Below are 107,798 nucleotides of genomic sequence, written 5' to 3'. Positions count from 1 at the left end.
GCAGAACCGGTTAGGGGTTTGGGCCAAGTGAGTATGGAGGAGGGCAGGATCCAGAGGATCGTCATCTCCCCCCCCTGCAGACTAGCCACCTTGGATACCGTAGTGCACTGGTGCGGCTTTTCCCATTTCCCCACGCTATGACCCTCGATGCTGCTCGGGGCGTCTAAGTCGGTTCTTCATTGCCGCGTATGGCGGTGAACCTCATGGGAAAGGTGCACCCTTGAAGGCTTTGCGTGTCTAGGGGTGAGGTTTGGCGGCGCTGCTCTCGGTGCCCCGTCAGTCTGTCTCTCCACCCTTGTGTTTGTCCAGCTGTAGATCCTCCATCTTCCCCTGCAGCAAGGAGACGGGCATGGAGGAGCCACGCGCCCTCTGTAGCCTTGCTTTCCGAGACTTGTGTGACGATCCCGTGTCCTAAACAAATGGGAAAGACCTGTGTCTTAACTCTCGAGAACCAACATGTTTCCTGAGGGGGTTTTCTCTTGTGTTTGTGTTCAGTGCGATTTGTCACAATTTAGCACATACCTTCCCGAGACAAGAGTTAGGGGTTTGTGAATTAATGTGCGGCCCTTTCCTGTTGCCCCCTCCTGGGGTCCACACCTCGGGGTCTGTCTGGGTGGACTCGTCAGAAAGCTGGGAGTCGTCCCTGCGATGCTTCTGCGTTGGGGAACGCTCCTCAGGTGACTCCCCTCCATCGCTCTGTGGGAACACAAAGCTGTCCTCCTCCAAGCCTGAAGGAAAGCAGAAACGTACAAATGAAGGAAAACAATTTTACCAACAGTTGCACTAACAATTTCATCAGCAGTTTAACCTGTAGTATGTTTCCCTTTAATTCTCTGGCCTTTTATGCCATGGCTGTGACTCAAGACTTGTATTGTTTTCCCACACAGTCAAGTGTGGAATTTGACTTCATGAGGAGTTCCACATACTACCCTGACTTCAAATTCATATTTACAAGGGTCGAATCGGGATTTTGTGCCTCCCATCAGCTGAGCGGTGCGAGACCAGAGCCACCAGGTGATCATCTTCTTAGGCGTAGTTTGGCTTGTACCGCATTAAGTTCTTAACCTCTTTCAGCCCTTGTTTCCTTGTTAGACATGTTACAGTCTCAGGGATCATGGCCCCGTTCGACCCCTGTTCAAACCATGTCCACTTGTTCACCGAGTGCCAGTTCAGCAGTTTGTTGTTTCCTTTTGTCTTGACAGTCCTTTTTTTCCATCAAAGGTTGAATTAATACATAAACACTCACATACATACGATACTCCATGTGTAAGTTTATGGCATGTAATAGGTACAAAAAGAGCTGGACAGGTGCAGGTACAGAGCCATATGGTATTACATACACTCATTTAACTGATGATCTTGCCCAAAGAGACTTGCGGCTGTTTACCCATTTATACAGCTGGCTGATTTTAACTGGAGAAATTTAGGATAAGTACTTTGCTCAAGGGTACTATAGCTGGAGGTGGGATTCAAACATGCAATCTCTGGCTCCAAAGGGAGATATTTTAGAATAAATGGTTGTCAATTTTATGACTCAGGAAGGGGTAACTTTTTTTTTTAAAACCATTAAAACTAATGGTAATTACATTAGCGAGTTAGGACACTTTACCTTCTCAAGAGTTTTCAGGAACGAATTACCGTTGTAAGGTGAGTAAAGACTTTCTTCTGCTATTGTTCTGCATGGGTTTGTGTTTCTGCAAGATAAGGTGTTGTAGGAGCTGGAGGCCATGAAGGACAAATAACTGCAGGTAGCTACAGGGGATTCATGATGTGTGCTGAAGGCAGAGCCCAGAAACAAGAGACTGAGGTGGCTGAGGTGCTTTAGGGACATGCCAGTTCAGAGAAGGAGGGTATCATCTGGGAACAAGTGCTGCACAATAAATATGTGTTGAATCCAAGTCTCCAGATGTTGTCTCCAACGAAGGAGGACTAACCGCTGACGACACCTGAATCCGTCACCAACGACTGAACCCATGCAGATGGGCCCGCTAAACAGGAACCCTGAGACACTCCTCTGGATGGACTGTAGAGGGGACTCACTCCAACTATGTCCTTTAGGCCTGTTGTCAGGGATCGGGGTGCATGGACAGGAACCGCCTGAAAACTTGACTTTCTTCACACACTCCATCCCCACTTGGTCCTTGCACTGTCTGTGGCAGTTCACACCACAGTCTAGAAAAATCAGAGAGGGATTAGTTAAGGCTTCCACCATATTACAAATATAGAAGGTCGTGGTCTTCATGTTATTTTGGCCCTTTGAGGGAGATGTGCTCCAGGATATTCAGGTTGGTGAATGTCCACACTTTTCAAATAGATTCTCAATTTGACTGAGGTCAGGACTTTGACTAGACCACTGTAAAACCTGGGTGTGGCTAACAGAAGAATGGGCTGTAACTCCCGCTAAACAGTGTACAAAGGTGGTACATGTTTACCCCAAAAGTTTCAAAACTTATTGTAGCAAAAGGTTTTTCTTTCAACTATTAATGTGGGGGGACTGAATACTTATGCAATGCCAACAGCCCATTCCAGTTTTTCAAAAATCCTTATCAACGTCAACTCTAAATAATTTTTAGCTTCAGGTTTTGAAAGAGTGTCACTGAAAAAGAGAGATTCCGTTCACGAGTCGGTCAGAGAGGAGGGTTGGTTGCGGGTGTGAGTACTTTTGCAAGGCACTGTTGTTATAAATATGAAACACGGGAAATGGAATGGACAGACTGACATTGATTTAATGGGGTTCTGCATGGGTGGAAAAACGTGTGTGGACTGAAACATGGTGAAGTTATGAAAATTTACATTTTTAAATGGGGAAAAACTAGAGCCGAACTGCAGAAGGCTTAGGTTAAATTACTTAGTCAACAGAGGACCCGGCTTAACCCGTAATCTGGAAAAACCAAAACTCTGCATAAAAGACAGATGCAAATATTTTTCTATTAAATTGAAGCAACTAAAAAAACTGCAAAAACAGAGATAATTACAAAAGAATGGACTGGATCTTACCCTTGCAGCGATAGCCCTGCTTGATGACACCCCAGAGCTGCAAGAGAGCAGAGACAAGACACAAGTAAGTTGGGGGCAGGTTCAACTCAACTATAGAGACCAGAGAGCGTGAATGTACTGGAAAAGAGGAGAAATTCCCACACACAAAGCCTCTGCAGGTGTTGCAGAAGGTCGGCTTCTTGTACGTCGTCTCGTGGAAATTGTGCAGAAATTTGAGGCCCAGCTTGGCGCACACTGACATCCCCCTCATGAAGTAGGAGTTGATCTCGTCTCGGCTGATCTCGCCCTCCCTGAGAAGAAGAACAGAAGCCTCTTTTGGTATTAACTGGTAGCTTGGCAGATGTTTCAAATTCAATAGTTCTGGATAATCACTGTAGCCCACTTCCTAAATCTGCAGTCCAGCCTGGGTTTCTCTGGACGTTCTGCTGACATCCATACTTACTATTGTTCTGCATTTATCATTATCAGTTTAATAATATTATGTCCCACTAATCCTGGAATTAAATTTCGGCTAAATGAATAAATGTTTCTAAGGGGGGTGCAGTGGCGCAGCGGGTTTAGCCCAGGCCTGCTCTCCAGTGGGTCTGGTGTTCGAGTCCTGCTTGGGGTGCCGTGTGATAGACTGGCGTCCTGTCCTGGGTGTGTCCCCTCCCCTTCCAGCCCTGTGCCCTGTATTACCGGGTTAGGCTCCGGCTTGCCGCAACCCCGCTCGGGACAGGCGGTTTCAGACTCTCTCTGTGTGTGTGTGTGTGTGTGTGTGTGTGTGTGTGTGTGAGAAACTTTTCTCCAAAGTGTCAGAAGTTCCAAAAGCTGCTTACAGTTATTCACCCATTCATACAGCTGGGTAATATACTTGAGCAAATGAGGGCAAGCACCTTGATCAAGAGCATTACAGCGGGAGGTGGGATCCAAACCAGTGACTTTCAGGTGCAAAGGCACCAGTACTAACCACCACACGATGGGCTGGGCTGAACTCTACTGTCATTCTGTCCCATGGAGTACCCATCGTTCTACCTCACCTGTCGCTTTCATGTGTGCAGAAGGAGAAAGGGAAGCCTGCAGCGATCTTCTCAAAGTCCTCCAAGGAGATGTAGCCGTCCAGGTTGAGGTCATAGTTCTTCATGATAGACTGCAGAGGGCGACACGCGATCAGGAGGCCATGATGCAGCCCAGACAGAGCAGAACGGTAGGATGCTGCTGATCTTTCTTTTGAGAATTGTGAGAAAAGCTTCTGTTACGATGTTGCACGTTCATTTGCTGCTCAGAACTCACATCTACTGTCTGTTTGACGTGTCTGGAGATGGTGTCGGGGTCCAGCCGGGGGGTTACTCCAGACCCCCACTCTGCCACTACAGGTGGTTTGACTGGTGTAGCCGGCTGCAGACGGAGGAGGAGGGAAAACCAAACATCAGTAAAACATGCATATCATTGCCACAATTATCTTTCCCGAATACACGCATCTGATGTTTATTAGTGTCCCGTTATTACAGCTGATGTCTCAGTTTGGCTGATGGTGCGAAAGGTAAGAACATGGCTTCCACACCTGTATTTTGGGGTTCTTCGGTTCCTTGGTGTACGAGAGCTCGTATATCTCATCCTCGGTGTAGTAAAGATCTAGAGACAACTGAGCGAAGAGACAGCGCACGGAATGTGAAAGAAGCACATTGTGTGATAAACATGATAAGTCTGCTGTGCTGAACAAATGACCAAACGCCCAAGCTACTGTACCTAAAGTGTACAGTGAGGTGGATGTTTAGAATAGAACCAAATTTCACAGGTCAAATGCAGCTTCATATTCACTTTGAAGACCTCAACACATTAGAAGTTCTGGACAAAACGATTACTGAGCTCCATCCTGTTCCAGATGAGCTCATATGGATGTTGATGGACTTGTCAGTCCAATGACTCTTTCTGGGAAGTGAAATGACCCTCCGCCCTCAGTGTCTCACCGTGAGGAGATGCAGGAGGTCCTTATTCGCCTCAAAGGGAGGTTTGCAGGAGTGGATGGCCAGCAGGTCAGTGATGTTGCTGTACAGGTGCTGGAGCTTGCCCAAGTTTATTTTGTCGTCCTCCAGGTAGTCGGGCAGAGCCTCGTTCAGGGAAACCAAGTCCTTGAGGTGCACCCCCAGGATGGGCAGCTTAAAGCCTGTGCACTCGCTGTACAGCCGACGGTAGTTGCTGTAGTTGCTGCAGGATGACAGCAGTTCTGTCATCTCATTGAGAGTCTACAAGAAGAAGAGTGTGAGTTAGGAAGGAGAAACATCAGAAATACTTGAAAATTAAACCAGAGAAGGATATGGGGTCAACAGGAGGAATTCTCTCAGGTGTTTCCATGCCGTCCTGGCAATATAATACCACCAGTGTGTTTAGGGTCTACACCAGGACCTCCTCATGTCTAGTAGATCAGCTATGGCAGGCACCTGGGAACATTCCAGATGCCTGAACCACCTTCAGTGGCTGTTCTTCCTCTGGAGCAAAATGTGCATCTAGCCCAAGGGCCTCCTCGACCGCCCTCGAGAGCCCTGGTCCCCGTCATCAAAGCTACTTTAAAGAGGCACATTAGTCAAACACCCAGACGATATTGAGAGCTTTCAGCACTTCCACGCAAGTCTCCACCCCCACTTCCTGCCACCGAAGAGCCTTAACCTTGGCCCCTAACCATCAAGTAACTATCTGCTTCCTGGGTCCTCATATGTTATGCAGTCTAATATTTTGCAGGCAAACTTTGGATTTTCTTTGAGCAGTTGCTTTGTGTGTTTTCCAAGGTGAGGGACCACCGTCTGACCTTGGTCACATCCTGGGGCAGCAGGCTGGAGGTCTCCTTAAGGCGGGAGATGGAGCTGTGGCAGAGCCCCCCCGTCACGGCCATCAGAGTGTTGAAGTTCTGCAAGTAGCGCAGCTTCTATGGATACAGGGGTATGGGCAGGATGGCATCACCGACTCTTCGTCCATTGGGCACAAATTTGGTTTTACCCTGTTTTGTTCCCACCCAACGGGATGTTACCTGGGCGACGAGGATGAATTTGGTGAAGACCTGGGCTCTCTGCTGGGCCGTGTGTCTGCTCAGGATCATGAGCTGAACCCACTGGGACACCCCGTTGCACATCATGACGGAGCGCTCCAAAGCGGTGTTCCCCCGCACTGAGCCGTTTACCACGTAGCTGCGGTAGTCCGGGTACTAACTCGGAGAAGGCGGAGAAGAGGAGAGCATCACCACATGGCGCGGTGCGACAGATCCCGCGAGGACACAGCACTCACCCCTTGGACACGAGGTTACGGAAGGGTCTACTGGCCTTACCGAGATGTTGCGGAAATTCTCGAACTCCAGGTAGCTTAGGTGTTCGGCCATCTCGTCAGGCTCCATGTGGTCGAAGAGGAGGGAGACCTTCCGCTTCTTCATCGAAGGGGAGGGGGGCAGGGATGGAGTCGCAGGGGTGTTACTGGTGGGGGGGAGGGGCAAATACAAACACGAATCGGTCTGAATTTGTCTTCCTCTACTGAATGGCAGCCTCTCAGTTAATATACGGTCAAATGGAGTAAAGACATAAACCGTTTCGTCCTTGAGCTGGACGAAGGAAAGTTCACGAGCTAGAATCTGCACGTTGTTTTTCTGCCCCAAAATGCAGCTATGAACAATGGTAGCCAATACTGTGGGGGTTAGAACTGCGGCGCGTAGCTCTGAAGGTTGCAGGTTCGAATCTTGCCTGCTGCTGTAGTGCCCACGATCAAGGTACTTACTCTGGGTTTATACAGTAAAATTTACCCTGCTGGGGTACTGGGTAAATCAGTGAAAGCTTCTTTGGAGAAAACATGAAATCTATGAACTATATGAAGAATAACAGTTCAAACAGCGTCATTGTACGTCTTCAATGAGAACTTACAGGCTGGATGTGTCGACCAGCAGGCAGTGGGATTCCTCCCCCTCGGTCCTGACTAGCGCCCACAAGTCGCCCATGACTTTCTCCAGAAGGGGGTCGCCCTCGAATGCTGCTGGGAACTTGCTTATCCACAGCCTGTGTGTGTTGGAGGCGGCAGACAGGGAACACACACACACCTCTTAGCAGCAGCCCAATACTGATCCAAAGCCAAACATAATCAACAATTTATTCTTTCACCACAGCTTTACTGTAACTTGATGAACACTTTTAACGGGAGAGCGCAGTTAAAATACTTCCATTGTACATGTACACGTTTCACATGTGAGGTCGTGCGCCTTTCGAGACAGGGCCTACATTGTGCAAGTTCTCTTTTCTGGGCATCTGACCTGTATGTGCCCCCCTGGATGATAATGATCATTCATATTCCAGGGTGATTTCCAGATTCCCACTGGCCACAGCGTCTGCTTTTCATTGGCCAACAACAGGAAACGTACGGAGCCGCACGCATCGCATCCATCTGTCCAATTTCAGTGAGGGCTTGTGCTGAACAGGGTTGTGCATTGGGTGCAAGGCTGTGCACCTTGTACAAGGTGCCAGTACAAATATGTTCACTCACTCACCCATCCATACACCAAGGGCAATTTAGTGTCAGCAATCCACCAGAACTGCTTGTCTTTGGACGGTGGGAGGAAACCAGAGCACCCGGGGGAAACCCATACGGACGCGCGGAGAACAAGTGAAGTCCACACAGCGAGCGGGGATCAGACCCACGTTCTCTCGCACCAAACAGGCGCTGTGAGACAGATGTCATATTTTAACGTCTATAGAAACATATGAGATATGATTTCACTGGGGTTCCTCAGGAATCGCAAAGACTGAAAAAGAGACACTTTACAAGTTATCGCTTCATAAGCGATACACTGTTACTATACCGTTAAACACACCAGTAAACGTTTCATTTGGACTTTAGCACTGTTACACTGTCATACCGCAGAAAAATTAATGAATGAAAAAACTCCTTTTAATCTGGAGGGAAACTGCAGTTTTACTTTGTTATATTACCAGTTTATTACGTTTCGCTCAGCTCATTAACTCAATATATCACAATGCACAAAATGCCCTGATTTAAAGGAGCTGAAATGAACATTCGATTCAGTTCAACGTATTTTTATAGAGCGTTCAACTCAACACATGGAGAGAGAACTTATGAGGATAAATATGAAATCCAAAGAGCTCCAGGTCCAGCATTAATGTGAACTGGGCGCCTGGTGCCACTGCCTCCCGTTATGAAATGTGCAAAACAGGTGTTTAAATCAGGCATCTGAGGGCCTTTCTAAGAACCTACAACACACACAGCCCTTTTGCTGTCCCACACATGCCTGATGAAAATGCGATGCAAATGTGGTGTTTATGCAAATGAGATGCAAATTCAGCCTCAATGCAATGTATGCGACGTGTGTTCTGAATGTACATACCAGGGAATTCTGCGAACAAGTACAACGAGTTTCTATTGTGGGAGAACACAGACATACACACACACTCAGAGGTCAGCCAGGAATGCAGGAAGCGGAGTAGGGCTTAAAAAGGATAAATGAGAAGAGGGCAGTGACACACTCCCTGTATGTATGCCGAGAGAAGCGGCTCGGGGGAGAAGGCGGCGGCAACGGCAACACCCACTCACCTGATAAAGTGGCAGATCTGTGTGCGCTGCAGGATCCTTCTTTCCACTGGACAGTCTCTATAGGTGACAAAGTCAAGGAAGGACAGCAGCCAAATATCTGCCATGTTCTCACATTCTCTGCTTACACACACTCTGACTCGTGCGGTCCCGTGCGCACGTTCCCACCCAATGAGCAGGATATAGAAGGAGCAGCTTCTGTGCAAAGATGTGTGAGGGAACCACCCAGCTGTGCATCATCAGCGTCATGTGGACCAGCTGCACGCTTCTGGTCAGCTTTCCATCCGAGTCTGAAACACAGCACCGCACGGCCCGTTATGGTGCGCTGCAGAAACACACCGCACTGCTTAGTCAGGTCACAGAGATTCCCAATTCGCTATGAGTCAGGCCTCTGCCGCGTGATTTCCCTGCACAGGCTTTGCAGATTCATGCGACGCTGTTTGAACCGTCAGCAGAGGAGTGAAGCTGCTGCAGAAGAGGGGTGTCCAGCGTGCAGCCCACAAGGATATGTGCACGTTACTGACGTGTGCTATACCTCTACCGTAAGCCGTGCATTCCCCTGAACCACACGTCAATACAGCTCCAGTCAGACACACGCCTGCAAACACAACGCACTCCGAAATAAAATGCAATGAAATAAACAATTTAAAAAGTAAATGATTGTTCAATTTAGATACTGGAGGCTCAGTGCATTACTTGCTATGATTTTCACACGCGTGGCCCTCAGCCCCATTCACACCAAAGAGACTGTGGCCCTTGGCCAAGAGTTTGGGCACCGCTGCTGTGAAACATCTCCGGGAGACTAGCAAAGCATTGTGGGATTTTAGAGTGATGAAAAGACAAGCGGGTTAGAGCTGAGTATTGATGTGAAAGACATGAGCAGGGTGCCGTAAGGTAATGTGGTGCATAGCAGCGATGTGATGCAGCAGCAATGCAGAGCATCACACCGCATGCAACCGCGAAGTAAAGCATATGTTGTCATAGCCCAGGAGCAGATGAAACACACTATCACGGGTGTGAAAGTGTGCGCGTGTGTCACTCATCTAGAACGTGTTCCAGCTTCTTGGCCTTTTGGCTACGATCAGAGTGTAACACGTCTTCCTCACTGGCAAACACTTATATAATCTGACTGAGGGGAGCGGAGTCAAAATGATTAGGAGGAAGAAGCAAAGAGCTCTGTCCAACTGGACCATACCAGTTTTAGCAAAAGAATGAGAGGACCCACAACCCTACACGGGCTCGATGGGGACGGAACCTATGCTTTGTGGCACAATGCAGGCACCGGTGCGTCGCACTAAGCCACCTTGCCGGCCCGGGTGGGATGCGCTGGCGGATGGGCACCTCTGAGTGGGACACTCCAGCTTAAGCTTTAGCCCGTCCCACCTGCTCTCCACCTACCAAAGCAAAGAAGGCACCGCTGGATAAGGTCGTCGAGGTTGGCGGCTCGGGTCAGGAAGCCCTGGGTGGGGGTCAGCAAAGCCCGGCTAATCTCCCGAGGGCTGGGGCAAGTCATCCGCCGCTCCAGCCCTGCTTTGCGGTACCGCACTCTGCCCGGGCTGTTGTGCCGAGACTTCCTAGGAGAAAAGGACAGAGACGTGGTACACTGTCACAGTGCAACAACTCGGTTGTAAGAAGAGAAATGTGCCAAAGAGCCAGTGGCTGGTGCGTGCAGTGGGCCTGCAGGGGGCGTAGTGGTTACACCTGCTGCTATGCACTGGAAGGACCCAGGCTCAAATCCCTGCTGCTTCTGTAGTACCTTCAATCAAGGTACTTACCCTAAACTGTTACTGTAAAAATGGTCCTGCTGTATAAATGGGTAGATCAGTGTAACTTGCTCTGGAGAAAAGCATGCGCTGCATGAACTGAATAATAATAGAAGTGAATGTGAATCTGATGGTGATTTGATATTTACCGTAATCAAGGGCTGTGATTGGTTGACACTGCCAATGAGACAGGAAGCAGGGACTGTACAGCTGCTTTATATTTGTTCCACAGTTGCGAAAGAAGCAGTGTCCCTTACGCTAATATCAGTATTAATATCTATAGCTAATATCTATTCATAACTGAGAACTGTAACCTTTTCATCTCTTGCTGCTTCCCCACAGCGCCCCCTGCTGAGCAACGCTGTGCACAGCGCGGTAACGACCAGAATACATGTGAGTGCTGTAGTGGGCGAACGACACATGTGACATGTTTGATGTGGGTCACCCGTGTTTGCGTGTGGCTATAAAAACACAAGTACTGCCGCGTGTGTCTGTGTGTGAGTCCGGGGGTGTCGACGAGGACGAGACTGCGCTAGAAACACACTCAGATTTCCCCTCGCCGCCTCTGCTGATGCAGGAGATAAAGCTGCGGCCTCTGCGTCAGCGCTTCGTCTCAAATCTGGCGCCTCCAGTGCAACGGCAAACTACGCCGGGCTGCACTCGAACCTGAGTCCCACCTCGCACCTGCTGTTCCCTCTCCTTGCATGTTGTTTCTGTGTATGGGCAGGGCTGGGGGCACAACCAGTAATAGTGCTCTGTGCAAATGACCACCGGTGTGATGTGACATCATAGTGCGGGTTTGAGTAAAGGGGAACAGGAAGCGCACGGTGGCTTCAGGGAAATCGTGGCGACTTCTTAGAATGTCCAGAATCGTATCACATTGACCAAGAATCCACACCCTCATTGCCAGGCTCACTCACACACACTCTCCACACACACACACACACACACACACAAATGTGCACAAAGTGCTTATTTTCAGTTCTCCTGAAATTGTTGCTTAGTCTACACTTTCACATCCCGAATATGCTGGAACACGCACACACAGACACACACACAGATACACGCACAGACACACACACATATTAATAAAACCAGGTATAATAAAATATTTTTGTATATGTGGCCCAAACTCTCAGTTCCATATTCCATCCTGTGCTGTTGCTGTGGGTCTGGGACAGGTAACCCCCCCGATCTATGTTTCTTATTATTACTATGTTTATTATTACTGGGGCCTAAGATGAGGCCTTTTCTTTCTATTTATGTTCTGACGGAGGTAGCTGGTGGTGACACCAAACACGGGAACACCTCGAGCACCGGGCTGAGTGAACGCCGCTACGGTCCGTTACACTGCGTCGGTTTGGTCCGGCTGGTTCACAGTAGGGCATAGTAATAACGCTCATGCGCACACACACACACACTGCACCTGTCACTTATCTCCTGGCTGTTTTTGGTTCAGTTTCAGTAAACTTCCTCAGCTGTTGCCCCCCGGGGTGATAAAGGTTTGCAAGCCCCCAGTGTCACAGGTCACCTGTTTTGTTACAAGGTGAAGGTGTTTTTATCCCTTTTTAGTACTTATATCCTTATTTATTAGTTCTATTATTTATCCTTGTTCCTGTCTAGGATGCTACACTCACTCTGCTCCCTTTCAAAAGGTGGACAGGGGAATAAGGACTTCAAAATCACAGTGCCGTGCTATACATTCATGGGCCAACAGGGGGCGTAATGGTTGGAGCTGCCAATTTGCGCTTAAAGGACTCAGGTTTGAATGCACCTCCTGCTGTAGCACTGTTGAAAAAAGGAAAGTGTCAAAAAAGTAGATAAGTGTAAATTAGACCAGAAACCTGGGATCTCCGTGGTGCCAAAGGGAGCGCTGCCCTCCCCCCACATTTGCACCCTCAGCCCATTGAGGTTCCCCCTTTTCACTCAGATGGACAGCAGCCAGGTCATTTGCACGAGGAGATGGTTGAGCCCTAAAAGTGCTGAACCTCCACAGTAAAGCTGGACTTAGACTGGGAGAACGTGCTGGAAAACACTGACCAATATTATTGTCACTGGAATTTCATGGTAAATCAGGATCTGGATTGGTAATGGGGGAGACCTGCCGATATGACTGACTACAGTTCTGGTTTTCGGTTTTGTCATTTTGTTCGCGGGAATATCTTTGTATAGCTTTCTGCCATGCCAGCTTCTCTGGAACCCTTAGCCCAGAGGGGTAGGGGCTCCAGTCTTTTCGTGACATCCTGTTGTATAACGCAGTGTACTCTGTGTAAGAGCGCAACACACAGAGACACACGCGCACACATACTGTAGACATCCTGCCAAAGAGCTACGACTTGACCATCAGTTGCTATTTTTAAAATCTGCTAAAAAAGACAACCACCCCTGTGTGAGGTCTATGCTTCTACTTTTCATTTTGACACTTTTCATCACCATCGGCTTGTTTCTGAAAGCCCCGAGAAGTGGGAAGAGTGGACGGAGTGTCCCGATGTGCCGTACCTGGGCCCGTCGGACACTCGCTCGCACTGAGCCTCTCCGCCTCGTCCGCCCCTCCGCCACTCACATCCTCTTTTCGCTTCATTCACAAAACAACGTGTCTTTATGATTTGGAAACCACCCCTCTGTCACATCCCACTGTGCCCGGGGGTTGCATGTGGTGGGGGGGGTCATGCAAATTCCAGCCTTTCTCTTGCTAATTGATTAATTGGTGCCAAATTGTCTGTGTGCTATAGAGGGCATTTCTCGCTCACTTTCTCCCTCCCGTAGAGGAATGAGAGTCTGCAAACACCCACCCACCCCCACACACACCCACACACACCCACACCACAGCAGTTTGTACAACAGCTCTTTCAAAGGGCCCCCATCCCTGAACCAGTTGAGCGTCACTAACTGTCACGCAGGGGACCACAGCCAAAGCTCTGATTTCTCTCCCCGATCTCAACAGTAATTTCAGACCTATCTTACTTTTTGCAAAGTGTAACATCACGAGAACCACAGTAATGTACATCAGTTGTCTAAAGGAGCATTTAAATTGATGCTGTTAAAAAGTATCATTATGTGTTTCTTTATGCATACGGTTACATGTGTAATTGTAAAAGCTAACGATTATAAAAACTGAACACAAAACATTAAAATACAGAAGTATATTATAACACACTGATCTGTTTATATAAGGGAATAAAAATATTAGCATTTTAGAGATACATTGAAGCAAAGAAGATCATGTTTTGTGTTGAGACATAAAGACAGTACATAAAAAATCGAAAGGTAAATAAATTCAGAGGAGATTCCTATTTGAATAAAAACAGAGCATATTTTGTTACTCTTTCCAGTGATGTTTTTTTGGGCAAGACTCACAAGAGTGGCACAATCCACTGACCTGTGACCACGAGGTTGCTGAACAGGTTTGTGAAAATTGCCCTCAGAGTGTTAATGCTGATTCAGAGCGGAGTGTGAGTGCAGAACGTGCCCTGACCCTAACCCTTACATGGGTCCATTTCAGGACTCTTGTGCTACCACCTCAGGTTAAAGGTCATACACCATAGGTGGGTCTGTGGTTATATCCTAGGGCAACCATGTCACCACAATACAAATGGGTAAGAAACTGAGTAAAACTGGAAGCAAAGGAAGTGCAGCAGGTTTGAGAAATACTGAATGGCAAATACAGCACCAGCTGACTGATGCAAATTAGTGCTAGAGAAGTTTAATTTATACTTGTGAAGTGTAAAGAGACATTTATCCCGACAAGTATTGTACTGATGAAACCTGGTGTTCCACATTAATTCGTGGTCACCTCTGCTGTCCTCCAACACACCGCCTTGGCTACCCATGATGCACTGCTGCACACAATACCCCACTGCCATCCCCTTGAGGCTCTCCAGGTAGACAAGCCACATTCATCTCATCGGAGTGATTACTGAGTGTTAATGAGTGAACGATATTTTCTCCTCTTTAAACATCTCAAAGACACAATTTAAGGGAAATCAATGCGCGCGCACACACACGTTTATAGGACACCAGAGCACAAGTAGAAAAGCATGAAGCCAGAACGTGGTGAAAACATAAACACAGAGGGCTTTAAATGTGTGTATGTGTACGTGTTGGCCACAGCTGTGTCCCTGCAGTCCTTGGGCACAAAATCACCTTGAGGACTAAGGACAGCGCTTTGGACGCCGAACACACGCGTGTTGCACACACAAGGGCCTCCATACCGCTGATGCACGCATGCAGACATTTAACTTTGTTTTTGCAGCTTTGGGCCGAGTGCCGCGACAATGGAGAGCAAAGCAGAAAAGTTCCCTCTGCTTAACATGAAACTCTTGAAAACCACACGCTCACACAGATAACCACAAGGACACACTGCAGAATGCAACAATAGCATGGTCTTCACACAGACACACAAAATCTGGTGGCACTGTAGCAAGGGAGGGCACAGAGGTGCAGTGTGGTGTATGGCACACACACACACACATACACACACACACACACACACACACACGCGCACACTCACACGCACACAGAGTGGAGCAGTACCTCTTGGTCTCTTTGCGATTCATTGTAAGTTTGCACTCCTCTCTTCTCGTCCTGTCCCCTTGGGCCGGCATGAGTGAGTGCCCTCGTGCCCTACAGCCCCATGGGGGGCGGCGGGTCCTTCGGCTCCACTGGTGCAGGTGAGCTGCTTGGAAGAGGCCCCCAGGAGTTACGTCGGTGTCAGATCAGTCCTGTCCTGCTCCACGGGGGGCTGCGACACTTGGGCAACCCGGCTCCGTCTGCTGCCAGATATTAAACGCCAGATTTGCTTCCATGAAACGGGACGAAACAAAGCACAGTGAGACGGCGTAAGAAAAGTGAAAAATCGCAAAACAAAGACGAGGAATGTGTGTACAAGAGAGGAGGCAGGCAGTAGGTCTAAAACAGCACGTCTCTTGCATTGAGGAACTGCTTCTGACAGATAAGGGAACTGTCATTAGAGAGAGAGAGAGAGACAGAGGGAGGGAGGGAGGGAGAGAGGGAGGGAGGTGGAGGAGGGTGCACAAAGGGGGAAGGGAGGGGGAGTGTGTGTGAGTGCGTGTGTGACACAACATGAGAGAAAGACAGAGTAATAGTATTTCAAATGTCTTAACTAAGACTCATCTTTGAATTAAGATGTATTTCATAACCAGTGAAACACACCCATAACACTCAAAGTCTGACTCTCCTCTTTGTTTTATGGACTTGTGAACACAAGAGCTACACGCTTTCATTTAAGTGAAAAACTGTTTTGTTTCTGAAGCATCAAGAGAATACTGAATAACCAAACACACACACACACAGACAAATAAGTTCCAACACGGAAAATGAACGCATTTACATCAAAACAACTAGTTAGAACTGAATGCGTCCAAATTGGGGTCATTATGTGAGCAGGTTGTTGTTATTAATATCACTGCTGTTCTCTGCACTGTGGCAAGTGTCAACAGTGTGATCTGTTGGTGTTTGCAAGGTTCAACGGTTACACTGTCACCACTCTGCACACTCAGTGTTTTTCTTTGTTTAATATTTTTTACTGTGGTCAGGTACTCATGTGCCGCTTTGTATTTTTACCACTGAATACCATAGTCTGGTGAGCGGAGTCAGTACGTATTGTCGTGGTCATATCTGCAAGCAAAGAGCCCGGGTTCAACTCCCACCACCTGCTGTAGTGCTCTTGAGCCATGTATTTAATTGAACTGGTACACTAAAAATTAACCTAGTGCAAAAAAGGGTAAATCATTGTATGTTTCTTTCAATCTAATTAACTAAAGGAACCTGTTGCTCTTTAATTTCTCTCAAATTAGTAAATTCCTCAACCTGCAGACAGAACCAACACCAGAAATCCTTTTGACACTTTTTTCTTTAAATTCAAATTCACTTTTACCGCTAATCCACAACCAACAAACGCGTAATACAGCTGTCCCTCCATTTATTCACAAGCTTCATTCTGTAAAAACCCCAGATGAAGCAACAATAAGCAAAAAAAAAACTACAAAATGTTTTTTCTAACTTCAAAATTAAAATTTTTTAATAATCTGTCATTTCAGCAGCCTCGTAATCAATCCCAACAGTTGACTGATTCATCCTACAAGTGTCTGCAGTTTTCTGGACTCTTTCAACTTTCTTTAGAATTCACACAGTGAGAATGTTAATGATAGACATCCTGTGGTTTATTTATAGGTTAGGCTGTAAAGTTATAATATACAAAAAGTTGACTTTTTAATTTTTATTAGCTTCAAACAACATTTTACATTAGTACTAAAACGAAATAAAATTCAAGAACTCCTATTCAATCCTGACTGTTGACTGATTCATCCATGAAAATCTGAGGGTTCCTCATATTGTAATTGATCACAGACACTCTCGAACCCCAGACACGAGCTGTAAACACTGTGGAGGGCAGCTGAATGAAGGTGGTCCCACTTTGCTGGGTACTGTTTTGGTGCGTTTTACTACCAACAAACAAACACGGGTGGTTTTGCTCTGCAACAGACAGCAATTTTAGGATAACGTAAGCCAAGAACATGCAAATAAGTAAGGAATCTGGGAAATGTTTGTATCTTCAAAAATCAGTAATGGAAACATTCATAACACAAGGAGTCAAGGAGGTGAATTTGGCAGAACTGGTCCACCACTGTAGTACTACATTACACAGCGGTAAAAACTTGGGGCCTCGGGAGCAGCTGGATGACGCATCACTTCGGATCGCAGTGCTCGTCATTAGAGGCCTGCAATGGCAGGCAAATCGCCGCTTTCCACAGATGAATCTAAAAGATATCATACCCCTACTTTCAGTGTCAGTTAACACGTTGCTGGTAGGTGGTAACACTTAATTTAAGAGTTAAGCAGGTGGTAATTCTTGTTATTTCAACTACTTAGAGCTGTGGGGTGATGCAAAATTGTGTAACAGTAATACAAAGACTGATAGCAACTACTGATCAAAGAATAAAATGTTTTATTTTAGAATATTTTAACATGTTCTCTAGGTTTACACTGGTTAGTGATACAAAAATCAAAATATCACTTAAGTATTAATAACCAAGTCACTAACTCATTAACCAAGTAACTGGTAATATTGCTAACAAGCACTACACCAACAAGGACACAGAAAAACAGAATTCACAATATAAAAAGTGTTAAATCAGACTATATCTTCAGGGTCAAAAAGCAACAATTACACTTCAGTGGTATACACTTGATTTATCATACTGTAGGTGTGAAAAGGGAGGGGACTCCCCGCCCCCCCCATTTCTGTACAAATCAAGAACTATTAATACTGTTTTTGACTCCCCCGTATCAAATGAGTTGTTATGCCACTGGTACTGTACAATACATAGTGACACTGTAAACCCACACAAAATGTGAAAGCGAAACCGAATTTGAAGAGAGACGAAAAGGAGGATTACCATATGGGTAAAACAGTACAGTGAACATGGATAGTTTTTTGAAAAAACCTGGAATTTCTCCCACAGTCTGACATGCGTTTCAGGTGAACTGGGGAATCTTCATTGCTCATATTGTGCGTGTGTTACATTGCTCTATAAAAAATAGAAATTTACCACCATCCATGCAAGGAATGACTAGAGAGAGTAGGGCAAGAGAAAAGCATGTTTCTTTTCCCATGCCACATCACAGAGACTTGGAGAAGGAGCGTTGTGAAGACGACTTTCTGTAACTGTTGCTTATTTTAAGTTGTGTCTAATGGCGTGCAGCTCACACCCCCTCCTCGCCTCCCTTTCTTGCCCAGTCGTTTCGCCCCGAGTTTCTCCTTTTCTGTGGTCTTGGTCCCACAGCCTGCACAGAGACTCACTGTCCCTGGGGTTTGATCCCAGAAAGTGCAGCTGGACACTGGGCTTCAAAGACACCCTTGTTGCACCCAAGACAGACAGCGTGGGGGAGAAGACACTGGGGCTCTGGGTGCGAGGATCAGATTACAAGGCTGTAAATTCAGGTGCTTCTGTGTCACTAAGGTCCCTCAGCTATTATGGGTGTGCACTGATACAGAATATCGGTAGTGACTCAGATTTACTCAAGTATTTAATCACTTGTTTGCTTTGTTCCACCGATTACATTAATATGTAATTTCTTATGCAAATGTGCTTTATGTGATAGCTTGTCTTTATAACCTTGTGGGTGCACTCTGAGTGTGTCTCAAGGACAATATAATGTACCTCAGGGGTGTAACAACTTGCCATGTGTCTTGGGGGACTGAAGGACTTTCAACATTTACAATTAGATGACAGTATTCTCTAAAGTTACACTTATCTACCCATTAATATTTCCCCAAAGAGTAAGCATTGGGGGACGAATGAGGCCTGCTTGAACAATGGGTTTGAGCTCACCTCCTTGTATACCCTGGTGCGTGTTACACCAATGTGCATGTCTGCTCCTCCACGGTGTTTCACTGCAAGGTAATATTGTTGTATTGACCAGGTATGTTACAAGGAATACAAGGAAAGTGACATGGTAGGCACTTGCTCATACATATACAACAAAACATAACTGCATAAAAGTCATAAAGCAACACATTTGAATAGAGGTACAATAAATAAATGCTATACAAACACTAAAATTACTGACATAATTAATAATTGCAAACATAGAGTTGATGACACCCATAAATAACAAACAAATGTATTACCTTTGAATAATCACTCTGCACCCAGTTCCAAGGCCCAGTTTAGTCTATCTGTTAGGGTAAATGCATTGATAAGGAACATGATGTGCATTAAAAAGTGCACTTCAAAAGCAAAGTTCACAACAAACCAGCGTGCGATACACGAAACGGGTGAGTAAAAACTCGACAACAACTCAGTTAAAATTTGTAAATTACGGCCTGGATTAATAGCAAGAAAAGGAGGAAGTAGAAATGAAGGGGAGGTTATTGGACACAAATGGCGCTCCCGCCAAAAGCTGCAATGGCGGGCTGGAGCACTTCGCGAGCGACAGCACGAGCCCAGGCAGAAGTGGTCGTTGGCGCTTCGCAGTGTGGGGAGATGGTGCTAACTGACTAGCTGGCTAAGCTAACCGCGAGTGGACGCTCACGCTGCAGACAGTCCGAATTACCGACAAAAAGCCGCAGAAAGTACGATATAGTAATGTGTTTCAATTGATTTTAGTTGAAAATCAAGACCGAACACAAATTTAATGACTGTTAGAGGCAAATACCCCATCGTTTTCATAAATTAACTTCTTAGCCGCGGCAGGTGGCGCCTCGCGCGCTTATAAGAAAAGGAAGAAAAAAAAAAAAAAACAGCGGGACGTTGCGGCTTTTTCCGGAATACGATCCACGGTGCTTTTCCAGCAGGTTCCTCCCGCAGTTATCGCTAGCGTGGTGGTGGTGGTGTCGGGGACAGTTTGCGGTGTTGTCTTTGTTTCTCTTTGTGCCCGCATCGCCATCGGCCATGCTGGACTCCCCCGAGAACCGCTCGCACGTCGCCGCCGTCCTGGGCGCCTTGAAGGAGGCCGGAGTCCGCGTAAAACACTGGAAAAGCGCCGGCAAACAGCCACAGGTGCCTCACTTCACTACTACAACACTGTCGATATCAATAGTAACCCTAATCCTAACAGTAATGATCATGTTGAAGACACTGCTCTCCTCATCACTCATCTTCATCGCTCTCTTCGCCTCTCGCTGTGTGTGACCTCGATCTCTTACACACTTTGGGGCCCCTGAGCAGAAACGAGTAACACTTTTAAACTTTTCGGGGCGCGAGACTCTTCTCAATCATGTCTACTCCAGTCGCACGTCACACTTGGGGAGAAAAACATCTGCTAAACGAGCGAATGTATACTTAAACCATCTCCTGGCCAATATTTTTTGTTAATTTATTTCTTTAAAAAATTATTTTTCTTAGTTGAGCGCTGCTGGTCATCTCCTGCAGAAATCATGTCTTGAACAGTGACTGTATGGGACTCTTGCATTTTCTTCTTTAGAAGATCTGCAGTTTTATATAATGTTGTGCACTGTTCTCTTGTCTCCATCAGGAGAGTCCATGCACCTCCTTTGCCTTTGGTCGTAGCTTGGATTCTCTGCCACAGTGTCATTTACCAGAGTTGGGGGGTATGATACCACAGTATGTATGAACTCTCTGAACATCAGCCTAATATTTGCATTATTAGCTTAAATCAAGTAATACACTAGGTTAGAATATTTCCCAGTAGGACTGTAAAATCAAATCTGTTCAGAACTTTTTTGTAGGTGATTTCTCAAGAATACATGAGGAAACCACCTTATGTTTGCTTCCGTTGATCATCACATGTTGTCACTGTGCATCTTCGGTTGTTCAGTGCTCTCACTTAAGTTTCTTTCAAGAGCTCTTATCTAAAAAAGATTGTTGAAAAGCATGTGTTTTATGAGACCTTGTTTGCACGTGAAATCTGATTTTTAAGATTAATGATAATAACTTGTTACGATTCTGGAGTGAAACTTTGCCATTTTATATAATGTCAATCGGACTGTTAAGTAGATTCTTAAAGTTCAGAATTTAACCGTATTTTTTTTTGGGTCTCAGGTTCTTGGTGGATGCCTGTGAATTTTTATCTAGACATCTGCACACGGAGGGTCTCTTCAGGAAGACTGGATCCCTGAGTCGCATCCGCTCTCTTAGGGTAAAACGATATGGGAGGACGGCTTTGGATGCGTTGAACAAGTAGGCCAGAAGATGAGTATGGTGGTGAACACAAGATAGCAGTGAAAGATTTTGGACTTGTGTATTTAATATCTTGGCTGTAATCACACTTCTTCCTGTATTTGCTGCGCCACTGCACGTTCCGCGCATGTCTGATTTATTAGAACTCTTACTGTTTCATTGACTAACAGTCTTAAGCAATAATGCTGACTAAATTGCACAACACAGGAAGGTCTGTGTTCACTGACATTTGAACAGTCTGAATAAAAGGTGATGAGTGAAACCACTCTCCTTCGGGTTCATAAATGTGCAATTTCTTTTTCACAACTTCTGACATAGATATAGGACAGGAAGACCCTTTAATATCTTGTATTGCACTGTAATAATTTCCAAAACCTAATTTTTGTGAATCATAGAAATGTGGGGGGATAAAAAGCCCCCCCCTCAGAAGCCCTGTGCTCTCTGTCTCTTCTGTTCAGGTGGCTCTGGAGCAGGGAGAACTTGTCTTCTCCCTTCCGTTTTCTGCAGCCTTGCAGCCTTGTGATGTGGCCACCTTACTCAAACAGTTCTTACGGGAGCTTCCATGTCCACTCATTCCATCTGAGCTGCAAGGGCCTCTCTGCCGTGCTCAGAGTTTAGGGCCCGAGGGCTTTCTTGTCGGAGGCAGAGATGGCGCGACTCTGTTGATCACCACGTTGTTTCCACCGTCTCATGCTCGTGCTCTTAGGTACCTCTGCATCTTCTTGAAGAACACTGCCAAGAGGTTAGCATGCATGACTTTTCTCTTTCCCTGCACCTCTGTGAATGCGGTTTCCTAAGAATTGTAACTTCTTACCAGATGCAGTGAAAATCGTATGACGGTGGGCAGCCTAGCCCTTGTCATTGCCCCTAACTTGTTGCACTGTCCACCTGGAGGCTTCAAACTGACTGCAGGCACAGAGAAGTTGTTGGATCGACAGGCAGAGGTTGTCCGAGTGCTTATTGAACATGCTGATCGCATTGGTAATGCCGAAAAACAAATTTTAAGCAGTGATTACTAAAATAGAAAAGGGTTTGGTGTAATCATTGGTTTTGCTCTTTATTCTTTCCAATGGTTGGGGGGGGGAATCCTAGGAATTGTTCCTGCGGTCCTTATGAATTCAGTGGCAGAGGATGGTGCCACAACACCCCCTGCAGATGGAGTTGGATTCCCGGAGAAGGCAAGACTCAGAGTATACAGAAGCTTTAGACGCCAAAGGAGGCGCAGCGTGGGAGGTGCTTCAAAGCGTTACCTAAGTTGGAGGGATGGCGTTAGTTTGTGGTCTATGCACTTTATTTGTAACAGTAGGCCACTTTGTATTGTTATGAATTCTTGTTAATTTCTTTTTGTTGTTGTCTTGTTGGTTACCCCAGAGATGTTTGTTGAGGCATTTAGCAAACTGAAGACAGGTCGCACAACCAGTGGCCCCTTTCACCTCACAGAGAGCATGTTGGGTAAAGAAAACTTATTGTAATATATTTTAGGCTGTGACTATTTTAAATGTGAAAGTTTCAGTTGATTGTAGTCTACAACGGTTCAGGCAAGAGTTCAGTATTTTGAAAGTTACTGCTTTAATGTACTAATGAAATGACTCACAATGCGGTCTGGCTGAGTTAGCATTGTATAGTTCCTCACAGTATATTCTACCGCACCAGACCAGCAGACCCCTCCTTTACCACCTCCTCCCTATACCACCAAAAGAAAGTCTACAGAGGACACAGTCCCAGAGGTAGAAGGCTCAGCTAAAAAGAGGTGTTTATTTTTCCAGAGTGCAGTTCTTATGGTTTTATTGTGTTATTTCAAATTGAACTATCTTTTGCCTTTAACTTTTCAGCAGTCATTCAGCTTTTACCATTATTTTTTTAATGCATGTGCTACTACAGAAGGTCAATCCATGATCTTAGAGAAGATAACAAGTGCGTCACTCCATCTTCTTGCCATGGTTAGTTGTTTTCCTGATGTTGTTGGTCATTTGTACTATATTTGAAAAGTGTGGATTTGTTCAGATGGGCTGATTTCTGCCTCCAGGGTCCACAGCAAGTCCAAATGCCACCCCTAGTCCCTCTTATGTCCTTTCTGCGCTGGAGAGCTGTGAGGAACAGGTGTCCTTGGTGCTTCACAGCACATCAGAGAAGAGGAGTGAGAAGAGAGATGCTACAAGATTGCAGAGGTTGTGGCAGCATGGATCAGATCTGTTTAAATGCTGCGGTCTAATTGGAGCTTGTATAGTTTTTGGTGGTAATGGCAAGCTCTGTTTATTTACTTTCCTTCTATGCTATATGGTTCTTTAATGTGCACCAATAACAGCTTTGCTTTTGCTTGCTTGTGCAAGTGTGTGCCCTTTCCTCTACACTATTTGCTTGCATCCTGGAGCAGCAATTGTGTTGTTCCTCAGGTGTGCAACACAGGAGAGTAGAGTGGAGCGGAGACGGCGGTCGCTGCGCTTCTTCACCTTGAGCAGTTGGAGCAGCCCCGTATGTTCTGGCATCTTCTCTGCATGCCTTCACCTGGTCACATCCATCACTGTAGTTCTGCAGTGCGTTTTATCTTCTAATGTGATTTGTTGTTGTTGACCTCGTCGTGGTTACTGCACTCTTGTGCTTTGTGATGGTGTCGTCTTTTAAACTTTCACTTTTGCAGAGCAGCAGCCCTCCCTTCCACATCCTTCCCCTATTGTTGACACCACCCCATGGCTTACCTGAACACTTGTATGTTCACACGCACAGCTGCTTTGTACTGCATGGCAGTACAAAAGAACACTCGCTTGACACCATATGTGCATTAGTGTAAGAGTTCTTGCATCTCTGGGGGCATGAGTACCTACCCTGAGGCTGCGTAAGTAAATTGTAATCCAGTGGAGTGGAGGGGGTTTTTGCATTTTACATAGGCAGTCTCAAGGTGGATTGCATGTGCTGGTGCACGGTCTTTTTACTGACTGTTCGGATATAAAATAACCAGAACACCAGTCTAATTTAGCTTGCTTCATTGCAGAGAATTTCTATTTTCTTCTAACTCTACAGCACTCAGATATATGCCATGCATAAGCACCATTGAACTGCATAACTATTTCCCTGCCCTAATTGATTTACAGAGTACAGATAAGCAAACCATGTGTGAGGTTGACAGTTGCCTGAGTGGTAAAAAGGTGACTGACAGCATGGAGGAGTCACCCAGCTCTGGGGGGGTTAGCCTTTTTGGCACTCCTGTCATTCTGATTGAAGGCCCTGGAGGAGGTTGGCATAATTTTATTCCTGTAATCTGAAAGCCTGTTGCTGTTACTGCATCTACATGGTTGTGTCTTGTACAAATAATGACATTTTTGTTTTTGGTGATGGTGACATCTGAGTTGGGGGAGGGAATGACTTTAAATAGAAATGTAACACAACAAACATTCCTTTGCAGTTAAAAATCATTTAAAGGGGAAAAGCTTAGATATACTTTCGTAGCCCTCACTTTTAAAGTGCATAATGCATTTAATGCATAAATTGTACAAAAGCGTCTGCTAAATGAATAAATGTAAAATATTAAAGTTGATCAGTTTGTTATGCAGGTATATCAGTCACCACTGTAATATTGTTGTGGTTTTCAGTTAGACCTGCTCTGCTGGAATAATAAACTATTATAGAACAATTCATACATCGTGTTTACACGTTCAGTCCCCAGGATTGCTATACTATATACTATAAGAATGCCGTCCCAAACAAAAAACTATCACAGTGTTTGTAAGAGGAGTTCTTTGAATAATTTGGGTTAATGTTTTTGGCTAGCAGTTACTAGTTACTTTACCAGCTTACTTGGGTGTCAAGTTTTCTTAATGGAACATAACAAATGTGTGTCATTCCAGGCTTCAGTGACAGCTGATAGATAATGATCAGCTGCTTGAACTGTCATTCCTAACTTGAGCTAATTTGATGCCACAGTTCTGATCTGTGTAATAGTAATATGTCTGAGGTGTTGATTTGGGTCTGCTAACGGCCAGACTTTTGTGTTTTAACTTTCTGTTTCACATTTGCTCACATCAAGACCCTTAGCAGTTAATTAACATGGACTGCTGCAGTGTATAGTTCTTTGACTGTTTCCAAGTGTTTAAATATGACATCTCTTTTCCGCTGGTGGTTTTGCAAACCCTTTCTCATGTCACCCTAAGCTTGGCTATGCGACTTTTTTGCAGTGTTAGTGGGACGTGAAGTGGAGGATGACCCTGATCTGCTGAACTGCAGCTTTGCAGAAGAGCCCTATAATTTCCTGCCCTCAAACACTTTGGTGGCCCCTGGGAAACCACCTGATGAAACTGAAGCAAAGACTGGGTTAGAGAATGGGCCAGAGGATGGGAAAGCCAGAGAGCATTCTATGGCAGCGGAGATTAAAGGGGAGGAAGAACGAAGGGTGGAGGCAGACAAGGTGAATCACCAGAGGACTACTGATGAGGTGACAAAAGTTCCAGTGGCAGAAGTAGAACAGAGGTCACGCGAGGACTATTCAGAACAGGGGGGCACAGGAGAGACTCAGCAAGTTGTAAATATTTATCACAAGGTCAGTCAAAGCTATCGGCCGCCACGTCGATCCATCAGCCTGCCTGAGGTTACTACAAAACAAGAGGATGGTCAAGAGGAGGTGGATGAGGGTGGAGGAGAAATGATTAATGTTGAATTTTTTCGAGATTCCTGCTCCGTACTAGAGAATGTTGGGGGGAGTGCAGAGCAGGCTTGGAACAGCAGGGAAGCTATGACAAAAGAACACATGGAAGTTGGGGAGGGCGAGAGGGAGCTGAAACGATGTGTGGAGACTGAGAAGGATCAGGAAGTTCGGGAGTTGACTGTTAGAGCACAAGGGAAAGTGGAGGAACTGGAGACAGGATTTAAGACGTCCAATCAGCGCATGTCTGTGGCGGAGAGGGTGCGGCGCTTCAACATGCTGTCGGCATTTCTGAAGGTCTCACGGGCCCCATCCCTGTTGTCCACAGCTCAGAAGCATAGCGTCCCTCACGAGCTACATGGAACAGGTGCTCCAAGGACTACAGTACGTCTGCGGCGGCAGGGGGCACGCCGCTTCAGCCGCTCCATCAGTCATGAGGGTGTTTCCTCTTTGCTGCAGAGACAGAGCATGGTGAAGCAGCCCCAGCAGAGCCTGCCTTGTCACAAGGTTTGTGGGCAAGGGAAGCCCAAAAAGCTATCTCAGAACCCTCAGCAGCAGCCCAGGTTTTCGCTTGATCACTCTCAGGGACATGGCTACCAGTTTCGGTGCAGGCAACAGCCGAAAAACCACAGGGAGAAGCCTCGGTGTATGGGGCATCTAGAAAGAGGGTGGGATCCACCCTGCAGGCATTCAGGAGAAATGCTGCAAGGGCACATGCTAGAGGAACCTCAGTGTCATTGCAAGCTGCGAGAACAAGGGAAGGTACAGCATCAGCAAGATGAGCAGGAGGTGGACCTACATGAGCTGCTAGAACTCAAACTACAGCTAGAGGAGTCGGAGGTACAACCAAGGAGCAAGACTGAGGTGCTGCTGAAGCAGGAGTCGCAGTCCCAGCTGGACCAAGATGTTTTGTGTCTGGCCTCAATTGCTCCCACACAGGAGCCCCTGGAGCAAGTCGCACCTCTGTTGGTCTTCTCCCCTTCTGTCCTTCTCCAGCATCCTCAAGATGTGTGTGCACAAAGAGAGCCCAGCATCAGTCCATACACCTCTTCATGTTTGAGCCAGAGCCAGACCGCTCCCCCTGACCCAGACATGTGCTCCGCCCCACAAATGAACCCACATGGTGGCTGCCCCCTGCAGATTAGCACACAGATTGACTTCACACCCCCTCTGTCTGGAGGTCACTTGATCGATACTGAAGGCAAGGGACCTGATGGAGCCACGGTCTCCTCATCGGCCTTAGAGAGCCATTCCTCTGGCACAAGGAGGCGATACAGAGACTCTCCCCGTTGGCCCCTTCCTGAGGTGCACATTGTCACTTGGACCCCCGTACAGCTCTGAACACCCTGTTGTGGAAATGTAAAGGCACAAATGTCTCCTGGAGGCTGGCTGAGAACAAGACCAGTTCCACATGCAGCTTCTGGGTCAGTATCTTGGATGGCTTATACATCCTGAGCTATAGGAAAAGACATTCATTCAATATGAATACATATGCTAATACAAGTGACTTATGAACTTCATGCTGTTTAAAAATGTCATTTGTTTTCAGGGTTTTCATGTTTTGTCATATACTTGTATTAAATTTTATTGCTATGTTTTTGTATGTTCTTAAATTACATAAACCTTTGTTCTTAATAAAATGAGTGCTTTAAACATTTTTTTTTGTTTGTTTCATTATTAAGAATGAAATGTTAAGCGGGAACTAAAAACAGTACAAATCTGTTTTTCCAGAAGTCCACTTGTTCATGCTGTTGCAGAAAAGACCACCTCCTCAAACAGCTGGAGTTAAGGCAAAATCATCAACTCCTGTCAGGTTAGAAATGGCCAGACTTCTGTGAGACCACGAGAAATATTGATATTGCATTTAGGATATGTTTTTCGTTTACTTTTGTCATGCAATGACCTAAGTAAATAGGGTCCCCTGTACAGGTGTCTAACAGACTACAATAGTTTTTTTTCAGCAAAGACTAATTTCTTTTATAAAAAATGTCTTCAGCCAATAACCCCTTCAAACTTTCCACAACTTTTTCTTCCTTTTTCCTCCTCTTCCCTTTTCCATTTTTGCTGCTGATGATTTTGCCTAGTTATGTAGAGACAAAAAGTTGATAGCATCACCTGCAGGTTCTTGACATTCACCAATCACCTATGATCTCCCAGATGGTTACCAGTCTGGATTCAAGACAGACCCTTCAACTGAGACTGTTGACCTTGTAGTATTGGAAAGTCTCAGAACTGGTCTCCGTATCTCCCTTCTGCAGCATTTGACACTGTCACCCATCAGGTCCTTCTTTCCTGTCTTGGATGGATTGTAATCATGTTGGCAACACTGAAATGATCTGAGTCTTACCTGTTGGGTAGATCATACCCAGTGGTCTGGAGTGGCTCCCTGTCTTCAGCTTGGTCTCTCTTAACTGGTGTTTCACAGGGCTCAGTGCTGGGCTTCCTACTCTTCGTCTCCTCCACAGTTTCTCTTGGTACTGACTGTCAGAGCTTCTTTTATCACTGCTATGCTGCTGATACCCAACTGCTCTTTTCCCCCTGCAGCAACATACATAACCCCTTATGTCACTGATTACAACTCAGCCTCTCCAGAACAGATCCTCCACCTCCCAGAAGGTCCGTCCACCTGTGGGGAACTCTGTCCAACTGGACAACTTGCTCATTTGACCTGCATCATCAGTTAAGAGCCTAGGGCTAACAATTAACTCACGTCTGCTTTTTACAGCATGTTGAAGCCTTTTCTTTTCTCTGAGTTGTACATCACCGTGGAGGGAAAGTGCTACATAAATTCATATAAATGCTGTCTAGTAATTTACTGCGCAATAAATTAAAGCCAGTTGATGCTTAGACCTCCAAGGGTGGAAGAGGTGGGGGAAAATATTGAGGGACCACCAGTGACAAAATGGGAGGGGGGGGTCCCATAACACCAACTATAGACATGGCTCTCTCCAACTAAAAGATACATGGGGGACAGAATACTCTCCATACATTCTGTAGATGCAGGGGCAGCTGGTAGTGTGGTTAGAGCTGCTGCCCTTGCACTCTAAGCTCACAGGTTCAAATCCCAGCCCCAGCTGTGGTACCATTGAACAAGGTACTTACCCTGAATTGCTCTAGTAGAATTACCCAGCTGTATAAATGGGTAAGTAGCTTGACATTGTAAGTGCTGTTGGAGAAACATATCAGCTAAATGAATAAATGTAGATATATGTGGTTGCTAAGAGTCAGTATGAACTCAAGGGCAGTTAAAAATATGGGAGGAGGTGTTTTTCTCAAGCAAAGCAAAGCATCTGCAACTACACCTGTGTGCACACAGTACCATCTAGTGGAGGGAGATGATTTGGGATTTGAACACAGCTCTGTGTGCCTTTAAATTAAATTTCCTTCATTTTGGGCTTAATTGAATTTTCTAGTGCTTGTTTGGGAAGCAGGGATATTTGAGCATGTGCACTGGAGCTGCCCCCAGGCTGCGAGAAATACTCAGAAATTCACTGATGTTTCTGTACATCTGATTTGGTTGCTATGGGAGACAGGAGGGAGATGCTTATTGAGAGATGACACACGGATGAAGATTGCAGAGGTGAGGCAGCCATATTTATACTCTGTGCTGTGTTCTGAAATAGTTTCCCCACAGATTTTATTCAGTTAATGTGGGAGTTTCTCTTATCTGGCCTGCTGTTTTGGGAGCTGAAGGCAGGGCTTGAAAACTTGTAGGAATCTGGCCTCTGAATTGTGTCCATTTAGTAGGGTTTTCATTGAACTGGACACGTTCTGCTAATGTCCGCTTTGACCCTGTCATGTTTAACAATGCTCATGTGAGAAGATCCTGGGTGTTTAAAGCCACTGTTGACTGCTCAGTTTATCATCATACTGTGTGTGGTCTGGGGGCATTCGGTGGTCATAGTAAACCAGGGCAACAGGTGCTGTAGTGGTTAGAACTGGTGCCTTTGACCTAAAGGACTTAGGTTTACATCCCACCTCCTGCTATGGTATTCTGGATAAGGTGCTTCTCTTGAATCTGTAGTAAAGAAACACCCTGCTCGATGAATGGGTAAATCACTGTAAGTAGCATAATATTGCAAGTTGCTTTGGACAAAAGCTGAGTAAATGTAATTCTCTTACAGATTTTTAATGCTTGCACAACTTCCACCTACGGATTTCTAACCGAGATTTAAGTGACCATTTAAGATGATGGGTTAAGACTGGTTCAGAAGGGTCTTGTTGTTAAATTGGTTGCCTCCCCTCTTGGTCTTCCTTCCAGTGTTTGAGATGCTTAAACACATGGTGGGAGTGGCCTGCCTTCTGGACACACCCCCCACTTCCCCTGCTCCCTGCTGAGGAGAGGAGAGGAGAGGAGAGGAGAGAGCTGCTGGGCACAGAGCTGCCGAAGGGCCCATGCTGTCCTCTAGCACACCCACACGCAGAGCCGGATAGCCGCAGCGAGGATCGCGGGAGCGCCACTGCGAGGGGACGGACGGACGGACGCGTTCTCTGAGCCGCCGACACCCATTAGGAGAGAATGGCAGAAGGCGGAGAGGGAGAGGAGGAGATTCAGTTCCTGCGCACAGTGAGTGATGCTGACTTTCCCTATAACTCAAGTTGGCCTGTAAATGAGCTCTACCTTAATGGGGGATCCTGACCAGCTTGAACTCTGGCTTATTGATTATTGGTGATGCAGCCTTTCTGATGGAACATAATTTCGCTCAGTCTGCTTCTTTTGCTGCCTCTGAGTTTCTTCTTCGCGGTGCCATCTTTAGATGAAATGTCAGTGCTTGGGAGCCCCAGCACTTTGCTCAATGATTATGGTGTATTTTAAGCCCTCAATTCCCCAGCTACTTTGTCCTACTTATAGTGTGAAATGGCTCCATTTTGCCTTTGTTTTTAGACCCTGCCATTGTGCAGCCGTGGAAGCCACCTCCTCTTTGTCTTCCTCCTCTCCTGATCTAAAGGTGTTTCACGTGTGCGTCCCTCTCCTAATAAGACAGAGAAGCATCTAGGTGAAGCAAACCTAGATGCATAATTTGGAAGTTGCACTCTGGGTGCGTCACCTGCCCTTGATGGTGCTTGCCTTGCTCGTGAACATGCTCCCCTTGGGTAACCATGCGAAGATGGACAGGGGCGGGTGCATCTGTTGGCATTGTTATCTATTTATACCTCGGCAAAGCCGGCTTGTCACCATAAGGAACATAGCAGCCAGTGCACTGGGACAGCTGGGCCCGATATGCACGAGACAGGGAGGTGTCATTGGTGCCTCTCTGTTTCTTACAAGAAACTGAGTGTAAAATAAAAGACTATGTGCAGGTTGAAGTGGTTGGAAGTGTCATTCCGTGCCCTATCTGATGATATGATCACAATAACTAGGGTTCATTTGCTTACATTCATTGGACTGGATCTCTTACTTTCAAAGGTCAGTGTCACAGAAATTCCAGAAGTGCATCGGTAGCGAGCCTTTACATGTGAAACACAGGAGAAAGAAGCACTTCTGCGAAGCATCATTGTGCTAAGTGTACACTTAATTTAAAAGTATAGTACACTACATGTACATCAAAGGAACCTGTGACACACAATTTACAGAATGGATATTGTAAGTCGTTCTTTCTGGTGCTGAATATGTATGTTAAGAAACTGCCACGGACCAAAAATTCTGTCTGGAAGTGAGCAAAAAGGAGCAAGAGTTTAATTCTTATGGCACATGTGAAATGACACTGCCTTTAATACAACTTACATTTATTTATTTATCACACGCTTTTTTATCTCCAAAGCAACTTCCAGCGAACTCTATGTAGTGTTATCAGCCCACACACCTTATTCACCTCAGTGACTTACACTGCTAGTGCTGTACTACACTCTGTGTGTCACTCACACACTAGGGGTGACTTAGTCACCAGTGAACCTGCACAGCATGTCTTTGGACTGTGGGAGGAAACCCACGCAGACAAGGAGAGAACATGCAAACTCCACTCGTGACTAAGCAGGGATCAAACCCACATCCTCTCACACCACCCAGGTGCTATGAGAAAGCAGCACTACTCGCTGTGCCACCATGACTTAGTAGTACCTGTTAAATATTGTAAAAATATAAATAAAGTGTTTATTATCGATTCTGGAAAGTAGCTTCATTCCTAGAATGCATTTTCCACTTGTATATTTCATGTAGATGTACATGACGGTAATCTTTGCGGCATTGTGGTGGCCAGATGTGCATGGAGGCAGGTGGAAGGAGAATGGTCTTAGGTAGTTTCCTCAGTTGCCATCCCCTTGGTTATTGAATTGCATCATTTCTGAATTTATGTGAACGCTCAGATGGTCTAGATGAATTTTTTAATAATGTTGAAGGAAATTGAATGATCAGTTAATATTAATTAATATTACTAAATACATAGCTGTTGGGATATTTTAAAGTGACCTGTAGGAGCAGGTACTCCATTCACAGGCAAGACAGATGACTGTGGATGGTGAAGAGATGGAATGGACCTTGAATCTCCTTCCAAGCACATCCATCTCATAATTGACTGATTCCTAGCAACACAGAGCATTGGAAGTCCTTTAACAGGGTAAAATATTTTGATATTATCTTTGATCAAAATATAGTTTTGCCTCTGTATCTCAGTCCAACCTTGGGAAATCCTTTAATATAGAAACTTGTTAAGCTGTCAAATTTGGATGGTAATTGTTGTGTCTAGCATCGCAGTGTCCCCACTTTACTGTGGCGTGTGGTAAATGCACTGGGACAAGTAGCTGCTTCAGCACTTCATGGAGGCAATCAGAGCACAACTTCTACTCCGGCTTCTTTGAAAGCTGGAAGATAAAAATACTGAGTGAAGGTCCTCGGTCAAAGGGGTTTTATGGACAGTGAGGAGAGTGAATCTGAGTTACCTTCACATGGCTGCTGCTTCCTACAGATCTCAACAAGCCTGGATGGGTGGTCCTTTCTCCTCTGCTACTGCAGGTGAAGAAAACCTGCATTACTGGTCAGTCATGTCCAAGCTGGTGTGTGTGTGTTTCAGCTGAGCAGGTATGGGCCTCTGCCGTGCAGCAGTTTCTTTTTATAGTATTGTTCTATAAGCGTCTGAAAGAGACTCGGGAGGCAGGCGGAGAGACTGTGTCCTACATCCCCCTCCAGGATCAAGGAGAAGGAGAGTATGTGGGTGACTCAGGCATGTGGCTGCTGCCGCCACTGCCATTGTCTTTCAGTAGGAGGGTTTGTGCAGAAGATCCAACTGAAGTGAGGCTCTGGTGAATTAGACACATTTGCTGGTATCCATCCTACTCCCACTTGGACAAAAACAGCAACCCTTTAGGGATCTTTTTTTTTTTTTTTTTTTAAAATTTTTTTCAACTTTTCCAGTGTGTCCAACACCATGGAGCCTGAGCTGTTGTTTCAATGAGTGTAGGTGGACACATACTTAGTCCTAGATCCTGGACTTTGAGTGGTCGATGACAATTTGTGGTGCTGCAGGACTGCGTGTGTGAAACTGCTTTGAGCAGCACAGGGGCCCTTCAATGCTCGGCTCTCTCCTTGTTCAGTCCATACGTCTCAGACTTCAGGCACTGAGTGCTCTCACCTGTGGAAGTTCTGTCAGTTGGGTGTCTCAGGGACAGGCAGCAGGATGGGTACAGGGGCCTAGGTGAAAGACTTTGTGGAGGTGTGCCAACTGAACCACGTGCACGGCACAGACTAAAGACATGCTGGGAGACTTAAAAAGGTCCAAGCGACCTACGAGGAAACTTCTGGAGACCTGCAGATACATGGGGTGCCCTTGGACAACAGGCTGAAGTGGACTTTCACCACTGAGACTGTACAGGAAAGGCCAGAACTGGGATTTACTTCAGGAGGAGGCTTCCATTTTTTGGTGTTAAGGTCCTGGAGGTTGGGCTGGACTTTCTTGAGGATGTGGAACAGAGAAGCGCGACAAAACTCCTGTCCATCATAGAGAGTGACTCTCACCTCCTGCAGACCACCCTGGATTAATGAGTAGCACCTTGAGCAACTCACTGGTCCTGTTGAGCTCTTCTGAGAAGTCATCTGGGGTCAGTCCTGCCATTTGGGCCATTAGGCTCTGTACTGAGTACTCCTTGTTTTGGGGAAATCTTGTCCACTTTACTTGTGTTCTTTTATATCCGTGTCAATGTCCTGTTTACTTCAGCGACATTCCGGTGTCCTCCTTCAATTCCTTTGGGATTAATAAAGGTTTTATTGATTGAATGGCTTTTTTAAATTATAGGGCATTTTGGGCTGTTTGGTGTTCTGAAGGAAGGAAATTCCACTTTTCCAGTCGTGGACCATCTGAAGTTGTTTCCACAGCTGCGGTTTCCCTCACCAGTGATTTTAATAGTAATGTGAACCACATTCTCTTGCACCTCTTCTTTGTGTAGCTATTCCCATGTCCTGAAACTGTTTAATTCCACATATTTGTGTGTGTGTGTGAGCGAGAATAAGCAGCACAACAGTCCTTTTACAGGGCGAACGCAGGCTCCCACAGCTCAGCGTGGAGGTGTTGGAAAGGGCTGTCCGGCGTCTCTGACTCCGAAGTCGATTTTAAACACTGCACACGTCTATATTTACTGAGAGTTGAGATTAACAGGTCTTCACTGAGGCATGGAAGAGCACCTGTTTATTTCAGTCCTTTCGGGAGGAATGACAGCACAGTGTTTGCCTGCTCTCACTGCGCACAGTCAACATGCATGTGTCCTTTCAACAACTGCTACTATCATATACGTTGTTATAAAACTGCTCTTCCGATAATACGCTCTTATTCGTCATGTGATTTGTGTAATAATTTTCATTTTAACTTGAGTTCAGTGAGATGTTTAATATTGATGGTTTGCTTATGGTAAGCCATGGCCGTTATTTAGTGATGGTAATTGTAGTTCGGGTGAAACAATGTGTGGAAATGAAACGTGTGATAGAGTGAGGTTGTGCTAGTGCTGTGTTTGTTTTCTGTTCTGTGGTAAATGGCTGTATTACTGACAGCGAATTTGTAATACACAGCGACTCTTTACTCTTGAGTTGTGCGTGTGTGTGTGTGTGTGTGTGTGTGTGTAACACTACGTGAGGTTTATGTCTCTGTAGAGCAACTTAAAATTGATATGTACCCACCTGTGTCCATGCAGAAATAGTTTTATGATGAACAATTTGCATGGTAAAATTGTAGTGCAGTTCCTCCTTACATGACTGAACTAACAGTAGGGAACCTGTCTTTGCAGTGTATCTTTTCAAAGTTGGTCTTTAACAGTTTGGGTTTCAGTCACTAATGTTAGAAAACAGCACAGTGTTTCCAACACCTCCTTACCAAATCGATTTGTAATAAGAATTATAAATTTTTAAAAATTATTTGTTGTTATTTAACTTTTTTTTTTTTTTTTTTTTTTTTTTTGCAAGTGAATCGCAATTAAGTTGTGTTTTTGACAAATTGCGTTCCACCTTGTCGGTAGTTTTCTTTTTTGAAAATTCTGAAAAATATGATGACAATATAGTTATGCTTTGAACTGTTAGTTAATTCAGTATGTGGTCATCAATATCCGGTCGTGAGGATGAACAAATAGGATGTGTCTTTGTGGAAGTCTGGTATAGACTAGGTACCTGTGTGTGTGTGTGTGTGTGTGTGTGTGTGTGTGTGTGTGTGTGTGTGAGAGAGACAGGCAGCTTTCGAACATTCGGGAAGCTTGTGTGTGGCTTGCTGTCTCTCCTTGCTTTGTCCACAGGCCACCGGGCTCTCAAGTATTTTGCGGTGGTCATCCTGCCTGTGTGACCCCCAAATATGTGCCACACTACTGTGGAAGGAGGGAATGCGTGAGCGGCAGGTGCAGCTGCCTAAAATAGAGGCGGAGAGAAAAGCGAAACGGGGGGTTGGTTGAGGGTTAGAAAGAAAGCAACACTGGTGACTGAGAAGGGCAGTGTGTGTTTGTGTGTGTGTGGGCTCACATCTAGGCACAGGTGGAGAGAGCAAAATACTTAGTGATGTTGGCAGGAAAAAAGTGTACTTGAATACATGAAATGTTCTAAATTGAGCAGCGTGGACAGTCATGTGAGCTGCATCAAAGGTAGCCCCTGAAATCCTGGCTATTTTGGCCTCTCATTCTGCTTTCAGTCAAACCACTTCCCTGTTAGATGTTCACCTTGTACCCTGATTGAAGGACATATCTGGGACAAAAGAGCATAGCAAGAGATGGCTGAAGGGGTGTTACGGACGCTCAGCTCTCTAAAGCACCTCTTGTGCTCCGTTGTGGCTGTAGAGGTGAAACATACCACTTCATCCCATCATGTGTATTGCTTTGAATCCCAGATGGATGAGGCTAAACGCAGGACTTCTGCTACCAGGGATCTGGGTGGATCGCAATGTATTTCAGTAGGTGCCCTGCAGTGAAAAGTTGACGTGTACCGTGTGAAATTGGACAGGTTGGAGAACAAAAACCAGCAAAATCATGTGAGAATTGAGGGCTTACCTGAGAGTGCTGAACAAAGTATTCCACTCAAATGACGTGTCACACACAACTGTAGCAGAAGAACATTTTCTCCTCATGTTTCCATATCCCCTTAACCAACATTTCAGACAGGTTGGCGTACAAATAAAGGTTCACATTGCTGCTGTCAGAGCACACCGATGATCTCATCATTGAAACGTGGTACAATGGAGAAGAGCGAAGAAAATTGATGGTTTCTTATCATTTTATGGTGTAAGTTTTACGCAGCTTCACCCAGGCTGATGGTGGCTGATGTAAACCCCACATTCCCAACTTTGTACGAGTGCAGGATGACCAGGTAGTGCTGCAGTGCACCGCGACCATTCTGAAGGAGCAGATCAAGCTGTGTCTGTCCTGCGAGGGTTTCGGGAACCGCCTCGCCTTCCTGGAGGCCACGTCAAATGCCCAGGTTGGTTGCTGCACCACACGTCATCGTAGTTTACATTTACCTGCAGTGTTATGGTGCAGCTGACTGCTCGTCTTGCTTAAAATTGCCCGCAGAATGTGCCTCCAGATCTGGCGATCTGCTGCTTCATCTTGGAGCAGTCCCTCTCGGTGCGAGCCCTGCAGGAGATGCTGGCCAACACGGCGAGGAATGAGGTATGAACAAGGGACGCACAAATGGTGATGTCGAAAATAAACAAATAGCTGAATGTGTTTCCCTTTTTCTGTGTTTTAGTGTATTGGTGTGTCTTTCTTTTTACATTTTACTTTTAGTTTTGGCTGAACTGATCATTTTGGCACATATAGAAAGATTTATTTCTTTTTGTATCATTTGACAAAGTTAACATTATTATTATTATATTACCCAGCACCACCAATGAAAAAAATCTGTGCAGTTCTCAGAAAGATTTGAAATTCTTGCAGTTGATAGATCAATAGACTCACAAACATACTGCGGATATACAGTGTAGATACATACATTAGATACATACATACATACATATTGTACATGCACACAGTAGAGGGATCAATAAAAGTTGACTGATCCCAAAGAAATTTCAGTTTTATTTGTGCTTTTACACATAAATCAGATTGTTAGTCAAGATTTTTGTTTCGAAAGTCACAGAAACATTCTTCTCATTGTCAGTGAGATACAAGTTCTGGATTATTTTACCTGATAAGTCATTTAAAGTGGTTTCATGTTTATGTAAAGCTCAATGTAAAGAAAATAATTTTTAAAAAGTTCATATTTTGCAGTTTTGTTCCTTGCTGTTTTATAAGATTTTGGTTTCTCCTGGAGTCTAAAGTAACTTTTTTTTTTTTTTTTTTTTTTTTTTTCCCCCCCCCCCTCTGTCTCTTCATCCCTCCATTTCCTTGCCGACTAAAGGCAGTCAATTTGGACAAGTGGGTAAGTCTCTGGTCATGTCTCACTTTCTGTTTAGTCTCTCTGAAGACTTGTGCTCTGCATCCTCCTGCACTCAGTGCTGAAACTCTTCTCCTGGTCCTGCTTGTCCTCTGTCTGCAGTGTGTAACCGCACCCGGCAGGACTCGACACACTCGCCTCACACTTTGTCTAACACCGTCGTGGTGGAAATCCCAACTCCCTGCTCAAGTATCGTCCTTGCAGGGAATGGAAAGTGACAAAAGAGTTGGTAAAAGTGGAGCCAAGATCCTTTGTAGGTCCAGTTAGAGCACTATATTGTCCACGTCCACCGGTCTTTGTTCTGGAATCGGCACATCCGTCAGTCCGCCAAAGATAATGCATCTTGAAGTTCTGCAAGGCATTTTAGAATATAGAATATTGGAAAATAGGAGGATAATTGCAGTGATGTGATGTAGAATAATCTGACGTACGGCATGAACAGGGAGCTGAAGGATGTTAGTGAGTCACTGTTCACTTTTCATTCCAGCAGAAAAAAACCAAGGATTTCAAAGAATCAAAAAAAAGTAAAAACCCTGCAGTTTTTTTGCTGGACACCAGAACCGAATTTTGCTGAATATCTGAACTCGGTTTGCATATTATTGCTGCTCCTACATTCATGTATACAGTACTGGTCAAAAGTCTGAGTACATGTAGAGGAACTTGTGAAATTTAATGTGAAACTATTATAATGGAGAAAGTGGCATTTCTGAGGCATCCAAGATTGTGAGACAGACAGTTTTGTTTTTTATTTTGAAATATTTACAGAAATATGTACAACAATGTCTATCTAATCTTTACCGTATCAGTGATGCTTGAAATATAAATCTGAATCTTTGTTCCGAGTAGAAAATTCATCCCTCTCCATTGATATGGACCAAGAAAACCCACTTGTCCCGTGTCCTGCCTGGAGCACCATTACTAACCCTGATACAGAGACATGCCGTCACTCACAGAATCATAGCAATTTAACCAATATGTTCTTAGTGATGATGATCACTAATATGGCTTCATGTCAAATATGGACTGAAGTTATTGTGGTGTTGTAGAAACACCCATGTTGTTTTTTTGTACTCTGCATATTGAATCTAATCCATTTTTTTTTTGGTACAAACGTGCAGCATTAAGGCACTTCATTTTTTTTTTTTTTTTTTTTTTTTGAGCTGGGCACAAAGTTCTGTGTTCTGCTCTTGTGCAAACGTGTAACGTGTAAATGTGTTTTTAGTGTGAATACAAATGCTTTGTGGTCTTGTTTCCAGATGTGTGTTTATCACTTGTGGCCAGCTGTGATGAGTCACTGATGTAGTTCTCCTCTCTGCTAACTCTCTGTGCCATCAACAGTCATCTCAGGGAGGGGGCCACCGAACCCTGCTCTATGGCCATGCCATCTTGCTGAGACACACACATTCTGGCATGGTGAGATCCGCTCCTGTGTCCCACATCCCTGTCTTTGGTTCACATCTTCAGTGTACGGTGTAACTTTCATGCCGCCTTTATCAAGGGAGGCGAAATGTACAGTACGGTAAGAGCGCTTGTCTCTCTTGTACCCTCTACACCAGTACCTCAGTTGTTTGACCACATCTCGGTCTCTGACTGATAAACTGGCCTTTGACGTGGGACTGCAGGAGGATTCCACAGGTACAAAGTGAACCACCGTGGGCACAGTGTTGGCTTGTTGAGAAATAGGTGCGTGGTAAACACTTGTGCTATACTGAAGGCTCATTATGTAAATTCATTCTACCTAGGAGAGGCGTGTTGGTGGACCATTCACCCAGCCTCCAAACAGAGGTCAGAAGGAGAGAAGGTCAGGGTCGGAGATGACCTCATCCTGGTTAGCGTGTCCTCCGAGAGATACCTGGTGAGATGGTGTCTTTGGTTCTAGGTGAATTTTTCGACCCCCAGGCAGAAAACTGCTTTCTTCTAGACTCATGTAACTCTTCCTCTGTGCAGCATCTCTCTTATGCCAGTGGGGACCTGATGGTGGATGCTTCATTCATGCAGACGCTTTGGAACATGAATCCTGTTTGCTCGGGATGCGAGTTAGCTGAGGGTAAGTTCACCTCCTGGCCTCCGCTGGCGGTGGAGCCAATGTTCGCCAGGAGGAGTATCACGCCAACCTTCTCAGGCTTTTTCAAAGTTCAGCCAACCAAGTTTTCAGTTTGGTTGTTGGTTGTTGCTTCAGGGTATCTGACTGGAGGCCACGTTCTCAGACTGTTCCATGGTCACATGGATGAGTGTTTGGCCATCCCTGCAGCTGAGCAAGGAGATGACCAACGCAGGTGGGAGCCTACCTGCGCTCACACAAAAATGGTGACCCAAACTCCAAACCTGACACTCGGGTCTCTTTGTAAACCAGGAATGCTCACTATGAAGGAGGTGCGGTGTGCAGCCACGCCCGGTCTCTGTGGAGATTAGAGCCCCTACGCATCAGGTGAGCAGAATATTTACCTTCTCCTCTTTGTTACTGGTGCTGATCTCATTTTCTCTGTCCTCTGCCCTCAGCTGGAGTGGGAGTCACGTGAAGTGGGGTATGCCTTTTCGAGTGCGTCACATCACTACGGGCCGGTACCTGTGTCTGGACGAGGAAAAGGGGCTCCTTGTGGTGGACCCCGAGAAAGCCAACACCAAGATGTCTGCCTTCTGCTTCAGGGCCTCCAAGGTGAGAGGAATGAGGATTTAAAAGAAAACGTTGCATTGCAGGATCCACACTGACCAGGAGTCATGCGACCTTAGGGATTTTGCCAGAATACATTTTCCTGCCATACCCTGATAGTGACCAGACAGTTTGTCTTCTAGTTTATCCGACAAGACTTTAACGTTTCCTTAATGGGAAAGAATGACCATGGGGAAGGAGCCATAAAGTACTTGAAGTTTGCATGTTGGGATCCTAGCTTTTTGTTAAAAGGTGCATTTACATTTGTTTATTAGCTTCTGCTTTTCTTCAAAGGAATTTACAGTGTTAAGCTACTCATAATAACATATGATTTTTTTTCACTTTTTGTAAGTGAATGTTTGCCCATTAGGTGACCACTCTACTTCTATAATTATGATCCAGAAAAAGCCACAACAGACAACACAACCACACACATGCTCTTAACCCTGCAGAGGTGGTTTCCGACAACACGGCTCCTGACCCCGAGCATCAGTTCACAGCAGTGGTGCAACGCAACATCAACAAAGTAAACACGGAGTAAACACTTGTGGGAACATTTAAGAGAATTACAATATACAAATTCATTTAGCTGTATACAGAAACTTAATTATGCTTAGTGCAAGGCAATATGGGAGAACTTCTTCCTACTTCCTGTCACACTGACAACCTCAACCAATCACAACCGTTGATTAAGGTAAATACAAATCACATTTGAAATAGCAAGTTAAATACTATTATTATGAGTTCATGTTTCTCAAAAGCTAGTTACAGCACTAAGCTATTTACAGTTACTTACCCATTTATATAGCTGCGTAATTTTTACTTGGCCAATTCAGGGTTAGTGCCACTGTCACAGAAAATATAACAGGAGGTGAGATTTTAACTTGGGTCGTTCAAGTGCAAAGGTGGTGACACTAACTGCTGTTCCAGCTGCTGTCTTTTCTTCTTCTGTAATCTGTTTGTCTCTCTGTGTTTCTTCACTTTCCCTGCTGTACGTGGTTCTGCATGCAGGAGAAGATTGAGGTTGCTCAGAAGCGAGATGTGGAGGGAATGGGCACTCCAGAAATTAAGTATGGAGAGTCCATGTGCTTCATGCAGCATGTGTCCACAGGGCTGTGGCTCACCTACGCCTCCGTGGACGCCAAGTCTGCCCGCCTGGGGCCGCTCAAAAGGAAGGTACGAGAGCCGGCTTTGCGTCTTGAACATTGTCAGGGCACCTAGCAGCTGAAGAGCAGTGAGTCGTCTGTGAGACACAACAGTGCAGTTTGGAATAGTCCTGCTAATATAACGAAACATTCAAGACGAAAAAGATCATGTCATTATTAAGATACTGATGTCCTTTGGCATCAGTAACGTTCTCTTTTACTCATCACGATGGTTTGGTTCGGTTTGTTTGCTGTGGTTCTTTGACATTGTTCCTCTGCACGTTCCCTCAGGCCATCTTGCACCAAGAGGGTCACATGGACGACGCCTTGACCGTGGCCCGATCTCAGACCGAGGAGTCTCAGGCTGCGCGTGTGATCTACAGCACTGCCGGCCTCTTCACGCAGTTCATCAAGTATAAGTTTGCTTGTGCTGCCCCACACATGACTTTCAGATCTTTCTGTCAGAGCTTAGAACGGCATAACGTGTGTAATACAGAAGTCACCTACTGTTAAGCTGACAGATGACCGTCTGTGGTCCATTCAGGGGTTTGGACTCCCTGGGTGGGAAGAACAAGGGACCCGCTCCACCATCCCTTCCCATCGATGCAGTGGTGCTCTCCCTGCAGGACCTCATCTTCTACTTCCGTCCCCCTGAGGAGGAGCTGGAGCATGAGGAGAAGCAGACCAAGCTGCGTTCGCTGAAGAACCGACAGAACCTCTTCCAAAAGGAGGTTTGTCCACAAACCCGCACAACAGCATACCATGCATTTACGTTTGTTCATTTAACAGGTGCTTTTCTCCAGTCAGCATCCTACTCGTGAGATTGAACAAAAGCGAGCTTTAGACAGTCAGAAGTCACTCACTGATCCAGCTGCACATTCTCCACCTTTATTTATCTGTGTTTATGAACTGTGTTTTTACCAGAAAGGCATGTATTTTGTATAACTAAAATTTTTTTTTTATGGGGTTTGTGGTTTTCTGCTTTGTTCAGGGCATTATCACCCTTGTACTCAACTGTATCGATCGCCTCAATGTCTACAATACAGCCGCCCACTTCTCAGAGTTTGTTGGGGAAGAGGCAGCCGAGTCCTGGAAGGAGATCGTCAACCTGCTGTATGAGCTGCTCGGTATGATGCTGAGCGTGACTGTGAATATTAAACATGTGTCATGAGTGGAACGAACACCATGTTTGAGTTTTACCTGTCTGTGATACCAGTAGTATCATTCTGGTCACATTTTAATATTAATATTAATTTTGTCTCTCAAATTCTCAAGCTTCTCTCATTCGAGGAAACCGCGCCAACTGTGCCCTGTTTTGTGATAATCTGGACTGGCTAGTTAGCAAACTAGACCGACTAGAAGCCTCCTCAGGTAAAGATCCCCTCCAGATGTTAGCATGGCATGCTCTCTTTTGCCATACGTACCTTTTCCCCTTTTTCTGCAGGCATTTTGGAGGTGTTGTACTGCGTTTTGATTGAAAGCCCTGAGGTTCTCAACATTATTCAAGAGAACCACATAAAGTCCATCATCTCCCTTTTGGACAAGCATGGGCGCAATCACAAGGTCAGCAAGTGCAGTGCACTCACATACCTACATGCTGACACTCGTGCTGATGATGCTGATCTCTCCTCCTTTTTTCTCACCCAGGTGCTTGATGTGCTCTGCTCTTTGTGTGTGTGTAACGGCGTAGCTGTGAGATCCAATCAGAACCTCATCACAGAGAATCTCTTTCCGGGACGTGAGCTCCTGCTGCAGACCAACATCATCAACTATGTCACGAGGTCAGATGTCACACACTAGTGACACTGAGTTAGCTGTTGACTATAAACTGAATACTCACACACACAGTATTATTTACATCTGTTACCACTGTTATATTTATTATGTTTATTGCTGTTGCATTTACTCTTTATTTATTGCTTGTATTTATTGTACACCTATACTACGTATACATGACAAACTTGAGTTCACTCTATTTACTTTAGGTTGTATGTTGGGTTTTGTTGACTGACAATTTTTTTTTTTTTTTTCCTTTATTTCTTTCTGCCTCTTCAGCATGAGGCCCAACATCTTCTTGGGCACATGTGAAGGGTCGACGCAGTATAAGAAATGGTATTATGAAGTGGTGGTGGACCACGTCGAGCCTTTCCTCACACCTCAGACAGTTCACCTGCGTGTGGGCTGGGCTCTCACAGAAGGGTACAGCCCCTACCCCGGAGGAGGAGAGGGCTGGGGAGGCAATGGCGTAGGGGACGATCTTTACTCCTATGGCTTTGATGGGCTACATCTCTGGTCAGGTGGGCAGAAAGCTTCCAGAAAGCTTGTGCAGCTCCTCTGACTTCATTTACCATGTTGAAGTTCTGCCCTAGAGCGACCTTCCTATTTTTCTGTACAGGGCGTGTGCTGAGACACGTGGCTTCACCCAATCAGCATATCCTGGCAGCAGATGACGTGGTGAGCTGCTGCCTGGATCTCAGTGTACCCAGCATCTCCTTCCGCATCAACGGGCACCCAGTACAGGGCATGTTCGAGAACTTCAACCTGGATGGGCTCTTCTTTCCTGTCGTCAGCTTTTCGGCAGGCATCAAGTGAGCACTTGGAGAAGATTTAGGAACCCCATAATCAATCCACTGAAGGGCAGATGTTACTAAAAGAGTCAGCTTAATAGGAATGGAGTATGAATAGTGGGCTCTTGCTTAAAGAAAGAACATGAAGGTCATAGGACTGGAATGTATTAGTTGAACTTAAGAACAAGAAAATTATGCAACTGTTCATGAATTAGATGGTAACTTGATGTTGACCAGCATTTTGAGTTGTGCATAATTTTCCGATTCGTGCCTAGGTTGCGCTTCCTTCTGGGTGGGCGGCACGGAGACTTCAAATTCCTGCCACCGCCTGGCTACGCCCCTTGTTACGAGGCTGTCCTGCCGAAGGAGAGGCTGCGCATCGAACCCATTAAGGAGTACAAGCAGGACTTCAATGGCATCCGCAACCTGCTGGGGCCCACACAATCGCTCTCCCACACGGCCTTCACACCCTGTCCTGTGGACACTGTACAGGTACGGGCACTGCTTCTGGGCTCCCCTGAACAGAGCACTGCACCCTGTCCTCAACTAACCCCCATGTTCTACCTGCAGATCGTACTGCCCCCTCACCTGGAGCGCATCCGGGAGAAGCTGGCGGAGAACAGCCATGAACTGTGGGCCGTCACCCGTATTGAGCAGGGCTGGACGTATGGACCGGTGAGAGCGCCCACTCTCTCCATGGTCATAGCGTGAGCAAAAATGAATGATGGAGCAGATGTTTTGTCTTCTGTTCGATGGAATCATGTGGTGTATGACATGGAACTGCTGTTATCTAGCCAAAGGTGCTCTCCCTTGGACCCCTCTCTTCTTCATATCTCTGTGGTACCTGCAAGTTGTCTCCTAAAAACTGTTTCAGCACTTGCCCTTTGTCCAGATTTACACCTGTCACTGGTGCTGTGTTTTGGTCATTTTCCCACTTCTGAATATTCATGTCACCTCCCTTATTGCATAACACACACACACACACACACACACACACACACATATATATATATATATATATATATATATATATATATATCGATATGATGCATTGTTCGGGGAGCTTCTCTTTGGAGTTGTCTCCCAGCATGCTGTTTGTATGGACACTTGGAAGGAATAAAGGCCTTGACGTTTCACACTGTGTGTCCATTCAGACCAGATTATTTCTGGTTCCTTTCACCGTGACCTAGTGTTCACGTGATTTCTTGTGTAAATACCTGACAGCATCCATATTTTCAGCATTTATGGAGAGAACCCGCATATTGTTACGGTAAGACTCAGAATGACCATTTCCGTATCCATTTCCTCCCAGATCCGAGATGACAACAAGAAGCTGCACCCCTGCTTGGTGGACTTCCATAGCCTCCCTGACCCAGAGAAGAACTACAACCTGCAGATGTCTGGAGAAACTCTTAAGTGAGTGTGAGGTTGTTTCCCTTGTTTCCTTATTGCAGTACTGTAGTCGTGCTCCTCGTTCACTTGCTGCTCTCCCGCGTCTCATAGGACTCTGCTGGCCTTGGGCTGCCATGTGGGCATGGGGGATGAGAAGGCTGAGGAGAACCTGAAGAGGATCAAGCTTCCTAAAACGTCTGTCCTAATTATTGGGTTTTGTCACTCTGTAGACTTACTGACAGATGTAGTTTTAACTGTAAGGCTGAACTGAACTGTAGTAGGAAAAGTGTTGTTTTGTCTGCTGTTATCCCTCCATTTGCACGTTGTCTAATGACACGGTACGACTGCTCTCAACTCAATCAGCTATATGATGAGCAATGGCTACAAGCCTGCTCCACTGGACCTAAACCACGTGAAGTTGACACCCAACCAGAACACCCTGGTGGAGAGGCTGGCAGAGAACGGGCACAACGTGTGGGCACGGGACCGGGTGCGCCAGGGCTGGACTTACAGTATTGTACAGGTGCCAGTTATTGTTATTTTTTCTTTCTCAGATTTTTTGTTATCTGCTTTGATTTAGTAATTTATTTGCTTAATCTGGAATTGTTTGGCCTACATTCAGGACATTGCCAACAAACGCAACCCACGCCTTGTGCCTTACAACCTGCTGGACGAGAAGACCAAGAAAACCAACAGGGATACAGTATGTGCTGCTGTGCGCACGCTCATCGGCTATGGGTACAACATAGAGCCACCTGACCAGGAGAGCAGTGAGTCTTTCAGTCTGTTTGCATGTTTCAGGTGCACCCATCGCTCACACAACAGGGTTCATTTGATCTGGGAAATTACTATTAGGCTAATTCTAGTGGTGAGGAGGATGAATTACTATTTCGTGTTATGGAGGAAAAACCATTGATTCCTGGACAAAAAATATGTCACCTAAAATTATTTCAAGTAATAAAAGTAAAAAGTATTGTTATTATAAGAATTATAACAGAAATATATTTCATTATTTGCAACTGTTATTTGTAAGCTCTCCGTTATTGTTATATTTTCATTAATTCATTCATTAATCTATAACCACTTGTCCTGTGCTGGGTCATGATAGTCAAGAGTCAATCTAGGAAGCATAGGGTGTGAGACAGGGTACATCCTGCATGGAGACATACTCACAGGTGTTTGATGATGTAAACAGGTCAAGAATTACTTGTACTCATGAATGAAACAAAATTAAATCACTCCAATAGCATCTGCTAAATGAATAAATGTAGATGACAAGATCACTGACTGTCTGTGTTTGTGGAGGTGCTCTCTAGCGTTACTAACAAATGTTTCACTCCAGAGGATCATCATGTGATTGAGTGTGAGGCTTTGCATACACTAGTGTAAGGGTGTTGATGTCATTAAAGTGGTTTATATGAATTCAATAACTGAGTAAATGAACCTATAACAGCAACTGAGGAAGCAGTTTTTTTGTAGCACAAGCGTTTTCTTCTCAGTGTCCTCCTTCCACACCCCAGCTCTCCGTTCCTCCTCTGCAGGTGGCCATGGTGCTGGTGGCGCTCGAGCAGACAAGATACGAGTGTTCCGTGCCGAGAAGACCTACGCTGTCACCCAGGGGAAGTGGTACTTTGAGTTTGAGGCGGTGACGGTGGGGGAGATGAGGGTTGGCTGGGCTCGTCCCAATGTCAGGGCTGACGCAGAGCTGGGCATTGATGACTTGGCTTATGTCTTCAACGGTTTCAAAGTAACTATCTCTGCTCTCTGCTTATACATTTTGCTTTTACAGTGACTCTCCAGGAATCTTCATTTGTATGACAGCTGTGTGTTGTTTTTTTAAGTTATTGGATTCTAAAAACAATGTTTACAACAAGGAATAATAGCACCTGGGTTCTGACCTCTGGTCCTTTCTCTCTGTTCCCATCAGGCGCAGCGCTGGCATGTTGGCAGCGAACCCTTTGGCCGAAGTTGGCAGCCAGGCGATGTAGTGGGTTGTATGATCGATCTGACCGAGCAGAACATCATGTTCACGCTCAATGGAGAGATGCTGATCAGTGACCTGGGCTCAGAGATGGCCTTCAAGGACATTGAGATTGGGGAGGGTAAGATGATCAGTGGAGGTGGAGGAACAAAACTGGAGAAAGAGAAGCTGTGAAGAACTCACACAAAGCTCTTCAGGGATGGAAGACTTTATCGTTTTTATTATTAATTATCTGTTCTCCCATGGTTCCTGCTGCCATGTTTCTCTTTGTTCCATTTTGTTATTTTCTGCTCTTTCTTTTCTTCTTATCTCTGCTCTTGCTGCACTGCTAATAATGTGCGCTATTAAATTAATCATCCTTTTTCTCTTTTTTTCCTTCTTAGCTGCAATTCCTCACTATCACTCTTACTTTTTAAATGTTTTTTATACTGTTTTGTCCCAATTATTCTCCTCCTTCTTCCTCCCTTTCCTCTTTGTCTTTCTTGTCTGTCCAAAGTGCTGGTTCACATGTCAGTGTGCTGCTATTAGTATTTTTTATTACAGTTGTTCTCATTTCAAAGTTTATAGTTTTGATGTGGTTATTGGTAATGGTGGGTTTGTGGTGGAGAAGCTTTACCAAGGTGCGCATTGGTTATTTATACTCCCAAAGTTTATCTGTCTTTAAATGCCAGTAAAAACGAGCTGGAAGACGTGTGTTTGTCAGTGCATGTTTTGTCCCAGTTGTTTTTGCCTGGGTTTTTAATGTAGGTGAATGTTCTTCCCTAGGCTTCGTTCCAGTGTGCAGTTTGGGCCTTTCTCAGGTAGGCCGTATCAACCTGGGACAGAACGTCAGTAGCCTTCGATACTTCACCATTTGTGGCCTGCAGGAAGGCTTTGAGCCTTTTGCCATCAACATGAAGAGAGACATCACCATGTGGTTCAGCAAGAGCCTCCCCCAGTTCATCCCCGTGCCTCCCGATCACCAACATATAGAGGTATGATGCACTTGCAGATGCTGTGGGCTAATGCAATTCAAATGGAAGGGAACTTTATTAAATTATAAAGAAAAATTCCACTGAATGTATAGTGGGCTCCTAAATGATTGGCTCCCTTGAGAAAGATTTTTTTAATTTTAAGATTAAAAAAGCAGCAGCAGTAAACACATTAAGGTTATCACAAAAAAGGTTAGAAATTAAGTCATTAGTTTTGTTTGGAGGATCCTCTAACCTTGCTGAAAGTTATAGGAAAGGCCTGTGAGCTGGAAGAGGTTGACTAGAGGTTCTACTAGAATCAGCGATCCAATAATGTTGAACCCTATATTTGTGAAGAAAGTCCTACTCCTCATACATTAATAATTGTTTGGAAAGAAAGCATCTGAATAGAAACCAGAGGATATTTTGGGTGGGGGGGGTGCGGTAGCGCAGCGGGTTTGCCCTGTGCCTGCTCTCTGGTGGGTCTGGGGTTTGAGTCCCTCTTGGGGTGCCTTGCGACGGACTCGTGTCCTGTCCTGGGTGTGTCCTCTCCCCCCCTCCAGCCTTGCGCCCTGTGTTGCTGGGTTAGGCTCTGGTTTGCCATGACCCCGCTTGGGACAAGCAGTTTCAGACTGTGTGTGTGGATATTTTGGGGTGATGACAAGTAGCAACACACACATATATATGTATATACATATGTGAAAGAGCAGATGTTTTGTACACTTTGTGGTTTTTTTTTTTTTTTTAAACACAAACTGCAGGTATCTCGTGTGGATGGGACAGTGGACAGCGCCCCCTGTCTGAAACTGACCCACAAGACCTACGGATCTCAGAATGCCAACACAGACCTCCTGTTCCTGAGGCTCAGCATGCCTGTGCAGTTTCACGAGAACTTCAAGGTGCCGGCCGGGACCACGCTGCTCACCCGTGCCCTTACGATCCCGGAAGACGAGGTGCTGGAGGTGGACCCCAACTCAGACTTCGAGATGCTCAGAAAGTCGGCTACCCGGAAGGAGCTGGAGGAGAAAGAGAAGGAGACCTCTGTCCCAAAGGAGATCCCAGGCCTTAAAGGGGGAGAGAATGAAAAAGATGCCTCTACTGAGAAAAGCAAGAAGAGAGGGTGCGCACTATTGCACATTGAATAAGAACTTATTCTTTCTTCTTCTGCACTATCTTTAATGCTGGCATGACTTCAACAAGGGAGGTCAAGTGATAGAGAAATAGTAATTCTCCATGCTCTGACCAAAGGTACTGCAAGAATCGAGGCCACTGTCTAGATGGATGCAGGCATTAAACATGTTTGAGATAAGAGGCAATGTGCAGTGCCCCTGTAAAGCACTGTGCACCACCACCTCTGGTCACTTGTTTGACCCACTTACAAGGGCTGTTCAAGTCTGTAGATTCTTGGTTTTCACCCTAATGTGGTGGAATGAGTTCCCTCTGCCCCTCAGAGCTGCTGAATCCCCCCTAACTTTCAGGAGGACTGCTCCATGAACTTGCATCACACCATCTAGCATCATTATCTCTCTATTTCTTACCAGCTGTGTGTGCAGCTACTCTTTGTAACATCCGCTAGCAAAACTGGTGCTAGTGGACCAACTGAGTGTGTTTTAACAGTCTGCGTGTGTCTTGGAGAAATGCATTTTCTGAGTTGTATGTTGCTTTTGAGAAAAGTGTCTGCTAAATGAAAAATGTACATGTCTCAGGTTCCTCTTCAAGGCCAAGAAGGCGGCTTTCATCACCCCTCCCCCTGTGGTTCCCACCATTCCCCGCCTGGTGGAGGATGTTGTCCCAGATGACAGAGATGACATGGACATCATTCTCAACACCACCACGGTGGGAATTTCAACGGACCCCATCCATCTGAGAGCTTAACACCTCACTGAAGTGTTAAACTCACCAGCCCTTTGTCTATATACTGTACCAGTGCTACACATAGGCAATATATTAAACATTTTCATTTATTCAGGGATTTCGATGTGTTACAGTTTTAAGGAAGTGATGTTCTTTCATGTGTAAGATCTTTTCAGGTGTTTGTCTAACTCTGTTCTCGACTCACCCTCACTTCTTGGTGCAGTACTATTACGCAGTGCGTGTCTTCGCGGGGCAGGAGCCCAGTGGCGTGTGGGTAGGCTGGGTCACACCCGACTACCACCAGTATGATCTTCATTTTGACCTGTCCAAAGTGCGCAGTGTCACGGTCACGGTTGGGGATGACAAGGGGAACATCCACGACAGGTGAATTCCACTACCGCATGCACATTGGAAGACAAACGTTAAACCTTGGCGCTCATGTCGTCTTTTCCCCCTCAGCATAAAGCGCAGTAACTGCTACATGGTCTGGGGAGGAGAGTTTAGCAACAGTTCCCAGCAAACCAGAATAACTCAGGAGGATCTTCTCATCGGGTGCCTCCTGGATCTGGATACAGGTCTCATGACTTTCACAGCCAATGGGAAAGAAGTCAACACGTTCTATCAGGTGAGAAGGCTGCACTCTTTGTTTTGGCTTTGTGCTCACATGCAGTAATAGTGAATAAAAGTGAATAATACTGAACTCCTCATCCACAGGTGGAGCCCAACACCAAACTGTTCCCCGCTGTGTTTGTTCTGCCCTCCTCACAGAATGTGCTGCAAGTGGAATTGGGCAAACTGAAGGTCTGCATTCCCGAGAATCATCTCATTGTTGCTTCTCAAATCTTCAGTCTTTCGCATTACCCTGCTTAGTCTGCCCTTGCAAATTTTCTTATGATATCATATTTTATTATTTTTGACATTATTCATATTCTCTTACTGATAGGGTTCACCAGGCCTTGAGTGACTGACTTTTCAAACGACTGAACAGTATAGAGCATCACAATATTAATTGATTGATTGATTGATTTTTTTTTTTTTTTTTCCAGCATGTTTTCCAGAATTTTTAAGAAAGGAAAAAATGGTCTTCTTAACAAGTGAAATTAAATCCAAATTGTAAAAAAAAAAAGTCACTTAATTGAAATATTTAAAGCAACAAGTGTACAACTCTCAGTACAGTAGAAATATCTTTTAACAATGCAGATTTGTCAGGAATTATCATATTCTTTTTCCAACAAATACTTAAATGCTATATGCAGAATTTTAATTTATGTCAAACAAGATTACTGTCAGTATGCATAAGAAAATTGCATATATTATAAATTGGAATGACTGGTGCCCCTCTCTCCTTCACTGGAGTCATGTGAGTATGAACTGTGTTGTAACTATGGTACAATCTCTTTCTTCCTCTCTTCGTGCTGTACCTCCTGTCAGAACATCATGCCCATCTCAGCAGCAATGTTCCACAGCGAGCGCAGGAACCCAGTCCCGCAGTGCCCTCCTCGCCTGGATGTCCAGATACTAACTCCGGTGATCTGGAGCCGAATGCCCAACCACTTTCTGGCACCGAATACAACCAGAGTGAGCGAACGGCATGGCTGGGTGGTGGAGTGCAGTGAGCCTCTCACCATGATGGCGCTCCACATCCCAGAGGAGAACAGGTCAGGAAAAGGTGGAACTTACTGCAGGGATGTGACTAGTCACTCCTGAACTTTGGCTCTTCAAGGGTACGGCCTCTCTTGGGCCATACCATAATGTCCATGTATTTAAGCAGCACTGTTCTTCTCAGTAAGTGCATGAAGTAGTGAGAATGTAGCATTTGTCTCACCTCTTATGACATACCTAACATGTCATCAGTGATGTAACCTGGGGTCACTGGCAGTTTCAGGTTTTGGAACATCAAGCACAATGTACCCTTTTCTCCAGCATCTGGGGGAAGCTATTTATGTAGCTTTTTATTGAAAAGAGTGTTATTTTTCAGAAGGATCATTATAATGAGTGCCTGGTCTCTCTCTCTCCAGGTGTATTGATATTCTGGAGCTGTCTGAGCGCCTGGACATGCTGAAGTTTCACTACCACACACTCAAGCTGTACTGTGCGGTGTGTGCCCTTGGGAACAATCGGGTGGCACATGCACTCTGCAGCTACGTGGACGAATCGCAGCTCTTCTACGCCATAGAGAATACCTACCTGCCCGGGCCCATGCGGAGCGGCTACTATGACCTCCTTATCAGCATGCACCTGGAGTCTGCAAAGCGCGCCCGCCTCATGACCAACAAAGAGTTCATCGTGCCCATGACGGATGAGACGCGCACCATCACCCTCTACTCAGATGCTGAGAAGGCTCACGCTCTGCCAGGTGTGGGTCTTACCACATGTCTGCGTCCCAAGCTACACTTCTCCCCAACGGGCTTTGTGGGCACTAACTTGGACCTCTACACCCTCAGCCCCATTATTCCCCTAGAGGTAAGGGCCACAGTGCAATACGTGGGATATGTAATTTCTTGATTTCCTGTGTGAACAACTGGCCTTCACACGTCTCCCTCTTTGCAGATCTTGAAGACTAAGGCACTCAACATGTTGACGGAAGCTGTTCAGGACGGAGGCCAAGCCATGCGTGATCCTGTAGGTGGCAGTGTCGAGTTCCACTTTGTACCCATCCTCAAGCTCATCAGTACACTGCTGATCATGGGCGTCTTCGATGACGAAGATGTCAAACACATCCTCAAGATGATCGAACCAAATGTCTTCTCTGGAGAGGCACAAACACCCGTGGAGGAGGAAGGTGGAGGCAAGGGTGAAGAGGAGCTCAAGCCTGTCGTTAAGAAAGGAAGCAATGAAGCAAAGGAGGAAGAGGAGGACCTGGAGGAAGGGGAAGATGAAGGATTGGAGGAGGGAGAGGAGCAGCTGGACTTAGCAGGCGACTCAGAGGAGGAACATGTGGAATTTGAGGACGAGGATCTGGGTGAAAAAGTGGATGGAGAAAAAGGAGCTGATGAGACTGAAAAGGCGGAGCAGGGCAATGAGATGGGGGCAGAGTTCAAGGAAGAGGGGAGAGGCCTGGAAGAAGGATTACTCCAGATGAAGCTTCCTGAGTCTGTTAAACTGCAGGTAAACTGCAGTGTCTTGCAGATGCAGACTCATTCACGTGTGCAGCCGTGTTTCTCTTTTTGGTCCCCGGCAAAGCGCTCCTTCTCTGTCTTAGCACTCTGTTCTTCCTGTGCTGGTGTATTCCACTGTGTTGTTCCCTTACACTGTGCTTTGTCTTACACTGCACTGAAAGACCACTTGGTGACCCGTTAACTCCCTCCACCAGATGTGTAACCTCCTGCAGTATTTCTGCGACTGCGAGCTGCGCCACAGGGTCGAGGCCATCATCGCCTTTTCTGACAAGTTTGTGAACCAGGTGCAGGACAACCAGCGGCTGCGCTACAATGAGCTCATGCAGGCATTCACCATGTCAGCCGCCGAGACGGCCCGCAAGACCCGTGAGTTCCGCTCTCCCCCACAGGAGCAGGTACGCCCATGTGTAACGCATTTTGTAGAGCCCAGCTGGCACTGATCTATACCCACATTCATGACAATCATGACTTTTAAATTAAAAAAAAAGACATTTTTTGGTGTCCTGTTGAATAAAACCGACTTTATTTTTGTTGTCTTTAATCATGGATAATTCCCAGATTCTTATGTACGCCCCCTTATAACATGACATCCATGTCAAATTGAGAGCGAAACATGACCTAAGTACATTTACATTACATGTACGTGTATTCATTTGGCAGACGCTTTTCTTCAAAGTTTTTCTTCTGCAATAGAAACAATATAAAAAGTGCATCACATCAACAGAAGGACAGATCTGAATGCAGACACATGACACGTGATTCTAGAGTGCAGTGAAGTCCACTGAGCCCTCATATAACAGTGTCCCATACAACAAAAAACTACTACAGTGGCTTGTGAAAATATATACCTTTTTTAAAAGACTTATTGTTCAGTACAACAGTATTTTTCTCCTTTTATGTGGTTTTGTATTATTTACCATTATGCTCCAAGATATTTTGTGTAAGTAATTTCAAAAGATTTGTTATGTGAAAATGATATTCTTTAGGGAGACGCTTGAGGTGCTTTTTTGCTACTCGCTTTCGGAAACTATTATATGTATTATTAATTCCAAACTATGTATAAGGGTTTTTGTGCAACTGGGCATAAATGTCTTAATTAGTGGTTGAAATCATTGAAGGCTTTGTGTAAAGGTTGGAAGATTTAGTTCAGTTTAAACAATAAAATGTGAAACTTACCTTACAATAACACAACAATACAATAGCGATAATAAGGTAAAAATATGTATGACTGTGTGTGTCTCCAATGCTGTGCAGATTAATATGCTCCTGAACTTCAAGAATTTTTCAGAAGAGGAAGAGAGTCCTGTCCCTGAGGAAGTCCGGGAATCCCTGCAGATGTTTCATAATGACCTTCTGGCTCACTGTGGTCAGTCTTATCTAAATGATATTATCGATTATAATTTATTATACATTTCATACATTATGCATAATCATTTATTGTAAGCATATTTTTCACTGGTATGGATAAAGCCCTCTTCCAAACAAAAAACAGACAAATCTGTGACCTTGCTGAGATGTACTGTTTTTTTTTTTTTTAGCTATTAGTTATATGAAATTATTGTTATCTACGTTCTTCCTTTTTTCTTTTCTGTGTTTCCCTTCCTTTCTCAGGTGTCCACATTGAGGAGGAGGAGGAAGAGGAGGAGGTAGACACATCTCTTCGAGGACGACTCCTCAGCTTGGTGGAGAAGATCAAGAAATTTCGTGGCAAGAAGAAGGAAGAAGAACCAGAACCTGAAGAAGAAAGCAAACCCAGTGAGACACGTCTTTGTTTTTCTCTTTTTTGTCTGTCATTTTTTGAAATGGCAACACTTGCAGCATTTTATTGGAATGACCCGTGTTAATGTCTTAATGTGCAGTGGGTATAGAAAGTACAGACTGGACTTATACCACAAGTATTTGTTACACCTTATAGCACATCACTATAGTTTTTATACAATGAACATTTTGATTAATGAAGAGTCATTAATGTAAACCTGAAAGGTCTAGTTTTCACACCACTGAGTCTTCATGGATTTTACATGAAGTGTAAAATGTTATGTAACACAGTCACATTTTCAGATTTTAACTTGATAAAATGAGGCGAATGCACAAGACAAGTCATTACTTTGTGCACTTGCTGCTATTGCCATACATAATATGAAGTTATTATGAGTTAATATTTCTCAGGAAAGGCATTTAAGCAGGGTGGTGTAGAGTGTTTTTTTTTTTTTTTATTTTTTTTTATTATAATAGCAATGTTTTTTTTTTTTCCTCTTTTTGCTACCAACCACTCCCTTTTCCAAGGCACTCTGCAAGAGCTCATCTCCCACACCATGATTCACTGGGCCCAGGAGTCATTCATCCAGAATCCGGAACTGGTGCGGCTCATGTTCAGCCTGCTGCACCGACAGTACGACGCCTTGGGGGAGCTCATCCGCGCTCTGCCCAAGGCCTACACCATCAATGCCGTGTCCGTGCAGGACACCATGGAACTGCTCGAGTGTTTAGGCCAGATCCGCTCACTGCTTATTGTCCAGATGGGGCCTGAGGAAGAGAGGCTCATGATTCAGAGCATCGGGTTAGTTCACAGTCTCTACACTGCTGTGGAAGACCATGTGGAAACAGAGAATCAATGACAAAAGCTCTAGGTGGATAAAGGGCTTGGAAGAGAAAGCTCAGGGGACAGTGATGGACGAGGGTCGTAATTAAGTGCAGTCTGATCCCGGATAATGGAATAATTTTAAATTTACATTTATTCATTTAGCAGATGCTTTTGTCCAAAGTGACGTACATCTCGGCAAAAGTACAATTTATGCATTACATTAAGAGAAGGAGACATAGCTGCGGACATGAAAGTCTCAAGCAAACCTAGTTTCTTCCCTACCACTTGCTGCACCGAGGTTCATCGTTTGAGTAGGTTTTATAATTTTATCTCACATTTGCTTCTGTGGAAAGCGTGTGTGAGAAAGAGGATTAACATTTCAAGTCCAAGGTTCATATCTTAATGAGATGCTTTGATCCTTTCTCAGAAACATCATGAGCAACAAGGTCTTCTACCAGCATCCCAACCTAATGCGTGCTCTGGGAATGCATGAGACTGTCATGGAGGTCATGGTGAATGTGCTGGGGGGTGGAGATTCCAAGGTACTCCCTGTCATTCATTTTGAATGTCATGTGCTCATCACTGGAAATTGCAGTTAGTGTCACACTTGCTCCTCAACTTAGACACAATTGGAACCGAAAGTCCATTCATAACAACATATGTTCATAAATACAAACTCATTTTCATCCCTAAGTGGCAATAAAAGAAAGCTTAATAACTTACACCTGTTGATTTACCAAAAAACTTGGAAAAATACATCGTTTTTAACTTCAGACAAGATTGAAAAACACCATTTCCACAACCACCTAGTCAGTCCCGATGCTTGTTCTTCATTTCGTAAACATGTCCAGTGTTTGCCCGCTTCTGCTCACCTTTTGAGTGTTTTACTGCCAGCTAACAGCTGCTTTCAGAAATGCAGCTCACTGAAGTAAATATCGTAAATAATAAATAATGTGTAAATAGTTTGTATCTTTGGTAAAGATGTAATTTCTGTGCCTGTAGTGTGAGGAGCCAGTATAATTAAATAGGCCTCATTAAAATATTCCCCAGTTTTGCAGCTGATTGATTATAGCTGTGCTGAATTATGTAAAATAAAACCCATTAAAACTGTGACAAAATAGGAATGTAATCCTTTAAAACCTCTGATGTAAAGGCTGCTTTATTATTCACTATCTTGTTCTCCTCCCATATCCCATCTCTTCCTCATGCAGGAAATTAGATTTCCACGGGTGGTGACCAATTGCTGCCGTTTCCTCTGCTATTTTTGCCGAATCAGTAGGCAGAACCAGCGGTCCATGTTTGACCATCTTTCCTACCTGCTTCAGAACAGTGGCATTGGTCTCGGTGAGGGATGTTCACATGTATTATTCAATATTTCTGCCAATTAACCATACATATCGCAATATTGTACTAGAAGTGCTGTTCACTGAGTGATTTGGAAGTTCTGCATATACTTTTCAGGAATGAGAGGGTCGACTCCTCTTGATGTAGCTGCAGCTTCTTGCATTGACAATAATGAACTTGCCCTGGCTCTGCAGGAACAGGACCTGGAGAAGGTGAGAGACTCCATATTTTAGCACAGGCATTTTGACTGTTTTGACTGTGCAACCACTAACCACAACACATTATGAGCTCTTTGTTTTTCCATTTCTTTCTCTTCTAGGTGGTGAAGTACCTTGCAGGTTGTGGGCTGCAAAGCTGCCCCATGCTCCTTTCTAAAGGCTACCCTGATATTGGCTGGAACCCCTGTGGTGGCGAGAGATACCTTGACTTCCTCCGGTTTGCTGTCTTTGTCAATGGTTTGTGTTTGTCTACATATTTGCACCTTCTTACATTCTTTCGGTATTTTTGCATCCAGTTTAATCATGTGAAGAGAATGTTTAATCCCCAGAAAGACTGTTTCACTCCCCCTCCTCTGGCCACTTTCTGGTCCCACGCGCAAGACATCTTAAGTCAAGTCTGTAGGATCTCAGTTTTGGTCCCAGTGTGGTGGAATTACCTCCTCCTGTTCCTCAGAGCTGCTTAATCCCTTTCGACATTCAGATAAAGTCTTCAAGTACATCTCTTTCAGACCCACTTTTCTCCCGATCCTCAAACTGCTCTGCAAAAGACACCTTTGATTTCATATCAATTCTATAGACAGCTACTTGTGCAAAAAAACTGTCGTAACAGGTAAACTAACTGCTTCAACAATCACGTGTCTATCTAAAGCTCTTCAGGTGTTGTTGATGCACTTTTATTTGCACTGTTTTGTACATCACGTTGTAGAAAAGCATCTGCTAAATGAATAAGTGTAAATGTAAGTGTTACTGTTCTTCACCCTCTAGGGGAAAGCGTGGAGGAAAATGCCAATGTGGTTGTACGTCTCCTGATTCGGAGGCCTGAATGCTTTGGCCCAGCCTTGAGAGGGGAAGGTGGTAATGGCTTGCTGGCTGCCATTGAGGAGGCCATTAAAATCTCAGAAGATCCAGCTAGGGATGGACCTACTGTTAAGAAAGATAGACGCTTCCCCATGTAAGAGCAAGTATGAGCAGAGAAAAGAGGGCTTCTTCGCTTGCTGTGATTTATAGAATATAAAAAGTGATATATGTATGGAGAATATTGTGGAGACATACATGATATGTCTCATCTAATCTTTTATGAATGTTTTATTTGTTTCACTGTGATTGGTAGGTTTGCTGGTGAGGAACAACAAGAGGAGAACAGGGTGCATCTTGGGAATGCCATCATGTCTTTCTACGCTGCCCTCATCGATCTGTTGGGTCGTTGTGCTCCGGAGATGCACGTGAGTACATGTTTGTAACTTTCCACATCTCTCTCATCATCAGTGACATAAAGTCAAGCCAAATATGTAATGATGTCTATCATTATGAGTTCAAAAGTAGACCGTAATCCCAGGATGGCAGTAATCTCACTCTTGTGTCTTTTAACACATTCAACAGCTAATCCAGGCTGGCAAGGGTGAGGCTTTGCGAATCAGGGCCATCCTGAGGTCACTGGTGCCTATAGAAGACCTGGTGGGCGTTATTAGTTTGCCTGTCCAAATTCCCACATTTGGGAAAGGTGAGAAGACGGAGACAGAAAAAGTGACAAAGAATTTTGGGCACAGTCAGGAATGTGTTTATGTTAGCATGGTACAATTGTTAACTTGCGTTTATAAATATCCAGAAATTAAATCAATATGAGGTGCACCGAGTCAATGTTTGCAAACAATCAAAAAGAATATTTTTGAGGATATAAATATTTTTGTTTGTATTTTCTCCATTTGTCTCTTTTCAAAACTATGTTGTGTAGCAAACTCAGCCTGCACATCTGCATCTAACCATTAGTTTGCAAAGGGCACCCAAATAGTGTAGGAAAATGTAAAAAGTGTTTTCAGCTTACAGTGTCTGTGGTCAATAACAACATGATGAACGTTGCAAATGTTTGTGGCATGAGCTGGCATTAAATAGTAGTATATGGAAATATTTATTTTCAGTAGTTGTAAATAAGTTTAAATTTCACTGTAGTTTGAAGTTAATAAGAAATGTAAAACGCCTTACAGTATGTTTTTAATTTATCATAACTATAACTGAGAACGTTACAGAATCTACCCAGTGAACAAATTGGTGAAATCTGAAATTGGTCAGATGCTGATGTATGTTGCACATGCTGATTCAACTTTAAAAATGATGGACTGGTGTCCCATGCACAGTGTTGGCTACCTTTATCCTTGTGTTTCCAGGATAGACTCTGCAACACAGCAACGCTGAATTACAAACAGACTTTTGGTCCGAACTGTGTTCAGAAGTTGAGGACCCAGTGTGTTAAACTTCTGCTTATAGCTTGGTGAAAAAATCCGTCATCAGTTTCACCGTTACGGCTGTCCTTTTTCTGTCTTTTATTTCTCTCTTCTTTTTTGTTTTCAGATGGCAGCGTCATTGAGCCGAAGATGTCAGCCAGTTTTGTTCCTGATCACAAGGCTCCCATGGTGCTCTTCCTGGACAGAGTGTATGGCATTGACAACCAGGACTTCCTGCTGCATGTGTTGGAAGTGGGCTTCCTGCCAGACATGAGAGCAGCTGCCTCTCTCGACACGGTGAGTGCTGGTGATGCCTCCTGGACTGCCTTGCCTCCGGGTGTTTTTGCTGCTTAGATTTTATGTTGTGCTGCTCAGTATGCATCAGTAGGCTGCCGATGATGATTACATTACTCTCAATGGCAGCGTGTGTGTGTGTATGTATATATTCAGATTCAAGAGTTTGTCATGTGTACAGTAAACAGTTTGTTGCACCGTACAATGAAATTCTTACTCTGTGAATTACTATTAGTGCAAGGTCACAAATTACTAAAATTACTATTAGTGCAAAAATCCAAGAAATGAGGTTATATATGTATATAAAGTGTGCAGTGCGCAATGTAAACATGGAAATCGTACATGTGCAAAGTCCCGCAGAGGTAGATTGGGTCTATACACAGTTGGGGGGGGGGGGGGGTGTATTTGCGTATGCAAGGTATGGGGAGGTAGTCTGTGGTCTCTGATGATATTGGTGTTGTGGATGTGTATGTGTGTGTAGCAGGGATGGGGGGTAGCTGACACCTCTCAGGCTTAGAGGGTGAACTGTGTCTGCTGTGATGGGTGGAGAGGCAGTGGATGGGTGTTGTTCACAAGCCTGATGATCTGTGGGTAAAAACTTTTTCAACCTTGAGGTTCTGGCTCTAACACTCCTGTAGCGTCTGCCTGATGGTAAGGGTGTGAAAAGGCTGTGCTGGGGATGACTATTGTCCTTGATGATATTAGTGGCTCTCCTAATGGTTCTGGCCTGGTATAGGCTTTCCAGTGATGGTTCGAGCAGCTCTCACCACTCGCTGTAGCGCTTTACGATCCTGTACTGTGCAGCTTCCAAACCACACTGTGATAGAGCTGGTGAGGATGCTCTCAATTGCACACCTATAGAAGATTCTGAGGATTTGGCTTGGCATGCCAAATTTCCTCAGCCTTCTCAAGAAATGCAGACACTGACACACACACACATATATATATAATATATACACACACACAGATATATGTGTGTGTGTGTGTGTGTGTGTGTGTGTGTGTGTGTGTGTGTATATATAAAAATATTCCCCTATTCTAGGCGGCGTTTAGCACCACAGAGATGGCCCTGGCCCTAAATCGCTACTTGTGTTTGGCCGTGTTGCCCCTGATCACCAAATGCGCCCCACTTTTTGCGGGCACTGACCACCGTGCAATCATGATCGACTCCATGCTGCACACCATCTACCGGCTGTCACGTGGTCGTTCCCTCACCAAAGCCCAAAGAGATGTCATTGAAGAGTGCCTCATGTCCCTTTGCAAGTAAGTACTTGTGACTGTGGCCTGAATTAAGGTGCTTCACCTTCCTTTTGCCCCTCTTTCTCTGAAAAGCTGCTCTTATGTTGACACATTGATTGACCCTCCTCCTTTCTCTCTCTTCATCCTGCTTGCTATGTCCCCATTTCTCTCATGATGTATATTACATTTATTAATTTACCTGATGCTTTTCTCAAAAGCCACTTGCAATGTTAAGCTACTGAAAATTATTTATCTAATTATATAGCTGGGTATTTTTTACTGGAGCTCTTCAGTACAGCGAGAAGAGGGATTTGAACCCAGGTCCTTTGCTGTGTTTGGTCTTGTTGAATCATTTAAGTTCTGCTGTCCTTTAGGTACCTGCGACCTTCCATGCTGCAGCACTTGCTGAGGAGACTGGTGTTCGATGTGCCCATCCTTAATGAGTATGCAAAGATGCCACTTAAGGTACAACCCACCTTGATCTTGCAATTTCCATCAGGATGAATTAAGGTTCTATATATATATATATATATATATATATATATATATATATATATATATATATATATATATATATATATATATATATATATATATATATATATATAGGGGGGTGCGGTGGCGCAGTGGGTTGGACCACAGTCCTACTCTCCGGTGGGTCTGGGGTTCGAGTCCCGCCTGGGGTGCCTTGCGACGGACTGGCGTCCCGTCCTGGGTTTGTCCCCTCCCCCTCCGGCCTTCCGCCCTGTGTTACCGGGTAGGCTCCGGTTCCCCGTGACCCCATATGGGACAAGCGGTTCTGAAAATGTGTGTGTGTGTGTGTATATATATATATGTGTGTGTGTATGTATGTATACACACACACATAGTGGAAAAGTACTTCCAAGTATGCATTTATCAGTTCATACGTGCCCATATTTTTCTAAAGCCTGACTTTTTCATGGTCTAGGAGCTGTACAGAATTTATACCTGAAATCCACACGCTCACTAACTGTAGTTAACTGCTTGATACTGAAGATAATTTAAATATTTTTTCTTACTTTTGCCTTATGTCGTATTGCAAAGCCCAGATAGAATACTAATATCCCTCAACATGGATATTTTGATTGCAGCTGTTAACCAATCACTATGAACGCTGCTGGAAGTACTACTGCTTGCCCAACGGTTGGGCCAACTTTGGCGTCTCATCTGAGGAGGAGCTTCATCTCACCCGGAAACTGTTCTGGGGCATTTTTGAGTCCCTGGCCCACAAGGTTTGTGTTTGTGTCTGGCTCTGTGATCTTTAATGAAGCACTACATAGTCCTACAGTCACCCGGGCTCCTCCGCGAGTCAGGACATGTGACTGAATGAAGCTGAAGGCCACTTGTTCCATTTGTTTTCTTTTGGTAGAAGTTTGACCCAGAGCTGTTTAAGATAGCGATGCCCTGTATCTGTGCCATTGCGGGGGCCATTCCCCCAGACTATGTGGATGCCAGCTATTCCTCCAAGACAGAGAAGAAGGCTTCTGTGGATGCTGAGGGCAACTTTGACCCAAAGCCTGTGGAAACAACAAAGTGAGTTTGTGTACTGAGACTGGGCTCAAGGAGAATTTAACTTTGATGCACTGAGAACAGTTGGACATATGAAAGGCAAGGAGGTTGAGAACACAAAGGAAAAAGTGTGAGAAAAACAGACAGAGAGGAGTCTGAGCACTGAGGAAGAACAGAAACAAAAATGTCAGATTTTTGCATTACTCGTTTTTCTTTCATTGTAGCACCATCATCCCTGAGAAACTGGACGGCTTCATCAACAAGTATGCGGAATATACTCATGACAAGTGGGCTTTTGAAAAGGTCGGTCTTAACACAGCGACGTAAACTCTGGATAAATGTCACTCACTCATGGAGTGCAGAACATGGCTAGATGTGGTATATCGCCGGCTCTCTTATAACATGCTCAGTCATTTGGGACCAAATGATATTTAAATTATAGGGTGTCTACAGTGAATTTTAAAATCACTCCTTTGAATGAATGTTTTGAGTCCCTGCTTGTCTGTATTTAACTTGATGTGTACAGTGAAGGCAGTGTGAAGAAGTGTACAGTGAGGCTCATCAGTGTTTCCTGCTGTCTCTCAGATTCAGAATAACTGGACATATGGAGAGATACTGGATGACACTGCAAAGACTCACCCCATGCTCAGACCATACAAGACATTCTCTGAGAAGGTCAGTGACACAATCTACAGTCCGTTTCTAGAAAACACCCTGTAGCATATGATTTACTATGAGTTACTTAATCAGCGGGGACATGGTGGCGCAGCGGGTTTGACAGGGTCCTGCTCTTCAGTGGGTCTGGGGTTTGAGTCCCGCTTGGGGTGCTTTGCGACAGACTGGTGTCCCGTCCTGGGTGTGTCCCCTTCCAGCCTTACGCCCTGTGTGTTGCCGGGTTAGGCTCCGGCTCGCCGCAACACTGCTTGGGACAAGCAGTTTCAGACAGTGTGTGTGTGTGTGTGTGTGTGTGTGTGTGTGTGTGTGTGTGTGTGTGTGTGTGTGTGTATACTTAGCAACATTCACACAGAAATGTTTTCAGGTCACTCTATTTCCTCAGTGCTCCAGTACTACAACTCAACTGATCCTCAGTTACTGTATCATCATCATCTTTTTCTTACTTATTATGCAACAAATATAGTCCTTGTCTGTGGCTTATTGTCAAAACAGTAGACATCTACACTAAAATTGGTATGAATGAATGAAGACTTTATTAATTTCAAAGGGAAACTAACTAACTAAACTAAACTATGGCAACAGCAGCATACAAAATACGACATACAACACATAAATCACAGATAGAAGAAGGAAGGAAGAAAACAACCAAATAAGCAAGTTTAAATAGTAGGAAAAAATAAAAAGATTTATGTTCCAAATGATCGATATCCTCTGTGTAACCTTCAGGACAAAGAGATCTACCGCTGGCCCATAAAGGAGTCCATCAAGGCCATGCTAGCATGGGAGTGGACCTTGGACAAAGCCAGAGATGGGGACGAAGACAAGACCGAGAAGAAGAAGACCCGCAAGATATCGCAGACAGCACAGGTAGAGAGGCAGCAGTTAATGCAGGAACTGAGGGATTCCTAAAAAGCTTTTTATGAACGTGCTTATGAAATGGTTCTCTGTCACAGGCGACCTATGACCCCAGCCATGGCTATAACCCCCAACCCATTGACATCTCTGGAATGGCTCTGTCCAGGGAATTACAGGTACAGAAGGTGTCACAGTGAACTACTTGAACACTGTTTGGCCGTAATTGGATTCGCCAACAAGTCTTTCTGGTGTCTAATAGCACCTGGGCTGTGCATTTTATTGCGGGTTCGATCCCCACTTAGTCTGTGTGGAGTTTGTAAGTTCCCCTTATGTTCACATGGGTTTCCTCCGGGTTTCCCTTGACAGTCCAAAAACAAGTTTCAGATGGAATGGTGACTCTGAGTTGCGCATAGTGTGTGTGTTTGTGTGTTACCTTTCTCTTGTGTATAAATGTCTGAGTAATTGTAGCGTTTACTGTAGTGTATCTGACTCCAGTTAATCTGTTAATAATCAGTGTGCATTGCTTTGGAGAAAAATGTCAGTGAAATGAATGGAAAAATGTAGACTTGTGGAAGTTATTAGTACGACTCCTGCAGTGTGGGCGAGCATCCATGTGTCATTCCTTGTATATGGACACCATTAAAGTTGTTACCTTAACTTATTTGTTTCTCACATGGTTTCTGTAGGCCATGGCAGAGCAGCTGGCTGAGAATTACCACAATACTTGGGGCAGAAAGAAGAAGATGGAGCTGCAGGCTAAAGGTGAAGGGGCTGCTGTTGGACTAATGTGGACCATGTGTCATTGTGCTGGATGGATCTGTAGACACTGAACCAGTTCACACGCCATTTATGCTTGTCTGTGTGTTGCACAGGGGGTGGGACCCATCCTTTGCTGGTTCCCTATGACACCCTAACTGCGAAAGAGAAGGCCCGGGACCGAGAGAAGGCCCACGAGCTGCTCAAGTTCCTGCAGCTCAATGGATATGCTGTCACCAGGTACGAGCATTAGTTTGATCAACTTTCACATGTGGCACTTATCATATTTGTGAAAAGGGCAGTGCCTTTAGTGTCAGAACCTCTCTTCCAGGGGGCTGAAGGACATGGAGCTGGATTCTTCCTCTATTGAGAAACGCTTTGCCTATGGCTTCCTCCAGAAGCTTCTCAAGTGGATGGACATTGCTCAGGAATTCATTGCCCATTTAGGTAATTTGAGCACAGTGGCTTCATGAGGAGGGGAAAGCTGGGCAGGCTTAGGAAAAGATGTTCAAGAAAGATGACATAAGAGCACATCTTGTCCTTCTTGTGTCAAATCTTTCAATTTTAAACATTAAGTCAGCCAAAAGATATATAAATATATTTTTTTCCATTTACCATAAAGGGACAAAGTGACTTCTCAAAATTCATTTTACGTAACAGTTTCTGATATAGGAAACCTCTGAGGGGGGAGAAAAGCACATGCATATGATTGCTATCCTATACTCTCAAATGAATGCAAGTGTTGGCATTGCAGATATCAGCTTAAAAATGAGTACAATACAGAGCAGAACAGAATGAGTAGAATAAATAATGATGATAATTTTATTAACTGAGCAGTGCATTTGGATAACAGAGAAGCCATGAAGTGGCATTATAGTGGCTCAAGTGTACTCTGAATATGGTTTAAAGAAGTGTCTGACATCAGGGATGAAAGGTAAAATTTTTGTGCTTTGCTTCAAGTTACCTCTCTGAAGGTTTCTGGAAATAAATAATGTGTATATAAAAGTACCTTATGAATTTAAACGTATTCTGTATAAAGTTCTGTAAATGTTGATATGCATTACAGCTGTGTTCAGTATTTTTCAAATTTAATTTAAATGTATGAATGACTAATTTTTCCTTTGTAGAACTTTTTATGGTTGTACAACACAGATTTACATGGGTATTTTATAATCAAAACAAAAATATAACAAAAATGATTAATTACGAGAGAGAGCTCTAAATGATAATGATGTCAGTAAGGCCATACGTGAAAGGTAGTATGACCACATTAGAACAATGAATAAATAAATCAGGTTATAACCTTGGTGATAATGCAGGTAAATCTGATCAGTGATCTCTTTTGTTGTTAAGATAAAGTGGGTTCCTGGCATTTCCAGGGGATTGTATGAGTAAAGTTGATGAGTAACACAATGACTAATCACTCAACATTTTCTGTGTCTGTGCAGAGGCTGTGGTGAGCAGTGGAAGAGTAGAGAAGTCACCGCATGAACAAGAGATAAAATTCTTTGCCAAGGTGGTGTATTTATCATCAGACCATTTCAATGCTTTTTAAAATGTTGACTTGGTATTAGATTTTTATTAAGAATATTTCAGTAGGCCAATGAAAAAGCAGGAATTTGGTCATTCAGGGAATTCAGTTTTTACTCCGGTTTCAGAATTATTAGAAATGTTTTAAAATGACCTAAAAATTGTTATATAATTTTTTTTTTTTTTTATTTCTGAACCTTGAGACCTGTTTCCATTTTCACATTGAGAACTTAATGGTAATTACATATTATCATTTAAAAAATGAAGTGCTTTATATTTACTGTGTTTATTAAGAAAAACTATTTAAAAGTAAACTACACGGACAATACGTTGCATTGCTAACTGCGATAATACCTTCTCGTTCTGCCTCAGATCCTATTGCCACTGATAAACCAGTACTTTAAGAATCACTGCCTGTATTTCCTCTCCACTCCTGCCAAAGTGCTGGGCAGCGGGGGTGTCTCATCCAATAAAGAGAAGGAAATGATTGCCAGGTAACGTTCACGAAGCTGTACTGTAGAGTATTACCACACAAATAACATTTTGCATTCTATAACCTGGCTGCAGTATATTTGTTCGCTATTTCAGATTCTCAGTTGTGTTCGTTTTTATTTGTTATCCATGACTGTCCAGATAGTTACAGAAACCCTTGATAAGAGCCTATTTTTGACATATCAGCCAGTTTCTATTATGAACATGTAACCACAGGGCACAATTTGTTCTCGTTCAACAGTTCCTGGTAAAAGGGAAGTTACAAGACAGGAAATGTGTCACTAACTCCTATGGCTTAAACCTAAGTGACATGCCAGTTTCAGAATTGTGGATATTCAAGATCTACCTGATGATTCATGATTTTGGTTTTTGCTTGAATTTCAGGTTTTTGGGGATTTTTGCTTGAATGCACATTTAGTGCCAAATAAAATTACAAGTGTTTTATAAAATGCAATACTTACAAATATAAGAAGTGATAAAGCATTTTGGTCTACTACACACACACACACACACACACACACACACACACACACACACACACACACACAGAGTCTGAAACAGCTTGTCCCAAGTGGGGTCACGGCAAGCTGGAGCCTTACACAGCAACACAGGGCGCAAGGCCAAGGGGGGAGGGGACACACCCAGGATGGGACGTCAGTCCACCCCAAGGCACCCCAAGCAGGACTCAAACTCCAGACCCGCCAGAGAGCAGGCACAGGCCAAACCTGCTGCCCCCCTCCGTCTACTATACGGTTTTTATAAAATATGAGGTGCAGCAGCTCTTCACTGATTCTTCATGTTATGAATGTTTGAGTTAAAAATTTTTGAAAACACACACACACACACACACACACACACACACATTTTCAGAACCGCTTGTCCCTTACGGGGTCACGGGGAACCGGAGCCTACCCGGCAACACAGGGCGTAAGGCCAGAGGGGGAAGGGGACACACCCAGGACAGGACGCCAGTCTGCCGCAAGGCACCCCAAGCGGGACTTGAACCCCAGACCCACCGAAGAGCAGGACTGCGGTCCAACCCACTGCGCCACCGCACCCCCTTTTTGAAAACACATTTTCCAAATATTTATTCATTCAAAATAATATTTTCTTGTCTTATTTCTTTTCTGACATTCGTGTGTTGTGGAGCGAAAGCTACCTGCTATTTTGCACCCAGCCATTAGTTGGCAGTAAAATGCACTCGGACAGAATAGAAACAGAATAGCCGGCCTTACGCCCTGTGTTGCCGGGTAGGCTCCGGTTCCCCGCAACCCCGTATGGGACAAGCGGTTCCGAAAGTGTGTGTGTGTGTGTGTGTGTGTGTGTGTGTGTGTGTGTGTGTGTGTGTGTGTGTGTGTGTGTGTGTGTGTGGTCATTAAACACCCCCCCCACAGTCTTTATACAATAATACACAGGGAAAGCTGTTCAAACCCTTGTGCTGCATTGCATGTTGAGGGAATGAAACAGTCGCCAGTGTGCATTTAATAGGAGTTTGTGGAGACAAACTATTTTTATTTTCCGACATTTAAAATTAGTTTTATCTTTAATGTTGTTCAAAGTCAGTTTTTTAAATATAACTTGTTCTGAGTTTTGCAGAACCTTAAATGTAAATATATCAAGACAACTGTACTATTGATATTTTTATTCTATAGAAAATAAAGAAAGTTAAAAGTGGCCAGAAGCTGACAAACATTGCAGATGCTTGTTAGAGTCATTGGGAGGTTGTGGAAATTTCTGTTTTTCCTGGTAATTTTAAATTAATTTTAATTTTAGTGTTGTCTGGGGTTATTATGGAACCTAATCCGAAAAGACATTAACATCTTTATTACTAAATGTTTATTTATTGCCCCTCCTGGGTGTGTGTCCCCTCCCCCTCCGGCCTTACGCCCTGTGTTGCCGGGTTAGGCTCCGGTTCCCCGCGACCCCGTATGGGACAAGCGGTTCCGAAAGTGTGTGTGTGTGTGTGTGTGTGTGTGTGTGTGTGTGTGTGTGTGTGTGTGTGTGTGTGTGTGTGTGTGTGTATTTATTGTTAATTAGTGCTCAGGTAAAATACAACTGTAGTGAAGTTTATATCAGGTAAACTTTGGAGACATTTGAAAAATATGCAGTGCACTGTGTTCGCACCTGTGTTTCTCAGATAGCCCATCACTTGGCAGGGTCAGTGCTGACACCACAACTCTCTCCTTATGAACACAACCCTTCAGCCTGGCAGTGTGCCCTCCTCTCTGTCTCCATCCCCTGCCCCCCCCACTTGTGTAGACTTGTAAACACCCTCCCTCCCTTCATGCCCACTCCTCTCTTTCCCCACCTTCTACTTTTGTTTTTCTTCTTCTTCTCTACTTTTTTCCTCCTATTTTAGTATCTTCTGTAAAATGGCTGCTCTGGTGAGACACAGAGTTTTTCTCTTTGGTAAGAAACCTGCATGATGATCTTCTGGAACCCTACAATGGTCTTCATCTTCTTCATTCTTTCCTCTGTTCCTTTTTCATTGCTTTCATAGTCTCTTTTGTATTTACTTGCTCCTGTTGTACATTTTTGCTTTTCCAGTGCTAATTTCCTCTCCTTCTGTGTCCATGTCCTTCTGTCCCCCCGTGACCTTGGGTCCTCAGTGACCTTGCTGTGCTTGGCTTAGTCCTGCTCTCACTCCCTCCGCTGGGGCAGCTCTTCACTTGACCCTGAAATAACCCAAACTGCACTCGCTCTCAAATCTCTGTGCACCAGACAATAATAAACATTATTTATGAGCCTTATTATAATAAACCAAGGTCATGCTTTGTCTGAGGAGAGTTCATACAGAGATTTGTTTATGTGCTTTTAGAAATGGATGCCGCAAGACTACAGATGTGTTCAATACCTATCTGCCCAACGCAGCCTATCATTTCTCCATTCATCATATCTGTCTTAATTTAAACCCTTTATTTAATAAATAGTTAACAACACTGATTCATTATTTAAAACCCTTACAGCGAGAAATGTGATGGCTACTTAGACTAATTTAAAACCCTATGCCAAGGCTCTTAGTTTATGCACTTATGCAAATATTTATTTCTTTTTACAGGAACATAATTACTTCTGGCTCACAGAGATTTGTTACTAAATCACTGAAAGATTGGGGAACCCCAACGGGGGACCTAGTGGGTGGAGCCAGCATGAGAGGGAGTGGCCCTGTTTGCACCGCAAACAAACAGTTTAATTTGTGTCAGGAGCTTCTGGAGATTTCCAAATCTGGAAAATCCAGCAGAAGAGACAATGGCGACACTGCTGGCTGTGCAGCCTGGCATGCTTGAGGCAGCATCTTTCGTTATGCACTACCTTCACTTATTCCCGTGTGTATATTAATCATGTGACCACTATTAAAATATGTTTTTGCATTTAACTTATGTAATTTAATCTACTGTATATTGTTTATAATAATTTAACTTTAATAACTAATTCTATCGGTTGTACATACAGCATCATCTATTTGCACCGTTTGCATTTTTGCAGTGTATTCATGTTTATTAAAATAAGATATACAGTATCTTTGTTCAAGCTGAAGTGTGATGCATTAAGAGCAGAGATGATCAGTGTCAATGTAGATGTTTGCACCATGACTGCCGTGGTAAAGGGACTACACTGTATGTTTTTCCTCAGGGACTGATGCCTCTGCAATTGTTAACTGTCTGCACATTCTGGCACGATCCCTGGACGCAAGGTACCACACTTCAACTATGATGCACATGCGTCGTGTGGACCATTATTCCATTACCATTTCAGTAAAAAAAAAAAAAGTAATGCAAATCGCTTAGAGCCTCTGCCTTTGTATTTGGTCGGCCTGGGTTTGAAACCCACCAACCGATATAGTGCCCTTGATAAAGGTTCTTACCTAAGTTGATACAATAAAAATTACCCTGCTAAAAATAGGTATATCATTGTAAGTAGCATAGTGCTGCAAATGGCTTTGGAGAAAAGTGTCAAAAAAAAATGTAAAGGGAAAAGAGGTAATGATGCAAAGTTTTGTGTAGTGTATCACAGGAAACGGTCTGTTTTACTTCCTGTGTCTCTGTCACAGGACTGTGATGAAGTCAGGCCCTGAGATTGTCAAAGCTGGACTGCGTTCCTTCTTTGAGAGCGCCGCAGATGACATTGAGAAGATGGTGGAAAACCTTAAACTGGGCAAGGTGTCAAACCGAACCCAGGTGAGGCTGTCACAGTGCCACATTCCTTCTTGTAACCCTTTCATCCCCGTTCATCTGTTCCTGGAGAGCGAGGGTAAAAAATCCTTTCCTTCCTTTGGTTGGCAGGTGAAGGGTGTCTCTCAGAACATCAGCTACACCACTGTAGCTCTGCTCCCTGTGCTCACCTCTCTTTTCGATCATATCGCCCAACACCAGTTTGGAGATGATGTCATTTGTAAGTCTGTGGCATCGAGTGTGCCTTTAACCCGCAGCCTTCTTTCACGGGGGGGCAAAGTATGGCAAAGTTTGAAAATCCACTGTCAGGGAGGCAAAAGCATTATTGTACTCTTAGAGTAAACATGCACCGCTGTGTTTTGTGATTGCCAGTGGACGATGTGCAGATGTCCTGCTATCGCATCATGTGCAGCATCTACTCACTGGGCTCCGTGAAGAACCCGCACGTCGAGAGGTCAGTCTCTTGAAAACTGTGGACTGTTAAGTTTGGAGAATCGATAAGAGTGATTTTGCTTGGGTAAAATGTGATGGTGAAGGTCATATGGCTTCTATAGACAAAGACCAGCTCTGGGGGAGTGTTTGGCCCACCTGGCAGCAGCAATGCCTGTCGCATTCCTGGAGCCCCATCTCAACGAGTTCAATGCATTCTCCGTCTATACCACAAAGACACCGCGAGAAAGAGCCAGTAAGAGCCTGGAGCCCTGCATTGTAAACTCCTTTTTGTCTTGGTTTTTCCTGGTCATATCACTCTGTCCCTGTCTTTGTGCAGTCCTGGGTCTTCCCAGCCAAGTCCAAGAACTGTGTCTCGACATCCCTGAACTGGATGTCCTGATGAAGGAGATCGGGGACCTGGCAGAGTCGGGTGCCCGCTACACGGAGATGCCCCATGTTATTGAGGTTACCCTACCGATGTTGTGCAACTATTTGCCCCGCTGGTGGGAGAGAGGCATCGAGAATTTTCCAGAGCAAGAGGGTCAGCTGTGTACTGAGGTCACATCCGACCACTTGAACCAGCTTCTGGGGAGCATCATGAAGATTGTGGTCAACAACCTGGGCATTGATGAGGCATCCTGGATGAAGAGACTGGCTGGTGTGTGTATATACACACACATACACACTGGCTCCCCAGCTTACTCTGTTTGGGTGCTCTTTACTGCCAATTAATGTTGAACCTGAATACTGAAGTTGATGGACTGTCTGTTTTTTCTGCTAACTCATCGCATTTCAAGTTGTCTTCACAGTTCTGCTTCACAAGCTGGTTTCTGTCACTTCTTCTTACTCCACCAGTTTTCTCTCAGCCCATCGTGAGCAGGGCCAAGCCGGAAATGCTCAAGTCTCACTTCATCCCCACTATGGAAAAACTCAAGAAGCGTACTGGGAAGGTCGTGGCTGAGGAGGAACACCTTCGCCTAGAGGGCAAGTCAGAGGGAAATGAGGAGGAAGGCACCATCCGCGATGAGTTTGCTGTATTATGCAGGGACCTCTACGCCCTCTATCCTTTACTCATCCGATATATTGACAACAACAGGTACAGGCCGACTGAGGTGCAGCCTTTCTGTCTGCTGTAGTCTATAATATAAAATTACTTCGTTACTTGCGGACACCTATGGTCTTTATTTGGATTGGACTGGGCTCATCTGGAATGTCTGTTTTGGCCCCAGAGCAAGATGGCTGACCTGCCCAGATCCTGATGCAGAGGAGCTTTTTAGGATGGTGGGTGAAGTCTTCATCTTTTGGTCTAAATCTCATGTAAGTGTCACCTTCCTGAATCCGTCATCTACTTCTTACTTCCACCCCTCCTTCTCCTGACCTTATGAGTTTTCCTTTTGCTCTCTCTTGTTTTTCCTTCACAGAACTTTAAGAGAGAAGAGCAGAACTTTGTGGTGATGAACGAGATCAACAACATGTCCTTTCTCACCGCTGATAGTAAGAGCAAGATGAGTAAGGTGAGACCAACAAAGACACACTAAATAAATGGACTAAATTTTGGAGGTCTATATGAATGTATAGTTACCGCTGTTGAAATGGAAGTACACTTGTCCCCTGTTAACCAATCGTAATTCATTTCTGAAAATCAGCTAAGTATCAAAAAGCTGAGTAATGAAATTATTTACTCCTTTATTAATTCCAACCCCATTCCAAGTTCACTCCAAAGTCACCCTAAGTTATAGCTAATGTAAGGAAAAAGTTCTGTTACACATAAAATAAGAATAGAAGTTAATGACATTATATGCATAAAATAAGTTTAAAAAAATTATTTCATAAGGTCAACTTATCGTGATTGTGTGCGTGGACTGGCTTGAGGCAGACTGAGATGATGGTTTTAGGCAGAGGAGTGGGAGGCAGCTTATGGAGGAGGCTGTGATGGAGAGGGTGACAATTTCAGCTCTTGCTTTTGTTTGATCTCTTAAAAATAAATAAATGCACTTTGTACTGTGATTTTAGCTAACACTGATAAAGCACTACAACAGATAAATTTGTCATTAGACGAAGAAACCATAATGGTGCAAAACGGATGCAAACACAGACAGGTGGATATGCAAACCAGACCTCAGAGTGACAGTCCGCACCTGAGAGCATGGGTACATGGTTCCCACAATGCAGTGCATCTCACAGTTTCTCTCACAGAGCTGCTTGGCAAAACTTTCCCATGTGCTCTTAGTTTCTACAGCTGTACCGAATCTTGTCGAGCCTGGACTGGATGTCAGAGACCAGATGTATGAAAATCTTGACTTAATAATATTATTATTATTATTATTATTATTATTATTATTATTAATAGCAGCAAACCAAATTAATGAAAAACCATATATGAGAGATTTAATACTGGGGGGTGAGTGTATTCCAACGTCCATAATTTGAATTCACTGAAATGGTGTGATGCTGGATTTTGTTGACTTTTTAGGTTTGTTGAATGTCTGAGTTTAGATTTTCCTGGTTTGTGTGGAATGGATCTGATTTTAATGGACAGCAAAGTGCTGAATTACACCTGAGATCGCAGGTGTAAAACACTAGACAAGAGGACTGAAATACACTGAGCTCTTGAATTGGGAATCTGTTATATTGTTATGACAGTGGGTTGAGTAAAGAATGGAATCCGTGTCTGGAAAATCTGAGCTGTGCCTGAGTGAGAGGAACTTGATCCATTTACCAACTCCACTTTGAAAGAGGGTGAGCTGGAGGTCTTTGTAAGGTATGCTGGTCTGCAGAATTCACGGAGGGTAGAATATTATATTATTATTATTTTTGTGATTATTTTGTGTTTTATTCATCTTCTTCATGCTTTGATTGCGGAGGTGTTTCTTCACCTCAGTACTGAATGCAGGTGCTGTGTTGTTGTGTCCCCTATGTGGCCTTGGAGGTGTGGTACAGTGTGTTAATATTGTTTTCTCTCTGACTGTTCCCTGTCCTGTCTCCACATTGATGGCGGGTCGCTAGGCTGGAGATGCAGAGGTTAGACCTTGTTTCTGCACGAAAGCTATGCTGACGGCACGGCACAAGTTTTGCGGGCTTTTCATCAACCTCTCCCACACAACTGGCGCACTAGGTCCCGCGGATACCCTGACACACAGACGCTATCTTCTGCAATGGCTTACTGGTCGTACCCAACTGTACACAATCATACATAGCAATACTGCAGTACGTTGCATATTTATGTGCTTATATGCTGGGAGTCTACAGACTTATACCTTTAAAGCCTCTACCAGCTATGTTGTGTGTTGATGTTTAACAGCAGGGACACACAATAACATCCAAGTGTAGGTGCACACATTGAGTAAGCAGGCAGCCTTTGATGCACCATATTACCCAGAAGTCCATAGAGCTATGGAACAATATGGCCCTTGCGGCTGTGCAACGGATGGGTTGGGAGGGGCTTGATGAAAGCGCACTGAAGTGGAGACGGCCTCATAGCACTTGGCTGCATGTCGGTCCTGAGAGACACTGAGGACAGGATTGAGCCGTGGAGATCCTCAGCCGGGCTGCGTGAGCTGAGTCCCATCCCGCCTACCTTTTTGCATTTAGTTGTTGTCGTTTGATGGGAGTCTTCATAAATGCACCTTTACTTTTTTCTTGGTGATGGCTGGTTAAACTTTAGTTTTTTTTAAAGCACTTTTCAGTTGGAGTTCTTGTCTTTCCTCCCTTTCCATACATATGATATGTCCTTTCACCTTTTAACCACTAATTTCCATAAGCAGGTCCCTCACGATAATGTAATCTTCATCCCTCCAGCCCTCGTTAACTCCTGTACTGATGTTTCGCAATGTGTTCAGGTGAATATAGATGTTGGGAAAAGGTCAGACCTTCTCTCAGGGTTTTCAGCTGCAATTTTAACTGACCCCCTCTGTGTGCGGTCACATCTTAATTACTTTGCAATTACTTCTGTTGACTCTGTGAATCACCTGGTTTAGATGACCCTGAATCAATTGCTTAGGTTCAAGATTCAGTTCACTTTTCAGTGAAGCCAAATTTGTCCTGTAGCTCAGTATCACAACACAGTCAAACGTTGTATAAAACCAAGTAAAATGTGGAGTTTTGCCATGACCAAGACTGGACTGACCATGTGTGCTCCAGCTGAAGTTTACTGTAGCTTTTAAAGTAAGTGCTGCTGTAACAGTGGTCCCCCTAAGACAGATCTTCAGAACACATGGCTGACACACTCACACAAAGCAGAACATTACAGACAAGGGGAACAGGCCCACTGTATTTTCTGCTGTAAGTCAGTAAAGTACATTTCTGGACTTCTTATAGTTCAGTATTGTTGTAGTCCTTGGTAAAGAACATCAGCGAACCTGTAATCAATTAAGTCTTTGCATCTCTTATATTCTTCTTTCAACACCCTTTGGGCAGTTGGTAGTGTAGTGGTTAGTGCTGTTGCCTTTGGCCCAGAGGTTGCAGGTTCAAGTCTCACCTCCAGCTGTAGTACCCTTGAGCAAGGTACTTATTCAAAATTACCTACCTGTATAAATGGGTAAATATGTTCATGTTCTAAGTTGCTTTGGAGAAAAGTGTGTGCTAAATGTAAGACCTTTAAAATTTCTGATCAGTGCTCTGATGGAGACCCCCAGTTCCTACAAAACAGTGTTTTTGGCCACATCTCCTCCTTGCTGCTCTGGAATGACCATTACTGTGGGTCACTCTGTTACTGAGTGACTGCGCATATGCACACACACAATGGGATAGTGAGAGCAACATCGTGGTAAGAGAACAGACACACGATGGAGGCAAAGGGACAGGTTGTGAGGATTTGTGATATTACTGACTGGATAATGGTACTAACCAGACACAGTACTGTGTGTTGAGCTGCTTCTTGGTTTTAGTTGATGTTTGTCACTGTTTCTAATATCTAGCTAAAACTGCACCTTGATTCCAAAGCAGTTGATGCTTAAGAGCACACACCTGTGGGCTTTTCACACCAGCTAGTGAGCGATGCCATGTGATACAGTGAGCGAGTGTGTGCTGGTTTACCAAGCATGCTCATTTTTCAACAATAGTATGATAGTGCTCCTTTACTCTGACAGAGAATATTGAGTAATAACTGTGTTTCTACCTTTTCCTCTTTCCTTAATTCCCTCACCCGCAATATGGCACTGTCAAGGTTTCCCATCAATTGCCTACCTATCAAACAGTTATGATGGACAGGGGGGAAAGGTCCTAAATATTTCAATAATAATTTTGCTTCAGAAACAGCTAAAATCCAGTGAAGACCTTTTGGCTTTAAGCATGTTTTTTTGTAGAAATTGGTAAGTGTGATACGTGACAGATTGTTCTACAGATAAGTCGATAACTTTGAAAGAGATGTCTCCAAGAACCACCTCTTTGCAAGGCACAGAAATGTGACATTTTTACATGAACTGCACTGTACTACTGTGTTCCTGAAGGGTTATGAAAGGATGATAACAATAAGAATAATACAATGGGACTTCATTGTAGGCAAGCACCTCTGTTGCTGAAACTTAGGGTTAGGAGCAGCCTTTGCTCGGGTTTGGTTGGAGTGTTGAGCCATTGAATCAGTGTTGCTGTTGGTTCAATGCTATCTGTGTTCTCTTGCTTTGGCTCTCATTACAGTGGTGTTTACACTACACATTTACCGTATCTCCCTCCGTGAGATACTACATGACCCGAATGTAGACAGAAATCCCTCTTTTTCTACATGTAGGCCGGAGGCCCTGATGTTGAGCGTACCAAGAAAAAACGACGAGGAGACCGCTACTCTGTGCAGACTTCGCTCATTGTGGCTGCCCTTAAGAAGATGCTTCCCATTGGCCTCAACATGTGCTCCCCTGCAGACCAGGAGCTTATCAACCTGGCCAAGATCCGGTACTCTCTGGTAGGAGGCACTCCAAGACCTTTTACACAAACTCATTCCTTGCCAATAAAACAGTTTATTTTGCCTTTCTCTTTCGACATGATACAGCAATCATTGGGTGTATCAGGGAAGGGCAGGAAAATTAGTCCAGAGGCCTGGTGAAGGACTTTGATGAGTAGTGCAAAATTAATTATCTGAACCCAGAAGCTCGAAACTGGAAAGACTAAGGAAAGAGATGGTGGTGGACTTCAGAAGGTCCAAGGCTCCACTCTATTCATTGGGCATTGATGGAGAGGAACTGGAGTTTGTGGGGACCTTCAAGTACCTGGGGTGCACTTGGACAACAGGTCAGAGTGTTCTAACATCACTGTGACTCTGAATCTTATGAGGAGGCCTTGACCTTCTGAGGAGGCTCAGGTCTTTTGTGGTTAAGGCTGTGGTCAGGGTTAAGGCTAGTGTGTGCAGGTCACTGTTGTCGATATTCTGCCAGTCTGGTATAGCAGGTCTACTCTTCTAGTCAGCTCTATGCAGGAGCAGAAGACTGGCTTGGTCCTAGGAGTTGGGCTGGACTCTCTGGAGGAAGTGATACAGAGACAGACTCCCAACAAACTCCTGTCTATCATGGACAGTGACTCACACCCTCTATGTGCCATTCTGGCTAAAGAGAGGAGGCTTTTCAGTGGTTGACTGGTCCACTTGAGTTCTTGTTCTGCACTCCTGACTCTTGAACTAAATGAAAATCTTGGCTCATTTGCGCTGCTCTTTCACAGAAAGACACTGACGAGGAAGTGAGGGAGTTCCTGCAGAATAACTTGCACCTTCAGGGCAAGGTGAGTGTCACAGGGAGGCCTGTGTGCCTACTGTAGTAACACCATCCCCCTGGTCCATTGTGCTCATGTGACTCATGGTGGCAGGTGGAGAACCCCTCCATGCGCTGGCAGATGGCTCTGTACAAAGAGATGTCGGGGAAGGCAGAGGATGCGGACCACCCAGAGAAAGTGGTGAAGAGAGTGCAGGAGGTGTCAGCTGTGCTGTACCACATCGAGGTGGTGAGTACATTTCCATGTATTCATTTACTTGATGCCTTTCTCCAAAGTTAAGGTACATGCAGTGCTTTACCCATTTATACTGCATTGTCATTTTTGCCAGAGCAACTAAGGCTAATTACTCAAGAATAGCACATTTACATTTATTTATTTATGAGGCTTTTTTTCTCTTTTTTTCTCCTTAGACGGAGCACCCGTATAAGTCCAAGAAAATGGTGTGGCACAAGCTGTTGTCCAAACAGCGCAGGAGGGCTGTGGTGGCCTGTTTCAGAATGACTCCACTCTACAACATACCGCGGTAATGTAATGCACCTACACCTGTTTTGCCTTTAGTCTGCTGCTCTTTCCACCTCTGTGCCCATATTACTTAGACATGGTCCTAAACCTCCCTGTAAGTAATTGTACTCTACTCTTTGAGTCTTCAAGAATCCATTAATCATTTGAAAAGCAGACAAGTTCCATCGTCCTCTGTATTATATTCAACACATTCCAGTGCTGTTGGCCAGTGAAGTTACCTTCAACTCATCTAATGATTACAAACACACTGTAGCACAACACTCTTTCTACTGTAAGTTTCTGAAGAGTGCTTGAACTTCCACATGTGTTTCTTCGATCCAGGCACAGGGCTTCCAACATGTTCCTCGATGGGTACAAGCGCAACTGGATCCAAACAGAGGGATATTCCTTTGAAGACCACATGATTGATGATTTGTCAGTGAGTGCAGCTGATTGAGCTTTTAGTTTTTTTTTTTTAAAAAATCTGATGCTTTTCTCCAAAGCGACTTGCAGACACTCCCCAGATGATGAACGAGTTCTGTTCCAGTTGGAACAGTTTGGTATGGTTGGCATCTCATGTCAGTTTGTCAAATGTTTGTCTTAGTATATAGTAATATAGTGTACCTTTGTATGCATAAAAAGACAGTGACAGCTGGTAATGTAGTGGTTAGAGCAACTACCTTTGGACTCACAGGTTCAAGCATCGCCTCCTGCTGTAGTACCCTTGAGCAAGGTACTAACCCTGAAGTGCTCTAGTAAAATTACCTGGCTGTATAAATGGGTAAATAATTGTAACCTTAACATTGTAAGTTGCTTTGGAGAAAAGTGTCAGATAAATGTAATGTAAAGCATCTTAACATAATAATACATTATTATAAATGTTACTACAGTATTTGGAGAGAGAAAGGAGGAGCGAGAGAGAGTGTGTGTGTGTGTGTGTGTGTGTGTGTGTGTGTGTGTGTGTGTGTATTAAAAACATTAAATAAACTTTGTTTGCTTTTCCAATGTTTTTTGGCATTTCACCTTTTTCCGATAAATTTATTACTTACATATTTGCACTTCAGTTTCAATCGTGATCGTTTTCCTTTTCTTCGATGCATCACCATCACTTGCATCACATTTACACTTTGGTGCCATGGTATGAGGGTAAAAATAAAAAATGAAAGCCAAATACCGTAACACACACGAGACACTGTTAACAGCAATGTGGTCCGTGTCATACTGAGCGGACAGGAGAATGAGTTGTGTGTGTGTGTGTGTGTGTGTGTGTGTGTGTGTGTGTGTGTGTGTGTGTGTGTGTGTGTGGACCCAGTTGCGGGATTTTTATTGTTGGTACACAAGGGAGCAGGCAAGATTCGTGGTCGGGGACAGGCGTGGGTTGGTCGATACACAAACATAGGTCGTGGGGCGAATCTGATGTTGTAGTCGAGGAGGAGATGCAAGTGTTGGGAGCTGTGGATGTCAGGAGTGGGAGCAGGGGATTGAGGAGAACGAGTGACTTGGAAGGATAGCTAGATTGTCATGGGTTCACTCAGGAGTGCTGGAGAGACGGGTTTCTCAAATGAGATTCCACAACCAGGGTGTGCAGGTGCGGCTTCTTTATACCCCGCTGCTCTGATTTCGGGCAGGTGCGGATGTTCAGGGTGAGGTTGAGGGTGTGACAGTCCGACTGAAAAGAAGGAAGTCTTTGTCCTACTCCGGGCTCACGCCCACGAGCCGACAAGCCACTGTAGATGCACAATGTTTTGATGCGCAAAGTAGCACCGTTTGTTATTGCGAACTCTTACATGTAACTAGAACTTTTAATATAATAGTCATTATGAGGGCAGAGATGGTTCTAAACTACAGGCTGTACTTAAGTCGGGCGTTCGTAACTCAGGGACTGCCTGTATTGTGTTCAGTTGCCTACACTTATTTACCCATTTATACACCGGGGTAATTTTACTGGAGCAATTTAGGGTAAATACCTTGTTCAAGGGTACTACAGCTGGAGGTAAGTTTAGAACATGCAGTCTTTGGCTCCAAAGGCAGCAACTGTCACCACTACACTGCCCCGGTACACTTATTCACAAAGGCTGTGAGTTAGAGCTTGTCTTGTGTCAGGAATAAAATGTTATTCATGATAAACCTGAGTCGGAGTCATAAACCTAACGTGAACAACGTGATCGGTTTTACTACGGATGCTGAGCGATCTAAACACTGCATTTTTAGACATGTAGTACTAAAGAGCTTGTACTCAGTGGTAGCCCTGAGTGTGTTTTTGGAATCAGTACAGGTTTTATGGTCTTCATTAAGAGACTGTGATCAACACGCTAATGGATAGAAAGCTGTTTCTGTCACATTACGTCCATTGTGTTTTACCTGTTCGATTCTGAAAGTAGTCATAGTTTTCATTGTTTTTAACAGTATCAGAGTAGAGCCACGTCAAAGCAGTTTTTCTCCTGATATTGTTTTTCTGCTTTCATTTGATGAGCTTTTAAGACAGGTGTGTGTGACACATAAAGTGACCCCAAACTAACGGGATCAATTTTAAAATGCTTCCCAAATAAATTTTATTTAAGAAATAATATAATATAATAAATTTTATTTATTATCAAGGTCCAGGTAGTGAAGATTCCTGGTTCAAATCCCACTCATACTGTATCCTCAACTGATACTGTAAGAGCCGTTGTACAAACAACATACCCATTCTTACTTGAGCAATTCGGGGCAAATGCTTTGATCAAGAATGTGAGAACAGGAGGAGGGGTTTTAACTGGGACCTGTAGGCTGAAACTGTCCACCCCAACCAGCATGTGAGCTGGTGACCCCCCAAAGATGGCGGCCAAAATCTCCTGTTTCCTAGAGATGCCCTTTATCCATGATGTGATCCCAGGCTCTCTGCTTCATAGAAAGCCATGGACGAAGAGGAAGAGGAGGAAGAAGAGAAGGAAACGAAGCCCGATCCCTTGCACCAGCTCATCCTTCATTTCAGCCGCACGGCTCTCACGGAGAAAAGGTGAGGTGGTTCTTCCTTCGCAGTGGGGCAGCTGGTATTTCCTCGTCTGAGCTGATGTGTGAAATAACGCCAACAGGAGAAGGACCTCCTGTGTGCCGCATTACTGAAGGACATAGTGCTTTTGCTTACCTTGCTATGATTTCTTTACTGCATTGCCCTTCGGGGTGGTTACATCTGCCGCCTTCTACTTGAAAGACCTAGGTTTGAATCCCACCTCCTGCAGTAGTACCCTTGATCAAGGTATTAATCCTGAATTGATACAGTAAAAAAGACCCAGCTGCATAAATAGGTAAATAACTGTAAGCATCTTAACAGTGTGAATGGATAAAAATTAAAGGAAATATTCTAATTTGTTGTGTTCCCTCAACGTCACAGTAAACTTGATGAAGATTATCTGTACATGGCGTATGCCGACATTATGGCAAAGGTAAGTGTTCTTCACCAGCTCAGTCGAAATTGTGCTTTTAAATGAAAACTTTTTTTAGACTCAATAAGTACATGTGTACGTTTAACGGTAGTTTCGGACCGGTCATACTCTGAGTGTACGGTGCTACATGACCATGTTCCTTACCCAGAGCTGCCATATTGGTGAGGAAGACGAAGGGGGAGAGGAGGAGGAGCAGGGGGGCAAGGATGAGATGTCCTTTGAGGTGCGACAGACTGAGATGGTATGGGGGCGCCAGGGGCTGGGGACCGGGGAGTCACTGGAGCGACCGCTCCCCCACACACCACGTAACCACGGCGACCACTGCACCCGGCACTCCTCCCGACCTTGAGCTCGCTGCGTTGCTTTCTGCTTGTCTTCCTGGTCATCCTTACCTCCCCCCGTGACAGCTCTTCCGAGCTCTTTCTCCTCTCCTCTGTCCTTTGCTTTCTGTCCTGTTGTTCCCTCTCCCAACACCCGTTGGATCTCACTGACTCCCAGGCTTGCTCTTTAATTTCCGTTACACCTGTACTCTTTTTTTTTTATGTGGTTCATCCTCGCAGGACCACGCTAATCCTGTTACTCGTAACCGAAGCACAAACAATATTCTCTAATATGGCAAACGATATGACAAAAAAAAGACACAAATCCAATAATGAAATTAACAAATGCAATAATAAGTAATGCAATTATACCGTTATAGTAATAATATAATGGAATAGATATCAGTGCTCTAAACATCAATATCTCATTAAGTGCATTGTTCATACAAAAAAAATATTATGAACAGTGATGTAAATTTACCTTTCTAAACCTCAGTCATATGCTGTACAGTTGTTTATCCAACCACTGTGGAGAAAAATGACTGACAATATTAATGGGAAGAAGAAGGCTGGTATAAACAATATGGTGATTCTTTCCACTTCTTCATTTTCCAGAAATATTTGTTAGGTTTTGAGAGTTTTATTGTTGAAAATCACTTGGAGTATTTATATAGATTCCTATTTTAGACAGTTTACATTGTATTCATTAACTAACCACTTTTTTCTATTATTAAAAATAATCATATGGTCATATTATGATGAAGAAACAATATTTTGATCCCCTGGACCATCCAGCCGTTCTAGTCAGGTCAGGTCATCCAAAGTGCGGTCATGTGTGGATGAACTGAGCTGTCCTCTTCATCTGCGTTACCGCTCGCATTTCTGTTGACTAGAGTGTGTGAATCTTTCCTTCACATCCTTACCCAGTGTGTGACTAACTGGACTACAGTGAAAGCCAGTATAGTCACCACACGGAACTGTACAGGTGAACACCCACACACGCACACACACACGCAGCAGCACACACAAACATCAGAGCACAACAACACACAATTCTTGTTAGTAGTGAAGCACTTGGCAACATCTTTTCAGATACACATGGCTAGGCCTACGAGGGGGGGGGGGGTGGGAGGCGCTTAATGGTTTGGGGATCAGTTGCATGGGTGGAATGCTGGGTAATCTCAGTAACTTTGTGGGTGGGATTTTTGAAAAAGTTCCTATATATTGTTTTTTTGATGAGTAAGATGTCAACAAAAATGAACTAGCTGTAACAGTGAACACGATTAAGGTATTTTCCGTAATCTGTTATTGCAGGTATGTATTGTAGGTGTTGTTTCAGTACACCGTATGTGCTTGACTGAGGATGTAAAAACATCGCCCCATAGATTATATGGTAAATAAGATGTACTGCATCTGTAACAAAGTACAACGCCTAGAATTGTGTGTCCTTTGGATGGGCGACCACTCTGTTAGTACGCAGAGCACCAGGACATGAAGGCTGTTTACTGTAGTCAAACGTTTGCTCCAGGTAGCAAATGTTAAGAGCTGGAATAACGACTCCATAACTAATACTGTGCGTCTGGGAGAGGTACGGCGAACGAATGTTTCGGAGAGATAGAGAGGCACAGGGGAAGGTAGAGTGGTATGAAGAATGTAGTCATGTTGCTTCACACTGTGAAAACGTGCCGAAAGCCTGATGGATGCACTATACAAGAGTAAAAAGTAAATGCACTGGGTCCTCGTGTTACAAGTGTTTCACTTACAGATTTGCATTAAGATTATTCATATATTTTAAATTGTGGGAATCTGTCTGCAGGCATGCATGTAGTCATGGTTACCATCATACCAGACAATACACACACACACACATTTTCTGAACCGCTTGTCCCATGGGGGGTCGCGGGGAACCGGAGCCTAACCCGGCAACACAGGGCATAAGGCCGGAGGGGGACACACCCAGGATGGGATGCCAGTCCGTCACAAGGCACCCCAAGCGGGACTTGAACCCCAGACCCACCAGAGAGCAGGACCCGGTCAAACCCACTGCGCCCCCCTCCTACCAGACAATGTTCATACCAAATTTCATTGTGAAAAGTTTGAATTTCCCATGTTTGATTTACAAAAAGTTATGTTTGTCATTAGTGTTTATATTTTTACGCTCAGTTAAATGCTTGGATTTGTTGAAAAGTATTTAAGGATGTTATTGATATGCCTAGAGCAGTAGTTATGAGACAGGGATAATCAGCTAGACTGGTGCGTGTGACTGCAGAGTGAACGTGGGGGGCAGCGTGGACGGACGTAAGGACACAATGACAGCACCTGTTTCTGCCACAGGAGAAGGAGATGGAGAAGCAGAGGCTCCTGTACCAGCAGTCACGGCTGCACAACCGCGGAGCAGCTGAGATGGTCCTGCAGATGATCAGCGCTTGCAAGGGTAGGACTGCTACCCTTCACGAAATCACTGGGTCCTCGTGTTACGCATGTTCCAGTTGTGAATTTTCAAAGATACACCTGTTTTGTTCCATTTAATTTGTTTGTACTTTCCTTCATTTGTTCTTTTTCTAAATTTTGTTTGTTGCGGAGCAAATGTCACCTGCATTTCTATGTGTAGCCATTAGTTGGCAGTAAAGAGCATACAAACAGAGAAGCGACATGTTACTGGTGAGGAATGATGCTCTATGGGTCACTCATTAATCACCGTTAAATGGGAATTTCTCGGGCTGGTGTTTTTTCATTTTAAATGTTTTGATTTTAATGTACCACTATAATAAATGTCATACTTAGTTTTTTATTAATTATACAGTACATCTGACAGTATATCTGAGACTTTTACAGAACCTGCTCAGCCAATAAATAGGTATTGTATCTGTGTGTTGAGGACCAGTGTCAGTTTACGAAGACACAGCCAATCTTTAAGTTTCCTTTTTTGTCCTTCAGGTGTTACAGGTTCCATGGTGTCCTCGACTCTCAAACTGGGCATCTCCATCCTTAATGGTGGAAACAGTGAGGTTCAGCGGGCAAGTGACGCCAGCTCCACATGGCTGAAGGCCATCTAACCATGATGCACGTCAGTCCACCAGGAGGAAACCGTTACTTTATGGCGTTTCAATGTTTCTTGTTGCAGAAAATGCTGGAGTACCTGAAGGACAAGAAGGATGTGGGGTTCTTCCTTAGCCTCCAGGCACTAATGCAGACCTGTTGGTAAGAGCTTCACATAAAGCCCGTAGTACTGGTCTTGGGGTTCCAGTTCTCAGTGGATCTCAGTATTAGTAGTAGTAGTTATCTCAGTGCTGTAGGTAGCGGTGGTGATGACACCTAGTAGCGTAGGGGTTAGAGCTACTGCCTTTGGATCCCAAGGTTGCAGGTTTGAATCTAACCTCTGGCTGTAGTACCCTTGAGCAAGGTACTTACCCTAAACTGCTCCAGTAAAATTACCCAGCTGTAGAAATGGGTAAATGCTTTAACAGTGTAAGTCTCTTTGGAGAAAAGTGTCAGCTAACTGAACAAATGTAAGTGTAATGATGACAGTAAAGCTGTGCAGTTGTGAAAACCGCAGCTTGGTGTAATCTGAGTTTATGGGCTGTCCACCATTCCATCCCTTATCAGTAAGTGCTTTCCCAGTGTAGGATCACAGTGGTGTGGAGCCTATACCAAAAGTATAGAGAGTGTGGAGTTTCATCCCTGGCATATGGTATTATTTTTGTATTTTAGAAAACAGTGAAATTGGTGCACTTCTACATTGCATAATAATCACACACACACAACTCACACGCAAAGGGCAGTTTTGAGTGACCAATTTACTGGAAACACGTCTTTAGACTGTGGAAGGAAACCGGGTGAAACACAGAGAGAACATGCACATGTACGTGTGTGTGTGTGTGTGTGTGTGTGTGTGTGTGTGGACATTGATATGTGCTTCTCTTGACAGCGTCCTGGACTTGAACGCCTTTGAGAGACAGAACAAGGCTGAGGGGCTGGGCATGGTGTCGGAGGAGGGCACCAGTGAGTTGCATGCACTGCACATGCACTGCACACACACTGCTGGAACGTCACGGTTCCTGGATCCCACACACTGAGCCTGTTTGTTGCTGCAGTTTGAGCAGAGGCCACACAAGATGAGAACCTGTGAATCACACAAACTGAAACATGCAGGTATTATGATTGTCATAAGAGCTTGTGATTGGCCAGCTCCAGGTTTGCACCTCTAACACAAAGTATTCAGTGCTAATTGTTTAAGGATTTCAATTCTCATCAGTCATCAGTGACATGTTAATATAAGAGTTATTAAATTTCACCAGCACCTCTCATAATGTTCATGGAAAACCTGAGTAACGTCTCGTTGAAGGGTAGTGTATATGTGTTACATTGTAGCTTCTGAGTTAATTCCTTTGGTCCTCTTATTGCCATTTGTTTGCCATGATATGTTTTAAATATCTCAATAATATTTTGAAAAAAGTAAAATGATTATTTTTAATTTTTTAGGCAATTACTTACTGTTAATGATGCTGGCTGTGGGTAAAGTGTTCACTCTATAGTACACAGTGTCCAGTGTGGAGTTTTTGCTATTAAAAGGACAAATTTGATATCACTTTTAGTAGTTTGTAAGTTTCTAAATGTACTTTATTTGGATTTGCATTTATTCATTTAGCACACGTTGGCTTTTCTCCAAAGCGACCTATGGCCTAGTACACAAAAGATGTTTCATAAAATGGCCCGCAGCTGTCAAGAAGCAGATAATGACAGATTCAGTTGCGCATCACATTCTCATTTTAATTCAGATCAACTCTAACCATTTTCATTCTTTCTAAATACTCCGTTAGTTAGTGATTCACACACTGGTTTGGAGTGTGTTTGTGCTGTTGACTGCCACCCACTGAACTCCATTTACATGTAGTAATGAAATGTTTCTATTACAGTAATAACGGAGTAGAACGAGTTCCTGACAACAATTACTTCTTAATCCCGGCGGATTGTTAACCTCCCTGAGCCATTCCTGTTCTCAGCTCACCAGCCCTCTCTCTCTCCCCCACGGCCACCTCCATATCCCCATTCTCGAACCCTCCCTCCTCACCCTGTGCCTCCCGCTCCACCTTCACCCCCATTTCCTGGTCCTCAGACATGAAGCTAGAACGTGGTAAATAATGCCTCGATCTCTCTTTCCATCGCCCTTCCTCTTCCTGTCTCCTCCTGTCCGTCTCTTTCTCACTTTCCTTTCATACTAATCTTGTGCCGTGGAATCCACCTACTCTTCATTGTGCACTTAAGCAAATGTATATGACAGATACATCTGGAGACGGGAAAGAAACACTTTCTGGTTGCTATGAGAATATTTTACTGTGCCTGAGTTTGCTTAAATTTAAAAATATGGCCAGAGTCCCCATATACACTTGTATTAAATTAAATATTTTTTAAGTGATGCTAAGGATCATTCAGCAGTGCCTGATGTAAATTAGACATTTAAAGAAGTATTTAAGTATTATTTAATTATTGAAATATTCCCAAAAATGCCTTTACATTGTTTTATGTTCTAAGTTGATATCTTTTTCTTTATAAGCAATTTAATAAAATACATTTAAAAATAGTATTAAATGGCATTTGTACAAAAGCCTGATTGCCAGTAGTGACCAGAAGGGTTTTTGAATTTTTGTTTTGTTGTGGAGTGCTCCAAGACAGATCTACTGTAACTCCAAAGCAGTTACTGCTGAGCTGCTGGTTGTGCACAGAGAATAAAATAGCAGAAAGAGTCTGTTTCTTAATATAAGTGATACAGAACCATCAATAACACACTGTTCTGTTTCACCTGAAATAAATAAGTACTGTTAATAAATGTAATTATGACTTATTCATTCAGATGACGCTCTTTTCCAAAGCAACTTATAGCAGTACTGTGTCTGCACTTATTTACCCATTGATACAGCGGGGTAATTTTACTGCAGCAATGCAGGGTAAATATCTTGCTCAAGGGTACTACAGCTGGAGGTGGGATTTGAACCTGTGACCTTTGGCTCCAAAGGCAGCAACTCTAACAACTAGAAGAGCAGCTGCCCTTCTATTTTTCTGTACTACGCTACTAGGTGTCCTAGAATTATTTGTCATGGTGTGGAATCACTTTCGGGTGAATCCCAGTACGACCTCAGTAAGTGTTCAATATTGCTGATGGTTGCTGCAGGATCAGGGTATGTGGAACCACACATTGCTAAATTCAATTCAATTTATTTTTATAGAGCGCTCTTCTCACGCAGTGACACAGAGCGCTTTAATATATCTATATATATATATGTTTTATATCTATATTTGACCTTGTCTGGGAGCTCGAGGAGCCGCTACATGGTCCAAGTTCACTAAAGTCAGTGGAACGCAGTAGGTCTGTCCTGCATGGTCCTGTGTGAACATGTGTTTTGGGTGACGGCAGCGGTTCATGGTTAAGGACATTGTCTCTCACCTCTTACCATTTCTGTGTGTGTGCACTTGTTACCTTTTCTATGTGTTTGTGCTTCTTTTGATGCCATATGTTCACTGTACCTGTGTTTTTTGTGTACATATCCCAGTCTCTTTACATCATCCTTCATTTATTTACCATCACTGTTTGTTGTATATGCTTCACCTTCCTTTCAGTATCAGTTCCATTTTTTAATGTGTTTTGTGTGTCTCTTTGCCTCCAAATTTTTTCCTTGCATGGCCTCCTCCTTCATCCCTTCACTCATGAGCTTCTGTCCTTGTCCACACCACCTGTGTGCCAAGTGGAAGGACCTTGTGCCCTCTGACTCTTACTGAACCTTTCTGTTATTTTGGATTCTCTGCAGTTTGTCACTGACTTGCTGAGAGGAGTGACATTTGGGAGCATTTGGCTTGACTTGATGACAACGGTCACCGAATAATCCACATGACAGCTATACTCTCTCTGAATGTGCTGTGCATTTACATTTATTTATTTATGTGACCCTTTCCTTCAGAGCAACTTACAGTGTTAAGCTTCATACACTGATTTACCCGTTCATACAGCTGGGTAATTTTTACTGGAGTAATTAAGGGTAAGTATTTGGATCAGGGGTACTGTGGCAGGGTTGGGTTCAAACCCAGGTCCCCAGAGTGCAAGGTGGTGGCTCTAAGCACTACCCCACCAGCTGCCACAAGCTGTTTAGGACTATATGGGATATGAAATATGGAATAAAATTCAGAACCAGTTACTCAGCCTGGGGCCTCACGAATAAAGAAGTGCCCTTCATTTTGCCTCTTTCATATGATTTGGACAAATATCTTTTTTTTTTTCCTCATATCATCAGCATCCATTGCGCGCAGAGTCCACTTGGGTCCGCTGCCAGTCTTTCACCGGGACGATTACTGAAGTGTCCCACAGAACAGCCGTGTTCACATGTGTGTCTGCTGGTCATGCGCTCATGTGTATGTATGGCACGTGTCTGCTGACGCTCCTCCCTCATGTGTCCCTGTCTCTGCTCAGGCGAGAAGGTGATGGCGGACGACGAATTTACCTGCGATCTTTTCCGTTTCTTGCAACTCCTCTGTGAAGGCCACAATAATGGTGAGTCGGGGAATGCAGCGGTGCATCATGGGTAACAGCCAGAATGAATCTGGAGTTAATATACAGTAGGACAGAGTCTGGAGGTGCAGAAACAATGGGACTCAGTAAAGTGACGCTGCTTTGACAGAGAGTCCTGCATGTGGTCAAAGGGAGAAGCTATGCACTTTTTTGTCACATTTTTCTTACTTTTCTCTTTCTTTCTCATTCTTCTCAGATTTCCAGAACTACCTGAGGACCCAGACGGGCAGCACCACCACCATCAACATCATCATTTGCACTGTCGACTACTTGCTGCGGCTCCAGGTTGGAGCACCGGCTCGTTACACATCACACAAGTACACGTTTGTCTCCTTAGCTGCTCTTCACTAGGTTTCATACTCTTCCATTTTGCCCTCTCTTACTCGTCTCGGAAGGAGTCCATCAGTGATTTCTACTGGTATTACTCTGGTAAAGAGATCATTGATGAGCCTGGGAAGAGGAACTTCTCCAAAGCCATGACGGTGGCCAAGCAGGTCTTCAACAGCTTGACAGAGTACATCCAGGTGGGGGAACCTGTGTCATCGTGGTGAACGTGCTTGTTGTGTTGCCGTCCTTCTGTATCTGAACAAGCCTGTTCCTCCGCGTCTCCAAGGGCCCCTGTACGGGCAATCAGCAGTCTCTAGCTCACAGTCGCCTCTGGGATGCCATTGTGGGCTTCCTTCACGTCTTCGCTCACATGATGATGAAGCTGGCACAGGTATGAGCCTCGGCTTTACCGCGTTTTACCCCCCTCCATCTCATACACCTTTTTCCCAGTAGACTCTGTTTACACAATACACATGGCACACATCGCACACGTTCTGCACTTTGTCCTCTGCACTCCATCTGAATTATGTAAGGAGTTAGAGGGAATTGAAAAATATTGCAATTAAACTCATTCTGCCTTTTGCACCAAATCTGTGCTACAGGCACCACTGTATACCGTACACTGTACAGTGTACTCAGCTGCAGTCTACAGCAGTGACCCATTGCAGTTTACTGGGTCCCTGCTGTTGGCACGCCACGGTAAATTGCCAGTAAACTGCTTGAGCTGCTGCTTAAAGCATAGCTGTATAAAGGATGGTCTCTGAACAAACGATAACATAGTCTTTAACAAAACTGAACGACCACTTTGCAGCTACGCTTGCGGTACATGGCCTCTGAACGCTGCTGTTTTTACACCCTAACAGGCATATCTGTCTGTGTGGCTTTCACTGACTGATGTCATGTATTGCTTTATGCACATCCACACAGCAGTGGGACCCGAGGGGGGATGGGGGCTAAGCTTGTTGTTAAGCTACACTGTTATATACACTGCAGTAACCTATTGTAATGACAATTAATGATTATGACTAGTGTAAGGTCTTAGCTGTTATCTTTTCATATTTTATTCACTCATCCATGGGGACACACATGGCCCCTTATGGCACGATGGAAAAAGCAACACACTGATATCTTGTCACACACACTGTACAGCTGTTAGTTGTGTCATTCATATAAACTGCAGGCGTTTGCTGTTGGTTAAAGAGAGCCATCCGACGCACACACACACACACACACACACACACACACACACACACCTTTTCCCAAACACGCACCGTGTTCAATGACGAACGACGCAGGTATGTCGACAACGACACTGTGTTACACTCAGTTGTTCCCCAGTCTTTACATTGATTATTTTTCACATGTAAAGTTTAGTGATCCTAGCAAGCACTGGATTATACTTATATGTATCGGTCATTTGTTTTCTTTTAACTGGATGTCTGGTGTTGGAAATGTTTGTATGAATATAGCTATTTATTTATGGATTTTCTTGTCTTGATATGACACACTAATGCTGAAAGATTGCAAATGCGCACCACTCTCTTAGTGAAAGAACTGTCATTCTGGGTTTCATATGTGTTTTCATGGCGGACAGATCAGAGTCAAGTGCCAAGTCTTTAATAGTGTATTAATCTTATGAACTCTCTTTCACATGTTCTGAACAGGGAAAAGTATGTATTTATTTTATTATTCATTCATTCATTGAAGTAACTGGATGCTGTTTATAGATCTTCACCTTTACGAGGGCTGACTTGACTTCTTTCTCAACCTCTGTGTTTATCCACCTGTGTTGAGGGGAGAATTAGCAACAGAAAAAGCTATACGAGAGATAATGAAAATCGAAACCAACGCGATCAATCCTTTCACAGTCGTGAATATCAATCTCGTAACCATTGTGTGACTTATTGATGAAGTCATTTATCCACATGCTGAACCAGAACAGCAGCAGGATTCTATTTGTATTTATTCATTTGGCTGACATTCTTCTCCAAAACAACTTGCAGTGTTAGGCTACCCACAGTTGTGGGAAATCTTATACAGCTGGATGTTTTTTACCGGAACATTGTAGTGTTAATACCTTGTTCAAGGGTACTGCAGCAGCAGCTGGTATTGGACTCTGCGGTGCTACGCTAACAACTGCCATTATTTCTTGTTCAGTGCAATATCAGATCTTAATGAAGTAAAGCAGTGAGGTGTCAAGTCCTCCTGTGCACATGGACTTGTTTGTTGTGCGATTGTCTCCTTAACTGGTTTAAGTGTTTTGAATATTCCTTTGAAATACAGGTGGAAACAACAAGTTGAAAATGAAGAGCAGCTTCCCTTTTCTTAACTGTGCTCTTACCGTGGTCCTCATTATGTGCTCATTCTAATCTATGGCTTTGATTAACCTGTGTATTTGTGGATGTAATAACTTCAACATGTCTGACCTTTTACTCAAGTTTACCGTTTTTCAGCTCATATCATTAGCCATTACTCCATCATCTGTTTGAAAAATGTTTTTTGTGTTCTAAGTTTTTAAAAACTCAGTTTCGAGAGCACCTCTCAAAGCACAAACTCTGCAAAGAAATTAGAGAAAATTCTCGGCTTTTAAGAGAGTCAAGTTGCAATTGTGGAGTCCTGGTTGTAAATACTACTAAATGAAAATAGAAACACAAAAATCTGTAAATCACAGAAATTAGGGTAAACTGTTACCGACAGTGGAAGAGGCGTGCGGAATATGAGCAATAGTTTCTGTGATCTCTCATGTTGCCCTGCTTGTTCAGCTAGATGTGCTGCACATTATATGGCAGCACACAGTACAAGTAGAAGCTAAGAAATGAAAAGGTACAGAGGTTGTGCACTATTTCAGAAACCGAAAGTGGAGTGAAACAAGTCGATTAACATTTTCTATTGTGATGTGTAACCCCAGATGCACCCTGACCCTGGACTTCGAAAGGGAGTAAGAATATATTTCAGCTGCCATTTCATGCGTTGCCCTCCAGTGACTCATACCATTGGACTTCAGGATTTACACTGGTGTTCCTCTTCTTTTTTCACATGATCATTCATTTGTTTTTCGCTGCATAGCGCTGATGTGCACGTGCTCCTCTGCCCGCTCACTCACCTTGTTGATTTTTGTTCTCATGATGTGACAAACAAAAGATGATTTCCTGGTGAGCTCATCAAACAGTAAACCACAGAAATAAATAAAATGTAATTGTCAGCAATTGGGTTTGTTACAGATTCAAGCCATTCTCACTGACAAGTTTTTTTTTTTTTTTTTTTTTTTTTTCTTGGCAAATATTCATAATTCATAGAGAGAGGGAGGAATGTGCGAACGCAGCTGACGTTGCCATCATGCCATCAAGTAAATGGTCAATGACCGGTTAGTTGCAAATGCAGTCAGAGCCAGGTGACGTTCTGCACCTGTTTATATTTTGCCTGACCTCCATCAGAGGCCGATCTCCACGTAGTCTTGATATCGTACTACTGAAATGCCTGTGAATATCGTATGGAGACAATAATATCTGAGAATAAATAAGCATCTCCAGTAGCAGCCTCAGAAGAGCAGAGCTTGATCAGTAGTTATGTGTGAAGAAGCAGCAGAGCTCCACTACACTCACATTGGCAGCTGATGCTTTCCTAGTCCAAGGTTGCACCCTACTGTCCTCCGGTTTCACTCACTTTACTGTGCACCACCTGCTCACATGCAGTAGCTCCCAGGCGCTTATGAACTGGCCTCCTGTGTACTTTGTGTGGATTGGTACCGTTGCTCTAATACCATGTCTGAAAAATGCATATGTGTTATTGAAATGCAAACCCAGGATCGCTTTTGGAGTAGACGACACTCAGAGGTAAGGTGGTCAATGGTTCATCTCATCCGTCCTCCATGTCTCAAGTGCGGGACAATTCAGACATCACCGTACTCTGAGAATTGTCACTGGAACACCACGTATATGTCTATATTGAAAAAAAGAAGAAGAAAGCGAGCTGTGAAATTAATTTAGCATAATATACCATTAGTAATAAGTGATATTTCCTTAAAGAGACTCTTCTACCTACATCCCTTTCTCCTTTAAATTTATTAGATTAGCAACCACCTTTTCACACCTTTTCTGCTCTTGCTTGAAAAGTATGTGCTGTTTGAAAGTACTGAAAGAAATTTTAAAATTATAGAATGAATAAATGACTGTTTTCCACACCCTATTCTACTTACTTACCTGGTTTAACTAATGCAGTTTGGGCTTCACTGATTTTTTGCATCTCGACTACTTTCATGTTTCTACTGCACACGATTTCCTCTAATGTAACACATGGAACTGGTCATTACACACCTATTATGTCACATGAGAAACACTGCTTCTCATTAAATACCCATTTTATGGTAAACCTAAAGGACACAGGGGTTACCATACTCTGAAGCAGCACTTTATTTATGAGCTCATTAGTTGTGGTGTTGAAACAGACTTGAAAAAATACACAGTGTATGAAACTGCTTAATATGTGCCTCTGTGCGGGGTCTATACTACATTTTAGGATTCCACTCAGATTGGGCTCCTGAAGGAGTTACTAGACCTTCAGAAAGACATGGTTGTCATGCTGCTGTCTCTATTGGAGGGTAGGTCACTTATTTAAATATAATTGGTTCCCTTAACGTCTTTCTCTTTTCCTTACCTTCTTGGGTCTCACTCTGTTTTATCGTGTTCTCATTCTCTTTTATTTTTTCTTTTCTTTATTTTCCTTTACCTCTCTAAGGTAATGTTGTGAATGGTACAATCGCCCGGCAGATGGTGGACATGTTAGTGGAATCGTCCAGCAATGTAGAGATAATTCTCAAGTTCTTTGACATGTTCCTCAAGCTGAAGGACATCGTGGCCTCCGATGCCTTCCGTGACTACGTCACTGACCCCCGGGGGCTGATCTCAAAAAAGGATTTCCAGAAGGCCATGGACAGCCAAAAGCAGTACTCGCCCTCAGAGATCCAGTTTCTGTTGTCCTGCTCAGAGGCTGACGAGAATGAAATGATAAACTATGAGGAGTTTGCCAGCCGCTTCCAGGAACCTGCCAAAGATATTGGCTTCAACATTGCTGTGCTGCTGACGAACCTGTCCGAACATGTCCCCCACGACACTAGGCTGCAGAATTTCCTGGAGCAAGCTGAGAGTGTTCTCAACTACTTCCGACCCTTTCTTGGTAGAATTGAGATCATGGGCGCCAGCCGGAAGATCGAGCGCATCTACTTTGAGATCAGCGAGGTGAACCGCACGCAGTGGGAAATGCCCCAGGTGAAGGAATCCAAGCGGCAGTTCATCTTTGACGTAGTCAATGAGGGCGGTGAGTCTGAAAAGATGGAGCTCTTTGTCAATTTCTGTGAGGACACCATCTTTGAGATGAATATTGCCTCCCAGATCTCAGAGCAAGCAGAGGAGGAGAAGGAGGAGGATGATGGGGAGGCTTGTGAGGGTGGAGGAGAAGGTGACGCTGGTGATGAAGATCCCAACGGAGGAGAAAGCCAGCCGGAGTCCAGCTCAGCCTTTGCAGATTTCCTCAGCAGTACCATGAACTTTCTTAGCATGTTCACGTTCCGCAACCTCCGCCGTCGCTACCGCCGTGTCAGAAGGATGACCCTGAAGGAGATGGTGGTGGGACTTGCCACCTTCTTCTGGACCATCCTCATGGGCATCCTGCATTTCATATACAGCATCTGCAAGGGCTTCTTCCTGCTAATCTGGCAAACACTGTTTGGGGGTGGGCTGGTTGAGGGAGCCAAGAACATCACGATGACGGAGATCCTGGCCAGCATGCCAGACCCCACCCAGGACGAGGTGCACGGAGATTTACCTGGAGAGCCAGGGACTGGGGAGGAACAAGAGACTGGAGGGGCTACTGATCTCATGGACACTGGAGGGGGAGAGGAAGAAGAAGAGGACAGCCAGGATAAGGAGGGAGGGAGAGTCCCTGGCATTGATTCTCCTGGTGGATTGGGGGACATGGGAGAGACTGCTGCTGTGGAACCCCCCACTCCAGAGGGAACTCCCTTAGCCAAGCGCAAAATGGTGAGATGCTTCTGAAAGCGCAAAATAGTGAAATAGTGTAAATATGAGTACAGTAGGACTCTCTCTTGCGAGTGCTTCTAGCATGAGATGTCGCTCTGACAAGTGCATCTAATTTTTCAACTGATGTTCGCATGGTGACATATTAGATGTCCTATCAGACGTCCGAGATACACTTTTTAGAGCAGAACTCTAAATGAAAAACGTGAGCCTTGGTGACATGGTGCATCCCACCAGGCAACATGGTGACACTGTAGGACACTCCTGGGCAGGGGGGGGGGGTTACATATGGGCTCAAACTCAACTGTGGAGCAAGTCCATGCCAAGTGTTTTTTCATAAATTGTAAATTATTCTGTAACGATTTTAAATTTATTTTCCACTTGTTCCCTGTGTGGTTACAGCCTTCTGAAGAGGCTGACTCTGCACCTCCTGCAGTTGAGGAACCACCACCAGCAGCCGAGAAAGCAGAGTGAGTATCAGTGCAACTCCGTCCAGCATTTGGAAGAGCAGCAGCGTGTTGTGGAACACATGACAAAGAACGCTGTAAAAGTACAGATATCCAGCAAAGGGGGATAAATAATAAGTGACACCGGGTTAAAGGGAAGTTTGGGGAAAAACCAGACGGCAACAGAACAGATGTAAACCTCTTTGACTGAAGGAGCAAAGGGAGAAGAAGCTTGTTGGGGTCCGAGGACAGTCGCCTAGTCTTTGGCTTGCTGACATGGCGTCTAGCTGGGATTTAAGCCTTTAGCTCACCAGTGCTTCAAGGAAAATACCTTGTTCCTTGTCACCTCACAGTACTGAGAATGGTGAGAAGGTGGAAAAGGAAGCAGAAGCCAAAGCAGATGTGAGTCGAGAGGAGCCCAAGGTGAAAAAACCAAAGAAAGCCAAGAAAGAAAAGAAGCCACCCAAGGAGGGAGGCTTTGAAGTGTGGAATGAGCTTGACGTTCAGAGGAACAAGTTTATGGTAAGGACTTGCAGTAACGTTCTCACGATGCACTTTCAGCACATGCACAATTCTGTCTTGCTGAGCTTCTGTGATGATGGACATTTACCTTGTTTTCACTGTAAAACATGATCTTAACAATTAACCACGAAAAGTCGTCAGAGAGAAATGCCAATGCTGCAATATTTTCCCCCTCTATGTTTTTCAGAACTGTCTGTCCCGTAACTTCTACAACCTGCGCTTCCTGGCTCTCTTCCTTGCCTTTGCCCTCAACTTCATCCTGCTTTTCTACAAGGTCTCTATGAAATATTATTTTGATGTCTGCACTAATGAGTCTAATAGTATTTCTCTTTACACATTAAACTGGGAAATGTTTCCATCTGGATTGTTGTGTCTCTGTGTATGTCTATATGTATAGACATGGATTGAACTTTATTGTGCAAAGTAAAGGAAACTTCACAATGTGTTTGAATGTGTTACGTTGCCATGTGTGTGAAATCAGTGGAGTTCAGTGATGCCTAATAGAAGTGCTTTAGTCTTTGCTGAAATGCTGATAATCCTGAAAATCCTGAAGTCCACTTGTCTTGGGTCTGTACGCCTCCTTGTCTCTCATTGCCTTTGTTTTAATACGTTAACTCCAGGTCTCGGACACCCCGCCTAGTGACGAGTTTGAAGGTTCAGGTGTGTTGGAAACATCAGGAGTGTTTGAAGGCTCAGGACAAGAACAAGAAGGATCAGGTCTCAAGGACAGCGGAGGTGAAGAGGATGACGAAGAGGGGCCTGTGTACTACTTCCTGGAAGAGAGCACTGGATACATGCAGCCCACCCTGGCCTCCCTTGCCATCATCCACACGATCATCTCCTTCCTCTGCATCATTGGCTACTACTGTCTTAAGGTGGGTGTGTCAGACATGTATGGCCTTCGCTGGGATGTACTGTTAACAGTATGAGTTTAAGATGATCTCAATCTAACCCGAACAGTCAACTGACCCCCGAAAAACAATGGCGAGTGCAACCTTATAAGAGCATCATTGTCCTTCAGATTCCCTTGGTTATCTTCAAAAGAGAGAAGGAGTTGGCCCGTAAACTGGAATTTGCCGGCCTGTACATCACTGAGCAGCCTGAGGATGATGACATCAAGGGACAGTGGGACAGACTGGTCCTCAACACACCGTACGATATACCCTGTGCTTCGCTTACACCATGTTTCACTGCAAATACATCATACTTTTCTAGACTTACACTTCACATTTCACTGCCTTATACTTTGCACTGTATGATGTAGATATAATATACCCTATACCTGTAACTCACCTTGGATAGGGGCATCTGCTAAATAAAGAAACACAGTAATTTGATTTTTACTCAACTTACTTGATTTTGTACTTTGGTCCTATACTTCTGTAGTGCCATATGCAATCAGGTAAGCATAAGCATCAGGTAAATTAACAAATATAAATGTGAAATAATACTGCAAATATTACTATTTGTTTGTTTTTGTTTTATTGCTCTCATGTGCTGTGGCATTTGCACACAACACACAGGATATTCTTATTTATCTATAGTGATTAAGAGTAATCCCTGGTATCATTTGTTAGTCTTATGATTAAGTATTTATCCCAATGCCAAAATGTTACTAAAAATTGCTCAAAAGTATGACTGATGTTGACACATATGTACAATGTTTATGATTTAAAAAAATGTATTTTCCTATCTATTGCAGCTCTTTCCCAAGCAACTACTGGGACAAATTTGTGAAGAGAAAGGTAACATGAGTTTCAATTCAGTTTCTTTTCTATTGCGCTTTTGCTAAAAGACATCTTAATGTAAGTGCAAAATTTCACATGCATGCTTCATATTGTCAGTTTTCTCCATTTATGTAATAAGACTATATGCAATATTTAATAGAACAGTATTCATTATGTGAGATATTTACATTGCTTGTGCATCCAGGTGCTGGATAAGTATGGCGATATCTACGGCAGGGAGAGGATTGCTGAGCTGCTTGGCATGGACCTGGCCTCACTGGACGTTAGTAGCCAGCAGCATGAGAGGAAGCCCGAGCCAGACAACTCCATGTTCACCTGGTAGTGAGCGCACGCAAACTCCAAACACACCACATATAGGGTTACATAATGTTTTATGACCAAGACCTGATTTATCTTACTGTTCTGAAATAAAAGAACAAAACACAACTTCACAGCCCAAAGATGACTTTTTATTGCTACAAGTTTGGAAAATGCTATCCATCTTAAAATTTGTGCCAGATTGTGTTTGATTGAAAGGGGGTGGAAGGGGTGCGGTGGCGCAGTGGGTTGGACCGGGTCCTGCTCTCTGGCGGGTCTGGGGTTCGAGTCCCACTTGGGGTGCCTTGCGATGGACTGGCGTCCTGTCCTGGGTGTGTCCCCTCCCCCTCCGGCCTTACGCCCTGTGTTACCGGGTAGGCTCCGGTTCCCCGCGACCCCGTAAGGGACAAGCGGTTCAGAAAGTGTGTGTGTGTGTGTGTGTGTGTGTGTGTGTGTGTGTGTGTGTGTGTGTGTGTGTGTGTGTGTGTGTGTGTGTGTGTGTGTGTGTGTGTGTGTGTGTGTGTGGTGGCGCAGTGGGTTGGACCGAGTCCTGCTCTCTGGCGGGGCTGGGGTTCGAGTCCTGCTTGGGGTGCCTTGCGGCAGACTGGTGTCCTGTCCTGGGTGTGTCCCCTCCGGCCTTATGCCCTGTGTTGCCGAGTAGGCTCCGGTTCCCCGCGACCCCATATGAGACAAGTGGTTCAGAAAGTGTGTGTGTGTTTGATTGTGCTCTCATACTGTCTTCAGGATCACCTCCATTGACATCAAGTACCAGATCTGGAAATTTGGGGTGGTGTTCACTGATAGTGTAAGTGGAGGAGAAGCATATGATGTGTATCTTGTTATTCTTTGGAGAGGAAATGAGTCTGTATTTCTTCTGTCGGCTCATACCCATCTCTGAAGTACCTTTGTTTTTCAGACGTTCCTCTACTTGGTGTGGTACACAGTGATGTCCTTCCTAGGACATTACAATAACTTCTTCTTTGCCTGTCATCTGCTGGACATCGCAATGGGTGTCAAGACCCTGCGCACCATCCTGTCTTCTGTCACTCACAATGGGAAGCAGGTACTGGCAGAACATCTGAGAAGATCAATAACCTTCCCACAAGTTCTTCACAACATTGCATGGTCTTTAGCCATTGCCTGGTCCTGCAGTGGATTTGAATTCCTCTCTGTTTTCAGTTGGCAATTTCTGTATATATAACCCTGTGTATCTGACACATGGGGCAGTTTTGGAACCCCAGGTATTTTAATGGATTTGTTGTTGGTTGAGTCTTGCTGTCTGTCTGTATATCCCTCCTTCAGCTCATGATGACGGTGGGCTTGCTGGCGGTGGTGGTGTACCTCTACACTGTGGTGGCCTTCAACTTCTTCCGCAAATTTTACAACAAAAGTGAGGATGAAGACGAGCCGGATATGAAGTGCGATGACATGATGACTGTGAGTGAAAGAAGAAACCCGCGTTTCTGTATCTGTGTGTGTGAGAGCTACACTTATTTTGATGTATAAAGTGTAAGCTCAGCTCTCATATAGCAGGGTCCCATGCAACAAAAAACTGCTGCAAGAGGTGATATAAGAATACCAGTGGCCTTTGCTCTCATGTTGTTTCACTCAGCAGCATCTTTTTTGAAAGGAACAATTCAGCCAATTATTTTCACCAGAAGTTTTTAGAAAAAACAATTCCATCTGTGGGTGGCACAGTTGCTGTGCAGCTTTCAGAAAGCTTGGTATATGGTAAATGAAAAGTGTAATCTTTAAAAACAAGTAGGAGACTTTCAGTGCTTCCGTGTGTTTATAGCACTGCTGTTTAGTTCATAAATTCCAATCACAAGCCATCCAGGATTGAGTTTAAACAACAGATTTCTTAGACATTTTTACAAAAGACAAAAATCTGTGAGAATTTTTTTCCTTTTGCCTGATCAGTTTGCTGAACGCAAATCTTAAAATTGTAACCAAAACTTTGGCATGTGGGCTTTGGACTATCCTACTAATCATTGTTTAATCTGATCAGACTGGATTCATTTAAGGCAGCTTTGGTTCCGATAACATACTGTACGTTGTGTCTTAAATATTATAAACTTAATTTCTGGAAAGCAAGAACCAGCTGTAATCATTTGTGTTGAGGCTGAAAAGGCATTTTACAGAGCAGACTTGAGTTTCTTACTTGCTGGCAAACTGGCAAACTGGCAAACTCTGGTTTTTGTTACCTCAGAATCTCTGTTACCCCATGTCTCAGTCGCCTTCCAGACACCAACTACTGGCCACTAATTAAGAGGTTAGGTTTATCAGGAGGTGGATGTGGTGGCGCAGTGGGTTTGACCGGGTCCTGCTCTCTGGTGGGTCTGGGGTTCGAGTCCCTCTTGGGGTGCCTTGTGACAGACTGGCATCCCATGCTGGGTGTGTCTTCCAGTCCTCTGCCCTGTGTTGCTAGGTTAGGCTCTGGCTTGCCATGGCCCTACTTGGGCTAAGTGGTTTTAGTCAGTGTTTGTGTGGGTTTATCTGGAATAATAAAAGGCCTGTAATTAGGCTATCCAGACTTCATCAAGTAAAAATAAAGGGTGGGTCTTCTGTACCAAGTATGTGATTCCACTACTGGGCTCCACAGATTAAATAAATGGCTAAATAAATAGGTTCCAGACAAGAGCAGAGTCTCTGTGGGAGGGTATGGATTCTGCTTCATGCCACCCAAGGCTGTTAAAATCTTTGCCTTTTGTTCAGAAATTTCAAAAGATGCCATCTTCATCCAAACATTTTGTCATATTCAACACTCCTGTTGTTTGAAAGGATGTTAAGAGACACCTGAGGATCTTGAACGGTTTATCACTGTGATCTCCTATTGCTCTAAGTGTCTGTGTTGTCTCAGTGTTGCTCTTCTGATGTCTCTGTATTTGTCACCTTTGCTCGTGGTTGTACAGGATGTTTGTGTGACTCTTTGAAACATTGGTCACTCCTGTTTCCTTTCACACCTCTCAGTGCTACCTCTTCCACATGTATGTGGGCGTGCGTGCCGGCGGGGGTATAGGAGACGAGATCGAAGATCCTGCAGGGGATGAGTATGAGCTCTACCGAGTGGTCTTTGACATCACATTCTTCTTCTTTGTCATCGTCATCCTGCTGGCCATCATCCAGGGTACGATGCCAGAAACACACTTAACAAACACGGTGTGACAGGAGGAAGGACTTTTAGATCTCAGTCGCAGCCCGTTGCGGGGGTACATAAATAATATAACATTGTCTGTATAAGGTCATTTTAACTTCACTGTACTGCAATAAAGCGTAAAGAGCCTGAGTGGTGTGTAACTGTCTTTTATTGATAGATTCAATTAAACAGCTCAGCACAAAGTAGGTGACTTACGAATGATGGAAAAAGATTAAATTACTTTTCTCAAAAGGGAAAAACCACAAACAGGACAAAACTGTTAAAATTTAAGGGCAATTAAATGCAAGGAGATGTAGCACTTTAGAATGACTTCCTTTTTATAATAAACATCTGGAAGAATTAAACCAGCTCTGAAATATTAGTGCCAAAAAGTGATTTCTCCCCACTATCTGTTCTTTTTGCAGCAGACACTTCAGATAGCAGATATTGGATGGAAATATGCTATGATAGCACATAAATCACAGAAATAAATGTTCATGTTAAAACGTAGCTTTTGGATGCTTGAGGAAGTCATAGCTGTCATAAATCTCTATGAAACATGAGAACAGAGAATCTGGCTACGGTAACGCACATCAATATACACATATAAACAAGGTAACCATGGGTAACAGCAGGGGAAGTTTCTAGAAATGAGCAGAGCTGCCCAGTATGCTGTCATGATGATCGGAAATGTATGGCTGCGGCTGTGGGTACGGTTGTGGGTGGGGCTGTGAATGTGGGTGTGGCTGACTGCTGACACACTTGTGTCCGTGTTTACCATCTCTTTTGACCTCTTCAAGGTCTCATCATCGATGCCTTTGGAGAGTTGAGGGACCAGCAGGAGCAGGTCAAGGAAGACATGGAGGTACAGTATGAACACAGTCTATTGTCTGTGAAGTTTATGATAACAGTATAAAATAAAATTCTGCTGATTGTGGTAAAGACATATTTATTTCCTCATTGGCCTCCTGCAGACCAAATGCTTCATCTGTGGCATTGGCAGCGACTATTTTGACACAACTCCACATGGCTTTGAAACTCACACCTTGGAAGAGCACAACCTGGCCAACTACATGTGAGTGAACACGCAATCGTACCTGACGGTACCAGTGGCAGCGACAGTGCAGAATCAGTATGTCGCCCAGTTCTCCTTATAAGCCACGTTGGTCCTGCCTCCCCACTCGTACTCGTACTGCAGCAGTGGATCCACTAGCACTTCATTGCTTACAGTTACTGTATGTTGTCACGCATGTTATGTGTGTGTTAACATGGGGCTCAAGGCTTTCCTTTACTTTTGTTTTCGCAGGTTCTTCTTGATGTATTTAGTAAATAAAGATGAAACGGAGCATACAGGGCAGGTTAGTGTGTCGTGCTGCTCGACTGCCTCCTCTCTCTCATTAATTATGGTAGGACACTGGGTAAAATGAAGCAAAATTTGTTTAAAAAAGCTTCAAGTGATTTGCCTGCATAAAAAACTAAAATATTTCATTAAAATTAGTTTAAATGAAACCCATCATATGTGTAAGACAAGATGACACACACACACACACACACACACACACACACACACATTTTCAGAACCGCTCGTCCCATACGGGGTCACGGGGAACCGGAGCCTACCCAGCAACACAGGGCGTTAGGCCAGAGGGGGAGGGGACACACCCAGGACGGGACGCCAGTCCGTCGCAAGGCACCCCAAGCGGGACTCGAACCCCAGACCTACCAGAGAGCAGGACTGTGGTCCAACCCACTGCGCCACCAGACAAGATGACATCATGACAAAATGACTTAAAAAATGACACATGGCATACACTGGAATGACCAATTACATTACCAGACCAGATGTGAGGACTTTTAAAAATGCTCCATATTGTTCATGTTGTTCTGGGGTAGCTGGTAGTGTAGCGGTTAGAGCTGCTGCCTTTGGATCCAAAGGTTGTTGTTTTGAATCCAACCTCTGGCTGTAGTACCCTTGAGCAAGGTACTTACCCTGAATTGCTCCAGTAAAAATGGGTAAATAATTGTAAGTAGCTTAATACGGTAAGCAGCTTTGAAGAAGTGCATCAGCTAAATGAATAAATGTAAACATGTCTTTTTAGCCCATATGCGCCTTTGTCCGTTTTCCTGTCTTCCTGTCTTGTGGTGCTCTCAGGAGTCCTACGTGTGGAAGATGTACCAAGAGCGATGCTGGGACTTCTTCCCTGCCGGAGACTGTTTCCGAAAGCAGTACGAGGACCAGCTGGGATGATCGGTGCTGTGTGCTCGCCGCATGCTGAAACACCGGAGCAGCTGACTGTGTGTGTGCCGGGCCGAGGACGTCCTGCAAACACACTCCATGGTCCCGCTGTGTGTGAGAACAGTTCAAAGTCTGAACGATCAATAGTTTAAAGACAGCATACAACAGACACACACACAGACACACACCTACCCCTACATACGCAAGCGTAGCGCCCCTGCTCCTTAGTGTGTGTACGGTGTAAAAGAAATTACAGTGCCTAAAAGAGTCACAGCAGCCTGATAGGGGCAAGTGCACTGCTGACTTTCCCTGGAATGTTATTTTTACGACTAGTAGTAATTTTAGTGATGTTACTTTAAATATTCACTACAATATGGTTTCAGTTTTTATTAATTTGTTTCTTGTATTATATGAGTATATCGCGGTTCTTTTGTTTGCCAAATATTGTGTTCATCCCCAGCACTTTGGTTTATCCAAGTGATATTATTGCCATGCAGTTAGTCACTTAGCTCCTGTTCATTAAATCTCGAAGTGTTACCATTCTGTTTGTGGCTGGGTGTATTGTGTGTGATGCACAAGCATGCTTTATCTAGATCTACGACAGTGCTGACTTGCACAAACATCCATCATTTACCTTTTGTTTACTTTAAAGTAGCTCAGTTTTTAACATGAACATTTATTTATGTGATTTATGTGGTATCCTACTATGATTCAGACTGAAGCCTTTATTGCAAGAGAGGGGAAAAAATTATTTACCACGAATCTTTGAACTGGTTCAGATGTTTTTTGAATAAAAAGGGAAACCATTCTCATTTACTCCAGTTTGCATTTAATTGTGTTTGAATCTTAATTCTTCTGGCTTCTCAGTGGTTTTCACCTCTTGGGGAAACATAATTCAGTTTTTCTCACCACTCGTCATCTTGTTTCGTGCAGCTCCATTCCCAATGCAACCACAGCTCACACACACCATGGAGAAAGAAGGTCCTTCTGCTCAGCCTCTGATAAACTGTCCACCACAGTTGAGCCTGAGGCCCGCTGTGTGTTACCGCTGGTTCCACGTGTGGCAAAGGAAACACAAGAAAGCAGAACTTACTTCTCGTCACCCGTGTTCTGTGTTTTCTCACAGAGACTTTGTTTCAGTTCACAATGGACAAATGTCAGCATTTCAGAAGCATGTCGGTTACTGTACTCTCTGGAAACCGGCCCACTGTAACGGGGTAAGTGAACAGAACATTTTTATTTTATACATTTCACGTATAAATGCATGTATGTATTTCATGTATAAACTCGTGCAACTCAGTGATGTTTCTCGAACCTGTGCAGGTGGATCCTGTTGGATACTTTAGTCTCTGCTTTCCAGTAACATGTTTCTCTCACACACACACACACACACACACACACACACACACACACACACACACACACACACACACACACACACACACACACACAGAGACAGATAGCCGCTCCTACTTCACAAAACCCAAAGACTTGTTATTTATGAATGTATTTAATACAAACACATATAAAAGATCTTAATGCCAAGATTTCATGCCTGTGTCATAATAAAAGTACTTTTTTCCTCGTCATTATGAACTTTGAATGTACATTGTAACACAAGGCAAATCAAACACAAAATACTGGCTTTCTGAAGGCACTTCATGTTCCTTATAATATATTTTGATGTAAAACACCACATGTACCATGGATTACAGGCTGAAGGAATGAAGAAACATCATTTAATTTACATCCAAATTGATGCAGCTGCAATATCCCATTTTGCTAAAAAGAAAGAACTTTTCACAAAAATAGTACCACAATTTAAATGGTTTCCTCTTTATACTCAACCATTCAAGATCAAGATTCCTGAAAAATGTATTTAAATTCAAATAAAAGTGTACATGTAACATTATTTTAGCTCATGTTCCTTCAGCCTGACTAGGTGGATTGTCTAAGCATCTCTCTCACACTCACACACACACACACACACACACACACACACACACACACACACACACACACACACACACACACACACACACACATCTTGTTTAGTTATAAACCATTCTGGACTTAAAATGTAACTAGACATCCATCTCATTTCAATAACCACTTGTCCTGAGCAGGGTTGCAGTTTCAAATTGAACCTTTTGTCTAAACTGAAAAAGAATCAATAGTAAGATTGTAAGTAGAAGCAACAGATTCAGAAGAGAATTTTACCCTGTAAGTTTAGGCTGCAAATCGGCAAAAGACATTAAGATCAGACAGCGGGTAACAAGTGGACATAACACTGTACACTGGGTCCTAAAGTGAACACAGTTGGGACCAGAACTCTGTTTGTAACTCACTTTGTTCATAAATCGAACCACTTAATGAAACAGATGTCCTTCAGTTTATCCACAGGCCAAGCTCTGTAAACACTGCAGATGTGGCTGTACTGAATTAAAAAAATTCCTGTAGAACTTTTAACTCCATTTTCCATTAAATTTAATTGAATTTGCCATACATATCTATCCTAGAAAGTTTATAACTCAAATGTACATAAAATAAAGACCCAGGGAGGGTTACTTGCATAGTGAGCTGTGGTAAGATCAGTCTTTCTCATCCTCTCTCCCTCACGTCTGTGGGCACGAACACTGTCAGCGAGTGCAGCCTGAGTGAAGCTAACACACACACACACCCACACCCACCCTGACAGTGTTCAGCTCAGTTCATTTTAAGGTGTCTTTTGTACAAAATGTAATGCTTCACCTCTGCATCATTTTTGTCCTCTTAACAGTTACATTAAATTTGTATCTACATGGAATATGAATATTTAATCTTTAAATATTTAACTGTGTTCATACCTTTGCGGCAGTGTTTCATGAGATTTGGACCCAAATATACACTATGCAAATAATGTAAAAAAAAAAAAAAAAAAAAACAAAAATGGACAGACAGATACATACACACACACTACAATTCTTCACTGTTGCTGACATTTAGCAATTAAATCCAAATAGCAGAAAGGACGTTAGTGCAAAGTATAATTTTGGGGTAACACATTATTGACAATAGCAATCAACAAATAATAATAAAAATAATGCCTTGGTTACACTGCTGCTCAGAACGCA

The 107,798-nt window shown here is 44.1% G+C and overlaps 3 protein-coding genes and 1 long non-coding RNA gene across 6 annotated transcripts; 2 read left to right on the top strand and 2 right to left on the bottom strand.

Annotated features, from left to right (window-relative positions):
- Window positions 1–263: 263 nt before the first annotated feature.
- Window positions 264–15,252, bottom strand: LOC108924841 (RAS guanyl-releasing protein 1-like). 2 transcript variants are annotated; one of them, XM_018736448.2, is made up of 17 exons: window positions 14,850–15,252; window positions 9,952–10,127; window positions 8,738–8,843; window positions 8,557–8,619; window positions 6,879–7,010; window positions 6,296–6,437; window positions 6,002–6,175; window positions 5,783–5,899; window positions 4,947–5,222; window positions 4,541–4,621; window positions 4,270–4,374; window positions 4,017–4,126; window positions 3,143–3,287; window positions 2,998–3,034; window positions 2,041–2,172; window positions 523–728; window positions 264–411 (listed from the first exon to the last, which is right to left on the bottom strand). In XM_018736448.2, exons 1-17 carry the CDS (start codon window positions 14,918–14,920, stop codon window positions 277–279), a joined length of 2,208 nt encoding a protein of 735 aa, XP_018591964.1. In that variant the 5' UTR covers window positions 14,921–15,252; the 3' UTR covers window positions 264–276. The 2 variants fall into 2 exon arrangements, with proteins under 2 accessions (XP_018591964.1, XP_018591966.1); XM_018736450.1 differs by lacking the exon at window positions 264–411 and having other exon boundaries at window positions 650–728; window positions 3,139–3,287.
- A 2,243-nt stretch (window positions 15,253–17,495) lies between these two features.
- Window positions 17,496–19,593, bottom strand: LOC108924700 (uncharacterized). 2 transcript variants are annotated; one of them, XR_001965327.1, is made up of 4 exons: window positions 19,497–19,593; window positions 18,970–19,017; window positions 18,671–18,732; window positions 17,496–18,241 (listed from the first exon to the last, which is right to left on the bottom strand). It is a non-coding gene; the product is annotated as an uncharacterized LOC108924700 (long non-coding RNA). The 2 variants fall into 2 exon arrangements; XR_001965326.1 differs by having other exon boundaries at window positions 18,970–19,593.
- Window positions 19,594–19,596: 3 nt separating this feature from the next.
- Window positions 19,597–27,381, top strand: LOC108924733 (uncharacterized). Its single transcript, XM_018736279.2, has 15 exons — window positions 19,597–19,840; window positions 20,316–20,404; window positions 20,843–20,939; window positions 21,439–21,722; window positions 21,798–21,961; window positions 22,073–22,299; window positions 22,354–22,432; window positions 22,634–22,730; window positions 22,862–22,920; window positions 23,007–23,148; window positions 23,374–23,533; window positions 23,619–23,686; window positions 23,955–24,211; window positions 25,150–27,037; window positions 27,345–27,381. Exons 1-14 carry the CDS (start codon window positions 19,733–19,735, stop codon window positions 26,952–26,954), a joined length of 3,636 nt encoding a protein of 1,211 aa, XP_018591795.2. The 5' UTR covers window positions 19,597–19,732; the 3' UTR covers window positions 26,955–27,037; window positions 27,345–27,381.
- A 2,751-nt stretch (window positions 27,382–30,132) lies between these two features.
- Window positions 30,133–104,697, top strand: LOC108924840 (ryanodine receptor 1-like). Its single transcript, XM_018736447.2, has 106 exons — window positions 30,133–30,180; window positions 36,367–36,486; window positions 36,579–36,677; window positions 38,782–38,856; window positions 39,000–39,078; window positions 39,186–39,298; window positions 39,391–39,490; window positions 39,623–39,719; window positions 39,797–39,871; window positions 39,943–40,099; window positions 41,105–41,269; window positions 41,530–41,651; window positions 41,783–41,969; window positions 42,230–42,365; window positions 42,514–42,609; window positions 42,683–42,801; window positions 42,886–43,019; window positions 43,294–43,535; window positions 43,634–43,826; window positions 44,081–44,297; window positions 44,376–44,480; window positions 45,118–45,221; window positions 45,309–45,392; window positions 45,561–45,720; window positions 45,820–45,991; window positions 46,766–46,944; window positions 47,125–47,299; window positions 47,944–48,152; window positions 48,890–49,248; window positions 49,835–49,964; window positions 50,206–50,366; window positions 50,442–50,607; window positions 50,697–50,783; window positions 51,414–51,640; window positions 52,001–52,445; window positions 52,533–52,739; window positions 52,827–53,090; window positions 53,296–53,496; window positions 54,356–54,467; window positions 54,713–54,856; window positions 55,388–55,661; window positions 56,113–56,227; window positions 56,897–57,029; window positions 57,147–57,241; window positions 57,349–57,484; window positions 58,013–58,199; window positions 58,359–58,470; window positions 58,628–58,748; window positions 59,594–59,763; window positions 60,803–61,023; window positions 61,374–61,464; window positions 62,112–62,252; window positions 62,390–62,553; window positions 62,754–62,832; window positions 63,115–63,204; window positions 63,931–64,071; window positions 64,158–64,235; window positions 64,746–64,821; window positions 64,932–65,055; window positions 65,147–65,262; window positions 66,264–66,331; window positions 66,718–66,839; window positions 69,197–69,246; window positions 70,471–70,531; window positions 70,889–71,015; window positions 71,121–71,229; window positions 71,382–71,463; window positions 71,564–71,694; window positions 71,779–72,099; window positions 72,297–72,537; window positions 72,671–72,758; window positions 72,863–72,955; window positions 77,167–77,337; window positions 78,087–78,146; window positions 78,231–78,365; window positions 78,548–78,660; window positions 78,981–79,077; window positions 81,530–81,636; window positions 82,012–82,063; window positions 82,212–82,286; window positions 84,718–84,817; window positions 85,321–85,400; window positions 85,508–85,584; window positions 86,312–86,385; window positions 87,500–87,517; window positions 89,843–89,923; window positions 90,138–90,226; window positions 90,337–90,465; window positions 90,555–90,659; window positions 94,784–94,865; window positions 95,003–96,303; window positions 96,703–96,770; window positions 97,100–97,268; window positions 97,456–97,542; window positions 97,889–98,143; window positions 98,290–98,420; window positions 98,971–99,013; window positions 99,201–99,334; window positions 100,058–100,118; window positions 100,230–100,376; window positions 100,616–100,750; window positions 102,284–102,440; window positions 103,250–103,314; window positions 103,424–103,524; window positions 103,756–103,807; window positions 104,602–104,697. Exons 1-106 carry the CDS (start codon window positions 30,133–30,135, stop codon window positions 104,695–104,697), a joined length of 15,069 nt encoding a protein of 5,022 aa, XP_018591963.1.
- Window positions 104,698–107,798: the final 3,101 nt, after the last annotated feature.

Source organism: Scleropages formosus, chromosome 3 (genome assembly GCF_900964775.1).
Source record: "Scleropages formosus chromosome 3, fSclFor1.1, whole genome shotgun sequence".
Classification (NCBI taxonomy): Eukaryota; Metazoa; Chordata; class Actinopteri; order Osteoglossiformes; family Osteoglossidae; genus Scleropages; species Scleropages formosus.
Note: the sequence above shows the minus strand (reverse complement) of the source record. Positions and strands in the feature narration are given on the sequence as shown.

Coding starts and splice junctions, on each gene's coding strand:
- LOC108924841 (XM_018736448.2), bottom strand. CDS start 14,920: ATGCCGGCCCAAGGGGACAGGACGAGAAGAGAGGAGTGCAAACTTACA. Junction 8,844..9,951: donor GCGGTGCCTTCTTTGCTTTG/GTAGGTGGAGAG, acceptor GCTGTGTTTCAG/ACTCGGATGGAAAGCTGACC. Junction 4,127..4,269: donor ACGTCAAACAGACAGTAGAT/GTGAGTTCTGAG, acceptor CGCCCTCTGCAG/TCTATCATGAAGAACTATGA.
- LOC108924733 (XM_018736279.2), top strand. CDS start 19,733: ATGCTGGACTCCCCCGAGAACCGCTCGCACGTCGCCGCCGTCCTGGGC. Junction 19,841..20,315: donor GCGCCGGCAAACAGCCACAG/GTGCCTCACTTC, acceptor TGTCTCCATCAG/GAGAGTCCATGCACCTCCTT. Junction 21,962..22,072: donor TGAACATGCTGATCGCATTG/GTAATGCCGAAA, acceptor GGGGAATCCTAG/GAATTGTTCCTGCGGTCCTT.
- LOC108924840 (XM_018736447.2), top strand. CDS start 30,133: ATGGCAGAAGGCGGAGAGGGAGAGGAGGAGATTCAGTTCCTGCGCACA. Junction 47,300..47,943: donor GGACATTGAGATTGGGGAGG/GTAAGATGATCA, acceptor GTTCTTCCCTAG/GCTTCGTTCCAGTGTGCAGT. Junction 97,269..97,455: donor TTCAGAGGAACAAGTTTATG/GTAAGGACTTGC, acceptor TATGTTTTTCAG/AACTGTCTGTCCCGTAACTT.